The following is a 104,537-nucleotide window of genomic DNA, read 5'->3' on the forward strand; positions in this document are numbered from 1 at the left end:
AAACCCACAGCCAGACATGCAGAAAATATAGTTTTCTTCAGCACATTTTTTCTCTATCCCAGGAAGAGCATCACTTGCAGCTAATTGCTCACCTGCCTGGCTCCTGTTAAAGGCAGAAGAGTGCCCCCCCACCACCAAAGTTGGCAGCACTACAGTTCTTATATACGTAATACCTTCTGTCAGGCTTGTTGTCCAAAGTACAGAATCACAGAATTGTAGAGTTGGAAGGGACCCAAGGGGCCATTTGTCAAACCCCCTGAAATGCAATAATCCCATCTGAAAAATCCCTGACAGGTAGCTATCCAACCTCTGTTTAGAAACCTCCAATGAAGGAGAGCCCGTCACCTTCCAAGGGAGACTGTTCCATTGTGGAACAGCTCTTGCCATCACACAGTTCTTACCAATGTTTAGTTGAAACCTCCTTTCTTGTCATTTGAATCCATTGGTTTGGGTCCTACCCTCTGGAGCAGCAGAAAACACACTTGCCTTCAGATATCACTTCTCAGTCTTGTCTTCTCCAGTCTAAACATACCCAACTCCCTCAACTGTTCCTCATAAGTCTTGGTTTCCTTAGGAACTATGGAGGTCTTTGTTGGGGCCTTTCAATCCCTGCGGAAGGCTGCCTTTTTAAAACCCTCCTCACTCCATAACCCAATTTAGAGAGGAAATTGTGAACGAGTGAAGAGGGAGGTCTGCAGTATGCAGAGCAGTCCCTTTGAGTGTAGACACACCTCAGTCATTCCTGGCTCCTCCCACCCAAAACAAGTGACTGTGGTTTATAATCTGGGGTGGCTCTCTAGGAGAGGCACACATAGTTTTGTGTGCTGAGTGGTACTATTCCATCTGTGGCAGATTCCCTGTAGTGGGGTGAGTGAGGGTTTTCTAAATTTTACAGTAGGTGAAGGAGATAAATTGCAAAGGGGGTGGTGTTCTTTTAAAGAGGAGATTAAGATCCAGGGAGACAAGGAAAGAAGAGTTAAGGCTGTGTTTTAAAGTGGATAAATGCAATGTGGGAAAATAATTTGAATAGGACTGCATGTATATGTTTAACCTGTTTGAAAATGTGTGAGTAATTTGGGGGCTTTTGCTTTTCACTAGGGCAGCTAGGAGCATTGTGAGCCCCCAATGACTGGGCATCTTCAGTCCCTCATTGAAACCTAGCCTCAGATAGCCACACATAAATGCCAGTAGGGCTGCTATGCATTATGCAGTAGGTGGAACTAGAAACTTGACAGCTGTAGCTTTTGTATCATAGAGGTGTAAGGAAAGGGGGTGAATGATAGCCACTAAGGGGAATGACCTGCAAAGCCTCAGATTCAAGCTCCCCCCCCCCGTGCCCACAAAATGCATTAACAAAGAACAGGTGCTACCTTGCAGGGCTGTTTGTAGAGACCTCCATAGCAAACATTTATTGAGTTTTAAGGGGAAAGGAACAAAAAAACTTCTGATGAATGTTATTCGCCAGCAGCTCTGCCCTATATTCAGTAAAGGAAGCCTCTCGTAATGAACTTACTGTATTTGCCTTCTGTTCTGATGGTGGATGGGTTGAATTTAAATCCAGCAAATTGTGGGGTGGGGAGAAAGATACTTTTCACAGTAACTACCATCTGTTTGTAGCCAGTTTTGATTCTGGAAATGGAATATTTTGTTTCTTTTATCCCCATTTTATGCTGCCCAACAAACATGGCCACAGCCAGGATTTTTGTTGGGGGGGGTGTCAGGCTTTTGTTTTTTTTGGGGGGGCAGAACCTCAGATTTGTATTGATTTGTATTGATTTAGGGGGGCAGCTGCCCCCACCCCCTTAGCTACACCCATGCCAACAAAGTAGGCTAATCTAGGTTAATCTGGCTGCCCATCTATTACTGAACCAGTTTTAAAGTCCTTGTTTTAATTTACCAAGTCATAAACAACTTAGGTCTAGGGTATACCTCAGGGACAACTTGAACCCTTATATCCCAGCTCAGCTGTTGAGATCCTCTACAGAAGCATTGTTAGCTATTCTCTCAGCTGGTGAGACTCATTTGACAAGAAGAAAGAGCCACGCCTTTAGTTTTATTGGCCCAGTCCTGTGGAACTCCCTGCCTCTGCACATTCAGTGGGTGTCTTCTATGCCAACTTTTAAACACCTGCTGAAAACTTTTCTATTCCGTCAGACTTATGCAAGGAATTGAAAACACATCTTTCCACAATAGCTTGCTGATTTCTCATCCTACATGTTTATAGTGGTTTTTATTGTGTGGTTTTACGTACTACTGTATATGAAATAGTGGTATATAAATATTTTTAGAAATAAACAAATCAGCATTTTCACCCCTACACCCCACTGACTCTTCAGGACATGTCCACCTTTTATCCTCCTAACCATCCTGAGAGGTAGGTTAGGCTGAGAGATCATGGGCATCTCAGTGAGTTTTATGACTGAACCTGAATCTCCCAGGTCCCAACACCATGCTGCATGAGCTGGCTTGTACAGAAGCCCTCAAATACTTGGCAAAAAAGCAAACCCAGAAAAGTTGTGGATTGTGGCTATTCTTTTGTTCTATCTGCAACTGGTACCCCTATTCGTTCTTCTTCCCCTCCTCCAAATAAAACCCAGGCTGCACACAGAGGGAATTGAAAATGCAGTCCAGGCTGGTTGTCCAAAACAGGAACTGTGGCGGTCTTTGTTTGGTCTTCTCAATCATTTATGCTGATGCCAGGCCTGATGGTGCCAACAAGGCTACCAACACAATGTGCCAAGCCCACTGATGGGCAAAAACAACAACTTTTAATTGGACAAATGATGGTAGAAACAGCTTCATGGGTCTCTAAAGCAGAGCCAGAAACCTTCCAGTTCTTGGGCTGCAAATGGCCTGCAGTCTGATTTCACCCTGCTTTCTTTCATATGTCTTTTAAGAACTTTATTGTCCAAACTGGCCCAGGGCCGTCTTAAGCATGTCAGGCGCCCTGGCGCCCTGGTGCGGAGATCGCTCTGGGGCCCCCGCCCTGTTTCTTGCCGCGGTCGGTCGGTGGGCGGGCGCAGCGCGGCTGCCGTGTGGCTCCGCTGCAGGGCGCCCCCTGGCGCCCCCGCCAACCAGCCTTCCCCTAGAGCCGGCCCTGAACTGGCCTTTGGAACAGAGGCTACATCCTCGTACTGCTTTGAACAGCCTTGGCTTCTCCCCAAGCACCCTGGGAAGTGTAATGTGTTAAGGGTCTGAAAGACATTAGGAGACCCCAATTCTCCTCACAGGACTGAAGTTCCCAGAGTAGCTTTTATCAACCAATCCCTCTTCCCAAGGAACCCTGGAAAATGTAGCTCTTTGAGGGAGATTTTTATTTTGGGGGGGGGGATTCCTTAACATCTCTTGGCAACCTATATAGTACCCAGGATTCTTTGAGGGAAAGCCATGCCTGCGGTTTCAGGGAAAGTGGTATCATAGTCCATGTTGCCGGTGTGACCTGGGTGTCTAAAACAGGGGTCTCATGGTCTAATAATCACAGCTGTATGTGGCCCTCCAAGTCTTTCTGGCCTTTGGGGCTTTCTCTAGGCTACACCACCACCTCCTCTGCCACACACAGACCTCCCTATGCCTCTTTCGCCACCAGCCTTGCCCCCCACCCTCCTTGAGCCTCTTTCCCTGGATGGGATGTGTCCTTGAACTCTGATCATGCCTCTTCCTGGTCTGGATGGAGGCTAGAGAAACGGATGTGAGAGACTGTGTCTATGGAAACTAGCCTACTATCCAAATGTAAAATTTGCATTCCTTGCTCCACCCACTTTTCCCTCTGGCCCCTGGGAGGTTGCACAGAAGGGAATGTGGCCCTGAGGCAGGAAAAAAAAAGGGGGTTTCCCATCCCTGGGATAAAAATTTCAATGAAATAGGGATGTCCCCAAGGCCAATCTTCTGGTTGCCAAGAAGAGTCTTCCTCAGCCACTGAATTCCCTGGGGCTTTCAAGTTCCTTCTGAAATTTAATAATGATGGAGAAAAGTGCACCTCATTGGGGAGAGCATTCTGCAGTTCCGGAGCCACCACTGAAAAGACCACTGTCGTTGTTGGGGGGAGGGGACTGAAGAGTCTTTGTCCCAACCTCTCTCTGGTACCCAGTGTGGGGAATCATTTCTGTTTCTACTGATAGAGACAATGTCTCAGAGCAAAGGCGTCGTGGTCCTTGCCTACAGCGGGGGGTTGGACACCTCGTGCATCCTGGTCTGGCTGAAGGAACAAGGCTACAAGGTCATCGCCTACTTGGTAAGTTGACAAGGTGGGGTTCAACCAGGAAAAAATTGGCAGTTATTATCATTGCTGGTGGCAATGTGCAAAAAAATTATGAATTTTGGAATATAATAGATGAAAAATTCAAAAAGATGTTAAAAATAACTTTTGAAAAGAAACCGTAATTATTTCTGTTGAGCATGGGGCCGGAGAACATCCCAGAAGATAGAAAGAACATACTCCTTTATGCCTGTGCAGCAGCTAGACTTCTCATTGAGGAGAATTGGAAGGGAGAAAAAATTCCAACGATCCTCGAATGGCAGGAAAAGGTGGTGGAGTTTATGAACCTTGCCAATATGACGGCGGCAATTAGAAATATCCCTAAACAGAAATGCAAAAATGAATGGAAATATGTTTAGGACTACTGTATTTGATTAAATAAAATATAAATACTGAGTTGAAAGATACGAAGGGAAAGGTAGAGAGCATATGTAAATAGTAACTTAGATAAAGCAAGATAAAAGAAAGCTAAATAAAAGGGAAGTGGTGTACAAACAATAGGAAGTAAAAAAAAATTATGAATTTTTTTCTTTAAGTTTTGATTTGGTTCTTCTTTTTCTTTGTCAATATTATTTGTTTATCTGTTATTTGCTTGAAAAGTATGTACATTTTATATATTATGTTTATTATTTCATTTGGTTTGTGATTATTGTTTTTATCTTCTTATTTTTCTTATTTTTTTCCTTCTCTGTACTCTGTAATATCTTAAAGAATTCAAATAAAGATTTTAATTTTTTTTTTTTAAAAAAGACAAGGTGGGGTTCAAGCAGGATCCAGGAGAGGAAGGGCTACAGGTGTAACTCAGCATCCTGTTCTCACCGGGGCCTCTCAGATGCCTGTGGGAAACCAGCAAGCACAGTAGCATAGCTAGCCGATGGGGGCAGTCCGCACCAAGTGTGGGGCGGGTGTAGGGTGGCATGGGGGTCTTTAGGGGTAGCACAGAGGTTTGTAGTGCGGCACGGTGGATGCTGTGTATCTGGAGGTGGGGTTCTGGGCAGCAGGGGAGCTTGAAGGGTGGCATGGTGGTAACGGGGAAATTCGGACTCTGCAGGGGGGCAGAGCCACTTCCCATCCCTGAAATCAGCAGCTATGGAATTCTGATGGCTGCCCTAAAAAAACTCGACAACTTTGGTCTCTCCCAGGTGCCAGTGGGGGTTGCTATGCTGCTGACCATGCAGGACCCGAGCATAAGAGCAACTTTCCCCTCCTGTGGTTCCCAGCAACTGATATTGTGGCCAGCTTTATCCTCTTCCATGAATTTGTCTAATCCTATTTTAGGACCCAGGTGGCGCTGTGGTTAAACCACTGAGCCTAGGGCTTGCTGATCAGAAGGTCGGAGGTTCGAATCCCTGTGACGGGGTGAGCTCCCGTTGCTCGGTCCCAGCTCCTGCCAACCTAGCAGTTTGAAAGCACGTCAAAATGCAAGTAGATAAATAGGAACCACTACAGTGGGAAGGTAAACGGCGTTTCCATGTGCTGCTCTGGTTTGCCAGAAGCGGCTTTGTCATGCTGGCCACATGACCTGGAAGCTGTCTGCGGACAAACACTGGCTCCCTCGGCCAATAATGCGAGATGAGCGCGCAACCCCAGAGTCGGTCACGACTGGACCTAATGGTCAGGGGTCCCTTTACCTTTACCTTTTATTTTAAAGCCATCTAGGTTGGCAGCCATCCATGCCTCCTGTAGAAGCAAGTTCCATAGTCTGCACTGCAAAAAGGACATATTTTAAAACGTCCTGAATCTTCCAACATTCAGCTTTGTTGGAGATCCATGAGTTCTAGTGTTATGAAAGAGGGGGAAATGTTTTTCCCCCCCTTCTATCCACTTTATCTAAACAAATATGTCCCAAACATTGCAATCCTTCCTCAATAGGGGATCATTTTGGTTGCTCTTTTCTGAACCTTTTCCAACTTCGCAGTATCCTCCTCCTTCTATTTTGCAGTAAGACTTGGTTAAATCTTGGGTCGGTTCTGGTTGAAATTCTGGATTAGCCACAGTTCAGCAAAGAATCTGGAATAACAGAATGGCAGATAAGATTAGTCGAATTTATGAACTTGGACAAAATGACTGCCGCTATAAGAAATACATCGAAGCAAAAATTGATAAAAAAATGGGAATATGTAGAGGAATATTTTAAAAAAAAGAATGTTAAAACGGAATTAAGGGTCTGTCTTAGCTAGAGGAGTACAGGGATTTGTTTTAAAGAAGCTATAAGATATGAAGAAAGTAATATGTTTATGATATTTGTAATGAAATGACAACACAAGATTAAGGGGAATATGAGAATCAAGCAGTACGTCAGGAGTTGGGAAGTGATCTTATATGTGTGGATTTGTTGTACAGATATTTTTTCTTTTTATGTATTTGTAATGTTTTTAATGGAAGATTCAATAAAGTTTGTTTTTAAAACTTAAAAAAAAAAAAAGAATCTGATCTATGTGTGTCTTCCATCTCCCCACCCCTTTTACCCCAAAACAAATATTAATATATGCATGGTGTCTACACTTCCAGGCCAACATTGGACAAGAGGATGATTTTGAAAAGGCAAGAAAGAAAGCACTTTCCTTGGGAGCCGAAAAGGTGATTCCTAAGCCCCCACCCCCCACATGCTGACAGTCAATCAAATGGGTTGCAAATCCACAGAGCTGTCAGGCTGGCCTAATTTGCAGGGTTAGTTTGTCAGGTGGATGGGAGAGAATTTTATGCATGCAATATTAACAGGTCAGAAGCATTGCAAGTGGATTGCTCTGGGAATTCTTTGGAAAGTTGCCTCTACAGCTATGCATATGAAATGATGGCTTGGGAGGAATTTGCCTACAATGGCAGCACAGAAATACTCTCAAAGTATAAATCTCCCTATAGACATAAAATCTAAGATTGTCATCATGCTGCAGTTCACAGGGCTGCCAATAGGGGGCCATGCCAATTGCAGTGTGATGAACAGCAGCCAGGCAAGGAAAAAACAACAACCCAAAACCCTAGCACTGGCAACAAGCCTCTCAGCACTGGCCCCAGCCTGGGCAGTGTCACCTCCCATGCCTGGTGCCTGACTGCCTGGGCCTCAGAAGTGCTGGGCAAGGGAGGGGGGCTACACTGGGCTGGGAGCCTCTCTCTGGGCTGCACTCACCTGGCTCCAGCCTCTCTCTCCCCCTCCCTCCTTCTGCCAACCTTCCGGTTGGGTGTTGGGCAGTGCCCCCCTCCCCAATATTTTATTCAGGTTAGTGCCACTGAAGGGGACCACTGGAAACCTGTTGCCTGAGCTGTAGCCAGGCAAAGTCAGCCCCAGGCTGACATCACTCTGCTCTAGCAAGAGGATGCATGGAGCGGGGAATGGGATGCAATTTTTTGTTTTTGTTTTCAGGCAGCAGAATGTCTTGGGCTGGCCCTGCACCACAGAGTTTGCGCTTGGGATCACTGAGCACAGCTTAGTTATGCATTAACTCCCAAGATATACTTACTAGGCACTCTTTGTAGTTTATTCTTTTGTAAAATACAGCCTTGGATTACAGTTTTAACACTGTATTTCTATAGCTGTTGAGTGGATTGCCAACTTTCTGATGCTGGGAGGGCGGGCACCTGAATCAGGGTGCCAGACGATGAATGTAATGGTTGAAGCAGGCTTTACTTGCCCCCCCATCCCCACCCCTTGGCAGGGTTCTGAGTTCAAAACGTGCATCCCTTCCAGCTTCTGAGAAATAACTGGGGACAATCCCACCCCCTCTCCTCCTCTCCATCGGTCTCAGGTTTACGTTGAAGATATCAGCAGAGAGTTTGTGGAGGAATTCATCTGGCTGGCGGTCCAAGCCAACGCGATTTATGAGGACAGGTACCTCCTGGGCACCTCACTGGCCAGGCCCTGCATTGCCCGTAAGCAGATGGAAATAGCGCAGAAAGAAAGTGCCCAGTATGTTGCCCATGGAGCTACAGGCAAGGTAAGCATTTGACGGCTGGTGCTCATTGAGACTGGTGGGGTGTAAGGCAGGAAGCCCAGCAGTAGGTGGCACCAGAGCCAGCTGATTCCAGTTCTGTCCCCATCTTTCTTCTCCTGAGTTCTACAAGGATTTAAGGAAGACAAGGAAGCTGCCAGGCAGTGCCACTCGTTGGATTGGTTGTAGGCAGGTGAGAGCTGGCTGAGCACAGACTGGAAGATTCAGGACAGATAAAAAGGACTTCTTCATGCAGTGCACCAGGGCTTTTATTCAGCCAGAGCTTGCTGGAGTGCAGTTCCAGCACCTCTCAGGAGTGTGCCATTGTGTGCCAATGTCCCCCCTGCCCTTCTTGCCTTTATGTACTTCTGAGAAGCCCAAAACGAACATTTCAGGTCAAAACGGAAACAAGCCGGCATGTGTCAGTAGGTCTACACATTTTTTTAGATCTATGACTCCACCTAGCTCCTAGCCGTGACTGGTCAAGCTATGGGGCAGGGCGAATTTGTATTTCATTTTCTTCAATCATTATCCCGTGTAGTGGCAGCAGGCTGTAAGCTTTGCAGCCAGGCCTCTACTGTTGCGCACATGTGCAAGGCCTTTCCAAGCTGCCCTAGTCATCCATCTGAATCTAAGAGAACGAGGGAGGCAGCAGGGGCGTATTTATTTGACCTGCATCAGAACCAGGGGTGACCCCCCCCAAAAACCAGCTAGGGAGACAGCTTGACTTAATTTTTTAGCACCTCCACGGGCGGTGAATGTGGCTGTTGTCAAACCAACATCTCTTCACAGTTGCCCTGAGTCGCCCAGCGACTTACTGTAACAACCTCATGTTTTTCTTGAACAAGAGCGCTGCAGTGCATAGTTAAACTATGGAACTCACAACCGCAGGAAGCAGTGAAGGCCACTAACTTGGATGGCTTTAGATAACGATAAGGCAAATCTGTAGAGGAGAGAGATATCAATGGTTACTAACTATGATGGCTCTGCCCTGCCTACACAGTTGAAGGCAGCAATGCGTCCAAATAACAGTTTCTAGGAGACACGGGAGAGTTGAGGGCCCTTGGCCACAGGTCCTGCCTGCGGGTTTGTTGCAGGCATCAAGTTGGCCACTGTGAGAACATGATGTATGGGTGTTTGGCCTGATCCAGCACGTTCTTCTTATGTTCATATTGGCTGGGATTGGGAGCAGTGCCCCATTAGCTCTTTCAGTGGCCTCAACTGCTTAGCCTGAGAGTTGCTTGGAGACTACTTCATGGAGCTACAGTTCCCAGCAGCCCAAACTAACTACAGTTCCCAGGATCTGTGGAAAGCCATGCCTATTCAAAGGGCTTGAGGGTGCTTTAAAGGTATGATGTAGATGTGACCCAAGATTCTAGTCCTCATAGAATAAAGGACTGAATTAAATAGGAACATAAATCAGCCTTATACTGAGCCAGACTGCTGATGCTTCTAGCTAAGCATTGTCTGCACTTACTGGCAGTGGCTTTCCAGAGTTTTACTAGCTCCTATCTGGAGATGTCAGGGACTGAACCTGGGAACTTCTACATGTCAAACAGTTGCTCTGCCAAAAACAGTCCATAATTTAGGACTGGGAGGTTTCATGGAAGAGCAACCTAATCAACGCTTAGACTGTGTACACACCAGACATTTAAAGTACACCCCCCCCCAAAAAAAATCATGAGAGCTGTAATTTGTTATGGTTACTGGGAATTATAGCTCTGTGAGGCATAAACTAGGCTGCCGGGAAATTTGCTTTAAAAGTGCTTTAAATGTGTATGCAGCCTTATTGAATCAAAATACAGCCTTTTAAAATGGCACTGCACAAACATGAGAACTAGAAGCTTGTTTTAAAAACAAAACTAGACCTGGAATTCTCAGGTTGGGGTAGGTGTGGGAGGAAGACAATGTAGCCTTTTCGGACTATGGCCTTTGGGGTTGTTCAAGAAGACTGGATGCCATGCTTTTGCAAATCTGGACAGCCTGTTTTCCTTTTCGGTTAAAAATTAAGCTGCTTTCCGGCAGAGGGGAGAGTCCATCTGTTGCCCTGGAGTGGCTGGCTGGCTGGCTCCTCTATTTAACCATGGAAGCATGCTAAGCAACCGCTTGAGGAACCCCAAGATTCCTGGGGCACCTGCTCTGCAATGTGGAGATCTTCAGGGGGAACAGTTTGCACAGACAATAAATCCTGGCCCATCAAACCCCAGTACCGTTTTTCCAAATGCCCAGAGAAATGAATGTATCTTCTGATGAAGCTGGAACAGTGGTGTGCACAACTCAGCTGAAAGGGAATGCCACAATCGGGTGGGAGCAGAGGGAGTGGGAACCTGAGGCCTCGGGATGTTAATGGACTACAACTCCCATCATCCCTGGACATTGGCCATGCTGACTGGTGGTTGATGGGAGTTGGTGCCCAATCAGGGATTGTAGCCCAACAAAATGTTATAGTCCAACAAGTTCTGGAGAACTACACAGTTTCTCTATTTGTGGACTAGATGATCCTTTAATCCCAGGACATAAAAACATAAGAGCTTTCTGGGCCAGGCCAAAGGGGGCTCATCTAGTCCAGCATTCTGTTCTCACACTGGCTGACCGGATGTGTGTGGGAAACACAAACATTCAACCACAAAAGCAAACTCCCATCCTCTGACTCCCAGCAACCTGGGATTCTCCAGCTGTCGTTCCTGCCTTGCAGGGGGCTGGACCTAAATGATCCTTAGGTCTCTTTCAACCCTACAATTCTTTGATTCTACCATATCTGTTTTATAATTTCAAATTATAAAATTATAAAAGAGGGGGTTTAAAATAAGAAGCCACCCATTCAAACCTCACTCTAGTGAAGTTACAGCGCTCATTCTCAGTCTCACTTTGGAAATAATTTGGAAATCAAAATGGAAATAATAAGTGCTCTTTATTTCTGTTGTTGGTCTAGAAAGCTGTATAGCAGGCTTCTTTCCACAAGAGGGCGCAATGAAACCGTGCTTTTAAAAACGCTTCCTTCCCGTTCTAAAGTTGCTGACTCAGAGTTTCTCTGGCTTGACAAGGCAGGAACTATCCAGCAGGGGGAGAGAGAGACTGTGGAATGGACCCCTAGCATCCTTCCAAGGAGTGCCTGTGGACTCTTCATGAATCAGGGGTGAAGCTTTTCGTGGCCATTAAAGGCTGCTCTGATCTCTGTTCCCTTTAATTTCAGTCCATTAACTCCACTGCTTGGGTGTTGAGAGGAATGAAATAAACAACGGCTTATGTGAGTCAAAAGAATAATAATAGTAAAAAAAATCTCCCTGGACCTACAGGGGAGACGGACTGCCACCCTGTTCTCACAGTGGTCAACCAGATGCCCCAATGGGAAATTCGCAGGCAGGATTCAAGCACAAAAGCAGCTATCTCCTCTTGTGGTTTCCAGCAACCGGTGGTCAAAAGCACCGCTGCCTTCAGCTGTGAAAGGCAGAGCACAGCCATTGTGGCTAGTAGCCATGGATAGTCTTCCTTTCCATGAATTTGCACAATCCTCTTTTAAAGCCCTCCAAGCTGGTGGCCATCACTGCCTCCTGCGGAAGCGAGTTCCATGGTTTAACTGTGCGCTGCACAAATACTTTCTTCCATCTGTCCTGAAGCTTCCAACATTCAGTTTCAGTGGGTTGCCACAAGTTCTAGAGCAGGGTTTCCCCAAACTTGGGCCTCCAGCTGTTTTTTGGAGTACAATTCCCACCATCCCTGACCACTGCTTCTGCTAGCTAGGGATGGTGGGAGCGGTAGTCCAAAAACAGCTGGAGGCCCAAGTTCGGGAAATCCTGTTATGAGAAAGGGAGAGAAACCTCTCTCTATACACCTTCTCTGTGTCATCCATAATTTCATAAGTGTCTGTTGTGTCACCTCTTAATTGTCTTTCCTCTAAACAGAAATGTCCCAAATGGCTGCAACCATTCTCTCATAGGGGGAATGGCTAGGGAGGCCAGGAGAACCAGTAACCTTATTCCCCCTCTCCAAAGCATTCCATCCCCTGGTTGCATGCCAACTTCTTTAATTCACTGTGTGCAACCTGCGGGACCTTGTGGCTGGGCAGCAGATGGGGCTGTTTGGGGCCTGCAAGGGAAATTAGTGTTCTAATAGGTATTTCCTCCAGAGTGTTTTGTAATAGTCCCTGGAGGCTCCTGCAGTCAGGAACAAGTTTATCCATGTGTATTCTCTTTCCAGCCCTCTCCTCAAGAACATCTCCACCTAATTTCCATGGGCATTGTTTATTACTTGTGGTTACATTTATACCCTGCCTTTCTTCAAAGATGGCGCACATCATTGTCCTACTCCCCACTTGCATCCTCACAACAATGCTGTGAGGCAGTCTAGGCTGAGAGACAGTGATAGGTCCAAGGTCATGCCCCCCCAACAACCCCCCCCCAATTGTCTCCACCCAAGAAGGGGTGTGATGGTAAGGCTATAAACTCTCAAAAGCAGTATGCAGTCATTGCTAAGTTTGGGAAGCACTGCTCCCCAAACTAAGGCCCAGGGGGCCGGATGCGGCCCAATCACCTTCTAAATCCAGCCCGTGGATGGTCTGGGAATCAGCATGTTTTTACATGAGTAGAATGTGTGCTTTTATTTAAAATGCATCTTTGGATTATTTGTGGGGCATAGGAATTTGTTCATATTTTTTTCCAAAATATAGTCCGGCCCCCCACAAGGTCTGAGGGACAGTGGACCGGCCCCCTGCTGAAAAAGTTTGCTGAACCCTGCTATGGACCTTCTGAGTTATCTCCTCACCTTGAAACCGTGTAAAGGGACTGTTCTTTTGGGAATCCCATCTTTTCCTCCAAGTTGCTCAAGGTGGAATACAGGATCCTCACACTCTTTATTTAATCCCCACAACAACCCTGTGAGGCAGGTTAGGCTGAGAGTCAGTGGCAACCCAAGGTCACCCGGTGAACTTCACGGCCAGGCAGCAATTTGAACCCTGGTCTCTCAGGTCCTAGTCCAACACTCTAACCACTATTCCACACTCCACACTAGCTCTCATTGACAGGAAGGCTGGGAGGTCACCTGCTTTTGCATGCAGAAGCCCCCCCCCCCAAGTTCAATCCCCAGCACCTCCTGGTAGGGCTGAAAAGTTCCCTGCCCTGAAACCCTGAGGAGCTGCTGCTGGTCAGTGTAGACAATACTGGTGGTACAATGGTTCGACAGCTTCCCGAGTCCCTGTATAATTCCCATCCTTTATTCAGAACCAGGACGACTGGAATCTTAACTTTTAGGGGAAGGGGCTTAGCTCAGCTGTAGGCTACCTGTTCTGCAGGCAGAAAGTGGCAGGTTCAATCCCCATGGGCATCTCCAGGCAGGGCTGGGTAAACACTCCCAGCCTGAAATCTCTGGAGAGCAGCTGCCAGACAGGGTAGACAGCACTTAGCTAGAGGGACCCCACGGTTTGACTCAGGAGAAGGCAGCTTCCCGTGTTCCTGTTTAAATCAGCTCTTAATTTTGAACCATGATGCCTAGAAGCTCTTTCAAGTGTCCCATAGGGGCTAGAAACTTTGACCGCTAATCCCCCCTGGAATCTGACACACTTTTTGCTTTCGGAAATTGTGGGATGTATTTGCACCTGGTGACATCAAACAGACCAGACCCCAGCCCTGCTGGTTGATAACTGACTGGAACGATCCATCTTTGGGATGGCTTTGTGCCAGTATTTGCCTTTTGCAATAATGGTAAGCAGATGGGCGAGGGATTACACGCTCACTGAGAAGGTTAATTAGAGAAAGACACTGTCTGGGGGTGTACCATGCCCATTGATGTACAGAGGGAGCCCATCAAGCCATTAGCTACAGTTCTCATTAAAACATAGGTTCCTTCCCCGACACTTATTACCTCTTCCTACGGCTTGTGAGTCGCAAAGTGGGAACTCTGGACTATTCCAGATGACCTGTTTATTGAATATCCTCCTGATTTGCTTGTACAAAACCAATGGAGAGGTTGGGCTATGCCCAGACCTTAATGAGTATGTTTTCTCATTTGTTTCCAGGGAGGCTATACAATATAGAAGTGTTTGTTTGCAATGAGGGTGTACAATAAAGGAGTGTTCATCCTGCTAATCTCTGGATTTGCTGGCCAGGGTTTTACACATCTTCCCATTAATCATTCCTTCACCCCACTCTTCTCAAGCATTTCCTCTTCGCTTTCCTAACTGCAAAAGTCTCTCTCTTTTAGAGCCAGGGTGACGGAACACTTTAATCTGCCTTATGTGCATAAACCCAAATATCCAGAATGCACTTGAAACTTTCCTGCAGGTATTGGAACAGGCTAACCTTCCTCCCCCTTCATGTGCCACGATGCTAATTACCAGTAGCCTCTTCCCTCCATTCTTCTGATTAATGCTTTGTTTGAAACAGTACCATATCACTTTAAGCAGTCATAATTTCCCCCAAAGAATTCTGGGAGCTGTAGTTTGTTAAGGGTGCTGAGAATTGTTAGGAGACCCCTATTGCCTTCACAGAACTACATTTCCCAGAGTGGTTTAACAACCAATCCCCTTTCCCAAGGAACGCTTGGGAACTGCAACTCTGTAGGAGGACAGGGATACCTAGCAACTCTCAGCACCCTTAACAAACTACAGTTCCCAGGATTCTTTGAGGGGAGCCATGACTGTTTAAAGTGGCATAAACTAGAAAACTGCCAGCTTCTATGGAAATGTCGACTATCCGATAAATAAGAGACCAAAATTGACATATTTGCCCATCCCTAAATGCTAAAAGACCCCTTTATAGGATGCCAGTGTAAACCAAACCTTAAGTATACCTTTTTTTAATTTAGAGAAAAGAAGGTCTGTACAGGTATTAAATCAAGAGTTATTGATCTATCTCCCCGTAAAGCTCTTTTTCAAAAGTTGCAATGAGGACTAGAAGCTTTAAAGTTGGCAAAAGGAAGCAGTTGGGGGCTCTCATGAAGAGCTGGCCTTTCTTTCCTAGTGAACCTCAGTCGGTCTGCAGCCAATCAGTCACAGCGGGACAGAAAAAAATGGCTAGCCCTTGATCAGCATGGCAGGATTTGAAACCTGCCTGCGATTCAGGAGTTTTCTGATAGTACTCTGTGTTCTTCTATCCTTTTTAGGGTAATGACCAAATTCGTTTTGAGCTCACCTACTATGCCATCTGCCCTCAGATCAAGGTAAGGAGCGGTACCAGTGCACTGATGGTCTCCCATCAAAACAAAGTTGATAAATTCTCGGTCGGGGCATTTGTTTTAGGGGAGAATAGAAAATCAAACTGAATTGGGCCTCAATTGAGATGCTGATTCATAGCATGAGATGGGGAGGGGGGTATTTTCCCTGGTGATTGCAGAAGACCCTTGTTCCTCTCCCAAGAACTACAATTCCCAGAGTTTCTCTAGGATGAGGGATTCATTGTTTAAACCACTCTGGGAACTGTAGCCCTGGGAGGGGATGAGGTCCTAACAACTCTCAGCACCCATAACGTACTACAGATCCTGGAATTCTTTGCAGGCGCAGAAACATAACTGTTTAAAGTGGTATCATAGTGCTTTCAATGTATGGTGCGAATGTGGCCTCAGTTAGTCTAACCCAGTGGTTCCCAAAGTGGGTAATACTGCCCCCCTGGGGGGCAGTAGGATTACCTGTAAGGGTGCTAAGAGGCAAGTGGCCAGCAGAGGGTGCTGGTGGATATGTAAATGGCCACCAGGTTTTGAAAAGTTAGCATTACTGGATCAAATTTAGCAGTTTTGTTGAATTAATTCAACGAAATAGTTTTAATTGGATTTTGAATAAATGTGCAATGAATTGTTACTATTTTGAATTTTATTGTGCTGTTATCTTCCTTAGCGGGGCCTGCAAACTGCTATTCTGAATATTGCTATTTTATAAGGTAGGGAGCATTGGAGATGAGTGTATGGAACCAAGAGTAGCCAGAAAAAGTTTGGGAACCATTGTTAACCTGTTAATCGCCTGAACCCTGAAGCTTCAATATACTCTACAATTCCATTCTGTTGTCTTACACGCAATTCCCCCCCCTCTTTTTTGCTGATACCTATCTGAAGGCAATCCTATTTTAGCTGATGTCCCTTCCCAGCCGAACAACTGAAACTCGAAGCCAGTTCTTATGAGTTACATAAAAAACCAGAAAATTGGTTGTCAAATCTATTGGCTTTCAAATGGGTTGTTCTGATCTTTTAATCGGCCTCCTGTTTTAACCCAAACTGGAGAAGGCGAAATGGACACCTGAATCACACCTTGCCTTGGGCAGGTCATTAAGTTACAGTAACAGCTTGAGAGCATCTTGGATTACCATTGTTTGGTGAGATTAATGCAGGAGAGTAGGGGATGCTTAATGGCCAGTGCTCCTGGCTATCCAAAAGAGCTTTGAAACTCTCTCTACTCCAGGCAAGAGTTCATTCTAGTAGCTGGTTTGGGGAAAAGTCTCCAGAGCTGTGATCCCCAATTTTTTTCAGGCCACTATCACCTTGGTTCCATAAACTCATTATTGCAAATGGCAGTTTGCATGACTAAAGAAGATAAGGTAAAGGTAAAGGGACCCCTGACCATTAGGTCCAGTCGTGACCGACTCTGGGGTTGCACGCTCATCTCGCATTATTGGCCGAGGGAGCCGGCGTATAGCTTCCAGGTCATGTGGCCAGCATGACAAAGCCGCTTCTGGCACACCAGAGCAGCACATGGAAATGCCGTTTACCTTCCCACTGTAGTGGTTCCTATTTATCTACTTGCATTTTGACGTGCTTTCAAACTGCTAGGTTGGCAGAAGATAACAACACAATAAAATTCAAAACAGTAACAATGAATTAGGACTTATTGAAAATCCAATTAAAACTATTTAGTTCGACTCAACAAAACTGATGACCTTGATCCAGTGATACCAGCTTTTCAAAGTATCCATTTGTGTCTTAGCAGGTAACCCCACTGCCCCCAAGGGGCTGGTCTTCACCTTGTGGGCCAGGTCTAAGGAGGAGAAATACAACTCTGGCCTCATTTATAGGTGAAGCAACCCAAATTTGCACGTTTTGGAAACTGCATTCTGAAATCTACCCTTCTCCAGCCAAGCAGTGTGCCCCCCCAAAATAAATAAAAATGCACACACTAGGGTAAAGTGTGCATAAAAATGCATATAATCATGAAAATAGCTCCCACAGCTCCAATAGTTATTTTGGGAAATCATGGCTGTTAAATGTGGCATCCTAGTGCTTTGAATGTATGGTGTGAAAGTGGCCTATAACGTATCTTCCAAATATTGCTGGGGTTATATCCTACCAAGCTCTACTTAGAGTACACTCACTGGAATGAATGTCCTCTGAATAAGGAGGATTAAATGTGGATCCTGTCCTTGAACTCCAACTTCTGGCAGAAGAATATCAGAAGAGCCTGGCTCCTGGGTCAGGCCTGTGACCCATCTAGTCCATCATACTAGTTCTCACAGTGGTCCATCTACTTGTGATTCCCACCAACTGGTATTCAGGGGCATAGTGCCTCTAACAGGAAGGGATGGAACACATTGAGACTAGTAGCCACTGGTTACTCTGTCCTTGATTTTATGTTGGAACCCGATTCTACCAAACTCATATTTGCTGACAACCCCCCTGCCCCCGAATAACCAGTTCTTTCCCATCACTCTCTGCAGATCATTGCTCCTTGGAGAATGCCAGAATTCTACAACCGCTTTCGAGGCCGAAGTGACCTCATGGAATATGCCAAGGTAGGAGAATTCTCCCATCTCCAGCACTAGTCCTTTTCCCCTCGTTCCTGTACCCCTGTTAATTCATGCAATTAAAGGTATGGTTCTTGTGGAGTTTTGGAACTCCCTTCCTGGAGAAGCCAGCCTGGCTCCCTCCTTGTCCTTCCACTGGCAGGTAATGACTGTTTTGTTCTTTGAGAATTGACTGTTTCTTAAGGATGGGGCTTTAAATAGTGCTGTGCTGTTTCTGTCCTCTGTATTTTAATACATTTGGGTTTTTCTTAAATATTGTTTTTATCCTATTTGGGTTTCATTACTTTTTGGGAGGCAGTGGAAGACAGGAGTGCCTGGCGTGCTCTGGTCCATGGGGTCACAAAGAGTCGGACACGACTAAATGACTAAACAACAACTTTTAAAAATAATGGTCTTTTATATGTCTTTAGTTTAATTTAAACAAAATGAAAAAAATCATTCCAGTAGCACCTTAGAGACCAACTAAGTTTGTCATTGGTATGAGCTTTCGTGTGCATGCACACTTCCTCAGATACCTGAAGAAGTGTGCATGCACACGAAAGTTCATACCAATGACAAACTTAGTTGGTCTCTAAGGCGCTGCTGGAAGGATTTTTTTTATTTAGTTTAATTTAGTTTTTTTGTTTTTTATCTGTGTTGTTTTAATTTGTGTAAGCTGCCTTGAGCCCCAGTTTGGGGGATAGGCAGTATATAAATAATAATAATAAATATGGTAATAAATGAGCCACTTGCTCTCGTCGCCATTGAGAGCAGCCTGAGGCATTTTAAGCCTGTGCCTCTTCTAGGCTCAGAAGAAGAACCTCAGGTTCTTAAAAGGCCAGGCAGATGTCCCTTTTCTATTTTGTAGCCCGCCTCCTGGTGTGCAATGTGAGAGGCATTTGGTTTCTCAGGCCCACAGGAAGAAGGGGCCTCTGAGCAATGGAGCTCTCAGCCTTCCTAGTGCACGACATTCTTCCAGGGCGCTGTGCTCACTTGGTCTGCAGCTGCTGGCTGGAAGTTCTAAACCTGGCCTTGCTTCATAGCTGATGCCTCTGCATCCTCTGACTGGTTGCAGCTGGATTTAAGGGTCATGAACAGGATTTTGCTACTTCAGATTCTCAGCAGGTGCTTCCATGTGAAAATTTGCTGCAGCCTCGTTGCAGTCTTCAAATAAGTTTTACTCAGAGTATACATTTTGAAATCTGTTCCTTTGTCTGTCTTGAACTCAGAGCAGGGTTAGCAAAGGCCAGGGGTGCCAACCTGAATAAAATATTGTGGGGAAGGGAGGTAAGCCCTTCGCTGCATAATTGATCGTGATGTGATGCATGCACTGCATTTGAATGGCAATTCACCCATCAATATTTTTTTGGGGGGGGGCACCTGCCCCCTCAGTTTTTTGGTGGGGGCTTGCCCCCTCATATTTTTTTATTGCGGGACTGTATGCAAAGGTAAAAGAAAGGTGATACGATTCTACGTTGCAGCAACACCTATAGTGTTCAGGGAATGTAATAGTCCCACTCTGTTCTGCCTTGGCCAGACCACCACTGGAGTACGGTGTCCAATTCTGGGCGCCACAATTTAAGAAGGATATTGACAAGCCGGAATGTGTGCAGAGGAGGGCGACCAAGATGATCAAAGGTCTGAAAAGCAAGCCTTATGAGGAATATGTGAAGGAGTTGGATATGTTTTGCTTGGAAAAGAGGAAACTGAGAAGATATGACAAATATTCAATATTTGGATATTTGGATATTCAAATATTTGGATATTCAAATATCCAAAGGGCTGTCACATGGAAGATGGAGCAAACTTTCTCCAGAGGGTTAAACTCAAACCAATGGCTTCAAGTTACAAGAAAGGAGATTCTAACGAAACATCAGGGAGAACATTCTGACAGTAAGAGCTGTTTGACAGTGGAACGGACTCTCTCAGGCAATTGTGGGCTCTCCTTCCTTGGAGGTTTTAAAGCAGAGTTTAGATGACCACCTGTGTCATGGATGCTTTAGTTGAGATTCTTGCATTAAGGGGGTTGGACTGGATGACCGTTGGGGTCCCATCCATCTCGATAATTCTATGATTCTATGACTTGGCCAGCTCATTTCCCCTTCTCAAACTTGGAACACAGTTCCTGTGAAATTGAGGTTGCTTTGCTTGTGTCCCTTGGGGGGTGGTGGTGGGTGGGACTGAAACCTTCCAGAGTGCTTTAAAAAACCGCCGTCCATTCTGCCTCCTCTCTCTCTCTCTCTCTCTCTCTACACTGTTCACAACGTGTCATTTCCCCCCTTCTTTCATCACAACGAACCTTTAATTTTCTAACCTTCGAGGCCACTTTGGATTTTAGCTGAGCGCAATCTCGCCTGCTCGTTACTGCAGCAATTATAGGCACCCCCTGCAGGAGGCTTCCACGTATCCTTGGTTTTTGGGGCGTAAGGATAGTTTCCCCTTCTCCTTTTTTTTTAAAGGCCCGTAATTACCTAGATGTTAATTGTCATCCACTTTGAAGGCAGAAACTTGTCCCCACTTCAATAGCTCCTTCGAGAGACAAAGTAAATGCCTTTCTTGTCCCCCCCCTCCCCAATGCCTTTTATTCCCCACTTCTTCTTTTTTTTGAAGAACAAGTTTCAATAAAACATATTAGAAGTTTTGCATCAGAGCCCCTTCGCTGCCCACCAGGGGACCTTTTCTTTCCCTGCGACTTTATGGAAATGCTTGACAACTGGGCTCAATCAATCAAGAGGAAAAGAGCAGTTCGGTGTATAAACCAGAAAATTGCTTGAGGTTCTCTCTCTCTCTCCTCCCCAGTTCTTTTTTTTTAAATAAAAAATAAAAACACCCAACAACAATGCCCATCCAAAGCAGATCCAAGGCTGTGTTGAGTCAGAAATAATTATTCTGCAGAGGGTTCTGAGACCGGATGCTGTCGCTCTCTGCCTCCCTTTTAAAAATTTTATATTTTGGAAATAAAGAGGCACGTGCTTTTCCCAACGCTCGTCTTTTACCATCTGTTATTTATTCCTAAGTAGGCAATTTCCAAGAGCCTCCCATATGTTGTCAAACGGTCAAATTATTAACTTCGCCCTCTCTCTGTTTGTGTGTGTGTGTGTATTTTAATTGTTATTGTATGGGAAACTGAAGTGTGCGCCTTTTCTCTTCCCAATGAAAAAAAAAGGCCACAGCTCTAAGCTGAGGAGAGGGCCCCTGCTCAAAGCAATTAATGTGGACGAAAAGAGTTGCGTTCCAGACTTTTCAAACCGTGGCCGTGTGTTAGGGAAAGGGCAGGGGGGAAGGGGAAATGGTTGGTTAATGGATGCACAACCTGAGGTTTTTGTGTGTGTTTGTTTGTGTTCATTCACCACCAGGGTATTGTTCTTTGAAGCTAAGGTGCTGGATGAGGTATTGGAGAGCTTTTAGAGAGCCTGTCCTGCCACAAGCAAACTGTTCCTTTATCTCCCGTCCAGCAGATTCAGCCAGGGTTTTGTAATGCTTAGAGAGCCAGACTAAAAGGCAGTCGAAAAAATAACGCATGCGTAAGAATAACCTGTTGGATTAGGCCACTGGCACACCTAGCCCTGCACTGTCTGTTGTCCTCACGGGGCCAACCAAATGCCCCAATGGAAAGTTTTTCCTCCTGGATGTTGGAAGCTTCAGGGCAGAGGAAATAAAGGTCTCATCCACACAGTGCAAAGCTAAACTATGGAACTCACTCCTGCAGGGAGGCAGTGGCTACCAATTTGAATAGCAACAGATGGCTACCAACTTGGATGGCTATATGAAAGAATTAGCATGAGTTCAAGAAGGAGAGTGCTATCGATGGCTACTAGCCATGCTGGCTGTGCTCTGCCTCCACAGTTGGAGGCAGAAGTGCTTCTGAATGCCAGTTGCTGGAAGCTTCAGGAGGAACATGCTCTTGTGCTCAGGTCCCGCTTACAGTTTTCCCAGCTGGGCCACTGCAAGAAGAGGATGCTGGACTAGGTGGGCTATTGGCTTAACTCAGCAGGCTCTTAGGTCATTATCCTCTTATGTTCTTAGTGATGATACAAAGGGACCCATCACTTAGTGGTGGAGCCTACAGGCTATATGTTAAAAGTCACAGATCCAGTACCTAACCAGCCCTACTGTACAAAACTTTCATACGGCTAGCCTTTCACAGGGACAGATGTGGCACACCTTTAAGAGCCCTGCTGCATCTGTCCCTGTGAGTGGCTGGGCAGTGTTCAGGCCTCTTGAAAATGCTTGCAAGTCACTTGGAGACCTTGCTTGTGTACCAAATGACATAAATTCAGTAAATATTATTATTATTATTCATGAGAAGAGAAGGCTCCCTGGGAAAGACCCTGATGTTGGGAAAGATTGAGGGCACTAGGAGAAGGGGACGACAGAGGACGAGATGGTTGGACAGTGCTCTCGAAGCTACGAATATGAGTTTGACCAAACTGCGGGAGGCAGTGCAAGACAGGAGTGCCTGGCGTGCTATGGTCCATGGGGTCACGAAGAGTTGGACACGACTAAACGACTAAACAACAACAAATATTATTAGTACCCAGAATCTTCCACTACCAAAGTTCACGCTTTCAATACCCACCATCTCCAGGAAGGGCTGGAAAGATTCTTGCACTGGTACTATTACTGTCCTATGGCTGGTATTATTTTCTACACCAGCTGTGGGCAAGTACCATGCTTGCTGGGGCTGATGGGAGTTGTAGTCCAGCAAGATCTTGGGGGTTAGGGCAAAGGTTCTCCACCCCTTCTCTATGGGATATTTTATCTGCTTGTTCACTCTGCAGTTGGATACCTCTTGAGATGACATAACCAAATTTTGCACAGCAGTTCGACTAAGGAGCAGGTTTCAGCTATGTTTGGATAAAATTGGATGCCGTTTTGAAACAAGATTGCAAACTGTACCTTTCAAAACTGAATTGATTTTAGGCAGATTTCAAAACTGCACAGATATTTTTTTTTGGGGGGGGGGGGAGAGTTGTTTCTAAGAATTACCAAGCAATACTGGGCTCAAGAGTGCTCAGTCTCCTGAATCCCTAACAGGTATTCCTGTGATTAAAGATAAAATTTAGTCTAACTTCATTTAAAACACAGGTGGAATTGGAGCATTTTCAGAGTGCCACTAACAGAAATGAAAATGACCTGGGTTTTGCTTCACTTTATTTATCTGAAACTTTTAAACTGCTGCCTCTTTTAAAACCCATGGTTGCATAAAACACCTAATCCATGTTTTTCACAGGCTCATTGGTGTGTGTGTGTGTGTGTTCGCGTAGCCTCCGGGGTGGGCTCCAGGACGGGGAATGGTGGGTGGGGTGGGGGAGAGAGAGATTTGTGGTCATAAAAAGAGAATTAGCTTCCCCAGCCTGCCCTCCGCTTCTTATAACAGCCCATTCAGTATAAACAAAGGGGAGCTTTAATTGACTAACGAGCTCTTCAAAGCTAATGGACCAGTGCGGCCGCTGGAGTGTGAAGTGGGTGAGGGGGTGGGTGGGGGGTTGCTCCCTTTCACAGGACTCGGAGCGTGGACAACTATACGCTCGCGCAGTCTGCCTCACTCCGATGGATGGGTGAGAAAAGAACAGCAGGCCAGGAAGAGCGTCTTGTGAGCTGAAAGACGTGGGGGACAGCAGGGAGCATTTTTTCAGCCCTGAGGGCCACATTCCCTTCTGGGTGACCTCCTGAGGACTGTTTGCCAGTGGTGGGTGGTGCCAAAAGGAAAAGTGGGGGGAGCAAATAATATGAAATCTGCCTAATAATAATAATAATAATTTATTTGTCCCCGCCCATCTGACTAGGTTACCCCAGCCACTTTAGGCGGCTTCCAACATACAGTGGTACCTCGGTTTAAGTACACAATTGGTTCCGGAAGTCTGTACTTAACCTGAAGCGTACTTAACCTGAAGCGAACTTTCCCATTGAAAGTAATGGAAAGTGGATTAATCCGTTCCAGACGGTCCGCGGAGTACTTAAACTGAAGCGTACTTAACCCGAAGTATGAGTGTAATTAACCTGAAGCAAACTTTTCCATTGAAAGGAATGGAAAGTGGATTAATCCGTTCCAGACGGGTCCGCAGAGTACTTAAACTGAAAGTACTCAAACCGAAGTGTACTTAAACTGAGTTATGACTGTATATAACAACATAATAAATACATTAAAAATTAAAAAGCTTCCCTATTTAGTGCTGCCTTCAGATGTCTTCTAAAAGTTGTGTAGTTCTTTATCTCCTTGACATCTGATGGGAGAGGGCATTCCACAAGGCGGGCCTTGTGCTCTTCTCGCAGTGAGGGCACTGCCATAAGGCCCTCGGTGCTGGTTAGTTTCTACAAACATACCCTCTCTATTGTCCACCCAGGCAAGCAAGAGACACGACCAGGGCCATCTTAAACGCCCCTGCCGCTGTGGTGCGCCGGATCTCTCCGGCGCCCTCCCGCCCCGTTTCCCAGCGCGGTGGGCGGGTGGGCGCAGCTGCGCGGCGGACCGGCGGATCGGCCGGCCAGCGGGCGGGCACAGCTCGCGGCGCCTTTCTGGCGGGCCGGTGCCATGGTGCCCTGCGCCACCGGGGGTCTACCTAGAGCCGGGCCTGGACACGACCAGATTTCGAGGACACATTCAGCCAGGCTAAAACACTCAAGGAGGGTGTGGAAGCAGGGCTGGTGACGGGTGAGGTATCCAGGGGAGGGGGGAAGGCTCAGAAGACCACATTTGGCCTCTGGGCCTGAGGTGCTCCAGCCCCCGACAAGAGAAATGCCAATGCTAATGATTTGGGTACCAGTAATTAATTATTCTGCCACCCTCATGGAAGCAACAGGAAGGCATGTCCCTCCCTGCCGAAACTTGGAAGCACTGGTCTTCAACAGTGAAGATTTGCAGGAAATTTTGTGAGATAGCCTCTATCATAAGAACGTAAGGAAAGCCTTCTGGATCAGGCCAGTGACCCATCCAGCCCAGCATCCTGTTCTCACAGTGGCCAACCAGATGCCCCACAAGCAAGACATGAATGCAACAGCATTCTCCCCACTTGTGATTCCCAGCAATCGGTATTCAGAGTCACTTCCTCTCACAGTGGCAGTAGAACATAAGTAGAATCTGGCTGCTATGGATTACATTGAATTGTAGTTCATAGAATCATCTAGTCCAACCCCCCTGCTTGCAGGAATCTTTTGCCCAGTGTGGGGCTTGAACCCACAACACTGAGATTAAGAATCTCATGCTCTACCAACCGAGAAACCCACAAGCAGGACCTGAGCACAAGAGCCCTCTCTCCCCTCCTGTGGTTTCCAGAAGTTGGTATTCAGAAGCATTGCTGTGTCGGCAGATCACAGCCATTATTGCTAGTAGCCATCAATAACCCTGTCCGCCATTAATTTGCCCAATCGTCTTTCAAAGCCATCTAGGTTGGTGGCCACTGGCACCTATGGGAGTCAGTTCCACTCATCCACTCTGCTATATGAACAAGTCCTGTCCTGAGTCTCCTAACATTCAGCTACATAGGATGTCCACTAGTTCTATTGTCATGAGAGAGGGAGTAAAACTCTTCTGTGTTCTTTTTCTCCAAGCCATGCATCATTTGATAAACCTCGGTGACATCATCTGTTACTTATCTTTTCTCTAAACTAAAAAGCCCCCCCCCCAGTGCTGCCACCTTTCTCCTTAGTGCAGCCATCACTCTACCTCCTTGATCATTTTGGTTGCCCTTTCCTGAACCTTTTCGAACCCTACAATACCCTTTTTTGAGGTAGGACGGCCTGTGGCCTGAGGTACATTCTTTGGCCATTGCTGTGGCTTTAAAGTGTTTTCTTGGATTTCAGTATTGGATGGTGACATGGCTGTTGTCACCCACCCTGGGACCTTGCAGCAAAGGGTTGGGTAATAAATCTCTTAATAACTAAATAATAAATTAACAGGCACGCACACACCCTCCTCAATGCAAAGGACCTAGACTTGGAAGCTGTCCTTAACAGATGGTCCCCCAGGCTCTGATTCAAGACTTAGTAATGCAGGAAGGAACAAGCCCCACGTCAGTATCCGCAGACTGGATTTGTCCACGAATTGCATGCCCCTCTCTGCAACTTTGCAACAAACAAACAAACAAAAAACAGCAAACATCTCTTCTGGCAAATCAAATAAATTATTGTCCCAATTGTCAAATCTTTCAAGTTAAGAAAACGCTGGTGGAGTCTTGCCTTTCCCTGGCAGAGCCTAACACCCCCTCGATCAACACCCCGCTGCTGTGTCGTTTGTCAGGCTGAGAACCATGTCATTGCTACATCTCCCGCTAATTCCATGCCCGTCGTGTAAGTCACCCAGTTTTCACAGACCATTTCACCCACAGAAATGTCGCCGGCTAATTGACTGAGTGGGTGACCCCGTAACAGAGCTGAGGTTTATGACTATCTATATGCTGTGTTGTGTGTGTGTGTGTGTGTGAGAGAGAGAGAGAGAGAGAGAGAGAGAGCAGGAATGAGAGAGAGAGAGAAAGGGGGAGATAGGATAAGGAGATTAATAGAGGAGGAAACATCTTGAGGCCTTGTGAAAGGCAGGTAGGGACAGCGTGAAACTTTTTATAGGATAAGGATGGATAATTCCATTTCTGGTCTGTTGTCTGCCTGGCATGTGTTCATGCGTATGACCTTTCTATCCTGTTTCTGCATAAATCTACGTAGGCACTTTTAAACTTTTTTTTTAAAAAAAACTGCATAAAATTAATATTTGGCAAATTGCTGTGATTTATTTGTATAACTATTGCTTAATGTCAAAATTGGTTTCTGAGCACTTTAGAAAGTATATATAAAAAGCACACAGCATTAGTATAAAAGCTATATTTTGTTTGGACTTTTTTTGAAAGATGAAAATTGGACTTCAAAAAATTGGAGAGGCTATTAACTGAAGGATATTAACTGTGCTGTGATCTGTCCGCTTGGTCCAGCATGTGATAATCAGGACAGTTTGCTTAAAAATTTGGATTGAATAAAATCCAAACATGAGAATCTTCTGTAGGGAGAGACACCTAGTGGGAAGGGCCACAGCTCAGTGGTAGACCGTCTTCTTTACACGCAGAAGATCCCATGGGCAGTCCCCAGCATCTTCTGTTCATGAGGACTAGAGCCTTACTGTATTTTTTAGTGACAATGATTCACTGACGGAGCATCTGCACTGCATGCAGAAACTCCCAGATTTAATCCCCAGAGGCATCTCCAGGTAAGGGTAGGAAGGATTCCCTGCCTGAAACCTTGGACAGAGCTGCTGCCAGTTAGTGTTGACAGTATTGAGCTAGACAGGTGGACGGTCAGACTTCCCTGGGTTCATAGATGTGATGATGAATATGTTTCACTTGCAATTAAGAATGTTTGAGGGATTTGGTCTTTGCAAATTTTGATATCAACTGACCCAATCAAATTACCCTCTGTTCATGTGTGGATAGGAATTCCCTGCTGAATTGCAAAGCTGAAAATGATTTTAAACAGGAAAATGCTAAAACACCAACACCCCGTAGGTACTTTAACTAGTGTGCTGAAAGTTTGAATGTTGTAATTTAAGTGCATGATGTTAAGTATCCTTCTGGCACCTACTGAATACTTAACAAAAAATATTCTAGGAGGCTTTTAAATTGAACTCTGAGTTTGTAATTTTTAACTGATTTTAATTTGCATTGTGCATTGTGTTTCCTTGGACAACTGACAACTGTGATTGAGCAGTATATAAATGGTTGAAATGCATAAATAAATAATAGGCAGGACTCAGCCTCACATGATCCAAGAGCTTCCCTCCTAAATTGCAGGAGGTTGGACAAGAAGACCCTTGGTGTCGCTCCCAACTCTACAATTCTGCTCCAGCTAACTTTCCCCAAAACATTGCTTATTTCATGGCCCCAGGAATATTGCAAAAGGGGTGTATATCCTGTGACAACTGATGATCTGAAAAGCAAGAAGCAGGCAGAAGCAACAGGTTGCACTGCTGTCTGTCTGCCATAGCAAAAGCTGTTTCTCCTGGTGCTGCAATGCTGTTTCCCAGATTTAATTCTTTCTCCCCTTTTCTTTTCGTTTTATCTTGTCTGTAGGAGCATGGTATCCCTATTCCAGTGACGCCCACCAATCCATGGAGCATGGATGAAAACCTTATGCACATCAGGTGAGACAATAAGCCACCCAGACTGGGCAACCCAGTCAGATGGGCGGGGTACAAAGAATAGAATTGTTGTTGGTGGTTATTATTATTGCTGCTTGAGAGCAAATGGCCACCTAGCCCAGTGTCCTGTTTCTGACAGAGGTCAGCCCTATGCCACAAGCGGCTCAGGAGAACAAGAGACTCAGTTACTAATTAAACTTTTCTCCTTTTCTCCCTTGCTTGATTTCCATATTCCAAAGCTATGAGGCTGGGATCCTGGAGAACCCTAAGGTAAGCAGTGCCTACCAAGAAAAATCGGAGGGGATATGGGAAAGGGCCATAGCTTGGCGGAACAGCACCTCCTTTGCTTGCAAAAGGCCCCAGGTCCAGTCCCCTGTGGCATCTCTGTGTAGGGATGGGAGAGACCCCTGCATGAAACTCCAGAGAGCTACTGCCAGTCAGGGAGCCAGTGTGGTGTAGTGGTTAAGAGTGGTAGACTCTTAATCTGGTGAACTGGGTTCGATTCCCTGCTCCTCCACATGCATCTGCTGGGTGACCTTGGGCTAGTCACACTTCTCTGAAGTCCCTCAGCCTCACTCACCTCACAGAAGTATCTGAAGAAGTGTGCATGCACACGAAAGCTCATACCAAAATAAAAACTTAGTTGGTCTTTAAGGTGCTACTGAAGGAATTTTTTTATTTTACTTCGACCCAGACCAACACGGCTACCTACCTGTCACCTCAGAGTGTTTGTTGTGGGGGAGGAAGGGAAAGGAGATTGTTAGCCGCTTTGAGACTCCTTAAGGGGAGTGAAAGGCGGGATATCAAGTCTAAAACTCTCCCCCCCACACCTCTCCTCGTAATTCCCATCTCACTCCTTGGCCTTGACAAGAAGCAAAACGATTTTTGTTTTTACCACTTCTCAAAATTCTTTCATTTATAGACATTATTATATATACAATATTATATGCATATGAATAGGTTTCCTGAAGCAGGGATAGCTGATGTGATGCTTTGGACTATATCTCCCATCAGCCACCATGCCCAATGGTTAGGAATGGTGGTCCCATAGTTATAATATACCAGGGATCCCCAAACTTACCTCGCCGAGGGCCGGTGCCGCCAGCACCGATTTCGCTGCGGGCCGGAGCGTGCGCCCATACGCATGCACATACACGATTTCTGGCGCACTTCTGGGTCGCCAGAACACCAGAAATAGCTTGTGCGCATGCGCATGGGCCTCCTCCAGCTCGGAAGTGTGCCAGAAATGACGCTTGCGCATGCGCACAAGCTATTTCCAACGCACTGGTGACCTGGAAGTGGGCAGCCATGCCGCGCCGTTAAGAGCGGGTGGTGGCAGCGGGCAGCGGGGGTCTGTAATATACTATTCCCCATGTATAATTCTGCATTAAAATACATGAATAGCTCAGGCATATGTTCCGTGCAGGAGGTGGGGTCCGATGTGGGTAGAGCTTGATGGGATCAGAACAGCCAAGTTCTTTGCACAAATCCCGTGGTGGCCGTTGACCATTGAGACTGGTGGGGCAGGAAACAGGAAGGCCAAACAATAGGGGGAGCCAGGCAGAGCCAATGAGAGGCAGAGCCAACTAACTCTCAGAGTGGTTTGACACTCAAGCCCTCACCCCAGGGAATTCTGGGAACTGTAGCTCTTGGGAGGGGAGGACTCCTCTAACAACTCTCAGGACCTGTAACAAGCTGCATTTCCCAGGATTCTTTGGGGGAAGCCACCTTAGCATCCCACAAGGCCTTGGACCTGGGCCTCTTCCAGAGATCCTCCTTGCTTGAGCCCATGTGGATATTACTCCTTAAGCGCTCCTACAGGGGGCAGGCCCAGCAGACACTGCCTACCCACTTCCAAGTGCTGTCCTCCTTGTCTGGCAGCGCTGCATGTCACTCTGGAGTTCCTGGGCATGGCCCTCGCTGCATCTTAATGGGGGTGGATGGCTTTGTTGCCTGCTGGTCCTAATCGCTTCCACTTTATGCTCTGCTGGACTTGCCACGCTCAGGGGAGCTACTTAAACTATCCATCAGCACTAATTAGACAATCAGGCACGGAGGGTTGGCCGGGGATGAGGGGGGGAGGAGAGGTGATGATGGGTGAGAAAGTTGTGTGTGTGTGTTTGGGATAAAGGTTCTAGTAACTGGATGATCCCCTAGACTATTGCTTCCTGAAGCTTCCTGCCATAGAGGACTGCTAATGTGCTGCTAGATGTAAAATGAAAGGCTCCTGCAAGCACCAACTACCCCCCAAAGGGAGGGTGCTGTCTTGTCCCTGCATGATTACTTCCCTCCCAATGAAACATCACTTGAAAGAGGTTGGGCAGGAAGTTTAATTTGGTGTAAATCGTGCATAGTATTGTACTTGAAATGGTTGGGACCCACCATGGAACCTTATTGTGAAGGGGGGTAAGATAAAGGTAAAGGTACCCCTGACTATTAGGTCCAGTCACAGATGACTCTGGGTTTGCGGCACCGGTGCTCATCTCGCTCTATAGGCCGAGGGAGCCAGCGTTTGCAGACAGTTTTTCCAGGTCATGTGGCCAGCATGATTAAGCCGCGTCTGGCGAAACCAGAGCAGCACACGGAAACGCCGTTTACCTTCCCGCTGTAGCGGTGCCTATTTATCGAATTACACTTTGACGTGATTTCAAACTGCTAGGTTGGCAGGAGCAGGGACCGAGCAACGGGAGCTCACCCCATCGTGGGGATTCGAACCGCCGACCTTCCAATCGGCAAGCCCTAGGCTCTGTAGTTTAGACCACAGCGCCACCCGCATCTCACGAAGGGTGGGTAAATAATAATAAATACATCTACTACTACTACAACTAATTGTATCCAAATAAAGTTTGCACCGAGTAGATCTATTGAAATTAATGCACATAAGTTAGTCATGTTTATTAATTTTGATGGATTCACTCTAAATAGGATTATCATTAAATACAACCCAACAACGAGTAAATTTATTTATCTATTTATAAAAAAAACATTTATAGACTCCTATTTCATTTTTAAAAAATCAAAGCAGCTTACAACAAGAACATATAAAACCATACATTAAAACCATTAAAAACTTTAAAAACATACATCGGTTAACCATTATGGGAATATGTATTCTTAATTGCCTGCATAGGCCTGAAAAGTTTTCAGCAGGAGTTTAAAAGTTAAAACAGAAGCCACCTGCCTAAAATTAGTAAAATGTATACAACTAAGGTTTATCCCAAGTAGATCCATTGAAATTAACGGACATTAGTTACATTTATTAATTTTAATGGATCTGCTCTGAGTAGGACTTGCATTGAATGCAACTTAACACCACCACCAACAACAACATATAGCATAATCTTATCGTGTGCCTGCTCTGGATCTCTGTTTTGATCATAGCAATGCAGAGAGGTGGAGCACAATAATTTGCCCCAAGAGAAAGCTGCCCGTCATATCCCTGCATGAGTCTCTGCTCTGGACTTGCTTGCTTCTTGCCAACCCCTGCTGAGGATAGGCATTTCTGCAGCATCTTGGTATTGAGTATCATTTCATCCACACACACCCCCTCCTCCAGCAGACTTAGCCACTCACAGAGGAGGCTGCCTGTTGAATCTCTGCACAAGTCAGCGCTCTAGGCTTGTCACCAATTAATTGAAAAGGCAGGTGCAAGTAGGGGACTCAGGTAGTGGGACCTGGGCTTAACTGAGTGTGGAGATATTGAAAACTGAGCCTGTGTGTGTGTGTGTGTGTGTGTGTGTGTGTGTGTGTGTGTGTAAAGTCAGAGGACCACCTCTAAATTTTAATAAAGACAGATAGAATTCACTTCTCCCAGGCAAGTTGTTTTTGACTGGGTTTGGATATTGGGTGGTATTCAGCTAGGTTTCCCCTATAGAAAGTAACAAACACGACTAAGTTGGTCTGCTGCATTCATGTCTTCTTTGTTAGGTTCCTACCTGTGAGAACCAAATGCTGGACTAGATAGCCCTTTGGCCTAATCCAGTACCCAGGCCCTTTTGATGCTCTCCCTCCACTGTCAGAAGCAGGGTGTTTCTGAATACCTGTTGCTGGGAATCACAAGTGGGGAGAGTCGCCGGCACACTCATATCCTGCTTGCGGGATTCCCATTGGGAAATCTGATTGGCCCCTGTGAGAACAGGATGCTGGAGTAGCTGGGACATTGACCTGACACAGCAGGCTTTTCTGACAGTCTCGAGTCCATTAATTTCAATAGGTGCACTATGAGTGAAGCTTACGTGAATTCCGTTGCGTTTCCCCCTTTCTCCAGTCCGCCCTTGAATCTTGTGCTGAAGAGTGAGGGTAAGAAACCTAATTAATAAACGACCCCCTGTTTTTCCTCCTGTGAAATGGGCATTTTCTGGTGCCCATAAGAATACCTTAAGTTTCTAACTGTGTCCCTGCCCCACCCCCGCCCCCCAAAACAAAAAACAGTTCCTAGGGTATATATACAGAAATGTCTATATTCAAAACACACTCTCGCTCATGCAACAAGCCCATCTGTACAGAAACCTAATGAAACAAGGTTATGACCCGCTCTAAAGCAAGGGAGATTGGATTCTCCCTCCCCCTTCGCTCCATTTCCCCCTTCCTAACGATATCTTTTACATCAAAGGAAAAAAATGCTGCATTTTCATGTATGGGTCTGTTATTTTAACAACACACACACATGTACTCAAAATGCGTAAACGCAGAAGCCCAAATTATACGGGCGGCAGATTCCAATTTTACTCTGGCTGTGCTTTTCAGGAAGGCTTGATCATACTTATTTGGAAAGCAAGGAAGAACCTGTGCTCAGATCATGAAAAACTTTAGTACTCCAGGTTGGTGGGGTGGGTGGGGGGTGAGGGAAGCAGAATGAAGGCGGGTGGGAGAGGTAAAAGCAGTGCTTTTTTTCTGGGGTACGCAGGGGTACGCATACCCCTAAACATTTTGTGAATCTTAACTTGGGCCTCATTGAGGGGCAGTATTTCAGTATGAGTAGGAAAATGAGAGTACCCCTGAACATTTTTTTAAAAAAGAAAAAAAAGCACTGGGTAAAAGGCAGAGGAGACTTGAGTGCCCAGAAAAGGCACACATCTGTATTTGAAATATTTAAAACTCTTTAAATATTGAAAGCAAAGTTGGGTCTGTAGTTGCAATTCCCTAAACCAGGGCTGTTAAATAAAACAACTAAATAGATTTTAAAATAAATAAATAAATAAATAAATAAAGGCATCGACATGGCAATAGGGGCTTCATTCCATCATTTGGGTACATGCTTTGGCTTATTCTATTCCACCCTTAAAAAGAAGAAGAAGGAAAATGCCCCAGTTCAAACAGGATAGAGGTTTGCTATAGTATATCAATGCCTCCTTATTTATCCCACACCATAGGAGGGCTGGTCTTGGGATGTCATCTTTAAAGGGATGAAGGGGCAATGGGGAAAGAAAGAAGGGGGGAGAGAGGGAGGGAGGGAAGGAGGAGGCTGGGTGATTGTGGGGAGGGTGTGTGTGCATGAAGAATCAGGGAGTGGGGCAAGAAGAGGAAAAAATTGGAAGTAAATGGTCCATGAACTAAAGTGTGATGTACAGCTATCGATGCTGCAAATGGTTTATTCATCCAGGGTTGATATTGTTGTGCCTGGGACTGAATGAACTCTTTTCAGGGTACCCATATGAAGTTAAAGCAAGTAAATTTCTATCTTCCGAGGTATTAGCTGCCTCATTGCTCCTCAATCGGGCCTCACAGAGGCAGAAAATAGCTCAACCATCTGTTTTCAAATCCCTCCGGCTGTCAGGTCGGAGGGGGGGGGGTTCATGTCTGTTGGGGGGGGTTGATGATGGCGAAAGGGGGTGGAGGAGGAGAAGAAGACGAAGGGACAGGGTGTCAGCATATCAGCACCCTCTACTCTCTTTCCTCCCCCCCAACAATCTAACTCCAGCTGCAACTCAAAACAGAGAGAGGTTTTCAGGGGGGGGGGGAAGTAGCCTGAACACCCGCCGTTTATTTTGGTCCATGGAGATCTAGGGTGGCGGCAGCACCCGCCAGCCCCAGCTGGCTTAGCCAACAGCCATGGGTGGGGGGGAAGCATGGTCCAACAAGGGCTGGAAAGCTCACAGTTACCCCAACATGCTCTACAGTCAGGACACCAGTACATTGGGGTGGAGAAGCTGGAGTTCTTCCATGATGGAGTGCTGCCATGTTTGGAGGCAGACATGTTGCTGAACACCGGTTGCTGGAAGCTACCAGAGGGAGGAGGGCTCTCGTGCTTGGGTACTGCTTGTGGGCTTCTCATCGGGGTATCTAGTTGGCCACTGTGGGGTTGCTGGGCTAAGTGGGTCACTGCCTGATCAAGCAGGACTCTTCATATGTTCTTATTCTCAGATGTTGTTGGACTCCAGCATGGCCAAATGGTCAGAGATGCTGGGAACTGGACTCCCCCCCCCCCGGAGCTAGACAATTAGGGATGGAGAAGAAATTGGATTCTTTTCTCTTTTAAAGACTAAGCTATGAAAGTTGCAGTGTGTGAACTGCAAACACAGGCATCCTTCAAAATTCGAACTTTTCAATCTGTACTTTCTGAATTTTGCAGTGCAGTTTTCCAACCGACTAATGTTTAAAATTATGTAATACTGTGGGTTCCTGCCCCTGTTCACATTGCTCAGCAACCCCACCTGCCCTCTACCAAAATCTCACCCCTTGCCAACACAGTGCCCCTCCCTTTGCACCTCATCTTTGCACCCCTATCCCTTCACAGCTCTGGTGAATTTTCAGGAGATGGTTTATTATTATTATTATTATTATTATTATTATTATTATTATTATTATTGCAAATTGCTGCAGGAATCTAGAGGACTGAATTTAACACTGGAAAAGTGAGAAACTGAGAAAACCAGGACTGACTGCATAGCTGCCAAGTTTTCCCTTTCCTCGCGAGGAAGCCTATTCAGCATAAGGGAAAATCCCTTAAAAAAGGGGATAACTTGGCAGCTATGACTGACTGATCCCTCCCTCCTTCCATCCCTGATCCCTGAAATATAGGAAAGAGAGAGGCGTGTTTGTCACACGTTCCTGTACCTAGGTTGACATTCTCTCGGATGGTTATGGTGCAGCCAACGTCAGCATCTGGGCCTTGTTCAGAGTCCAGCCTGGGGCTCACAAGCCCAGCAGTGACTGGCCCACCACCAGGGGCTGGTGAAGCTGTGATCTCCAGAGGACAATATGTCCAGAGGGAAATTCCTAAAATGTGAGCTGGACCCCAGTGCTTCCAGGGATTGAGCTTCCCAAAATGTCTCCCAGCAATGAATCAAAAGAGAAACAAAGGCAGGATTGTGTGGCCGTTACTCCAGCTTCATTCAGGGGATATAGCCCACTGTTTTTTGTTCATGGGTCCCCAGAAGCCCAAGGACATCTGTCGCAGATTTTGAGCTAACTAAAAGTGGGGCCTGCCACAAAATGTTGCAGCATGCACTTCCCTTTTTGCAGGAGTGCTCCTCTTTAGGGTTCTCGCTAGCCATTAGCCCCTCCAAGATATTATAAACTGTTGCTGCTTAAGCAGACATCCTTTCACCATTTTTATTTCCCAAAATGACATCCCATGAGAACTGAATTCAGGGCCCATGTTTGATTTGGGGTGAATGTTTAGCCCCACAGATGTTATCTTGGTACACCTTAGATTCCCCCAAAGTATGCCAATACATCTCCTTTTGTCCTCTGTGGACTCCTTTCACCTCTAATTTTGTTGGCACTTCATTCTAGCATTTGGTGTTGGTGTAAAGAAGCTTTCTATCATGGTGGTAGAAAGAGGTTTTGTTTTTGTTTTTTTGTCCTTTAATAGCACTGGAACTTGGAAGTGTGTGTGATGGTCTAGAGGGGCTCGATGGTCCTTTGCAGGCCCCAATCCTCACCACCAAGCACCAACCAGGCAATGGCTCCTGAGGAGACCATATCTGGACACCACCAGGAGGCTCCACCTATGTTGGAAGGAGCAGGGTGGGGCTCTTTCCATTCACCAAGATTATGGTAGGGAAGGGCCCCAGTTGCAGGACCTCAGCTAGAATGAAGGGTGCAGAAACCTGGAGGGTATAAAAAGCCCCACAGTAGGGAGAAGGCAGGCGGTGGAAGTTTAGAGACCCTGTTTCTCAGCAACGTTTGGTTTCTGGGCCTGCAATGATGCAGTTGCGATGCAGTTTGGGGGGGGGGGGAAGCCTCAAACTACAACCTCAAGGCTCTATTACTGCAATGTGCTGTAGGTAGGGCCTCATGCAGGCCTGGTTTGGAAAGGCCAGATGGTACGGTACAGCATGGAGCAGCCAGGCTGCTGATGGGGACACCTAGTCAACAACATGGGACACCCTTGTTAGAACAGCTGTACTGGCTGCCCATCAACGACTGAGCCAGGTTCAAGTTGTTAATTTACAAAGCCCTGAACAACTGAGGTCCAGAGTACCTTGGGGAGTGGGGACAGCCTGAACATTTGTATCCCAGAACGATCACTCATTCTTGCTGGAGCATTGCAGGTCATTTCCTGAGTTGTTGAGTTTCATCTGAAAACAAAAAGAAACTGAGCCTGGAGTGTCATGGGCCCAGCCCCTTAGAACTACCTGCCAATAGACATTCAGCCGGGTCCTTCTGTTTTAACTTTTAAATGCCTGCTGAAACATTTCCTATTCTGCCCGGCCTTTGTAGGCTATTAAGGAAGTTTCTTTCTATGGTGAATTGATAATCTCTGATTTTTTTAAAGTGGTTTTTAAATTTATTTATTTTTGTTTAAAAATGTATATAGATATCGTCATTGCAAGCTGCTCCGATTTTTTGATGGTATTTTTTAAAATTATTACTATAAAGAAAGAAATAATTGTTGAGCTCAGCTGCATCCCAGCTACCTGAGAAACCTGGAAAAGATCCTATCTTCCAGTACTGGGAATATATTCCATTGGGAGCTTCATTGACCAAAATGGAGTTGCACCCACTTTTTGTTGACGAGGAAGTTCAATCTGTAATGTTTAAATAATTTAAGTTGCACATCTCCCCACTGCTCCATTTCCCCCCCTTATGGCTGCCCCCTAGCCTTCTCCTTGGGCATTCCCATCTGCTGATGGTGTCTGCTTGATGGGATAAATGTTCTAGTTGGACCACAGCCAGGGGCTCTTTGTACTAAGTGGAAGCCTTTCCCAGTGACTTGAACAGTGAGTATATGAGGGGTTTCCTTGGAAGACCCTACACACCCACACACTGAATAAGGACATAGGAAGCTGCTGTATTACTGAGTCAGTCCATCTAGCTCCGTATTGCCTGTTCTGACTGGCAGCTATGGCTTTCCAGGTTTTCAGACAGGGAGGCTCTCCCAGCCCTACCTTGAAGAAACCAGGGACTGAACTGGGGACTCTCTGAGTGGAAGACAAATGCTCTAACGTTGAGTCACAGTACCTTTGGGGAAGAACTATACCTCAGTGGTAGGTCAGCTTTCATGAACAACCAACTTTTCTAGTCCCTTGCAGAGCATCCAGTCCTTCTCAATTAGAGAAGGACTGGACACTCCACCATTAAATAGGAAGGCATAGGAAGAGGCTAGTTCACCCATGAGGCAGGTTGAGCCAGGCGCCTCAGGTGGCGGAAACCCAAGAGGCGGCATCCCTGCAGGGACCCTGCCCACATCACCACCTCTGCTGTTGGCAGAGAAGTGCCTCCAGCAACAGCTCTGACCCAGTAAGACCTCGGGAAAACTCACCGGAACCTACGGTTGCTGCCTCCACTTTGCTGGCACTGCCACACAACCTGCGCAAGGGAGGCACCTTCCCATTCCATCTTCAGTGGTGAAATGGGGAATTGCCACTCCTGCAAAGGAAGTTGCCTTTTCCTGAATCAAACTATTGGGTCCATCTAGTTCAGTGTTGTCTTTCCCCAGTCCTACCTGGAGATGCTGGGGATTGCACCTGGCACTTTCTGCATGCAACACAACTCTCTGCAATTAAGCTGCAGGCCTTCCCCTAAAAATGAGATTCTAGTCCTTATGGTTCTGAATGAAAGGCTGATTTAAATGGGGACATAGGGAGCTGCCTTATACTGAATCAGAGCTCTGGTCCAGAGTTTCAGGCAGGAGTCTTTCCCAGCTCTACCTGGAGATGCCGGGGATTGAACCTGCATGCATTATTCTAAATAATGCAGTGGAACTGCCTCCAGCAACAGGTAAGAATGTAATGTCTTCATTTAGTTATCATTGCAATAGCTTTTGACAGGCTTGATCTCCAGTGCATCTGTCTAAACCATTTCAACCAGTGGTGGAAGCCCCCTTATTTCACAGGGGATTTCTTAACCATGCACCATGCAGAATAAATACTTCCTTTAGCCAGCCAGCCATGGACCTACTACTGCGCTTGGGCTTATCTTATTGTAAAAAGAACCCTCAGGATTCTTCTTTGGAAGCCATGCCCACATTTTAATACTTTTAAAATTTGTTTCATGATATTGTATTGCTGTTAGCTGTTCTGAGCAACGTTTGTGGAGAGGTAGTAGTTAATGAACAAGCAGACAAAGGAGGCTGGTTTTTTTAAAAAATATCTTCATCTGTGACTCTTTAAGGAATGTGGGGCTTCCAGCAAAGACAAGAACAGAAAATAGGTTCAGTTGAGCTCACATTTTAATGCAAATCTACCTAATTTGAACTTCCTGAAAACAGAAGCACAATGATGCTTTGAAATATGTGTGTCTACAGATTCTGTGCTGTGCGGTTCGGCAAGCAAAGTGTCCGAAAATATGCATAAGGAAGTGTGTATGAAAATGCATGTATTGGCGAAAATTAATCTTTATTAGGGAGCATTTCCTAGTATCATTCTAGAAAACGGCTTGCATAAATGTGCATGATGCAATATACTACTATGGATTGTCTAGTGCTGCATGGGAACCAACAAATACTGTGATTTTAAAAATGAATTTAATTTGTGAGTTTGGAACTGTCCCACCAAAAACTGGGCAAAGTCATGCTGAAGTCAAGTTTTGGTCCACCATCTTGATTCAAAATGACATGTTGACAAAAGCCACCTACTCCCGCCTTCATGCCGCATATATCTCAAGAGCCATCTAAATGCATAGAGAAACGACAGACAGACAGACAGACAGACAAACAGGCAGGCAGACCACTTTAAAAAATATATAGTACACACATGTTAAAAATGCATCTTTAAATTTGGCAACTGATGCATAAATGTGGCAAACTAAACTTTTGAGATTGTGAGGGGAGTGAAACCAAGATGGACAGATTGGTTCATCGCTAGGCCCCTGGAGATGAGATGGGACACAAGTGGTTTCTCAGTGGACTTGATGCAAACCTGTGTCAGCTGTACAGTTTATACAGCTAGAGGTGTCACCCACCCTTGCTCAAACTGAATTTATCTTTTCAAACCCCTGTAAACGTCAAGCCATCCTGCATTTGGGCCTAGATGTTTTGCACAGTTCCCCTCTCCTGCCGTTGGCGTAACATGATGCCTCGGAGACAGAGGCTGGCCCAGGAAAGAGCTGGACTCTGTGAAATTGCAAAGCCAGCAAGTAGACAGAGGAATTTATTTCCACATGCCCAGAGAGATTCCCTTATTCTCTCCCCCCCCATTCTCTTCTTCGGCTCCACCCCCCACTTACTGCATGCCCGCAAATGTGGAAATTCATCAGAAGCCCCCGAGGCATAAACTAATTATGGGAATGTTGCTGCTCTTTTTCCCACCAGCTCGGTTTTAAGAGATAAGACACCCCTGTGCTGTAAAAATCTGGGGAGGGGGGTGGAAAATATATATACATAAAGGTTGATGTGTTTTGAAATGGCTTTTTTGCTTTGTTCCTCTATTTCCCCCCTGGGTGTATTAACCTTGGGGACACCGTCAAAATGCACAGTCTCCCAGAGCACCTGCTGGGGTCAAGGCTAGTCATTAGTTTTTCGGTCAGTGCAGAATAAACCCCATTTCTCTCCCTCTCCCTCTCTCTGGAAGTGTATAGGGTTCTGCCTCTGTCTTTTCCCTCTCTGCCAAAGTCGCATTCCCCCCACCCTCCGCCGTTTTCCCTGCCTGACTTGTTCCTCCATAGCTATTCCACCTCCAGCTGTGGGGGCGTCAAAGGAAAAGATGAGATCAAGTTGAGGGGAAAAAATTGTCTGATTCCCCACAAGGCCCTTTGTTCCCAAACACCTCCGGTGCTCTCATTTTGCAAAGGGTGGCAAAATAATAATAAAAAATCCCAACCCTTCTTTTGGCAGGGTTTCTTATTTTGCTGCCTGAGCAGTCTTAGGCTTTTTAAAAGAGGTGTGTGTGTGTGTGTGTGTGTGTGTGTGTGTGTGTGTGTAAAGGTTTGCGGCTTGCATGCATAGGAGGCTGGGAAGTTGTCAAAGGGAAGTTGTTAAGAGCTCTAAGGAAGCCTCCATGCTCAGGGAAAGTATATCTCTGAATGCCAGGCCATCACACTCTCTCACGATGCTAGAACTCGTGGACATCTGATGAAGCTGAATGTTGGAAGATTCAGGACAGATTACAGAAAGTCCTTCTTCAAGCAGCACATCCTTAAACTATGGAACTCACTCTTGCAGGAGGCAGCGACACCACCAACTTGAGTAGCTTTAGAAGAAGATTGGACGAATTCATGGAGGAAAGGGCTATCAATGTCTACTAGCCATGGTGACTCTGCTCTGCCTCCATAGCTGGAGGCAGCAGTCCTTCCAAACACCAGTTGCTGAAATCCTGCTTGTGGGTTTTCCACCGGCACCTGCTTTTCCACTACATTGGCCGTTGTCCGGTCCAGCAGGTGGTTCTTATGCTTTTATGTTCCTATGTCAAAGCCATTAACAGCTCCAATGAAGCTCCCATGATCAGAGGCAAGATGCCAGACTACCATGCTCAGAAGGCCTTGTGGTTTATTCAAGAGATCCCAGAGGTATTAAGCTGGGCTGCTGTTGGGGAGAGACTGCTGGCTAGACCTTTGTCTGATCCAGCCAAGGCAACGCTTAGTTTCTTAAAAGGCAACTCTACAACATCAGATTGTCCCAACTTGCCCATAGCCACTGATGTAAGGACATAAGAAGAGACCATCTAATCCAACTTCCTCACAGTGTCCAACCAGATGCCCCAGTGGGAAACCCACAAGCAAGCACTTGATTGCACCAGAAACACTCTCCCCACTTGTGATTCCTAGCAATTGGTATTCAGAGGCTTCTGACAATGGAGGAAGAACATGGATTTGTATGATACTCTTTTTGAAGTCATCCTAGTTGGTAGCCATCACCACAGCCTGCAGGGAGTGTTGTAATGTAGGCAGGACCATGTGAGAACACAGGACATGCGGGTCCACAGCAGCATAGCGTGGGGGGGGGGCACACGGGCAGTTGCCCCAGGTGCAAAATTGTTAGGGGTGCAAAATTTCAACACTTGGTGCTCCCTCAATACAGCTGCATGCTTCCGTAGCTGAGCTCCGTTGAAAATGGCTTCTCCATGCAAACCAGGAAGTGATCTTTCCAGATGACAGAACAGCTTTTTTTCTTACATCTGCAGCCGCAATCTCCCTGGGTGATACAGATGCCATTAGGCAGTTGAATGGGCATGTGTACTCTGTCTGTTTCCCTCCTACTCTCCGTGCGGCCACCGGGCACTGGCAATCCATGCTATGCCACTGGCTATCCAATTAACTTCTCTCTCCATCTTGGTATTCTCCTTCCCAACAGTGACTGACCAGAAGCTATAGAGGCAAGGTGACAGGCCCATCATTCACACCTTCTTCCCTCCCAGCATCTAGTATGTCAAGGGTTATATAAACTTTGAAAACTAGAGTTTTTGCTGGTAGGTCTCATGGCTGGTTTCTAGAAATAGTTCCTTTCCCCTATCTATTTAACCAATACTTTTAGGAAAAGCTGCTTCTGCTTGTAACCAGTGTCATGTTCCATAAGTCTGCTATTGACAGAACATTGCTGAAAATTCTCAGAAGAGAATTTTTTTCTAACCCCCCCCCCAATTTTATTCGTTCACTCCTTTACCCCTGAAAATGAACTGCATTCAGCAGAACATTCCCTGCAGTCCTTGTGTGTGGTTGACAACAAATCATGAGTGGACATGTGTTGAAGTTGACACAGCCACTAGCCAGTAGGTGCCTGCACAGTCACCTCTCCCCTCACCCCTGGTTTGAACTGATCAAAGCCACCTTGAACTGATTTCAGAGCTCACCCTAGGTCAGAAACAAATGTATGCTTGTACTGTGTATGCCAGGAGGGGTTTTCCAAACAGCATCTTCCATTCCTGTCTTCACTCCCAAATTTACTGGGCTTAGGTGAGTTGAATCCAATGTTGCTAACACTAATTTCTCTCCCCCTCCCCCTCTCCTTTTCTTACAGAACCAGGCACCCCCTGGCCTTTACACAAGGACAAGAGACCCCGCTACAGCCCCAGACACTCCAGACATCTTAGAGATTGAATTCAAGAAGGGTAACACAGTCTTTTTGTAATGCTGCATTGTGGCCACATTTGGAAGAGCGAGTACAGTTCTGGTCACAACATCTAAAACAGGGGTCAGCAAACTTTTCCAGCAGGAGGCCGGTCAGCTGTCCCTTAGACCTTGTGGGGGGCCGGACTGTAATTTGGATAAAATAATAATGAACGAATTCCTGTGCCCCACAAATAACCCAGAGATGCATTTTAACTAAAAGGGCACATTCTACTCATGTAAAAACACGCTGATTCCCGGACCGTCCGCGGGCCGGATTTAGAGGGTGATTGGATCTGGCCCCTGGGCCTTAGTTTGCCTACCCATGGTCTAAAATAAAAATGTGTTGCAGGCTTGGAAATGGTGCAGAAAAGGACACTAAATCAGGGGTGCCCAAACTTTTTTCAAAGAGGGCCAGATTTGATGAAGTGAACATGCATGAGGGCCGACCAAAGTTGTTGAGCTTTTTTTAAGGATTGAAGTTGCTGAGCTTTTGTCCCAGGACATATACTAGATTACATTGACTGGTGCAGCGGAGTAGGCCCCCAAAACGGACTTTGGACATGCCTGCTCTAAATAGTCAGGGGGCTTGGAGCAAGCTCTGAGGTGAGGCTTTTGGTGCTTTTCAGTAGAGTTTGTTAACATATCCATCCAAAGGCCATCAAACAGAGTAATCAGATGACGGGAAATCAAGCTTTCGTTGGGTTGATCTACTGATTAAGAACCTAAGAGCCTGCTGGATCAGGCCAGTGGCCCATCTGGTCTAGCTTCTTGTTCTTACAGTGGCCAACCTGATGCCTCTTCTGAGAAAACTCAAAGCAGGACCCAAGAGCACTGTTTCTTCCTGTGATTTCCAACAACGGGATCAGAAGCATTGCTTCTTCTGAACATGAAAGCAGAGCCGAGCCTTTGTGGCTACTAGCCATTGACAGCCTTCTCCTTCATGAATTTGTCTCTTAAAACCATCCAAGTTGGTAGCCTTTACTATCTCCTGTGGGAGTGAGTTCCAGAGTTACTATGTGCTACATGAAAAGCCCTTTTCTTTTATCTGCCCTGAATCTTCCAACATTCAGCTTCATTGGATATCCACCACTTCTGGTGTTATGAAGGAGAAAAAAAAGCTCTTCTCTATCCATTTTCTCCATGCCATGCATAATTTTATCATTGTCTAACCTGCTGCCTTTTTTCTAGACTAAAATAATAATAATAAAAAACCCCAAAGCTCCAAACTTTCCTCATAGGAGAATCGCTTCAGCCCCTTGAAAATTTTGGTTGCCTTTTTCTGAACCTTTTCCAATTCTACAATATCCTTTCTGAGGTGAGGTGACCAGAACTGTACACAGTATTCCAAACACGATCACACCATAGATTTTTATAAAGGCATTATATCCACATTTTAATTTTCAATTCCTTTCCTAACGATCCCTAGCATGAAATTTCCCTTTTCCACAGCCACTGTGCACTGGGCCGACATTTTCATAAAGCGATCCACTACGACCCCAAGGTACAATATAGTTAATAGCCTGATCAAAAGCACAAATAAATTAACCGGTAGGGAAAGCGAGGGCTCCCTCCATCGCCATGTGTCCCCCCCAGCATCCCTACTGGACGACACAGAGTGATGCGGTGAGGTTTAATAACTCACTCTGTGTTTTTAGAGAAAGGCATGCTCTGGCACCCACAGAAACCCCCCCACACCCACATGCTCCCCTCCTTTTGCCTGCAAACACATCCTTGTTTTACCCCCTAGTTAATTTATTTGAAGTTCTAATCTAATTATTAACTATTTTAAAAGGGATAAGCAGCTTTCCTGGACAATGCCCGCACTCCTCCAGGCGGCTCACGTCCGATCGCTGTCCGAAAAGGCTACAATAGACCAAGAAAGACGATGGCGAGGAGATGCTGACGGCTGTGCTGGCCAAAAAGAGATTTAGGGTTCATTATCGCCGGGGCTTACATTTAATAGTCATTTACAGCCGAATTCATAAACCCTCCAGTCTCCTAGCCCACTTTTTCTTTCCTGTGTATGTGTGTGTAAGGCGCAGGGGGGACAACAAAAAAATAAAATATATAAATGGGTTTAGAATGGAGACGCTGACAGGCAGCCTTCACCACACAGCGGGCCTTTTGTAATAAAGACTAGAAAGGAAGCTATTGAATCCTGATTAGTGACTGATAAAGCTCTATATGGTAATGAGGAGGGCAGATGGAAGAGAGATTAGCCTCTGAACAGGCTCACCGGCCTCCCCCCACTGCCCAGTTCCCCCCTATTTTTCTTTTATGGGTCTCCCACCCTCTTCTCCACCTCCCCACACATCTCCCCTGTGTCCTGCTTCCATATACATTTATTGCTCATTTCATACTGGGGGGGGGGAGAGAAGAAAAGAGTGGTTTCTTTCTCTTTCAGTTGCCACCTTGGGCTCCCTCCCCTCCAAGGCTCTTCATGTCTTTCCCTCATGCTCTTAAAAAGAACAGAAAATAATATTTCTTTCCGTTTTGGTTGCCACACCTCTGGCCTTCTCGGGGGTTCCGGCCACTTCCCCTCAGTGTCACCCTCTTAAAAATAAAATGAAAGTAAGTGTGGTCTTGAATTCCCTGAGAATCTTCTTGGGCTTTGGCCACAAACAGTCCCGAGTCAGGTTCCCTATTCATTCCTGTCAGGTGGATAACTAGGGACATGCGCGGCGTTTGTCCGCCAAATGGATGTTAACAGGGGCCGTGTGCTGTGTTTTCACTTGTGCCTCAGTTTTCCCGTCCTTTCTCCTCCTCCTCCTTTTTTAATTGTGGGGTGGGGGTGCAGAGTTTGTCCACCGGGGCCGAGCCTCGGTGGCTGGTGGAACAGAAGGTGCGACGGGCTGAGACAATGAGGGAGCGTGAAATTTAATTAGTCGAGGCCTTACCCACAATTTCAAGCTCCTCAAAAAAAGAGGCGGGGGGGGGATAGACGGACGGGTGGGAAGGGGCAGTTGTATGTGGGAGGGGGGAAACTTTTATTGCCTTAAAAAAAACCCACCTCTTTTCTCTCAGGGCTTTTTTTCGGCCTCATATTGTGTGAGGGTTCACCCGACCCCGCTTTTTAAAGGGGAAAAAAAAACCACTAGAGCCTTCTGAGCGGAGCAGCTTAGCCATGCCTTTTTAAGAAGTTATTTAGAGTTCATATCTGTCACATCTATTTAACACGTCCAGGGTGATGTTTTAAAGAGGCGCTCTTGACATTAATAAGGGGATTTCAAAGTCCAGTTCCCCTGTTACCCTCCCTGCCCGTCTGTTTCCTGTGCCGACTTTCTCTCCCCCACCCCGTCCATCTCCATGTCCCTTTTCTCTTGCCTGACAGGTGTCCCCATCAAGGTCACCAATGTTGAATACGGCACTGTCCACCATTCGTCCCTCGAACTCTTCGTTTACCTGAATGAAATTGCGTAAGTTTCCCCATCTGTGTTGGCCCCACGGAAGAATGAAGGGAGAGAGAAGCTCATTTTGGTTCACGTTTGGTTCACCTACCATAATTTGCGCTTTCTGGAACGATTTTGCACTGCGGTTCTCCAGCCAATTAATGTGCCCCAAAATGCATCAAATAGGATAAAGCGTGTGTAAGAAAAGGGACATATTTACTGAAGATAGCATACAAAAGACAGGAAGTGGAAGACAGGAGTGCCTGGCATGCTCTGGTCCATGGGGTCACGAAGAGTCGGACACGACTAAACGACTAAACAACAACATACAAAAATGCATTATATTACCTGGATTAAAATGTCAAAACGCAATATTTATAACAGTTTGAAACAACTTATAATCAATCACAAAAATAAGGTGGGTCCAAAATAGATATACCTCATATAAGGCAGTGTCCCTGTGAGAAAGAGGGAGAGGAAATATACATGTCCCTCCTTGTCTTTCTTGTTTATTACCTGCCCTTCACCCTAAAGACCTAGGATGGGTTACAGCCATTTAAAGCACATGCAAGTTCGAATCAACTTGCAATCATAGAAATACAGTGAGCCCTAAAAATATACACCTCAGGTGTCAAAGGCTAGGATAAAGAGGTGTGTCTTTAGCATTCACTGGAAGCTGTATAGTGAAAGTGCCCAACACATCTCTGTGGGGAAGGAGCTCCACAACTTAAGGGCTGCCACAAAGAAGGCCCTCTTCTGGGTGTATGAGGGTGGTGGAACAACCAAGAGGGTCCCCCCTCTGCCAGTCTTAGTACCTGGGATGGTATGTAGGAAAGGAGGTGAGCTTCAGGTATTTGGGGCCTGAGTTGTTTAGGGCTTTAAACACTAATGTTTAATTGGGTCTGGAAACAAACTGGCAACCGGTGCGGCTTATTTAAAATAGGAGGAGGGGTATGTGAGTTCTAAATGTAACCACATCCACTGAACCTTGCACCAGTTGAAGTGTTGGAGTCATCTTCCAGGGCAGCCCCACGCAGGGCGCATTGCAGTAATTCAATCTGGAAGTTTCCAGAGCATGGAGTACAGTGGCTAAGTCATCTGTCCAAACAGGGTCAAAACCCTTGTACCCAGCCATCCTGAGAGAAACCTTTGCCCTTTCCCATCACCCTTTGCTTCTAGTGCTTTGCATTGCCTTGCCTGCAGGTTTAGAAAAACATAGAACCATGAAATTTTTTAGAGTTGGAAGGGACCCCAATGGTCATCTGTCCCAACCACCTGCAATGCAGGAATCTCAAATAGATCATACATAGCCGCTGGCCATCCAACCTCTTCTTATAAACCTCCAAGGAAAAGAGAGTCCAGCATGTATTGTGGGAGTCTGTCCCATGCCTGTGAGCACTAACTCTCGGCTCCTTCCTCTCCATAGTGCCAAGCATGGTGTTGGGCGCATTGACATCGTGGAGAACCGGTTCATCGGAATGAAGTCTCGAGGTAAGCATTGTTCTTTCTGGACTTGCAAAGCTGCAGCTAAACCCAGACCTGACACACAAGCCCCAACTAATTTGAGCTCCCTATATCGGAAGGGACTTGCCTGGATGTCAGGATCATCTGTGGAGGCCCTGCTGATGGTGCCACTGCACTTTGAGGCCCATGGATCGTGGTGTATGGGAGTGCCTTATTGGTGGTAGGCCCAAGAAGTGCCCACTCTTTAGAGATGGGCCTAGCAACATGGTAGTACAACATGGTTGATTAATCATGCACCTCTTTGAGATGCACCTCTTTGCCTAAGTTTTTGGAAGCGGTTGAGATGTTTAAATCTGGTTGGAGATTTGGTCCATTTGGTCCTTTGGGACCAAATGGTTCCCCACTCCTTGCCTAATTATTGGGCTGGTGTTGGCTATAATCTAGTAACACACAAGCTGTACTTCCATTTGCTCCTTTCCTGAACCTTGGAAAGGACCATAGCTTAGTGACAGAGCATCTGGCCTTACATGCAGAAGGTCTGAAGTTCAATCCCCAGCATCTCCAGGTAGGATTGAGAGAGATCTCCTGCCTGAAACCCTGGTGAGCTGCTGCCAGTCAATGTAGACAATACTGAGCTAGATGGTCTGACTCAGTATAAGGCAGCTTCCTGTGTTTCCTCCAGACAAGAGGCATTGTCTAAACCAGGGGTCCCCAGACTATGGCCCGGGGGCCACATACAGCCCCTGAGGCTCTTTTATGCGGCTCCCGGGGACCCCCGCCGCCCGCTGCCTGCTCTTACCGGCACGGTGCGGTGCGGCTGCCGATTTCCAACCCGGAAAAGCAACGGAAATAGCTTGTGTGCACACACAAGCGTCATTTCCAGTGTACTTCCAGGTCGGAGGAGGCTTCTGCACATGCACATGCACACAAGCTATTTCTGGCGCTTTCCAGGTTGGGAGTGTGCCAGAAATAACGTTTGCGCATGGGCATGGGCACGCACAGCCCCGCGCCCCCGCACCCCCGCACGCTCTCCCCCATCCTCCGGCCCACCACGCAATTGGCGCGGTGGGCATCTGGCCTGAAGCCAGGTAAGTTTGGGGATCCCTGGTCTAAATCTTCTTTTCTGAGGTCCCTCAAAACTTAGAGCAGTTTGTTCCAATCATTGCTCCTAAAAGGTTGGAAACAGTATGGTGTAGTGGTTAGAATGTTGGACTAGGACCTGTGATACCAGAGTTCAAATCTCCCACTTGCCATTGAAGCTCAGCCTAACCTACCCCACTGGGTTGCTATGGGGATTAAATGAGGACTACGACCTGGGAGCCCAAGGTTCAAATCCCCGTTTGGCCACGTAGCTCATTGGGTGTGACCTTCGGCCAGTCACTGCCTCTCAGCCTATAGTTTACCTCACAGGGCTGTTGTGGAGATTAATTAAGGAGGGGAAGAACCACATCTGCCGCTTTGACTTCCGAGCAGAAAAAGGTGTTCTATAAATGCATTAAATAAATTTAATAAAAGAAATAAAAAAATTGACAGCCTGGATAGCTCAATTGGTTAGAGCGTGGTGGTGATAATGCCAAGGTTGCAGGTTCAATCCCTATATAGGACAGCTGCATATACCTGCATTGCAGGGGGTTGGGCTAGATGATCATCAGGGTCTCTTCCATCTCTATGATTCTGTGATTCTAAAGAGTTGAAGGCGGGGTGGTGGTTGAAGGTATCATTGACTGTGGTGTGAACGCTCACCACAATACTGTATCAACAATGGTGAATGGGCTTTGTGAGGAGCAGATGTTGAGTAATGCTTGCAACTCAGAAAGTGCCATTCTTGCAGATCCTTCAGCTCCCTTGAAACAATTTCTCCCTTTCTCCTACCAAACTCCCCTCAGATCTCTAGGAGCGGCTGCAGGAATCATGAATGACATGTCTCTTTTATGTGGGTGCCCCCTAGAGGTGAAGGTTTTCAGAGGAGAATGTTTCAGGATGGAAACTACTGCTTTTGGCAGTAGTGTGTATGTGTGTGCTTGGGGAGAAGTCTAATTTTCAATTCTTCGTAAAAAAAAACAAAACCCAAATCTTTTAAAAGATATGTTATTCAAACCTGTTGCTATTTCGACACTGCTTTTTTTTTGCCCCATCTGCATTGTGTACTTAAAGCACTGTGGTACCACTTTAAACAGCCATGTTGTTTAGTTGTGTCAGACTCTTCGTGACCCCATGGACCAGAGCATGCCAGGCACTCCTGTCTTGCACTGCCTCCTGCAGTTTGGTCAAACTCATGTTCGTAGCTTTGAGAACACTGTCCAACCACCTCGTCGTCTGTCGTCCCCTTCTCCTTGTGCCCTCCATCTTTCCCAACATTAGGGTCTTTTCCAGGGAGTCTTCTCTTCTCTTGAGGTGGCCAACGTATTGGAGCCTCAGCTTCAGCTATTTAAGCAGCCATGGCTCCCCCTAAAAATTCTGGGAACTGTACTTTGTTTAGGGTGCTTGGAATTGTTAGGAGACAGTCTATTCTCCTCTTGGAACTACAATTCCCAGAGTTCTTTGGGAAGAGGGATTGACTGTTAAGCCAGCCTAGGAGACAGAGCATAGCCATCATGGCTAGTAGCCATTGATAGCCCTCTTCTCCATTAATTTGTCCAATCCTCTTTTAAAACTATCCAAGCTGGTGGCCATCACTGCCTCCTGCAGGAGCAAGTTCCATAGTTAATTTGCTGCATGATGAAGTCCTCTCTTTTATCTGTCCTGAATCTTCCAACATTCAGCTTCATTGAATGCCCATGAGTTCTTGGGTCATGCAAACTTTCTTTATAGGGGAGTTGTTCCTCCAGATCTCTGCCTTCCCAACTCTTTTCTCTCGGTCAGATTTTCTCATACCAAGAATACTTCAAAAAGGATAGAGAAAAAGAAAACATGGATTGAGGAAGCGAAAAGTGTGGGAAGGAGTGATTTGGAGGAGAGCCTCATATGGACCACAAAGACTTAATGGAGACCCAGGAAACTAATAGGGAAGTTTTTAATCTGTAATATTTTAATGTATTTTGGTATTTGCTGGAAGCCGCCCAGAGTGGTGGGGGAAACCCAGCCAGATGGGCGGGGTATAAATAATAATAATAATAATAATAATAATAATAATAATAATAATAATAATAATTAAACGACAGAAACATTTAAGCTCTTACGAATTCTTGACATGAGTGCTAGGGGCTGCCAGAACCTCACTTGCCCCTAAATCTTGCAGGATTTGTGACTTTTGCTTTGGTATAAAAATATGTGGTCTTTAGCATTAGCCGGAAAAACAACAAATAATAAATTACATGTAACAAAATGCTTAGGCTCTTTGGTGGGATTTTATCTCACAAACAACAAATGGGGATGCACAGGACATTGTCTCCTCAGTACAATGTGAAATTGGGCTTACCTGATGGTCTTAAGTAGTTTGGCAAGCTAAGTCTCTCCCAGATATACTATGCTGCCTTTTTGTAATTCTGTTTATTTCTATTTTATTGATTTGTTTATGTCCACAAGTTACTATTTTTTTTTAATGGTGGTTGTACTATGGTTGTACTATGGGACTTGTTCCCATAGGAGACAGAGATGACCTCCAACTTGGATAGCTTTAAAAGAGGATTCGGCAAACACATGATGGGAGGTGAAAACTACCAATGGCTACCAGCAGTCAGATGTAGCAATGGATCTGAATACCAGTTGCTGGAAAGCAAAGGAAGGGTGAATACTCTTGTTCTTGGGTCCTGCTTGTGGGTTTCCCTTTAGGGTTTTTAGTTGGCCACTGGACTAGATGGATTCCCTTTGGCATGACCCAGCAGGCTCTTCTCGTGATTTCATGTAGGGAAGGGGAGAGGTTTTCCCCTCCTTTCATGCTCTGGAGTGCGCTGGAGTTAGTACCTCTGGTTACAGAGTGTCACAGGTGGATTGCTGTCAAGGCAGCCGAAACAGCTTTGCTGGAGGTAAACAGACAGCCGAGGTTACAAATTAGAAATTTTTAAGTAGCGGCAGCTGTCTTTTATACCCCCCCCTCCCATCAGCCCCCCCAAATCCTCGTCCACTTTCACGGCAGCAATTACGGCGTGATTGAAATGCCGTGAGCCATGCGTCGCTGACACCTCTGTCTTTTTCCTGTAAACATGGAGAGATGAAAATAGACACTTTGAGCGGCGGTGAGTGTCACTTTGAAGGTGGCTCTTGTCTCCTGTGCGGCGACGCAGGACGGGCGCCTGTCATTTTCCTCTCCCCCACGCACGGTGGATCGTACTTCGACTGTCAAAAAGAAAACCCCCCAGCTTCCAGGCCTACAGTCTTTGTGGCTTCGGGTTCCTGCCACAAATCAAACAAAAACAAAAAAGAGAGAGAGAGAACTGGGGAGGCAGACAGACAGAAGAAAATAATCCATTTCTAGCACTCCCTTTTTTTCTTTCAGAGAAATGTGTGGGGCAATATGGAGAGGGAGGGCTGCCCAGGGAGGAGGAACCAGTGGATGAAAGATTATATATACACACAGAGAGAAAACCAAGCTTTTTATCTGTCCAAATTAACTTTAACATCTTCTGAGGAAAGGAGAAGACAGATTAATTGGAGTGGATTAGGGTTATTGCACAGATTTGGTGATATGAGGCTACCCTTGTCTTGCCACAGATACCTTATTTTTGTTTCTATGCTGTTGTTTCTTAAAAAGCCCTCTGTGGTTTAGAAGAACATTTTTATTCTGCTGCTGCACACTCAAGGGATTAAGGAACAAGGATGGTCTCTTTCTCCCTCTCCCTCTCTCTGTCTGTCTATCCCTTCCACCACATTCCTCTCTTCTGTCGCATTGCACCAGTGCAACTGTCTGCCATATGTCCTTAGCCCTGTCACTTAACCACTGCCAAACATTGCAAGCTCACTTGGAATTGCAAATGCTGAGGGGAGAATTTGGAAACCTTCTAGTGGGATTCCTTTGACAGTGTGTGTCCACCTACTTTCCACCCACCATATTCCTTCCCAAGGAGCTCCTCTTTAAGTGGCTCCTGTGGTTACCACACTGCCCTCTCCATTCTCCCAGGATTAATATAATCTTGTGACCCTGGCCAGTGCCATCATTGGATAAGACCAATTCCTCCTACCTCTGTGAGACAGGGAAGTGGGATGTTTTTCAGCCTCTGGACCACATTCCCTTCTGGGCAACCTGTTGAGGGGTGCGAGCCAGTGGTGGGTAGAACCAGAGGCCTGAGTGGGTGAACCAATGGATGTAACTTTTGGCTTTGTACAGTAGGCTAGTTTCTAGACATGCTAACGCACCCTTTTCCTATGTTCCGTCAAGCCAAGCAAAAGGCAGGGTCAGAGTTCAGGGAGATTTCCATGCATCCAGGCAAATAACACCTGGAGGTGTGAAGCAGGGCCACTGAGGGGTGTGGCCTGGGGACACTTCCAAGGGCCAGGTAGAAACCCATGGAGGGCCACAATTGGCTCCTACAGCCCTGCTGTAGAAACTTTCTTAGCTTCTTGGGCTGTGAAAATCTGTGACCCATCAAGACTTGGTGTGTCCAGCTGGTTCCCCATCAAACCAACCTGTGAGACATGAAAGGTCTTTGATCTCCTGTCCATGGCATGAATTTCTTTTTTTCGTCTGTCTCAAAAGAGATGCATCAAGGTGTCAGCCCCCCCCCCCTAGTCTTTCCGGGTTGGCAAGATCACAGCCCACTGTCAGAGCCTTGCATGCAGAATGTCCCAGGTTCAATCCCCAGCATCTCCAGGTAGGGCTGGGGTAGACCCCTCCCCGAAATCCTGGAGAGCCACTGCCAGTCAGTGAGGAAAGTACTGAGTTAGATAGGAACTCTTCTGCTAGATGTGGGTGAAAGTGAACCAGGAGTAGAGCTGGGAGAGAAATATGATCCAATTGACATCTAAAAGCAAAATTACCTAATTCGCACTTTCTGAAACAAAATGCAAACTGAATTGCAGGACCCTCCTTCAAGATTTGTCCATCAGATACAGATAAAGGTGACCAAAATGACCAAGGGGATGCAGCAACTCCTTTAGGAGTAAAGAAAGGTTGCAGTATTTGGAACTTTTTGCTTTAGACAAAAGGCAAGTAAGAGATGACAGGATAGACATTTATAAAATGATGCAGGGCATGGAGAAGGGGGGGGGAGTTTTTACCCCCTTCTCATAACGCTAGAACTTGTAGAGATCCCATGGAACTTTAAAGGCGAAAGATTTGTACGGTCTGAAGAGAAACCAGAGCAGCCCATGAAACTGAATGTTGGAAGATTCAGAACAAATAAAAGAAAGTCCTTCTTCATGCAGCTCATAATTAAACTATGGAACTCACTCCATAGAATGCCTTTCTCAAGGCTGTTATTTATGCACACTTTTGCCACTTGTAATTTTTTTGCAAGCAACTCCCCCTTCTGCACGCCATGCATTTTGATGCATTATTTGCACACATTTATTCTATTTCGTTCTGGTCATGGAACCTGCTTTGCATGGATGGATTTCAAAGGAAAGCTGTGTTTTATGCATCATCTGGCTACAAACAGAACACAAAGTAAACCGCATGTTAAAATGTGGACTCTGAATGGGCATTCTCCCATATCCCCTAAACTGAGTTAAGCTTGGCGATGAACAGATTGTGGCGGGGACAGTCTGGTTTGGCAGCCCCCAAGTGAAGGTAGATTAAAACTACCACCCCCCCACCTTCTCAGGTACCCTCCATTTTTTGTCACAGCTGAGAAGGGAGAGGGGCTTTCACTTCTTCTTCAGTGGAACCATGTTGCGGGGCGGGGGAAGCGAGGGGGAAGGTTTTCTTCCAAACCCCCACGACTTTGCCCCGCGTGGCTTGTTTAATTACAGGTTTTCAGGCACAGACCGGTGGGCTTGCTTCAGTGGGGGGAGTCGCCTCCAAAACCCTGTCATTTAGCCTCGTTGGAGTGCCTCTTCAAAGAAGGGAATCTAGAAATTTTCTCCGCAAGGTGCGGAGTGGACTGTCTCGGCCCCAGCATGACTATAATGACACATGCATTTTACGGCAAGCTGAGAGTGAATGGAGCCAGGACTGCGGCTCCTTCTGTCAGCCAAATCATTATTTTTTGTCATTTCCTGACAGTTTGGGTCTCATTCATTCCTCTCCCCCCTCTTCTCTTCTCCCCCCCCCATCTTCTTTCTTTCTCCCCCCCCCCCCGCCTCTTGAAATGGCTAGGTATCTACGAGACCCCGGCGGGGACCATCCTGTACCACGCTCACTTAGACATTGAGGCCTTCACCATGGACCGGGAAGTGAGAAGAATTAAGCAAGCGCTGGCCTTGAAATTTGCTGAACTGGTGTACAACGGTATGTAGCACCAAACAAACAAACAAACAAAACAAAAATCATTTTCCTTCCAAGAGTGCCTCTCTCTGTTTCTCATTTATGCTTTGGTATAAAGCAACAGAGGAAGTCTGCATCTTAGGTGTTGCTCACTATCATCGCTTATTCCTTGTATTTCAGGGGTGGCTCAGTTGCCCAGATAAACTTAACCTAGTTCTCTCCTCACCACACACACACACACACACACACACACACACACACACACAGAGAGAGAGAGAGAGAGTTAGAGAGTTGAAGGTATAAGCAACTGTTTCATATTACATTATAAGCAACACTTTCATATTACATCTTTCTTTCCAGATTTCATATGAAATAAGGAAATCGCAGACCCATAACGTTTGTTCCATTAACTAGTTAGGTTTTCTTTTTGGGGGGGAGGGCTCACAAATTTAATCTACTAAGGTTAACATCATATTTCAGTTGTTTTGATCTGCCCTGAGACCTTAAGGTGAAGGACAGATAATAAATGGTAACAAAAGCAACAACAGCAACAATATAACAATAAGTCAGTTTAAAAACAAACACATTTTTTTTTATAAAAAATATAAGTAATCATAACATATATGGAGTGCTTTTGGGGGGGGTACTCAAATGTACACCTTACTAGCCCCCTTTTTTCTCGAAGAAAAGCACTGGTTAAGAATGTGGCGCTTACTGTACTAGCACCTGTTTATCTAGAAGAAACACACTGTGTGTGTGTGTATATATATATTTATGTGTGTTTTTTTGTGTGTATTACAAGTGATTCTAAAAACCAAAGAAGGCAATCACCATCTTTGTATTTAACTGTTTGCTCTTTGCTAATTCTTTTTTGTTTTTTGTTTATCCTGACTTTCAATGAAATGTTTTCAAGGAGGCAATTTGAGGAGGATGTACAGGAAGAAGAAAAAAGGGGAAAACTAGAAATTTTTTAAAAGAGGCATTTCCTCTTCTCTTCCTTCCATAAGAGGGGATGCCTCTTCTCATGAGGATGTGCATCATGTTCAGATATCTGAGCATGTGACAAAAGCATGCTTTTTGCTAACTCTTCTTTTTATCCAACATCTGCAAGTGCAATACTGATGGAACAATTCAAAATCAGACTTTAATTTCAGTGATTGGCTAACAGCCTTACTAAATCTTCCTATCTGCAACATGGGGCCATGTCTGAACCTGTGGCCTCCCTCTTTACAACGCCCCCTCCTGACACAGCCAGTGACCAAGTTATGAAATAGGTAATTCCCAGCCACAAGTCACCACCTGGAGAACAAAGTCGTAATTCCCCACCTGGGATAGTTGAGAGATTCAATTTTGATGTGAATGCTTCTTCGACTAGGGTGAAGATTGGAATGCAGCTATCCTTTTGCAGGGCTCTGAATCTTGCAATGCAGTCCTTGGCTTAAAACACACACAAAAGGACCAACATGTGTTAAAATCTGTATTTTGGGGGATAAGATGCATCTAGAAATGCATAAAGGTAAAGGGACCCCTGACCATTAGGTCCAGTCGTGACAGACTCTGGGGTTGCGCGCTCATCTCGCATTATTGGCCGAGGGAGCCGGCGTATAGCTTCCAGGTCATGTGGCCAGCATGACAAAGTCGCTTCTGGCAAACCAGAGCAGCACATGGAAACGCCGTTTACCTTCCCGCTGTAGCGGTTCCTATTTATCTACTTGCATTTTGACGTGCTTTCGAACTGCTAGGTTGGCAGGACTAGAAATGCATACATTGAGATATTAACATTTTGTGCTAAAAATTTGGTGTTAAATATGAATTTAGGTAAGTGCCTGGATCTTGGGGTCTGCAGATATCTTGGAAGTGCTCACCGCACGTCTCCTGTTAAGCATTTGCAAATATTATATTTGAAACAGCTTTAGATTTGAGCACCATCAGTAACTGATGTAGTTCCTGAGTCTCTGTGTGTAATTGACACACTTGCTATTGTTACATTCCACCCCTATCTTCTCCAGCAGTGTAGGATTCCAGGTGGATTTTACCCAGAGCTCATGTTTCCTTTCAGACAATGAGGCACAGCAGAGACTGTGGTGTCTTTATGATATATGGTTTATTCACACATATATACAACCTGAACCTAGATGAAGTGTTTGCAGAGCATTCACTTCCCAAGAGGCCCTAGCACCCTCCATATGCACAGCACTGGATTCAAAGTACAGCTAAAAACCATGTTCTCTGCCTCCTTTTTAGCAGCTTGCCACCATCAGCCAACATCATGTTCTGCCCCACCTTTCTCTGCTTTCCAAACTGCTTGCAAACCTAACATTCTCCTCCTGTTTGCTTACATCATCCACCCTGAAATCCTAAACTACTTTGGTCTCTGCCTACCAGCACACAGCTGGAGGAAGGGCTCCTCCCCTCCTTGTCTGCAGTCTTTGATCTCTCTTGACCTTACTCTGCTTTGTTCCTTAAGAATTAGGGGTGACTTGCACCCACAAAACTCTGACATCCCAACACATCTGGAACTCTCTATCTGGTCCTCTGACCTCTCCCTAGGCCACAATCCTACCAGCTCTGATTTGCGCCTTCCTCACATGTTTTTAGGGGACCCAGGTGGTGCTGTGGTTAAACCACTGAGCCTAGGGCTTGCTGATCAGAAGGTCGGCGGTTTGAATCCCTGTGACGGGGTGAGCTCCCGTTGCTTGGTCCCAGCTCCTGCCAACCTAGCAGTTCGAAAGCACGTCAAAATGCAAGTAGATAAATAGGAACCGCTACAGTGGGAAGGTAAACGGCGTTTCCATGTGCTGCTCTGGTTTGCCAGAAGCGGCTTTGTCATGCTGGCCACATGACCTGGAAGCTGTACGTCGGCTCCCTTGGCCAATAATGTGAGATGAGCGCGCAACCCCAGAGTCGGTCACGACTGGACCTAATGGTCAGGGGTCCCTTTACCTTTACCTTTACACATGTTTTTAGTCTGGCTAGAAAGTGTGTCCTGCCTTTAGCTTGCTGGATGGAGGACACAGAGTCGTGTGTATAGAAACTAGCCTGCTGTACAAAGGTAAAGAGTTGTCACCAGTCCCGGTCCTATTCAGACGCATTGGATTTGCTAGGCATATCTAAGTTGCATAGTCCATGGGCCTGATCTATGTTGATCTCAGTTGGAGACAACCCCAAATCAGCATCCCATTGCTCCACCCTGTTTTTCTCTGACCCCCGCCCCACGGGCACCTGTGCCTCAAGTGGGTGCCCAGAAGGGAATGTGGCCCACAAGAGCAAAAAGTTATTTTCTCTTGAGCTTAGATGGGATGGGTACTGTATAGGGAGTGGTTCTCGTCTGGTGACATAGCAGCTCCAGCATGTTTTTCATACAGGTGTTTTTTAAAAAATAAAAATAAAAATACAGGTTTTTCAAAACAAGTGAAACAATGAAATTTCAGTAAAGCAGTTTGAAAACAATTGTTTCAAACATTCAAATAATAATAATAACAACTAAAATGATTGATAATCTAAAAACCACATTGAAATGCCTGTCCACATTCTGCCAATCTGGAGAGGCTTGCCTAAATAAAAATGTTTCTGTTGGCAGGTGTCGGAAAGATTACAGTGACTGTCTTGTGCCAATAGGCAGGGAGTTCCAAAGGTTGTGTGCTGCTATGCTAATAGATCAGTTTATTGGAGAATGAGTGTTATGGAGCACCAATAACCAGAGGCCATTCCTACAGTAGTAAAGTGCTTGGCTTCCTTCCATTAGAACAGGGATCCCCAAACTTCAGCCCTCCAGATGTTTTGGAATACAATTTCCATCTTCCCCAACTACTGGTCCTGTTAGCTAGGGATCGTGGGAGTTGTAGGCCAAAACATCTGGAGGGCCGCAGTTTGGGGATGCCTGCATTAGAACACCACCCCTTTAAAGCAGCTGTGCTTGAGAGACGAGACACTAGCATCAAGCCTGCATGAGACCATAAGGCTTTAGTTGAGCTGGATCAGCATCTGCCTTCCCTGGCAGCTCTCTGGGTTCCCGAAAACCTGATTCCCCTCCCGTAGTCTTGCTTTCTTGGAAACTATCAAGCACTCTATGAGTGGAACATGTTTGCTCTTGCTGCTGGACAGCTCCCTGCTGACGCTCCATCTCCCCCAGGTCTTTCCAAGTTCCCTGCAGTAGGAAAGGCAGGCCTGAGGGTTTCCCAATGCTGATTGGACTTCAGCTTCCATCAGCCAGTGTGGTCAGGGATGATAGGACTTGTAGTCGAGTAACAAATGGAGGAGCCACAGGCTTCCCAACCCTTCCCTGCAGGCTGAAAGCATGGCTAACGTGGGTCCATTAATTTAAGAATATAATAAGAGTACTGCTAGATCAGGCCAATGACCCATCTAGTTTAGCATCATATTCCCACAGTAGCCAACCAGATGTCTGTGGGAAGCCTGCAAGCAGAACCCACAAGAGAACTCCCCTCCTGTGTTTTCCAGCAACTAGGATTCAAAAGCATTGCTGCAGCCTAAAGTCCTGGAGGCAGAGCATAGCCATTGTGGCTAGTAGCCATGGACAGCCTTATCCTCCTCCTTGAATTTGTCCAACCCTCTTTTAAAGCCATTCAAGTTGGTGGCTATCACCACTCCCTGCAGGAGCAAGTTCCATAGTTTACATAACTCTTTGCTGTGTGGAGAATGACTACCTTTTATTTCTCCCAAATCTTCCAACATTCATCTCCATTGGATGTCCACAAGTTTTAGGTGGAATCTACACACGAATTTTTAAAAATGGTGTGAAAATGCTTTTTTTAAAAAAAAGTTTTGAAAAATACGTTGAATTTTGCATAGCTCACTGTTACCATCTAGTGCCACGTTTGTGCATTGCTCTTTACAAGACATTTAAAACGTTTTATTGGAGCTGTGCAGCTGAGTCCTTAATGTTAGGAGGGAGGGTGAAAACCTTTTCTTTGTTCACTTTCTCTATGCCATACATCATTTATACAAACAGCTTTCATGTTGCCTCTAACTTGCCTTTTCTATAAACTTAAAAAAGTCTGAAATGCTACATCCTTTTCTCATAGGGGAATTGCTCCACCCCATTGATCATTTTCATTGCCCTTTTCTGACTCTTTTATTTTCAATGGGTGTGCTGTGAGTAGGACTTAGTTCAATCAGCCCAAAGTTTTTTTTGGAAGTACTACAGAATTTGGTGCACTGGGGGGAGATGCTTGATTGGAGATAATCTAGGTAGGATTTTTAAGAAGCAGATTTTGTTGTTGCTCCAGCAAAATATTGTTGGATCTTTGTGGTTTAATTTGTTGCTCCTTTCCCTCTTGAAGGAAACCTGCTATGTGATGCTGAGCCCACACTGGGGCACTGTGCATCCCCCTTTCCCCCTCACTCCCCATGATTAAGGATCTGGTCATCTTTTGTATGAGCAAACCATGGGAAATGGCAGGTGAAATTTCTGGTTTGCAAAGGTAGCTCTGAGAAGGCTTTTTTGGGTGTGTGTGTGTGTAAGAGAGTGGGAGCGGGGAGGCAAGGAGACTGTTACCTCTGACATTTCAACCAGTCCTGTGGTCAGCAGGGCCAGCTATTACAGAATTGCTGCAATTTGGAGGGTGAAAAGAAAAGGAGGGGCAGAAAGAATGGCTGTGCTGGAGGCTGTGACATTCCAGATGGGGGCTGGCATGGGAAGCCCCCTCCATTATGAGAGGGTCTGGGTGGTAGATCTATGTTTATTTGCCCTTCTTCAGTCTGTTTCCCATATTAAAAAAATACACAAGAAGCTGCCTTAAACAGAGCTGGATCAGTGGTCCATCTAGTTCAATGTTGTCTGCACTGATAGCAGAGGCTCCTCATGGTTTAATGCAGGAGCCTTTCCCCAGTCTGGCCTGGAGATGTCAGGGATTCAGCCTGCAGCCTTCTCGCAAGCAAAGCATGCACTGTATCACTGAGCTGTGGTCCTTCATGTAAAAAGCTTCTAGTCCTCATTGTTCTAAACAGAGGGCTGAATTAAATAGGAACATAGAGAACTGTTTTACTCGGGGCTCTGCTTTCTAGGCACAGGTCTGAGATTGCTGTGTTCAAGCAGTTTTTTGTGGGTTGTTGTTGTTTGTTGTCCCATCATATTCTACCGCCATGGTCAGAGACAGTAATGGTTCTGAATGCCAGTTGCTGGAAACCACAGGAGGGGAGAAGGCTGTTGTGCTTGAGTCCTGCTTGTGGGTTTCCCGCAAACATTTGGGTGGCCAGTGTGAGAACAGGACACTGTGCTAGATGGGTTTTTGGCTTCATCCAGCAGTCTCTTTCTTTTCTTAAGAAGTCTGTTGGACAACATTTGACACAGAACAGGTGCTATCATTTGCAGCTTGCCCTGAGCTTTTGCAACAGGGTGGGAACATACCTTCGGAGAATCAAAGTTCAGTGCCAGCATATAACACCTCTTCTTTTAAATAAAAAAAGCCATTTAGGTTTTTATTTTTAATTTAAAAACAACAACACCCAACCCTCACAGCCGTGCCCACTCCAGGCTTATGACGTTTTCCATTCTAAGAACAGAAACCATTTGCAAGATGATAAACCATTTAGGCAAAGAGAATATTTTTTTTTAAAGCATTTTCTTTCCTAAAAATAAAATAAAATAAACACAGGCCAAATAACAATATTGCAGATCACAGAGGACTCCACTCAGCAGAGGGAACCTGCTGGAGGCCAGGCTTTCATGCCCCTGTCTTCCTTAAACACCTAATTATTGTAACTAGTCTCTCTGAATTTAAGGCAATTAGCGGTTGTCATTTCCCTCCCCCCCCGCAAAATCCCCCTCCCCTGCTCCCCATCGTGCTGTGGGAAAGGTGGCACGGCAAATGCGAGAGACTTCCCCCGTTTTGTTCTCTCGCTGCCAGGTAGAAGCCAGGTGTTGGAAATGGTGCCATCTCTCCCACGGCCCCTCCACTGCGAGGATTAGGAGTGGAATTACTCTTACAAAGTGGGAAGGTGACTAAGAAAGGGGGGCAGCGTCCCACTGAATAGGAAATTTGCTTTGAAGGGGCAGATTGGGGGCGGGGGGAGGAATAGCGGATGGAAAAAAAGGAGAATGGTGTTTTAAGGAAGCGATTGTGTTGAAGTGGGGGTGGGGGTGGGAGATTTTAGGCCCAAGGGCCTCTTTGACTTCCAGGGAGCATTCCGGGAGCCATGTGCTGGTGGTGGGCAAAGCCAGAGGCAAAAGCAAGTGAAACTATTTTGATTTCATATATATCAACAAAATAATCATGTGGCGGCACCTACGAAAGGCAGGGTATTAATACATAATGATTAATTTACCTGCAAGGTCACCTTAGCTCATCTCTATCCAATCAGCTACTTCAGTCAGTGGAACTGGAACTTTTCCAGGTGCCTTTCCAGGTGCCTCTGAAACGCCCATTCTGCATCTGTAAGAGATCGATCTTTTAGTCTGGTAGCATCTGCCCTTTGGAACTCTCTGCCTTTTGACGTCAGGCAGCATACCCTCCAACATTTCCCCGAATGCATAGTATTTTATGCTATCTGGATAATAGGGACACGGGTGGCGCTGTGGGTTAAACCACAGAGCCTAGGGCTTGCCGATCAGAAGGTCGGCGGTTCGAATCCCCGCGATGGGGTGAGTTCCTGTTGCTCGGTCCCAGCTCCTGCCAACCTAGCAGTTCGAAAGTACGTCAAAGTGCAAGTAGATGAATAGGTACCGCTCCGGCGGGAAGGTAAACGGCATTTCTGTGCACTGCTCTGATTTGCCAGAAGTGGCTTTATCATGCTGGCCACATGACCTGGAAGCTGTACACCGTCTCCCTTGGCCAATAATGCGAGATGAGCACCGCAACCCCAGAGTCGGTGATGACTGGACCTAATGGTCAGGGGTCCCTTTATCTTTACCTTTATCTGGGTAATAAAATAAGTCTGTGTCTGAGGTTTGCATTTCAGTGACTAGGTGTGGGCTTGCATGATGAACTTTTGTGCTCTCAGAAAGGAAGCCTAGTCTTACTGCCCACATGCTAGATTTCTAGGTGCGGGGATGTATTTAAATGACTACAGCAGATGCAAATCCCTTCTTGCAGTTGCAGTTCTGTATTAACCCAGGCACAGGTTGACCACCTTTGATTCAATGCAATTATAAAAGCAATTACTGTGTGGCCTAGGCAAACATGTTTTGCTCACTCCATCAGCACTTGTAGCCAGCTGGGAATGAAAAGCCAAGGACGGTGGCAGCGAGGAAGCCACCTGTGTGTATGTGAGAGTGCAAAGGGATTAAATGGATAAACTGTCCTGATCCCCAAAAACAGTGAAATAGGATAGTTCTTTCATCCTCTGGCTGTTCCTCTGGCAGCCTTATGGACTAATTGGCAACAGGGGTAGCAACTAATCCAGGGCAGCGTTCAGGAAGAGGACTGTCTTTAGCATTAAGAAGATGGGCTGGTCCTACCATTGATGAGAGAGGCTATCCCTGCAAGAAACCCTGGAGAGCTGTGTGCAGTCAGTGCAGACAATTATGAGCTAGCTAGATAGACCAATGGCCTGACTCGGGATAAGGTACTTTCCATCCTGTGTCCTGTGTTTTCCAGGGTCTGAACTCCCTCCCACCAGAGGGCTGGTGACAATGGCAAGGAGGCAGCTCAGGGTAGACAGATGCCCCCTCAGCCATGATCTGTAGGGAAAGGTGAGACTGTCCCCCCTTGCTTGAGTGACGGCATGAGGTTACTTGATATATGAAAGAGATGGGGAAGGTGAGCCCACCTGTGACAGATGGGCCCTGATCTCCTAGCCTGATAAAGACCCCTGAGCTCTGAAGAGAACCCTCTGTAAAAAGTTCACTTGCTCCAAAAGGCCTTATCTCTTCAGAGTCAGGAAGCCCAATTACCACGCTCAGTTTTGCCTCCAAGACAGCAGAAGCACAACAGATTGGAGGAGGGGGGCGGATAGCACCACCAAGGGATTCTGTTTCAAAGGTAACTTCTTGATGGCAGAGGAAGAGTCTGTGTCTGTGGTTGGGACTGAGGAACAGATATTTGGTGCAACTGCATTTGGGAAACTGTGTACAGTTCTGGTCACCTCACCTCCGGAAGGATATTGTAGAATATGGAAACGTTCAGAAAAGAGCAACCAACATGATCAAGGTGGGATGGAGTGACTTCCCCTTATGAAGAAAGGTTGCAGCATTTGGGATTTTTTTAGTTTAGGGGAAAGTGGCTTAACAGTCAATCTCTCTTCCCAAGGAATTCTGGGAATTGGAGCTCTGTGAGAAGAAAGTGGGGGCCTCCTAACACCTCTCAGCATCCTTAACAAATTACATTTCCCAGGATTAAGCATTTTCATGCCGCTTTGAACAGGCATGGCTTTCCCGCAAAGAATTGTGGGATCTGGAGTATTTTTTATTAGTTTGTATATATTAGTATTTGTTTAAATTATTTTTATTATGTATTTTATGCTTTTATATGGTAACTTTGTGTTTGTGAACTGCCCTGAAACCTACTGGTATAGGGTGGTATGCAAATTTTATTATCATTATTATTATTATTATTATTAATGATAATAATAAGTAATAATAATGCTGAAAGTTGTTAGAAGATCCCTCTTCCCCGCACATTTCCCAGAGTTCCTTGTGAAGAAGGAGTGATTGCTAAACCACTCTGGGAAGGGAATAGGGGTCTCTCAGCAATGCCCTGCACCCAGGATTCTTTGGTGAAATTCATGCCTGTTCAAAGTCCTGTGGCTAGAAAACACAGGTCTGAGTGGTTTTCTACTTGACCCATGCTTTCTAGGCATGGGTCTGAGTGGTTTTCCCCTTGCCCTGCTCCTTTCCCATGGAAAACTTGCTCTTTTAGTGCTAAACTCGAATTGCCCTTTGCTCTGCCATTTGCTAAAAAGTGGTTTCCACAGGGAAATATGGCTTGAGAAGGCTTTGTTTCCTGTCTTCTGATTCCCATCCTTGGTCATCTCCAGCTCTTGGTCCAAATTCTGTTCAAGCTGCTCCTGTTCCTCTTGTGAGATTGAATTTGTTGCTGCTGCTCCTTTCCCCCTGTGTAGTCAGGAAGCCTTGCCCATGGAAATGCATACCCACCTGAATGCTTTCTGCCATCTGTTCCAGGCACCACAGCTGCCTGGTTTCAGGTGATTCCCCCCAGATGGTCTTTGGTAATGTTACATGTATATTATTGCCGATTACCAAGGTTCTGCCTCTTTGTCATGTTCCAACAGTGAACTGCAAGGGTTTTGGAAATGTTGGGAGAGACAGAAGGTGTCTCCATTACTTTTGCCTTCCTCATTTCTTTCCTGAATGCGATTTGTGGAGTCGGGAGCAACTCAATGCCCCCAATTTCAGAAGCTGAGGCAAAGATTTTGGAGATTGGTGAAGAAAGATGGATAGGCGTGGGATGGAGAGTGGAAAAGATGGGGGCAACAGAAACTGCTGACCACTGGCCTATGTGGCAAGTTGCATCACTGCAGCTTGTCCCGTGAAGAGCCAGGAACAGCTGGCTCCCTTGTTGCAAACCTTATCACTGCAGTTTCTCAGCAAAGAACGTTCCTGGCTGACTTCACCGAGGTTGGCCATTGACTCCTCCTAGGCAGAGAGAATTAACAGGGTTTGTTGCCTCAGTGGCAAATCCTGACAAGCTTTATTTGACTTCAAGCATGTGTGTATGTTATGTATTCAGTGATCTGTGTTTGCCTGAGCTTGACTCAAGACTCAGGATTCTAAGCTCCTGCGTTCTGATTCAATACAAGTTGTCCAATCACAGAACCTTTCAAGATTTTGGCCTCTGTCATTGGCCCTTGAACTGTTGAGTCATGATTCGCAGTTTGGAAGTGTAGACAGCCAATCACATTGGGAGTGGGAGTGGCCCAGGCTTTCAGAAATGTATATAAGTAGTTGCTTTGCCTCTGTTTCCCAGTTATGTAGTTCAATAAAAGTTCTTGGTGTTATCACTGTGTCTTACCTCATAGGAACCCACCTACACTTCATATGTCTAACATTGCTCTTCAGATCCTTCAGTCGTGGTTGCTTTTCAGTCCTGACCTCTGGTTCTTAGCTCCTGACTTCTTCCCACCATCCAGCACTGGCAGGATGGCAGGACCCTCCCTACGTTCCCTAAATCCATGCCTAGCTTCCCTGCATTATGAGTGTTTACCACTGGTGGACATAGATTCCTGCATTGCAGGGGGTTCTATGATCTAAAGTTCTGTGGTTCTATTTGTTTTTACTCAAGGAGTGAGGGGGGGCAAACGTGGTTCTGCGTATCTCTTTATTTGGCCCTCATGACTCTCCCCAGGCCACACTTCTTCAGGCCACACCTCCTCACTGGCTCTGGTCTACAACCTTCTGGTGTTTCACTAGAGAACCTGCAGCAAAGCAGCTTACCACACGTGGTAGTGGTCAGCAGTTCCTTGCTGGAATGTGTCCTTGAATTGTGATAATGCCTCTTGCTTTTTTGGATAGAGAGGGTGTGTTTTGAGATTAATTATAAACTTTTGTATGGCCTGAATACCACCCATTGTAACGAAGTGTCGTATGTGTTCCTCTGTCCAGGTAAGTGTCATATCTGTTCCTCTGTCTCCAGGGCTGTCAGAAACCCTGGAAAGCCACTGCCAGTCTATGTAGATAATACTGTGCTTGGTGGACCAGTGGTCTGACTCAGTAAAAGGCAGCTTCCTATGTGATCAACAAGGGTGAAGTCCTATATTATCTGTGTAGCTCAGCAACATATGGAGGGCCAGAGCTTGAAGTTGGGCCACCTTATTTAAGGTAGTAAAGGAAGCCAAACCCTCCACACACAACCTGAAGTATTCACTTCCATGGGAACATGAGACTAGCATGGGATGCAGACAATACCCAACACAAGCAGAGGGCTGGTGACACTAGGACCTTGGACAGCTCCATTAGTGCTGAAGATGTTTCTCTGCTGGGACCTAATATCAACTGAAACTTTATGCGGATTGATCAGATCTTGAGTGTGATAAGCTGCCTTGTGCAGGAGGAGCTGACTAAGTCATAAAAGCCAATGAAGCTGAGTATTGGAAGACTTGGGACAGATAAAAGGAAGGACTTCTTCACACAGCACATAGTTAAGCTGTAGAACTCACTCCAACAGGAGGCAGTGGTGGCCACCAACTTGGATGGCTTTAAAAGAGGATTAGGCAAATCCATGGAGGATGCAATTGGTATCTAAAAGCCACCATGGCTATGCTCTGCTTCCACAGCTGAAGGCAGCAATGCTACAGGTAGTTGGCCACTGTGAGAGCAGGATGCGGAACTAGATGGCCACTGGACTGATCCAGCAGACTCTTTTTACATTCTTGTGTTCTTATGAGGGTGCCATTGATGACTTTCAACCTGTCTGTTCTCCTTTTCTGCTGCAGGTTTCTGGTACAGCCCAGAGTGTGACTACATCCGCCATTGCATTGTCCAATCCCAAGAACTTGTGGAAGGGACAGTACAGGTCTCTGTCCTGAAAGGCAAGGTCTACATTTTGGGAAGGGAGTCCACACAGTCCTTGTACAATGAGGAGCTAGTGAGGTAAGCATGGTGAGGGTGGCCAATGTGTCTCAAATTCTCAGTGAATTAGGGACTTCCCTTGCATGTGAACAAGGCCAGTAGTGGGTCTAATGATTTCTGCATTTGGACATGTTAAATATCATTTTATTTCATTCGAAATGTTATTTTCTCCACTAATTTCAGAGAAAAGGAAACTTACTTAACTACAAAAAACAACAACCATAAAGTAAGGTAAACATTTAAGAATGAATTCAAAGCAGTGTAAATCCACAATATGTTACTCATATGGTATTTAAAACCATTTTTACAGTTGCAAAGCAAAAGAAATGTCACCTGACATAAAAAAAAGAATGATAAAGTATAGCCCTGGAACTTAGATTCTAATGAGAGGGGTGGGGCTGTTTTGATTCACACAATGTGGCTATATCTGGTTGAATCTGAGACATCTGCAACCGAATACCAGGCTTTGCATTAAGATGAGAGCTGTATTTTGTTTTAGTAGCCACATAGGTAGAGAACCCTGATTCACATAACTAAATTGTTGCAAAGGGCAGGATTATTTTTGCTTTATCTTACGAAACTTTAAATTCGGCTTTTAGCTGACACCAAAATTCTGATAGTGACTTCTTAGTTTCAAAACGATCTTTTACCGCAGAATCTGATGTCAAATTGATCAAGCACTCCTACTGTTGCAGTGACAGACATACTGGCTTTTCTGACACAGCAGAGTATGTGTTTACAACCCAAAAGTTTTCTTTAATTTTTTCATGGAGTACTTCCAGAAAATAACAGTTGAAACTATCAAGCAAACTTAGCAGGTGAATGTGAAACTCATTTAAGATTTCTCCAGGCGTGTCAGAATCTAGTTCTTCTCTAAATTCTTTTACCATTTGGAAGCTGTCTAGATTTCAAATTTTCATCGATTCTGCCCAAAACTTGATTTTCTTTTAAATGTTTGTACAGTGGCGTCTCCAGTTGTGGACGGGATCCATTCTGGAGCTCCTGTCAGATCCCAAGGTTTCCGCAACTGAAAGTGCCTGTTCTGCCCATGCACGCTGCACAATTGAGTGCTACTGCGCATGCGTGCGCAGTGAAACATGGAAATATACTTCTGGGTTTGCCATGTGCGTATCCTGAAGGATACATAACAAGAGGGGCACATAAGTAGAAGTACCACTGTACTTTATCACTGACATATATAAAAAAGTTATTGCTTTTCCTTGAAGTGAGAGACTTAAGTCATTAACTTTTTAATAAAAAATCTGCTAAATATGCCAATTTTATGAGCCAATGCTTCTCACGCAACCTGTCTCCCGAAGCAAAGTGATCATCTGACTTTGAAATGAGGGCTGAAGCTTCTGACTTCAGCCCTCATTTCAAAGAGTCAAGTCAAAGTTTTGCCGTGAGAAAGCCACCTTACTTCTGTGTAATGAAGTAAATATATTTGGAAACTCCCCATGTCGCCACACTACATTTTGCATAGCCTTGTATTCTTAGGTCATGATTTGATAAAATTAATTACTTCCGTGTTCGTTATCCCATGGGATGCCCCTCAATGTGAAAAAATCATCTATTAAGTTGAAAATTTTCAGTACCACTTGTGATAGTAGCAGCTTGCAGAGAAGCAGATTCTCTTGAAAAACACTTCAGGTAATGGTAGTGCGCAAATACTATTGGAATTGCTAACCCGACCACATCCATTGAGTCATCCATTTGAAGCTAAAATTCAGTGCATTTTATTTGTGAAAGTAAAGTAGCTTTCACATCCTCTGCTAAGTCCCCGATTCTTCATGAGATTCTGTTATTTGACAAAGGAACTGTGCCTACTAGCTTCATACCTTTTCCATCCACTATACCTTCAACTCTGTCTTTACGCAAGGCTTGATAAGGTTTTCAGCGATGGTATGGCCTTTGCCAGCTTGGGCAAATTGGTAACTGACTAAGTAGGACCACCATCAAAGCCTTTTCGTTAACTGTTTTAGAGTGGTAGGATATGACATTCTGGGCTTGTGTAAGTTCACCATACTTCCTTCTGAAGAAATCAGTCCATTTGATCTTGAGTTCTGGACAGACCCCCCCCCCCAAAAAAAAATGACAACACATTTTTGCTGGCAACATGGCACTGTTCGGAGACACCTTGCCGCAAATTCTGTACTCTGGTTTGTTGCCACTGGTCTCCACAAACCCAATACCTATAAGAACTGTGGTTCTTCCTTTTCCCTGTAGCACCGGTCTCCGAAGTACTAGGGTTAGGTAGCTGTTTCAACATTTCAGGAGGTTGTAGATTTGACTTTTAAACAAGAACTGCATTTCGGATGGGAGTCATTTGCAGCCCTACCAGGAGGTGCGACTGGGGATTGAACCTGGGACCTTCTACATGTAAAGCAGCTGCTCAACCCCTGAGCTGTAGGAATCAACTGACTCAAGGAATCAACACCCCTTACACCCCCTGTGCTAAAAGTGGAGGCAGAGAAAGTTTCCCCACAGACATAACCCATGAATAACTTAGGAGCAAGTACTTCATCTAACCTGTTTTTTAAATAATAATAATAAATAAATAAATTAAGCAAAGGTCTTGTTTAAAAGTCAAATCTATTTTTTCTTCCCCACATTGCACTTTCCCCCTTTTATTCTGCTGTCTGCCTCTCTCACACTACTTCCCCCACCCCTCCTTTCAGCCTCTTTCAATCCTTCTAAACACTTTATAAGCCATAAATATACCCAAATCAGTTTAGATCAGTCAGAGTAAATGTCAAATTATCCTCTTCCCCCCATATCTCGGCTTCTTTCCCTCCCTCCCTCTTGAAATCAACAGCTCCTAATAATCCGTCCCCCAACCTTTCATTATCGTTTGCATTCTCATGCGGTGGAGATTAAATGAATAACGTTTTTTTAAAAAAAGAGAGAGGGTTTTTTTTATGGGGGAGCCAGAGAGGGGAGGTAAAAAAGAGAGAGAAAGTGAAAGAGAGGGGGGTTTGAAACAGGAGCACTTACTCCCAGTGTGTCTTTAGCCCATTACCCCCCTCCCCCTGTTCCTTTTTTTGATTTCTACATCACTGGTTTGAAAAGCGTTTGAGTGACGGCATGGCGGGGACCCGCGAGGGAGCCGAACGAGGTGCATCGCAGCAAAAATGCCTCCGCGCAGTAGGTAGAAAGTAACGTAATTATAGAGCAGGTCAGAACCACTCGGCTGAGCAAAAATAAAAGCGCAGAGGTTTTTCTGCAGCCCGTCAGGGGGGGGGGTACCATCATTGTAAACTCTCTCTCTCTCTCCTCCCCCCCCCAAAAAATAATAATAAAAAGGGTTGTTTTTTCTTTGCAGTTTTTAGAAAATGAACAGAGTTATACGTGTGGGGTGTCTCCCCCCCCCCAATTTTCAGAGGCAAGGAACTAGCTCAGTTGGGGTTTTTGTACTGAGGCATATACTCCATATGTTAAACGCACATTGAAAGTGCATTTCTCACCCACTCTGTTGAATCCCTGGGAACTATGGTTTGCTGTGGGTGCCTGGAAAGGGAGCTCTGTGTAGGATAATCAACAGTTCCCAGGATTCTTTAGGATGTCTGTTTTAAATGTTTGATGTATACACAAAAATTTAAAGGATATTTGAAGGGCACTTCCTGCTCACCCTGAAGAATAATGAGAACTGTGGTTTGTTATGTGTGCTGGGCATGAAAGTTCCGTGAGGGTTAAACTATAATTCCTAGGATTCTCATGGGGAAGATTACATGTATGGTAAGTACAGGGACATTCAATGTACATTTTTACCTATCCATCCTGAATAATCCTGGGAACTGTTGTTTATTATGGGTGCTGGGAACTGGAGCTCTGGGGTAAACTACAGTTCCCAGGATTCATAGGGGTTATTGTTTTGAAGGTATGGTGTGGACGTGGACATTTAAACCATGTTTACCACCCTCCCCAAAGAATTTTGGAAGCTGCAGTTCATTATGGATGCTAGGAATTGAAGTTCTCTGTGGAGTAAACTACAGTTCTTGGGATTCGTTGAGTGGGGTGCGTTAAATGTTTGTTGCATACACAGACATTTAAAGGATATTTAAAGCAGATTTCTCACCCACCTTGAAGAATCCTGGGAACTGTAGTTTGTTACAGGTGCTGGGAACCGGCAGGGTAAACTACAGTTCCCAAAGTTCTTGGGGTTCTTTAACATTATTTATTTAATATATGCATAACACCTCTTTCTCCCAGGTTGTGATTCAATGTGGATTAATGTGTGGTGTATGCACAGTCTTATTCTCACAGTTATTAAAGCCAAGTGTGTTTTCTTTTAAAATAATTATGTCGGCCAGTTAGGAACTCATCCAGCAAGCAATGCCTCTTGATAGATCAGGGACTGTGCGACCCTCCCTGTATTGTGGGACTCCAACTCCCATAATCCCTAGCCAGCTCAGCCAGGGATTAGAGACATAGGAGTTGTAGTCCAGCTACATCTGGGGCCCCAAGCAAATCAAGACAAGTCAAAGTAAGGCAAGGCTGGAGGACAGGACCTTGGACAGAGCACAGAGCACAGCTCAAATGTTGCTTCAGCAACAGGCAGCCTCAGACAGAGCCTTATATGGGGCTTGTCCTATCTCCAATGGGAGATGTATCTTCTGTTAAAGAACAGTAGCCTGCTTCAACTGCCAATTACTCCAGGGGTGCAGGGAGACTGTGGTTCTGCTGGGGCTTTGGTGGTGAGGTTTTTGGAGTCAGAGGAGGACAATGTGACCTCCTCAGGCTGGAGACATGCTGTCAAGATGGACTTACCTGGAGCTATCCAGGGCTGGCTCTGAGAACCATACCATCTCCAACCACCATACCTTGTCTGCATCCATGACCTCATCCCCTGAAAATGTGCAGGTGGACCACCAACATTCAGCTTCATCGGGTGTTCTTTTGCTAGGAGAGAGAAAAAATGCAACCTTTCCTTATCTGCTCTATCACCGTGTGTGATCTTAAGCGCCTCAATCTTGTGGGTGTATGGATGTGCATACCACGACTGAACCCTCAAATCGGCTTTCGGGGTATATGTTAAAGCAATAAAAACTCATGGTGGCAGCAGCAAGCAACAGCATGTAGCACTTTCAATTAAAATGAAATGCCTTACTCAGGTGATTGCTTTGTCAAAATCACGATCCCTGCCAGTGTTTCCATTTTTGTCCTGCCCCTTCTGGAAACTGAAACTGCTGTGTCGGATAATGAAGAGCTATAATGGCCATTAATCCCCAATCCTTGTTTTCCAGTTCCATATTTAACAATTAAAATAATTAACAGGGTGTGATTAGAGCCCCCTGATTATGCCATGGTTGCAATGAGCCCCTTGACGTCCTTTGCCCGGCTCTGAGTGCTGAGACAATCTGCGGATTAGGCAAAATGAGCTGATAAGATTCAAGGCCACTCCTCAGCAGGGGAAAAAAGATCCCATGCATGCTGTAAACTAGCAGATCAGGCCCGGAGAGCTATGGCAACGCTTCATGCTCTGCTACTGTACTAATTAAAGGGTTTGTGTTTCATTTTCTTTCTTTCTTTTAACATCAGGAAGCATTATTTATTTAAAAAAAATGATTTAACACTTAGGAAGTGCCTGCAATTCGCTAAGTGCTATACAGGTATTAAAAAATGAAGCCGTCTCTGATCACAGGCTTACTACTGTCTAGTAGACAAGTGGGAAGAAGAAATCAAGAGTTGGAGCAGCTCCACCATTATAGGCTGCATTGCCTATGGATACCAGCTGCTAGGAGTTGCTTGAGGAAAGAATATTGCTGTTGTGCTCAGGCCCTACTTCCATGGGCATTAGATTGGTCACTGAATCCAGTTAACAATGCTGGAAGAGATGAACCTCCAAGTTTCTTACATTTACGGTAGCTGGACCTTCATTGATTGATGGATGGGGGCCAAAGTGGCTATCCCCTTGCCATGATGTTTTCCCTGGAGGTGCTAACTTCCGGTGTGGCCCTTGAACCCCTGGCTAGCAGCAGAGGCCAGAATGTGCCTCCCTTCAGACTTAAAATATGATGGTGTTTATTATTATTTTTAAAATCCAGGGGAGCATTGAAAACTACATTTAATAGCAAGCTTTTGTTTTTTCACACCCGGGAGCACTCAAAACACAACTCTCTTAACTGCAGATTTTGCTGCTTTTTTACCTGACAAAGTTTTCAGTATTCTGATTTATTTCTATTTATTTATTTTTTACAAAGGAGAGTATTTAAAATGCATGTTTCTAATTACAGGTTTGTTTTATGTAAGGGAATATTTTATTTTATTTTTTGAGAAAAATATTTAAAGAAGTGTAACCAATTGGATTCTGCTCAGAGTAGATCCGATGAAATTAATGGACCTAAATTAGTTCAATAATTTCAGTTGGTCTACTCTGAGTAAGACCACTATTGGATACAACCCAGTATTTTAAATCCTGCTCTTTGGCCAAAAAAGGCTCTCAGAGAAGGTCACTAAAATCAGGCAGTTCCTGTCTGCAGGCTTATGCTCTTAAACAAAGAAAAGACACAGCACCAAAGAAAAAAATGAATTGGCCGAGAGGAGGAAATGAGCAAAGTTTTGTACCACTTCAAGTTCCTTTAATAACCGGCTGCTGTGGCAAAGCCCAAGGAGAGGAGGCCAAAAGCTGCTGATTTCTCAGCTGTGCCAATGGAGTGGTCCTGCTTCTCTTCCCTTCTCTGTTGCAGTCTGATGGAATAGCTGCTGCTATTAATGGATCTGATGGAGGCTTCTCAGCAGAAAATATGCTGTCTTTTTGTTGTTGTTGCATGGGAGAGGATTTGAAATGATGATGTAAGAGCATAAGAGCCTGCTGGATCATGCCAGTGGCCAATCTAGTCCAGCATCCTGCTCTCACAGTAGCCAACAACCAGGTGCCTGTGGGAAGCTTAAAAACAGGGCCTGAACAAGTTGAGCTGGACTCCAACTCCCATCAGCCTCTGCAGCCATCATGGACAATGGTCAGGCACATCCACAGTTGTAGGATAGCAATGAAGTGGTTTAACAACCAGTTCCTCTCCACATAGAACTTTGGGAATTGTAGCTCTGTTGGAGGGTGTGTGTCTGTGTGTGTTTCCGAACAACTCCCAGCACCCACAGCAAACTACAGCTTCCAGAATCCTTTAGGGGAAGCCGTGACTGCATTAAGTAGTATTATAGTGCTTTGAATATACGGCACGAATGTGGCCTTCATCATAGTCATTAATTTCATTGGGTCTACTCTTAGTAGGACTAGGGTTGGTGCCAACCCTTAGCCTTCAGCCTTACCATACACACATCATATCATTTTCTTAGGGCTGCCATACGTCTGGAATTTCCCGGACATAGCAGGGATTCGTCCACCAGAAACAGTGCCCAGGAGGAAAACGCTTAAATGTCCAGGAAAATTCAGGCATATGGCAACCGATGTCGCAAGTGTAGATTTTAATTTTTGGGGGGGGGGAATTGAGATTTAGAACTCAACAACTTTTGTGTCCAGATTTTGACTTTTTGAAATATAGCTTTGAGAGGGAGCAGCATTCTTTGCTCTGCCCTGGATCTCAAACATCTGCTGTGGGGTCAAATTAAGAGGCTGGTGCCAAGGTGAAACACCCACACTGACACCCCCCCCCAATATTTTGCAAAGTAAACCATCTTCTTGCAGTGGAAGTGATGCAGGGAGGTGGGGGAGAGGGAAAATGGGTTACTTTTGAGACTTTGGGGGCACTAAGCCATTGTAGGGTATCTTTTATTGTTTTATAATTAATGGGACTGTGCTTGGTTTAACAAAGGGGGCTATTTCTGAGCACCTTTAATGGGGCTCCTGGTTTTTTAGATAGACTTGCAGGGAAACAGATCACTGGTAAGGTAGGGGACTTAAGCTCATGGAGGGGGCTCCCCTCTCTGCAGAAGCTCAGAGCCTTTGATTCTGCAGTTTACGGAGGAAACAGAGAGGGCTTTGTCACCCAGCTTGGAACTCCAGGACAACCACATTATGCCTCCCACAGTGCACTGCAGCACCTAGGGGTCATTTTGAAAGTGTGTGTGTGTGTGTGTGTGTGATATGTTATTTTGAGTTGTCAGGGTTGTGTTCTTTAACTGATGGGGGTGGTAAACCCAGGGGACAATTACAGCCCTCAGTCTAAACCTCTCTATTTGGCCCTAAGAATACCTGAGGCCACACCCCTCACTGGCTCTTTAGAGCCCCCCCCCAGTGTTTTTGCTCAGCTGGAACATGTCCTTGACCTGGCAGCATATGCACCATACACTTAAAGTGCATTTAAAACATGTTCCATACTTGCAAAGAATCCTGAGAACTGACCTAGAATCATAGAATCATAGTTGGAAGAGACCACAAGGGCCATCCAGTCCAACCCCCTGCCAAGCAGGAAACACCATTAAAGCATTCTTGACATATGCCTATCAAGCCTCTGCTTAAAGACCTCCAAAGAAGGAGACTCCACCACACTCCTTGGCAGCAAATTCCACTGCCAAACAGCTCTTACTGTCAGGAAGTTCTTCCTAATGTTTAGGTGGAATCTTCTTTCTTGAAGTTTGAATCCATTGCTCCGTGTCCGCTTCTCTGGAGCAGCAGAAAACAATCTTTCTCCCTCCTCCATATGACATCCTTTCATATATTTGAACATGGCTATCATATCACCCCTTAACCTTCTCTTCTCCAGGTTAAACATACCCAGATCCCTAAGCCGTTCCTCATAAGGCATCGTTTCCAGGCCTTTGACCATTTTGGTTGCCCTCTTCTGGACACGTTCCAGTTTGTCAGTATCCTTCTTGAACTGTGGTGCCCAGAACTGGACACAGTACTCCAGGTGAGGTCTGACCAGAGCAGAATACAGTGGTACTATTACTTCCTGAAGCTACAGTTCTCAGGATTATTTTCAGTGGGAAAAATGTGCTTCCAGGGGTCAGCAAACTTTTTCAGCAGGGGGCCGGTCCACTGTCCCTCAGACCTTGTGGGGGGGGCGGACTATATTTTGGGGGATCTAGAGACCAGGGGATCCTATGCCCCACAAATAACCCAGAGACGCATTTTAAATAAAAGCACACCTTCTACTCATGTAAAAACACCAGGCAGGCCCCACAAATAACCCAGAGATGCATTTTAAATAAAAGGACACATTCTACTCATGTAAAAACATGCTGATTCCCGGACCATCCGCGGGCCAGATTGAGAAGGCGATTGGGCCGCATCTGGCCCCCGGGCCTTAGTTTGAGGAGCCCTGCTTCAGAGGTATGGCACATGTACATCCAGTGGCCCTTGCTTCTCTGGGTGGATAAAACATAGAGAAGAGGTGCTGGTATGTGTAGAAACAAGCCTACTGGTAGTAAACAAAAGTAAAATTTACATTTGTTTCTCTGCGCACTTTTGCCTCTGCTCCTGCCCACCACTGGCATGTGGCCCCTGGAAGGATGCCTAGGAGGGAATGTGGCCCTTAGACTGAAAAGGACTCCTTGCCCCTTCTTTAAACATAGAATCATAGAAATGCAGAGTTGGAAGTGATCCCCCCCCATACCTCCTGGTCTCTAGAAGTTGTGAGGTATGCCTGCCTTTCCACTGCTGAAAGCCAACCTTGGCACTGCGTTTCGGGTCTTTATTATAGCTGCCAAATCATTCTTTTGCCTTTCTTTCCTGCAGCATGGATGTCCAGGGCGATTATGAGCCATCTGACGCTACCGGCTTTATCAACATTAACTCCCTTCGGTTTGTATTGAAGCGTTATAGTTTCAGAAGCTTAGCAATGTTCTAGGCAGATGCTTTATACTGAATCAGACCATTAGTCTATCTAGCTCAATATTTTCTGTACTGACTAGCAGCAGCTGTACAGGGTTTCAGGTATGGGGCATTCCTAGCCCCAACTGGATATGCTGTTGGGGATTGAACGCAGGGTCTTCTGCATTCAAAGTGCATGATTTGCCTCTGCACAATAGCACTTCCCCTAAAATAGGGTTGCCACACCCCAAAGCTTTTTTTAGGAAGATCCCCTACCTTAAATGAAATAAGGTTCCAATCCTCAGGGTTTTGAATTAAAGTAGGAACCCAGGACAGTGCCATCTACTTAATCAGAACACTTCGTCAATATAGCTCAGTATTGCTATACTGACTAGCAGCCACTGTCCAGTGAGGTGACATCTCCAACCCTACCTGGTAATTCCAACCTTTTCCTCTTCCTACCCAAGGTCTGCCACTCAGCTGGATGGGTCCCAGGGCCCCTGTAGACATCTGTCCCCCAACAGTGGATATTGAGCCTGGGATGAAAAGCAGAGGGGTGGCTTCTACCCTGCCCAGATGTGGGACCTGGGGTCTCCTTAGAGGAGGAGCAGGGAGGAGAATGGGGACAAAACTAGAGTGAGATGGCTCTACCTCCTCTTTGGTCTCCCTACATTTCACCCCAACAGTCTCAGTGGCCACCAGACCCTACTGGCATGGCTGAGTCCTTCCATTTCAGAGTATGGGTGGGGGCATTACATGCTCCCCAATAATGAAAGATTTCCTTGCATACAGAGAAACCTAACACCCCATGCAAAAGACTGCATTTCTCCCTAATTCACTGGACTTCTGAATGCAGTATGCCTCCATCTTACAGTCATGGATTCTATAAAGGAGAGGATCAGATGGCCATAACTGATTAGCTAATGGAACTTTCCAGGAATAGAAAGCCCAGCTAATTAATGCCATCCGCAATCATCTATTTTGTTTTGGGTTTTTACATAATCTGTCTTATGCACACACCCTTCTTCTGAAATCGGGGAGGACGATGACACACATTTACCTAATGGGCTCTTTTGCCCCACCTCTCCCCCAGTAGCAGCCTGTTAACTTCTTTGTCCTGTGCATTAATGTATACTGTTTTATTCCCTTTGGATAAATTAATTATACAATGATGAGTTTTTCAGCAGCAGACAGGAAAATTTAGAAAAACTCACATTTCTCGAGTAATGCACCTTGCACTTATCCCCCTGCCCCCGCTCGTTTCATTTATTTGTCTTGACTTTGCCCAGTACTAATTTTAATTCAGAATGAATTTCTCTCTCTTTCTCTTCCTTTCTGTTGATTTCCAGGCTGAAGGAATACCATCGACTCCAATGCAAGGTCAAAGCACAGCAGAACTAATACAATAGGGTGGGGGGTGGGGGCTGCAGGCCTTTTCTTTTCCCACCCAGCTAACACACCTATGTGTCACTCACCGCTAATTGCGGTAGTAATTAGTAACGGTTACTCATCTCCCTGTGCCTTGAGGGATCCCACAATGGTTTTGTTACAGTCTTTTAGTGGCACCAATGAAATGGAATCAAGAAAAAGGTGATTGGTGGAGAGGAGGGTGTATCACCACTTCTGTCAGTTTGCACACAAATATGTTATTAAAATATATGTGCCATTATTTCTGGAATCTTAATGAATCTTTCTTTCTCTTTTGCTTCTGACTGTTTCCCTCGCACTTATTCAGCCAAGCTGTTTTGCCAAGCTTTAGTCTTTGTCCTTTCGTATGAGTTTAAGTGCATCTGAAGGACATGCTGGGCTGGGCTTGCTTTTTTTGTGGGTGGGAGGGAAGAAGCAGCAAAAGGAAAGTGGGCCCTGGACTCTACCCAAGCCCATCGCTCCACCTGTGGGGAGACTAAAGGGAAAATGGAATGGGGGTGGCTGAGGGAGGTGAAGAAATAAAATAATTCGTTCCATTTTGATCACCACTAAGAGCACTGCTTTCTTTGTCTTTGCATTAATTGCAACGAGGTCTCCTTTAAAAAAAGACCCTTTATTAAAATGAATTTCTCAATTTGTTTTTGCCCTCCAAACACCCCCCCCCCTGCTGCCCACATCCTTACAGGGATGCTTCAGTTTGAAAATAAAAATCAAGGTAAAAAAGGATAGAGAAAAATGGAGAAAGAAGGTTGCGTGCTGGGGGAATGTGGAATTTTTCAATATTCCACTTGCAGCGTCAACTGTGGACTTGAACTGGTTCCAGAAGAGCTTGAAAGATAGAAGGAAAAACCCATGAGAATTAGATTTGCTTGTGTTACTGCAAGGTACAAAAGTGTGTTTAGAGGAAAACTTATATCCTGCTCGGCAGATATTGAGCTTGATGTCAATGGTGTAAAACCAAGAGAGGGTAATCTAGCTTTCCAGGTGTTCTTGGACTCAAGCTCCCATTGTCCCTGAATAGGGATGGAAAGATTAGTCATTTCCAAGTCTCTCAGTTTCTCATTTTCCTGTTCTTAAATCTAGTTTTCCACAATGCTCAAATAAACAAATAAACAATTCCTCATGAAAATTCATTAACGTTTTAGTGCAAATTTGTCTGTTTGACTCGTGTACACATTTTTGCAAGCAATGTTCTTTAAGATAATGCATCTTTGTCTGCGAGTTTTCACAGATATATTTATTTTTATGCACACTTTCCCCCTCATATACACATTTTTTGTAAACGTCAATTGTTTGGAGAACTGCAGATTTTGAAGGGTGTCTGTGTTTTGGTTTTCAATTTGTTTTGGAATGTATGAAATTTCATAGATTTGCCTTTAAGTGTCAACTGAATCATTGCCATGGCCCTCTGTATTAACTATCCTCCATAATTCATATTAGGGCAATACTTTTATTATATCAGCTAAAACTTCAAAATCCATACACTTCAGAATTTCAAAGGGGTGGGGAGCAGGGGTTGCTCTTTATAAAATAATTTAAAGTTGGCTGAGTGGTGTATATTCTCGCTTGCATATTTTATACTAGCATTTCTGGTGTTTGATCATTTCTGATGGATCTTACAGCCTGACACTGTCTAGCTGCCTGCAGAGTTCTCCTTTATAAAGCTGAACAACTTAAAATATTTTCGAAAACACGAAAAAGCACTAAATGAAGGTTTTAAACTTAAAGCACAGCAGACGATTTTTACTTTTTAAAATGAAAACAAAAACAAAAATGGAAAACTCCACAGGCAGCATTTTAGACAGCCTCACTTTTGGCAAACCCCATGGACCTACAGAAATGGAGAACTAGGACAGGGGTTCCCAACAAAATTTTCTCGAGGACCCCTCATCGAGCCGCCATTGTGACAAGGACCCCCATTAATTCCTACTCCTAAAATTAAAAAGTGAGAGCCAAATTAAGAGTTTTTTTATATTTTATATTTATACATTTTTTACAGTTCTTCCTCTTCATCTGTAGGCCTTTGTCGTTTTAATGAACCACTTTTTAACCAACGGTCCATTTTTAACTACGCGAACTGTAGCTTCCGCGAAAACAACGCTTTGTTTACAAACACTACTGTTTTGCAAAGAGGCAGCGCGCGCCAGGGAGGAGGGAGGGGAATGGAGAAGACAGGGTACCTGCGCAGTAGCGCACAAATGAAGCCGACGCACGCAAAGCATCTTGGGGAGGTGAGTGTTAGTAGAATGCGCGCGCTGCCTCTTTGCAAAACAGTAGTGTTTGTAAAGCGCCACCTAACGGCATATAGCAGAACTACTGCCTCTATCTAATTCTAGTTTTGCGCTAGACTCTGCTCATGCAGGAAGCGGCCAAAACAAAAAATCTGTTATCATACGAAATATATTTAATATATTTTTTATTCTAATAGCATCTTGCGGACCCCTCTGGCATAGCTCGCGGACCCCTGGGGGTCCCCGGACCACCTGTTGGGAACAACTGAACTAGGATAACATACAGTTATACAGGTACAAAAATGTACTGAAGCAATGCAAAGCTGCTCTGGACTTGGGAAGGGGGGTTGCGATCTGACTTTGGGGGACATTTATTAACATCCTGCTTTGACTTGGTGAGGACTGAAAGTGAAAAATCTCACTTTGACCCATACTTTACAAACCAGAACTGAAGAACAGAGGAACAATAAATTAGGGAAATCTGTTATAATCTGAACAGCCTCACTCCTTTGTCCGCCTCTCCCTACCCTTTGTTCGGTTTCGTACGACAGTGGTTCTCAAACTTTTTTCTCTGGGCCACACTTTTTCAGAATAAAAATTTGCTTGTGCAGCACAAATTTTTTATTGAGAATAAATATCATTGAAAAACAAAAACTAACAACTCCCAGCAGTGCTTAATTTTGAAAAGATTTATATGCATCTTCTGCAAATAAAACAATTATTTTGATACTATACCATACTGCAATGTTTACATGTTGCTTTGCCTTGAACCTTCCCACTACACTTGCCGTCCTCTCCTGCCACACCAGGACTACTCTTGTAAGATGATCTTCAGGAGCTGCTGAGATCTGTGTGCTACTGTTAGGAGTTGGAGTCAAGTGTAGCTCAGCAGTAAAAAGTTAACTCTTTTTTTGTTATAATATTTCCTCCCCACATTTTTAACATCCTTACAATACTCATTTTTCATCTCTTCTTAATAGGTTCTTTTGAACCCTTGAACTTCCCTCCACCCCTCTATGGGTTCTTTCTTTATCCAATAATTAACTGCATCTTTTACGTTTTCCAAATCATTATATAAATATAAATTTCACATTACAAGTATCTTCACATTCCTGCCAGTGTCTTTAAATTTTTACAGTGATCTTTTAAATAAAGTACAAATTTGTTCCAATCCTTTTCAAATGCATGATCTTCCTGGTTTCAGATCTTTCCCGTCAGTTTCGCCATTTCCCCATAGTCCATCAGTTTTGCTTGCCACTCCTCTTTCGATGGCACTTCATCTTGCTTCCATTTCTGGGCTAGTAATACTCTCGCTGCTGCTGTTGCATACAAAAATAGTTGCTTGTCTTCTCTCAGTATCTATCTACCTATAATCTATATACAGTGGTACCTCGACTTACGAATGACTCGACTTACAAATGTTTCGACTTACGAATGGAGCTCCGCCCACCATCCTGGATGCGGTTTAGATAGGATTTTTTCGACTTACGAATTTTTAGATAGGGTTGCTTCGACTTACGAATTTTTTCTCCCAATGCATTCCTATGGGATTCGACTTACAAATTTTTTCAACTTACGAATGTGCCTTCAGAACGCATTAAATTTGTAAGTCGAGGTACCACTGTATATAAAAATGTAGGCATTGCGCGCGGAGGTCACAGCCTTTCTCCGTAACCGCTGAACTGTAATGTAACAAATTTGGCCACAACGTTCCATGCCCATCAGGGAGGGATCTGGCATATTTCCCCCCCCAAAAAAACCCCCACACCTTTCACACCTAAAATAATGATTAAACACAAAAAGTGGTGTCCAAATTAGACGTCACCAGCAGAAACTCTGAAGACTTCAGCAGCATCCAATAGAAAAGCAGATCGGCCACTGCTGCCTCAAAAGCCATGCCACCAGATGACATCACAAAATATCACAGCAACCAACTGAAAACAGGCCTTTTGCAGCAACAAGGCCCAACATTGCCAAGTGGGAGGTAGGGGCCTGCCTGGGGTGGGGGGATGGGGGGGCAAATAGGGGGCAGGGACAGGTAATGGGTCAGAACATGCTGGGGGGAGACACAGGGATGAAACCTGCCCTCTCCACAGTATCTCACCTCGGCTTTAAAGACTAGGGGCCTGCCTGGGTGGGGGGGCCAAATAGGCTGCAGCATAGAATCAACTGAATATGGGCCTTTTTACAGGGCTGTGCCTTTGGGTAGAATAAATGTTATTTCACATAACACACGTGGAAAGAGGAGTCAGGGTTGGGACAGGGCAAAATTTTACAGAACATGCGCATTGGGGGAATGATTGTGTGCAAAATGAACGAGTCACAGGGATAACCCGGAGGGGGGTTGGATGCTGGAGAGGAAGGAAATCACAGGGGTAAGTGGGGGGGTTAGGGGGAGGAGAGGGGGAAATCACCGGGATAAGCCGGGGGTGGGGAGAAGAGGGGGCATAATAGGGCTTGGATCAGGACAGAGTTGGAGGATTCACAGGGATGAGGGAGGAGGATGGGGGGAAATCACAGGATAAGCTGGGGGGTGAGGGGAGGAGTGGGGGAATCACAGGGATATGTCATGGATCGGAACAGAGTAGGGGAAATCACACAAATAACCCACAGCAACGCGTGGCAGGGCCAGCTAGTACCTAATTCTTTTTTTAAATAAATGTATTCTTAAACATTTTCTTTAACTCATTATAAATCATCTCCCAGAAGTCTTTTACTTTGTCATGTAACCATTACATATGGTAAAAAATACCTTCTATTCCCTTACATTTCCAACATAAGTCTGAACTCGTTTTATACATTTTTGCGATTTTGCCAATACAAATACCAATACATCATTTTCATAATATTTTCCTTCAGCGAGCAGCATGCAGTAAATTTCATTTCTTCCTTCCATAATTTTTCCCAAGATGGCAACTGAATATTATATCCAAAATCTCTAGCCCAGTGTATCATGACTGCCTTAACTTCTTCATCCTTTGTATGTCATTCCAAAAGTAAGTTTGATAAATATTTTCACCTTATTCTCCAACAGATCTATTTCAAACCTTGATCTTATTGTATCAAAGCCATTTTCAAATCTGCTTTAAAGATATCATTTCTATATCTGTCCCATACCTCGTAGATTGATTTTCTCAACGTGTGGTTCATGTTAGATCAGGTTCCCCACTGGTTCAAGAATCCTTTATGTACTTTCACTTTATCATACCATAAATACGCGTGCCACCCAAATCTGTTTGTGTGACCTTCCAGGTCCAATAAATCCGTGTTATCTAGCAAAATCCAATCTCATAACAAACAAAGGGAAGATGCTTCATAATATAATTTCAAATCTGGCGAAACCACCTCTTTCTTTAGCATCCGGAAGAAGTTAACTCTTTATCCAAAGATGTCCAAACAGCTCAGGCCTAGTGATCCCAGCAACTCTTCCCTTTGGTCTTGTTGCCTTGAGGCAGTTGCCTTCCCACTGCTCTCTAAGCCTTCTCCTCTCCAGGGTCCTTCCCAAGCAGTTACAGGAGGGGGAGGCTTTAAGCTTTGCAGCCAGGCCTCTATCATTGCTTGCATGCATGCATACCCTCCAACATTTCTCCAATGAAAATAGGGACATCTTAAGGAAAACCGGGACATTTCATGAACAAATCAGAATGCAGGACAGCTTCTCTAAACCAGGGACATCCCTGGAAAATGGGGACACCTGGAGGGTCTGAGCATGTTTGTGTGAATGTCCTTCCGAGCTGCCCTAGCCATTTGCCTAAATCTAAGACAATGAGGGAGGTGCGGGCACATTTATTTGACCTGTACCAGAACCAGTGGTGACCCTCAAACCAGCTAGGGGGATAGCTTGTTGTAGTTTTTAGCACATCTACAGGTGGTGAATGTGGCTGTTGTCAAACCGGCATCTGTTCAGGACTGCCACAGGTTGCCCAGAAACTTCATGGTGACTTCTGGCACCTATTTACTTGGGGGGAAGCACTGACCACAAAATTTCTTCAAAGCAGAGTCACTCCATCCCCAGGGAGTCTTGTCCAAGCCCCCCCCCCCGAAAACACTGAATGGGCACCCTTACCAAACCAGCGTTATTTGTGTGTGCAAGCCAGGCTGGGAAACGTTGGTTTGATAACATTGGCAGCATCACTATGGCTTTCCCCCTCCCTTGAAACTCCTCCCATGCAGCCTTCTTTGGTCTCCTTCCTCCTCTTGCCCTCGGCTGCAAGCCCTTGTGAGCCAAGCCCAGAGGTCTCTGGGTAACGGACAGCTGTTGGATGACCCTTCCCGTTAGCTTCCGCCTCGGACGTGCTGCGTTGCCAGCAAGGGCTGATCTGTACGCCTCTCAGGCTGAGGAGTGCAGGGGCTCCTCCAGGGTCACTGTCAATCGATATCTCATCTGCAGGCTCTCCTAGCGGAAGTGATAGCATATTGGAAGAAGGTAATGGCTCTGGTCTAGTGGAAAAGGCTAATCTTCCCCAGCTGTACAGGATCTCTGCAGGTGGCCTCTGGCATCTTCCTCCCGACACACCGTTGGGCTCCCCAACGGCAGCACACAAGAAGAGGAAGAAAAGGACCCTTTTCTTTAAAGGCACAGAGACTCGCTTTTCATTGCTAGATCTTCACCGGCTGGGGCAAACTGGACAGCTTAGGGGTCATAGAAGGAGTGGGCCAGGCCACCCCTACAGCCCATGAATCGCAGTCCATCGTGTGTTCACTTCCCACATTTCCAGGAGGCAACAAAGCCAGGAGAGTCCCTGGATAGGAAGCTACGTTTCAATTAGTGGAAAGATGTGGAAGGCTTTTCAGCCTGAGGGCCACATTCCCTTCTGGGCAAGCACCAGGGGGCCACATGCCAATGGGTGAGTGGGGCCAGAGTCAAAAGTGAGTGGAGCAATGAATGTAAGTAGGTTGGTATCCACACCCACCCACCCACCCTTCTGTTCCCCTCCAGGTAAATAAAATGCACGATTGCAGTTCCAAAGACACATTTCCAGCTGGGCAAAAACAGTCAAGGAGGGTGTGATTCAGAGCTGGTGAGGGGTGTGGCCTAGGGAGAGTGCTGAGGACCAGATTAGAGAGTCCTGGAAAACTGCCTTTAGCTTCCAAGCCTGAGCTTCTCCCTGACTTATCGAGTCACTAATTGCTCCTCTTTTTGTAGCTGACAATTTCCCTGTTGCATTTGCGGGTGGCGTGTTGGCAGGTGAAATGTCATTTTGATACTGCCTTTGCTGCACTTTACATGCAGAAGGTCCCAGGTTTGAATGCAGAAGGTGCTGCCTCTCTCATGAGACATTTTCCCATCACTTGCACTCACCCATCCTTTGAGAAGGGAATGTCTCTTTTTTACATCAGCAGTGGGGAACCTGATCTAACAAGAGGCATTCCCTCCTCTCTCATGACAGCTTCTTCTGCATGTAAGCATTCTCCCATTATGCAGAAGAGAATGGTATTTCGTAGATCAATGACATGGGACCTATGGCTCCCGAGATGTTGTTTGACTCCAATTCCCCTCACTCCTATCCCATTTGTCATTCTGGCAGTTGGCTGTATTGGATGCAGTTGATGCATGTTGGAGACCAACATCTAGAGCAGGCACCCCCAAACTGCGGCCCTCCAGATGTTTTGGCCTACAACTCCCATAATCCCCAGCTGACGGTACCAGTGGTCAGGGATGATGGGAATTGTAGTCCAAAACATCTGGAGGGCCAAAGTTTGGGGATGCCTGATCTAGAGGGTTGCAGGTTCTCCATCCCTACTAAACACACCCCACTTTTGTAGCCCTAAGGCTGTGGCAGAGCAGGCAGTACAGTGAGGGAAAAGTGATATGTTCCTCCATAGGGATACATGTGACATCCGTCTCCCTGAGTGAAGGAGGCAGAGGGAGACCCTTCGGAAGCAGAGTCTAGCGCCGTAAAGTGTAATAAATAATGCATTGTGGCAGATAAACAGCCACCTCAAGGAACCACATGCAGGGTTAATTCAGTCCCTGAGGGCTCAACGACATCATTAACCCAGTAAAGAGACGATGGTGCACAAGGCCACACCAACTGGGGTCATCCAAAATACCTCCAAAGTTGTGGGGGGGGGGTGTTTACAACACAGCATGGGTGTGAGGAGGATGAGCTGAACTCTCCCCATCTTCTTCAGTTTCTCCTTGAATGCAGGCTTTGAGAAAAAATAAAAATAAAAGCCTGCTATTCTGCTTGTGGTGTGTGTGTGTGTGTTGGTTCTGCTTGCAGAGCCATATTGGGAGAAAAACAGCTGTTTTGTTTTGTTTTTTAAGGGAGAGAGATGAGGAAAGGTTGCAGCATTAGGGATGTTTTAGTTCAGAGAAAATGCAAGGAAGAGGAGACATCACAGAGGTTTATACTATTATGCATTGAATAGGATAAGAAATGTTTTCCTCCCTTTCTCATAACATTTGAACTCATGGATGCCCTGCAGAGTTGAATGGTGGAAGATTCAGAAGAGACACAAGGGAGAATTTATGCATGCGGTGCATAGTTAAACTATGGAAATCGCTCCAGCAGGGGACAGCAGTGGCAACTTGGATAGCTTTAAAAGAGGGCTGGTAACCTTATACTAGCCACAATGGCTATGCTCTGCCTCCACAGTTGGAGGTAGCAATGCTTCTGAATACTAGTTGCTGGAAACTGCAGGTAGGGAGAGGGCTCTTGTACTCAGGTCCTGCTTCTGAGTTTCCCACAAGGGATTTGTGGTGCCTTAAGACTCTCTGGAAAAGACTCTGGTGTTGGGAAGGATTGAGGGCACAAGGAGAAAGGGACAACAGAGGAGGTGGTTGGACAGTGTTCTCGAAGCTAGGTACTAACATGAGTCTGACCAAACTGCGGGAGGCAGTGGAAGACAGGAGTGCCTGGTGTGCTCTGGTCCATGGGGTCACAAACAGTCAGACACGACTAAACGACTAAACAAAAAAAAAAAACTAACCATTCTTTTTATTATGGCATAAGCTTTATTGGAATCCACTTTGTCAGATGCATCATTCGAGGATGGTTATGTTCCACTTCTACTGTCAGAGGAGGTTTGACAGTCAGTCCTGGAAGATCTGGTCCCTGCCTTGCAGGCCTTTTCTTACCTGGCCGGGCAGGGCAGGGCCGTGACTAACTCAAGCTACAATAGCTGAGGCTGCTGAACAGAATTTTGGGCTGGAGTATTTTTTGCATGGTGGGGGTGGCTGTTGTTAATATTTTGTGTCTTTATTTGGGATCTTATGAGGAAATTGTTCATTTTGGTTGTATACTTTTTGATTTTTTGTTTGTTTATTGTTTATGACTGCTTTTGTTAAGTTTGTAGTTATGTAATTTTTATATGTTGTAAGTCACCTCGAGCATTGTTTTAACTTTGAAAAGGTAGCATACAAATAAAATGATTGATTGATTGATTGAATGAATACCAATTACCAGGAATTGCTAGTGGGAACAGCACTGTTGGAACCAGGTCTTGCTTGTGAGATTCCCACTGGGGCATCTGGTTGGCCACTGTCTGTACAGGGTGATGGACTAGATGGGCCTTTGGTGTGATCCAGTTGCCAAGCTCTTCTTCTGTTCTTAAATACAAAATGTTCAGAACAACAGAGAAAAAACATATACAGCATTTCCAAGAACCATCTGTGGGCCCTTGCCTACTGCTAGTAAGTTTATTAAATACACCCAGCTTGGCCGAGAAGACTCCCTTTGTGCTGAGGTCGGGAGGCTTTGGATGAAAACTTCCCAGGAGGAGATGGGCTCCCTTTGTAAACTTCTCGAAACAAGGTGGCTTTGTCTCTGTATTTCACATGGATCTGCCTTGCATCTCTCCCCGGGAGTTTCCCAAAGCTTCACCAGCGATTGCTGAAAGGGAGCTTTATTCCTCCTTGACGGTCCACGCCATCATGGGAACCACCTGAGGGAGAAGGACAGGCGGGATCACAAAACCAGGGAGGGCAGATAAGCATGGCAATTACAAAAGGCTGCCCTGAGGGGTCTAGGCCTCAAAGCCTCACCGCCGTAAAAGGAAAAGACAAGGGACTCACACAAGGAACTCCGGACACCCATCTGGTCACTCAATAGCAGTGGTCAGTTGGCCCTTTGTGGGGTCTCCTTTCGGCCTGAACACCTCTCCCTGTTTCCCCATCATCCAAATTGAGAATGTGGCTTAAATATCCAGGAGGCCATCCAAAAAGACAGGTATGTTTTGTTGGACCCTCATAACAGAAGATATTGGCTTTTTCTCTTGACTTTTTCTCTCTGTAGAAAAGGGGGGAAGAGGAGGTCACGAGGGTGACCTCTTCGGTTATGTGAGATGCTCACTTAGACGCTGACATTATCTGCCCCTCTGCTGCTGTTGGCCCGACAGCCTTTCTGGGTCATGAGACAACCTGCAAAAGTGGGGGGGGGGGAGAGAGAGATGAACAGGACCAAATCTTCATATAAAGTTGTCTTCTACTGAGCAGTTCATTTGTCTCAGTATTGTCTATTGTCTACACTGGCTGGCATCAGCTCTCCATGGTTTAAGGCAGGGGTCTCTATCAGTCCTACCTATAGATGTCACTGAGCATTGAGCCTGGGATCTTTTGTATAGAAAGCAGATGCTGTACTACAGAGCTACGACCCTTGCTAGGAACATAGGAAGTGGCTTTGTACACAGTCAAACCCTTGGTCCAAAACGTGTTCTGTCATTGAATTACTGTCATCCATTGTACAGTAAAACTAAAGATTCTAGTCCTCACAGGGCAAGGGAAGTGGCCTTATATATCTCCAGGATTTCAGGCAGGGAAGACTTCCAGCCCTACTTTAAGATGTTGGGGATTGAACCGGGGACTTTCTGCATGCCATGCAGGATCTACCACTGCGCTACAGCCCTTCCCCAAATTCTTCCTGAGATTCCTTGTGAGTTAACTTACAAGCCCTTCCTTTTAAGTTCACTAGGTGGTCTTAAGCAAGTGATTCTCAACCTGAATGTATGTCCATTTGCAATGTGAGGACAGTTAACACTGATCTACCTTACAAGTCTGTTGTTTAGTTTCCCCAGCTAATTGTGTGGCATGGATTGGAAACAAAGAACCACAAAATAACTTCTGTATTGCTATGCTTAACTGCATTGCTTCAATTTGTCTTGGGTTGCATTTAACCTTTCTGTCTCTGGCTTAGCATTTAGATTGTAAACCCTTTGGAGGCATTGTCCTTCCTGCTTAGGTTACTTTATAAACTGCCCATTTATGCACGTTCAATAAGTGTGCGACTGTGTATGTGCACATCACAACAAACCCAGAAGTGACCTGGAAACGTCATAAAGATGTCCCTGAAACGTCACTAAAAGGGTGGATCTGAGGCAGGGGCGTAACAGGTTGTTCACAGGCTTTATCAGTGGGTTTCCATTATACATGATTTCACCAACATGCATAGTGCCTCGGAATGTAACCCCTGGATAAACGAGGGGCTGCCTGTACTCTGTATAAATAGCAATATCTAATTACAGACTGCAAAAAGCTAAGTCTCCATGCTTGTGGCCACCAAGAACAGGGGCAAAGTATTTTTCCTAGCCCATCTAACTGGCTGGACACACCATCATTTCCTCTTCTGCTTTAATAACCATTCAGAGCAAAAACAATGCTTCCCACTCTCACTTTGCATTCCCTGCTTGCCAATTCTCACATTGTGACTAAGCCAGTTCAGAAGAGAGGGACAGGAACCATTGTCCTCCCTCTTAGTAAGTGCATGGAAACATGGATCCTTCCAGGCAAGGGAAAGGGGAGGAATTTGATTCAGTTCACATTTAAAGTCAAGCCTAACCAATACACATTTTCCAAAAGAATGTAAACAGAAACATTGCTATCCTTTGGAAAGTGCAGTTCTCCGAATTTTGCAATGCCACTCTCCAACCAAGTAATGTAAATAAATGCATGTACCAGGGTAGTGTGTGCATGAAAATGCATAGATTAGTGAAACAAACATACAAAAAATGAATTATATTATTAGAAATAGCTTTGCAAAACATCTAGATGGTAACCAATTGTCCATCCTTGATGTAAACAATACCAAATGCACCAACTTTGAATTGCCTGGGGTCCTTCTATTTTAAATCAGGGATAGTGTCCAAGGGCTCCATTCCCTTTTGGGCAACCTTCTGAGACCATGTGCCAGTGGTGGGTGGGGCTAGAGGCAAAAGTGGGTGGAGTAAGGAATGTGAAATTAGGGTAGTTTTTGACAAATTCACACGCTGTTCTCCCTCTGCTCCCCATCCAAACAAGCTAGAGGCAGTGTCAAGGATAAATATATTTGAGGGGTGAAACAAGGCCAGTTAGGAGTGTGCCTTGGGGGAAAGAGGTATGTCCCTGGGGAGAGTTTCCAGAGCTGAACAAAGAGGCCTGGTGGGCTGCATTTGCCCGGTAGTCTTGTGGTTCCCCCCCTCCCTTGCCCCTTATTCCATTGCTTAAGCAGTACTGTAGTTCTATAACTCCCCAATGGCAGCCGCCAATCGGATGTCATCTCTGTATAGAAAATACTCTTTGTCTTTTCTTTTCTTTCTTTTTTTATAATGAAGCCCTGCAGGAAGGCTGCTTGAAACACTTAAATACATCCCCCCTCCCTCTCTCCCCACCAACCTTTTTTTTTAAAAAAATAAATAAAAAAGCAAAACGAATATAAAGCAGGCAGCCAACCTAAAAACACAATTTCGCATTTAAGCAACATGCTCAAGGTCACCAAAGTGACTCAGTAGCGTCAGATCGGAAGGCCCCAAATGCATGTGGCCTCCCCTCTTGCCAGGAGTTGAAAGGAAGAGGCCAAATCTGTTCAGGTGCTGAGCCTCACACAGACACACACCCCTGAACCCCGAATTGCTGTGGCACTCTGGTTCAGAGCCAGAGGCACTCTGCAGTGCTCCGGTCAGGATTGATCCTCCAAATGCAAAAGATGAGGAAAAGGCGGAACAGTAGAGGTGGGGGGAATGAGGAGGGAGGTTCCTACAATTAGCCAACAAGTGGCTGTTTTGTGAGGGATTGTTGTAGATGTGTTTTAAGTGGTTTTCAGAGTGGAAAATGTTAGGCACTAGAGCGATTGACAGACAAAGAGCAGGAAATGCATTAGTTTTTTTTTTATTGGTCTGTTTTGAACATATTTGACATTACTCTATTAAGCAAGTTCGGTTCTGGCCTTTGGGAGACTATTAAAAGAGAGAAGAAAAGGGAGAGGAGGGGAGAGGGAGGCTGAAGGTGGATAAAGCGTAGAAGGGGAGGGGGAGGCAATATTATTCAAACAGGCAAGCGGTAACATAATGGCGGGAGGGACTGAAGCAAACTGTGCCAGCCAGATGGGACCCAAACGCGGATAACACAGGAGAGAATTAGCAAAACCTGGCATTGTCTAGGGGAGAATGGGCGCCACTTTCTCCTTAATAGCTCCCTCTATGTGATATAATAATGTCTCATTCAGATGCTGAACCCATCAAGGACAAAAGTCACCAGTAAGGAGCAAAAAGGGAATTTGTGGGGAACAGGGAATATGTGTTTGTGTATGTGTGTGTACACACACACACACAGAGAGAGAGAGAGAGAGAGAGAGAGAGAGAGAGATATTTTATATTGAAAATCGACAAACCATCGGCGCAACTTGACAAAATACACATCTACTGTTGTGACTGAATTACAGGAAACTCAGCTCATTTGGGCAAAGAGGATTATTTGTGACAGCTGGGGGACGGGACGGGACAGATGGATTACAGAAGAGTTCTGGTGTACCACTGCCCATCTAGTTCAGTTCTGGTGTTCTGGTGTACCACTGCCCATCTAGTCCAATAGCCCAGCAGAAGCCTGCAAGGAGTATATCAGTGCAACAGTGTTCTCCCCTCCTGTGATTCACAGCAGCTGGTGTTCAGAGGCATTCATGCTATCTTTGACAGTGGAGGGAAAACATAAGAGCCTGGCTGCTGGATCAGGCAAAAGGGGGTCCCATCCAGCATCCTGCTCCAATGGGAAACCTGAAAGCACAACAGCAACGTTCCCCTTCCTGTGGTTTCAAGCGACTGGTATTCATTACTGCCTCCAACTGTGGTTTGTAGATTTCTTTAAGGGCTTTCATCTTCCCCTCCCTCGCACCACCCAATTCAAACTCAGAGGCTCAACTCTACCAGAACTGTTAGCTGCATGTGTTCAGAAAGGGTCATATTGAGTTAGATCCCTGCTGGGGAAGTGATAGGCAGCAGGTGGGGCCACTGAAAAGAATAGCTGTGTGAGCCTTCAAAAGGTCTTGCTGCTGAAATCCCAAGTTCAGATGAAGAAGAAGAAGAAGAAGAAGAAGAAGAAGAAGAAGAAGAAGAAGAAGAAGAAGAAGAAGAAGAAGAAGAAGAAGAAGAAGAAGAGGAGGAGGGGGGGGTTGGATTTGATATCCCGCTTTATCACTATCTGAAGGAGTCTCAAAGCGGCTAACATTCTCCTTTCCCTTCCTCCCCCACAACAAACACTCTGTGAGGTGAGTGGGGCTGAGAGACTTCAGAGAAGTGTAACTAGCCCAAGGTTCTCCAGATTACGAGTCTTCCACTCTTAACCACTACACCACACTGGCTCAGATAAACTGCTCCAGCTCAGAAGCTCTTCTTTCCCTGTCTCCCAAATAAAACATAACCCTTCACTGGATGCACAGTCCTACCAGCTGCATCTGGAGAAAGTCACACAGCTTTCCCCCATCCCAGAATGTCCATTTTCTGGATCAGGAGTTCAGTCCAGGGAAAGGTACCATCTGTCATCTCCAGTTGCCTTTCTTTCCCCCAAAGCTGCCCTTTGAAGATAAACTGAAAAAAAGAAACATATTTTTGAGCTAACGGATAGAAATTAATTTTGGGTTTAATATTCAAGCAACCAGTAGAGGATAGGAACACATTTCCTTCTGGACAGTCTTCTGAGGGGTGCTTCTCAGTGGTGGGTGGGGCCAGAGGCAAAAGTGGGTGGAGCAAGAAGTGCCTTCGACACTCATCTCTTTCTATCGTCCATCCAGGAAAGTAAAAAAAGTATTGGATGGATGATAGAAAGAGATGGGTGTTTAAGGCATTTCTTGCTCCACCCACTTTTGCCTCTGGCCCCACCCACCACTGAGAAGCAGCCCTCAGCTAGGCAAAAACACTCAGGTACAAAAGCAGGGCCAGTGAGGGGTGTGGCCTGGATAAATGGGGTGTGGTCAGAGAGAGAGTTCAAAGGGCCAGAGAGAGAGGCCCAGAGCACTGCACCCAGCCCCTGGACTTGCAATATAGATTGGGGCTACGATCTTAGTGTAACTCTTCCAGGAGCTACGTATGCACAAGTGTGAAAAACAGAAAACAAGGCAGAAAAATGGAAGCTTCTGTTGCAGAGGAAGAAAACCGTTGAAAAATAAGAGAACAAAATATTGGGACAGCGCTAATTAGTCCAATAAGCAATCACTATTGGTCAGTTGGTGCTGCCTGTCACCATTGTGGTTCCCTTTGATATTTAACCTTTGATCAGTTCTAAATTATTGTTGTCTGTCTCAAGGCCTGAAAGGCAGTGTCAAAACCTTCAAAAGACAAAACTGACTGTTGTTTGGTTTGGATGGAACTTTCCTAGGGCTGCCATGTGTCCAGGTTTTCCTGGACATGTCTGGGAATCGGACTGACAAAATGGCATCCAGGCAAATTTTTGTCGAATTGCCAAAATGTCCACGAAAACTCTGGTGTATGGCAAGTAGGACGACTAAAAAAAGAAAAATATTTTTAAATGATTTTTTTAAAAAATGCTTTTAAAATCCAAAAACAGCCTCAACCAATTTCATGTTTCTCAAAACAAAAGCAACGCAGGATTCAAATGACTGCAGTGGCTTTCTTTTCTGGAGGAAGCAGCAGCAGCAACCCATCCTCCAGCATGCAGACACGGCCTTGGTGAGGCAAGTGCTGGCTGCTGTCCCTCATCATCTCTCCAGTGCCTGCTAAGGAGAGGTTTCCAAGCGGACCTTGCAGCCAGCAGTGAAGACTGGAAGGACACTACAGGAAGGCCAGGGGCAACTTTCCAGCAGCCTCTGCCTCCCCTCGCAGCTCTAGGGTGCAAATTACTGGTGCACCACCACCACCAATAACATAGAACTCCTTGCACATTGCTATAGAGAGAGGCGTGTGTGTAGGAGGGGCAACAACCCCCCCCAACTGTCTTGCCAGGTCAAATCTCCTCTTCCTCCTCTGCTGACAGGCTGCGGGTGTTTGTGAGTGTGCAAGGAGCTGGTGTGTAGGAGAAGCTCTCATTGGGCACGTGCACAGACATGCGCGTGCAGCCAGCCAACCTGCTTGCCCTCCCTCCACTACCTGATCTTCCCCACACCGGAAGCCTGAGGCTCCACCTCCCTTGGCATCCAGCGCCGGGAAAAGCCCCCCCTGGGCTCTTCCAGTGCTATGCCTGGCAGGGCAACCCCTCCCCACCAGTTTGCAGCTCAAAAGAACCCCCCCCCTTTTGGGAATATGGCAACCCTAACTTTTCCCCTCACGATTCCCAGAGTGCCTCAGCTATTGTCTTGCCTTGAAAATTCACTCACACTTTGAAGAGTCCCCCATCAGATCGGACAATGTGAGAAACCCCAGCTGGTGTGGATGGCAAAATGGGAAGTGAGGTCATTTCATAATTCCCTGTATCCCTATTCCATTATCTAGGGAGCAACTGGAGACTGTTTCCACCCACCCCTCATATTTTCAGTTTTTCCTCCCACTCACACACATATGCCCCACGTACACATTCTGACATTTATTATATTATATGCACTTATGCATCATGGGATATCAAACTCCCATTTGGAGAGTACTAAACCACCCCATGACTTGTGACAGAGAGGTATGAGGGGCCCCTCCCTCCCTGGTTAACACATATGGATTTCCACTTTTGTTAAGCGAGGGTTAAGAGCTACCGGGATACCTCCTTTCCTCCTCACTTCCTCCTGTCATGGCCAGGTGAAGAAATTTTGCTGCCTGAGGTAAAAAACAAGGTGTCTGCCATTTCAGCTACAGGAGCTGACAGGACTGGTACTGGCTCAAACCCTGCAAGTGTCCCTATTTTCCAGGGATGTCCCTGATTTAGATAAGCCATCCTAGTTTCTTATTTGATCCTGGAATGTCCCAGTTTTCCTTAGGAACGAACGCCACAAACCCAGAAGTAAGTGTTGTGGTTTGTGAACATTTTTCAGAAGTTGAACATCTGGCATGGCTTCCACTTGAGTACAGTAAGCTCCTGCAGCCAATCGGAAGCCGCACCTTGGTTTTCGAATGGTTTTTGGGAGTCGAACAGACTCCTGGAACAGATTAAGTTCGAGAAGGTACCACTGTATAGGAAAGGTTTTTTTAATGTTTAATGTTTTATTGTGCTTTTATATATGTTGGAAGCAGCCCAGAGTGGCTGGGGCAACCCAGTAAGATGTGTGGGGTATAAATACGTAGTAAAGTTATCATTATGGAACAGGACATCCCTATTTTCATGGGAGAAATGTTGGAGGGTATGCTGGCTGAGTGTTATTACAACGCTGCTCTTTTCCACACCTGAGGGCAGTAGGTTGGCTTGGAGGGCACAGGCCTGGCAGTGTGGTGCACACAGCCTACAACTACAGTACAACGTATTCCTGCCACACCATACACACACTTCTCAGGGCTTGCTACTTCAGGCAGCTGCCTCATTCAGCCCAGTATTAATATTTATACAGTATCTGTCTTGTCTCCATAAAAATAGAAGAAGCGCCCTGCTTGATCAGGCCAGTGACCCATCTAGACTAGCATCCTGTTTTCACAGTGGCAACCAGATGTCCCAACAGGAAGCTTAAAAGTAGGACATGAGTGGAACGGCACTCTCCCCACTTGCGATTCCTAGAAACTGGTATTCAGAATAATTACTGTCTCCTACAATGGAGGCAGAACATAAAAAAGAGCCTGGCTGCTGGATCAGGCAAAAGACCCATCTATTCAAGCATCCTGCTGCCTCAGTCTGGGAAGCCTGCATGAAGGACCTGAGTGCAACAGCACTCTCCTCCCCATTTGCTAATCCCAGCAACTGGTATTCAGGGGTAAAAATTACCCCCAACAATAGAGGTAGAACATAAGAAGAACGCTGCTGGATCAGGCCAGTGGTCCTTCTAGCCCAATATCTGGTTCTCACAGTAGCTGATCAGATGCTTCAATGGGAAGCCTGCAAACTGGAACTACGGTAAGTGCAACAGCACTCTCCTCCCCACTTGTGATTCCCAGAAAATGGTAGAGGCTTGCTGCCTCCAACAGTGGAGGGAAAACAAAGCCGTCTGTGTCACAGGGGGCCACTAACAGTGGCTCCCCATAAGTCCTCAGGGGTTGGGCAGGGACATAAGGGGTCAGGTGGTTACTGAAGTTGTTAAGGGGCTTGTACCTGTTAATACAAGAACCTTATACCTGACCTGATAGCCCAGGCACGTCCAACAGGTAGAATGTGATCTACCGGTAGATCACTGGACATCTGTGGTAGATCACTGGTAGATCAGTGGCTCCCCCCAAAGAAGCTGAACAACTTGGGCTCCCCTAAAAAACTCAACATTTTGGCCCTTCACCCCCCCCCCAAAACGGGCCTTCCCTCTTCCCTAAAAAAAGCTCAACAAGTTTGACCTGAACCCCACACAACAGGGCTTTCCTTCCTAATAAAAAAGCTCAAAAACTTTGACCTGAATACCCAAGAAACGGGCTTCCCTCTTCCCTAAAAAAAGCTCAACGACTTTGACCTGAACCCCCCAAAAGGGGGTAGATCACTGCCAGTCTTTAACTCTGTGAGTAGATCGCAGTTTCTTGGGAGTTGGCCATCCCTGTGATAGCCTATACAAGCTCTTGTGGATGGGGTCCTGATTATCGGGGCCTTTCTAGTCCCAAGCGACCATTTTAGCAGCGAGCTTCTGTTTTCCCCACTGAGGAAGGTTGTGAAGATCTCATCTGAGGACCGCTGGAAGATTCTTACAAGGTCCGCTGACCTTTCCCCACCCCAAAACCTTGTGGGCCATCTGCCATTCTGCCCAACACTAAACCAAAAGCCAGAAATGGCAGTTTCTGATTTTGCAAACAAGCAGAAGGTGCCCTGGGATTTCAGAGAGAGCCCTCAAAAGCCAGCCTCATGCGGCTTTATTTTATAGAGGTATTGATTAAAATAAACTAGGGAGACATGTTACATCTTTCCTCAAGGGTCAAGAGTTCAACCACCCAGCTGGTTTTTTACCCCGCCAGCCATGTTTTCAGAAACACTTGATGGCCTTCAGCGTTGGATTGAGGTTTCCCTCCCTCTCGCCTCCACCCCCTCAGAGAAGCTCAGGTCAGTCAATGGAAGGTAGGGGAAAGAGGCCTGTGAAGCCTGAGACCACTCTGAGAGGCAAAGTGCTTTAGCCGTGGGGAAAGGTCTCTTTAAAAAAGAAAAAGAAAATAATAAACCAAATCAATGAAGGTCTACTGTGACATGTTGACCCCTAAGCTACATGGCACTAATAACATGGTTTTTAAGGTGTGGCAGTAAATCCTGTGTGGTGAGTTGAGCTCTCTAAGGTTGCAGGAGGTGGGGGGGAGTTTTAATAATGCAGCAGATGGCCTAGGATATGGAAACAGAGGAGCAGATACTCATGACATTAACTTTTACAAAGATAGCTTTGCAGAAATCATGATGGACACGCCTAGCTTAAGCCCTGAGGCAAAAGCAGTATGGCAAGGCAGAGAGGCCCCTTGCTCTCCCTCTCTCTCTCTGAGTAGAAAGCCTCAGTAATTTCAAAGCAGCTGGTTTTGCCCCATAGAGGTCTGTGTCAGCCTACAGTAGACGCAGAGCTTGTATATTTGGTTGCAGGAGGCTCAAACCCCAATGCAATGGGCTCTGCCAGGGAGGGTTCTGAATGAGAGCTGGAATGGAAAATTCAGACCCGTTTAAATTTCAACAAGATGTTAACAAGATGTGAGTGAGACATATCACATGTTGACTTGTTTTCTGATTTCATTTGTGGAATGTGATTGTGAAGCAAGTTTTTTTAAAAAATAAAAACTTTTTAAGAACATAAGAATGTGCCAGATGATGCCAAAGTGGGCCAGGCTAGCCCAGCATACTGTTCGCACAATGACCAGCTGAATGGCCTAATAGAAGTCTCACAAGCAGACCCTGCACTCTCCCCTCTTGCAATTCCAAGCAATGGCACACTGAGGTGAAGTTTTCAATTTCATTTCTCATTTTTCCAACTTTAAATTTGGTTTTCAACATTTCTACGTCAACTTGCAATTTCTTTCCTTTTCTTTTTATGAAAGGTCCAGGTGAAGTGAGTGTCGGACTAGGGTTCAAATCACCACTAGCCCATGTAGCTTGCTTGGGCCATTCAATGCCTCTCAACCTAACCTGCCTCATGGGGTTAAATGAGGAAGAGAAGAGCTATGTATGCCACCTTGAGATCCTTACGAGAAAAAGGTGGGATATAAATGCAACAGATAAGTAGATAATAAATAACATTGTTCAACATTTTCAATGCAAATTTCTGCCAACCTATACATCCTTCTATTTCATTGATTTATTTTAATTTTTTAAAAATGTATATAATGCATATAACGCTTGATTGTTGACAGAACTTTTAAGTGGTTTACAAGCTGCAATTTCCCCTAATAGACACATCTTTCCAAAGCCATTTGCCCTAAAGCATTTTCATATGATATTTTCATGGCAGGGGGGATTACTTTTTATGGGCACTTTGCCTCAGTATATACATTTTTAAAAACACATTATTTAGCAAGAAAACCACATTGCAAAATTCAGAGAAGTGCAAATTTCAAAGGATGCCTGAGTTTTGGTTCTTGTTGACATCCGTCTGTCTTGGATGCTCAAGATGTTAACCAAAACGAAGGCAATTGAGAAGTGGAGGGAAAGCAAGTGTTCTGAGCCCCTGATCGGCTTTATCACAGACAGAAGGGAGTTCTTCGTTATGAAGCCTACACCGTGAATACATGGTTCTTCTGGATGCCCTCCTTGCCAGAAAAAGGTGTAGTTTATCTCTCTGAGGCAGCCATTTGAAGTGAGTCTGGTCTCCTGTAGAGTGGCAACATCAATGTTGAGCATTCTCAGTTCATGGTCAATGATGGCCATCTTCCATGAAACATTGACCTGCAACAGATCGGTGGACAAGCCCAGACACATGGTCTTGACATTCCAGCTAGCTAGGCACAAGACAGTTTCTTTCTTTCTTTTTGTCTGAAGCAGTTCAGTCTACTTGTTTAGTGATACTCTGAGTTCCAAGCACCCACTGAAGCAAGTGGACTGTGACAGGTCAACACTTTATTTACTGGAGACTATCCAGCTAAAGGTGGGCAGCAACTGACCAGTGAGACATAATAATCTCTCCCACCAATGAAGGCAACCTGTAGAACTGGTACCTTCCACTGGTACCTTATAACTTTCTGCTGGATCTATCACCAGCTTTTGATACCATTGATCATGATATCCTTCTGGAGCTTCTAGAGGAGTTGGGAGCAAGGAGCATTGTTATGCAGTGGTTCTGCTTCTTACTCCTGGGCCATGTCTAGAAAGTAATGTTGGAGGATGAGTGTTCAGAGCCCTGGGCTCTCACCTGTGGGGTGCCTCAGAGCTCTATCCTCTCCCATGCTTTTCAACACCAAATGAAGCTGCTGGGAGAGCTCATCATGGAGTTGGGGGAGGGTGTTTACCAGTATGTGGATGATACCCAGCTCTACCTCTCTTTTAAATCAGAACCAGTGAAGGCAGTGATTGTCCTGTGTGAGTGTCTGGAGGTGGGTGGAGGATGGATGGCGGCTAACAGATTGAGGTTGAATCCTGACAAGACAGAAGTACTGTTTTGGGGGGACAGGAGGTGGGCAGGTGTGGAGGACTCCCTGGTCCTGAATGGGGTAACTGTGCTCCTGAAGGACCAGGTGCGTAGCCTGGGAGTCATTTTGGACTCACAGCTGTTCATGGAGGTGCAGGTCAATTCTCTGTCCAGGGCAGCTGTTTACCAACTCTATCTGGTACGCAGGCTGAGACCCTACCTGCACACAGACTGTCTCGCCAGAGTGGTGCATGCTCTAGTTATCTCTAGAGAGCCAATGTGGTGTAGTGGTTAAGAGCGGTAGACTCATAATCTGGGGAACCGGGTTTGCATCTCCGCTCCTCCACATGCAGCTGCTGGGTGACCTTGGGCTAGTCACACGTCTTTGAAGTCTGTCAGCCCCACCCACCTCACAGGGAGTCTGTTGTGGGGGAGGAGGGGAAAGGAGATTGTTAGCCGCTTTGAGACTCCTTCGGGTAGTGATAAAGCGGGATATCAAATCCAAACTCTTCTTCTAGCTTGGACTACTGCAATGCGCTCTACGTGGAGCTACCTTTGAAGGTGACCTGGAAACTACAACTAATCCAGAATGCGGCAGCTAGACTGGTGACTGGGAGTGGTTGCCAAGACCACATAACACCAGTCTTGAAAGACCTACATTGGCTCCCAGTACATTTCCGAGCACAATTCAAGGTGTTGGTGCTGACCTTTAAAGCCCTAAACGGCCTCGGTCCAGTATATCTGAAGGAGCGTTTCCACCCACATTGTTCTGCCCTGACACTGAGGTCCAGTGCCGAGGGCCGTCTGGCGGTTCCCTCGCTACGAGAAGTCAAGTTACAGGGAACCAGGCAGAGGGCCTCCTCAGTAGCGGCACCCGCCCTGTGGAACGTCCTCCCACCAGATGTCAAAGAGAAAAACAACTACCAGACTTTTAGAAGACATCTGAAGGCAGCCCTGTTTAGGGAAGCTTTTAATGTTTAATAGATTATTGTATTTTAATATTCTGTTGGAAGCCGCCCAGAGTGGCTGGGGAAACCCAGCCAGATGGGTGGGGTATAAATAATAATAATAATAATAATAATAATAATAATAATATATTATTATTATTATTATTATTATCTCTATCCCAGTGAAAACACTTAGATCATCTGCAGGAAGGTAGTTGTTCATTCATTTAACAAGAAACTGAGCCTTTCGGGTCATCAGCCCAGTCCTGCAGAATATATTCTGCCAGTAGGATTCAGTGTGTGTCTTCTGTATCAACTTTTAAACACCTGCTGAAAAGTTTTCCATTTTGCTAGGCCTATTGTACAGTTTTATGTTATATTGCTGCAAACTGCTTTGATTTTTTTAATTACATCCCTTAACAGGTTAGATGTTTCTAAACACATCCCATCCTCCATCAAAGCAAGCAAGATACAGTTCAAGGACATATCCCAGTAGAGAAAGACGATTGGGGAGGGTGCAAAGGAATGGTGATGAAGGGTGTGACCTAGGGAGAGGGGTGTGTGGCCTAGGGAGAATTTCAAGGGCCAGATAGCAAGCCCTGGAGGGTCGTTTTCGGGCCCCAGATCTGAGGTTCTCCACTTGTCCTTTAAAGGAATTAGTGCTGTCCTGATACAGAACTTATAGAGATCAGTTAAAATAACAAAACAGAATGTGGCATTTTAACAAATCAACCCACAACACTCATTGCCTCAAAGCTCAAATGGATTTAAAGAGAGAGAGAGTGTGTAAATAGATATCAGTGCCAGTTTCATCTCTAGGGAGGAAGTAGCTGCATTTCATCTCTTGGTCTTGACCCTTTACTACGCTCTTTATAACTCTATGACTCCAAGGGGCTTCCTGCATTTTCAGGGAAGGAGGAGTTAAACACATTGAACACGAAGAAAAATCAAAGGATTATAGGTTTGCAGTTGGACTGCCCATCTGTCAGTGTCAGAAGTAAAAAAAATCCCAAAGTCCCCAGGCCTGATTGTCAATGAGAAGGCTGCTTCATTAGAACTCTCCATTTGGAGAGGCCAGTCAGAAAATATGCCAACTGTCTGAAAATCTATCTTATGTCTATCTTCTGGTCTCTTAGAATATCTTAGATATAGACACTATTACCACCTGTCTGTGTCTCCTCCTCCTCCTCTGAACCAGGGATGGGGAACCTGTGGACCTTCAAAGTTTTTGTACTACAATTCCCATCATCCCTGATCATCAGCTAAGCTGGCTGGAGCTAATGGAAATTGGAGTCCATCCGCATCTGGAGGGCCAGTTTACTTAGCTCTGACTTAGTGTTCCTGCCTATGGCCCAGCCCTATTCCTTGCACTTACCACCTGCTAAGTGTGGATGTGATGACAAAGTGGACACAAACCAGGGCCAGCCCAAGGCATTCGGGCACCTGAGGTGGAACCCGAAATGCTCCCACCACCTCCCACCAGGGGAGAAGGTGAGGAAAGATCTACATCAGGAACAACTGGGGAAGGGAGATTGGCATTAGGATCTGCTGCTCTGGTAGATCCTGCTGCCTGAGGCAGTTATCTCACCTTGCCTCATGAGTGGGCTGGCCCTGAATGGAATGACTCCCCTTGTGAAAAACTACTGCAGCTATCCTCCTGTTTACATCGGTGAAGTAATATCACTTTTCTCTTTCTCTGGACTCCATCTGCTTCATTGCACTCATTCTGCTACCATTCTTCACCCCCATATGCAACCATATCTGTCTGTCTGTCTGTTATATATACAAACACACACTACATATCCACTGCACACTTCTCTCTAGCACTCCCTGCTGGGTGCGGAGGGGCCGTGAGGCTGCCACGGCTCAGCATTTCCAAAGCTGTTCCCTGCTGAGCCTCGTTCTTTTTGCTCCCCTCCCCCTGCCAGTAATCAAAACAAACACTTCTGAAGATAAAACGAATTGCAGCGGGCGCTCAAAATAAATAACTAATTTCTCCCTGCATGATCTCAAGGAGCAGGAGAGGCGTGAATAGCGAGGCCCAGTGTTGGTCCGAGCAGAACCCCCCGGAGTGGTAATTCGAAGGATGACAAACATGAGGCAAAGGAAAATGCCGAAAAATGGCTACTCCCCGTGGCCCTTTTGCAAAGGAGCTATTGCAGGGTTTGGAAATAACGAAGCCGTCGATGGGGAGAGGGGATATTTTCTCATTGAGGCTGAGTGAAGTGCCAAACAGGCTACTATTACGGGGCTTTAAGAGGTGTACGAAAGAAGAGAAAATGGAGTGGTGGGAAAAGGGGGGCAGTGAAAAGAGAGGTGGGGAAAATGAAAATGAGAGGTGGGGTGACTGTGCAAAATGAGTGAGTGGATTTGAGAGAGGGGATTGGGGGGAGAAGGTGCAGTGGGAACATTTACCTGAGAAAAATTGGCCTTCACGTTATTTATTTATTTATTTCATTTTATTTCCACAACTCATTGCCCCCCCTACCACTCGCCTCCAAATTTTCGTAATTTCTTGAAATTTCTTAAACCTTTATATGAGAACACCTTTAAGGTGTGTGTGTGTGTGTGTGTGTGTGTGTGTGTGTGTACATACACACACACACTCCTCCCTGATAACTGTGAGGGTAAGGGGAGAGAGAGAGAGAGAGAGACAGGGGGGAACCAAACACCCCAAAAACGAAAGAGAATGTAAAGAAAACAAAATATCTACAGTTGTTGAGATGAGAGAAAGGGAGAGAGAGAGAGAGAGAAAGGAAGGAAGGAAGGAAGAGCGAGAGAAAATAAAGGCCAGCATCCATAATTTTCTCTGTGGGGCTTTGAGGTAATTGAGCCATTTGGATAAAAATAAGGCAGCAGGCCCCTTAGGTAAAAGGAGCTTTGCAATCCAAGGAGGTTCGAATTATGCGTCTTGTATCACTTTGAATCCCCCCCCACATCCCCCTCACCCCCTAGCGCTACGCCGAACCACTCTCCTCTTTTCTTCTTATGTGTATTTTTTTAAAGTACCCTGTCAAAATGTCCTTAGATGAGTACAGAATTTCAGCTGTCACAACTAATTTTGATTCTCCTGAATGCGTGTGTGTGTGTGTGTGTGTGTGTGTGTGTTGAGGAAGGGGTGTGTATGTCTGTATGCGCAAGCTCTTGTGAGGAGAAGAGTGTTGTTGAATCAAGATTTCTTTTCTTGTCATATATATATATATATATATATATATATATATATATATATATATGAGAGAAAAAAGATTTACATCAAAAATTTGTTTCTGGGGAGTGTTTAAGAACTGTAATTTCCTCCTCTTTCAATTACCATTTGATGCTGTCTGATTCCCTCAGCTCCCCCCCCCCAAACACACCCGAGCTTCATTTTGCCGCTGTTTT

General features: G+C 45.6%; 1 protein-coding gene across 1 annotated transcript; it reads left to right on the forward strand.

Annotated features, from left to right (window-relative positions):
- Positions 1-807: 807 nt before the first annotated feature.
- On the forward strand, positions 808-79,338 carry ASS1 (argininosuccinate synthase 1). Its single transcript, XM_035113052.3, has 15 exons — positions 808-867; positions 4,119-4,231; positions 6,767-6,835; positions 7,999-8,187; positions 15,277-15,333; positions 17,811-17,885; positions 27,929-27,999; positions 28,236-28,266; positions 42,335-42,425; positions 45,758-45,842; positions 47,242-47,306; positions 54,472-54,603; positions 66,931-67,087; positions 76,701-76,766; positions 78,125-79,338. Exons 2-15 carry the CDS (start codon positions 4,124-4,126, stop codon positions 78,174-78,176), a joined length of 1,248 nt encoding a protein of 415 aa, XP_034968943.1. The 5' UTR covers positions 808-867; positions 4,119-4,123; the 3' UTR covers positions 78,177-79,338.
- The last annotated feature ends 25,199 nt before the right edge of the window (positions 79,339-104,537 follow it).

Source organism: Zootoca vivipara, chromosome Z2, assembly GCF_965207765.1.
Source record: "Zootoca vivipara chromosome Z2, rZooViv2.hap1.1, whole genome shotgun sequence".
In the NCBI taxonomy this organism is placed as follows: domain Eukaryota; kingdom Metazoa; phylum Chordata; class Lepidosauria; order Squamata; family Lacertidae; genus Zootoca; species Zootoca vivipara.

What these genes read in the sequence shown, in the direction of transcription:
- ASS1 (XM_035113052.3), top strand. Translation starts at nt 4,124, where the DNA reads ATGTCTCAGAGCAAAGGCGTCGTGGTCCTTGCCTACAGCGGGGGGTTG. An exon ending in CCCATGGAGCTACAGGCAAG is followed by an intron (nt 8,188 to 15,276) that starts GTAAGCATTTGA and finishes TATCCTTTTTAG; the next exon opens with GGTAATGACCAAATTCGTTT. An exon ending in TGCTGAACTGGTGTACAACG is followed by an intron (nt 54,604 to 66,930) that starts GTATGTAGCACC and finishes TTTCTGCTGCAG; the next exon opens with GTTTCTGGTACAGCCCAGAG.